This window comes from Polyodon spathula, chromosome 12 (genome assembly GCF_017654505.1).
Source record: "Polyodon spathula isolate WHYD16114869_AA chromosome 12, ASM1765450v1, whole genome shotgun sequence".
Classification (NCBI taxonomy): Eukaryota; Metazoa; Chordata; class Actinopteri; order Acipenseriformes; family Polyodontidae; genus Polyodon; species Polyodon spathula.
The window spans coordinates 13,427,518-13,571,696 of NC_054545.1; the positions used below are offsets into that span (position 1 = coordinate 13,427,518).

The 144,179-nt window shown below is 36.0% G+C and overlaps 3 protein-coding genes across 4 annotated transcripts; 2 read left to right on the forward strand and 1 right to left on the reverse strand.

Moving 5' to 3' along the window:
• The first annotated feature begins 6,341 nt into the window (after positions 1–6,341).
• On the forward strand, positions 6,342–37,323 carry LOC121324328 (kinesin-like protein KIF28P). The gene is made up of 25 exons (XM_041266054.1): positions 6,342–6,424; positions 8,013–8,204; positions 8,794–9,035; positions 9,181–9,220; positions 9,456–9,491; positions 10,439–10,660; positions 13,725–13,879; positions 15,422–15,533; positions 16,621–16,688; positions 17,766–17,902; positions 18,104–18,225; positions 18,585–18,675; positions 20,984–21,044; positions 21,629–21,752; positions 23,573–23,720; positions 25,153–25,271; positions 25,809–25,913; positions 26,919–27,049; positions 28,382–28,510; positions 31,900–32,034; positions 33,767–33,933; positions 34,733–34,842; positions 35,429–35,582; positions 36,456–36,616; positions 37,159–37,323. The coding sequence occupies exons 1-25, from the start codon at positions 6,371–6,373 to the stop codon at positions 37,321–37,323; spliced, it is 3,180 nt and encodes a 1,059-aa protein (XP_041121988.1). The 5' UTR covers positions 6,342–6,370.
• A 2,963-nt stretch (positions 37,324–40,286) lies between these two features.
• LOC121323884 (transmembrane protein 179-like) lies at positions 40,287–49,569 on the forward strand. Its single transcript, XM_041265203.1, has 4 exons — positions 40,287–40,637; positions 42,605–42,742; positions 44,762–44,840; positions 46,054–49,569. The coding sequence occupies exons 1-4, from the start codon at positions 40,336–40,338 to the stop codon at positions 46,231–46,233; spliced, it is 699 nt and encodes a 232-aa protein (XP_041121137.1). The 5' UTR covers positions 40,287–40,335; the 3' UTR covers positions 46,234–49,569.
• Positions 49,570–49,870: 301 nt separating this feature from the next.
• On the reverse strand, positions 49,871–65,848 carry LOC121324020. Of its 2 annotated transcripts, XM_041265404.1 has the most exons (8): positions 65,773–65,848; positions 64,531–64,651; positions 59,853–59,883; positions 59,299–59,407; positions 56,705–56,862; positions 55,609–55,741; positions 54,686–54,712; positions 49,871–51,405 (listed from the first exon to the last, which is right to left on the reverse strand). In XM_041265404.1, exons 2-8 carry the CDS (start codon positions 64,635–64,637, stop codon positions 51,221–51,223), a joined length of 750 nt encoding a protein of 249 aa, XP_041121338.1. In that variant the 5' UTR covers positions 64,638–64,651; positions 65,773–65,848; the 3' UTR covers positions 49,871–51,220. The 2 variants fall into 2 exon arrangements, with proteins under 2 accessions (XP_041121338.1, XP_041121339.1); XM_041265405.1 differs by lacking the exons at positions 54,686–54,712; positions 65,773–65,848 and having other exon boundaries at positions 64,531–64,692.
• Positions 65,849–144,179: the final 78,331 nt, after the last annotated feature.

A 144,179-nucleotide genomic window follows, 5' to 3' on the forward strand; every position in this document is an offset into this window, starting at 1 on the left:
CAAACAACTGTATCATAATTTAACTAAGGGAAGCCATTATACCGCTACAAAACCAAAAAATCTGATAATATTTTCAGATAATTTAATAAACATTATGTGTCTTTTAATGCAACCTTGCTTTATGGCCACCCTAGTGTAAAGACCATTTCTCAATTAAGACTTTTTTTTATGATTTACTATTGACAAAGTAGTAACCTTCAATATTAGGTCACTCTTGTATTCAATATTAAGGTCACCATCTGCAGTCTAACAATTATCAAACATCTGTAAATTTGCATTTTAGACATCTTATTTTTAATATGAAAATGTTAATGTAACAAGATGTTACTCGTTTTATTTGTATATATTAAAAAAAATCAATTTTGTTTGCATATAAGATATAAAATAAATGCAATCTAAAATGGTTAAACTTTTCAATAAGTGTTAAATACATTGTCTAAACTAAGAATTAGTAAATAATCCAGTTACATTAATTTGTTACATAAAAATCTATGTCCCTTAGTAGCAGGCCACATTCAAAGGGAGAGAATCTACAGTGTTGTGCAGGATAAATGGGCTTCACACATTTCAGAACGAACATACAAAAAAACTAAAAAAAAAACGATGGAAGAAAGTTTTTATTTTCTTATTACCTTTAACATTTTAATTTGTAATAGTGTAAATGAGTCCTGTTTTACACTTTGGAGTGCTTTAAAGACCTTTAATGATTCAATGAGGTGAACCCTTCCCGTGACTTTAAGCAGGCGGTATTTCTCTTCTGCCCATTAAGTAGCCTTTAAATCCATTTCAATCTCTATAGCCTTTCACAGAACAATGCTTTTTATAATGCTCAGTGCGCATATCATCCTCCATGTGAACTTACAATGTGCTTAGTCTTGTACTGTCAGTGGAAGAATTACATCTTTTATAAAAGTGTGTCATGAATGCTGGTGCTCAAAAAAGTGCCATACTTCCCCAGAGCAGGAACTGCCTTGGAGAAGTCCCCATATTGTCCTTCTAGCAGGTCTCAAGCCTGCCTTTTAGAGCAAGCGAGGGAGTAGTTCCATCTCTCTGCCCATCCGATCCCCAACCTCTCTCTTTGAAGCTGCCCTAGAAACCACAAAGGTGCCCTATGTCAATATTGCCAACATTGTCAATAAACGCATTTCATTTGTGAACTAAACTTGGTCCAAAAAGGGACTTGCATGCACCTGCTTTTCTGAGCATTAGAATCTAAAAAGCGAATAGTGAAAGCAGCAGTCAAATGATTGATTTCGTCACAATAATAATCACTGTATGATCATCCTGCTGTTTAACAGCTGTGTAACTGTTAATTGTCTACATGTGTAATAGCTGATCATTTATCTTCTCTGAAAAGAGCTTGGAGGTAGGGGAGCTCTGTACAAACCAATCATTATAATTACAGCATTAATATTAAACTGCATTTTCTTTTCTTTTTAGCCAAAACGATTCCTCATGCTACAGGAAGACAGCACCCCCACCATCATGGCATTTTCTCTCAGTCTGCTCCGAAACAAAGAGCCGAAAAGAGTGACAGGAGGCAGGTAATGACAAGACTGTTATCATTTCATTCATATGATAAATAAATCATTTTAAAACTAAAATGGTTGTGACGGCCATTTTAAAGTCGGTTTAAAGCATGTGTCATTTGGTACTACACATTCAATACGGCTTTCATACACAGGTCCTCTTTCTAATAAACTACTGTATTAAGAAATAAAGTAGGCATATTGTAAGGTAGTGCTGTGCAAATAAGCTGAAATCAACTGCAGTATTCAACACCTAAAACAACTAGCTGTTAGTAGAGGTTTGCTGGAGCAAAGCTTTGTCAGTTTGAGACGGATACAATTGTCTACTATGTAGGATATAGTGAAGATCTCTATTTTAATTTTGAAGTTGCATTATCATAATTAGACAAAAGTCAATGTACTGCAAAACTAATACAATACTTTGTGACAATCCAGAAATAAGTCTTCAATTATAGCTTCTGACAAAGGCAATATTACATTTTTTTTTTTTTTGTTAGATGAGAACCTTATTGGTATATTTCATTTGCTGTCACTCCGTATGCAAAGTACAGCTCTTTGTATAGAACCCATTAAAATGCAGGACAACTATTATTAAAGTGTGTTCATTGTACAGACCAGCAGGAGGTTCCAGCACTGCCGTAGGTAATGCAAACACTAATTAATCAAACAGGACTGGAAGTAATTATGAACAGGGCATATCTGTTGATAAATAAGCCCCAAACCATGTGTTATTGAAAATTAGGGTTGCTAGGTTGAGATATGAACATTTTAACTTTCACGACATGAATACTGAGTGTGTTTATACTGAATTTTATATACAGCTCAGGTAGTGTAATATATAATTATGCAAGCATCAGTATCTGTGAGATTAAAAAGGGTTTTTAAAATGGCATTAAACACTTTTTAAAATTTTTTTTGAAAGCTTATAAATTAAACATATTGCCGCTGATGCAGTCTGGTGTAGCATTACTCTGGATATTTTCTTTTGTAAGCTCTAGATATCTAATATCCTGATTATATGTTGTATCTTTTAACATAAACCATTCAAAATGTCCTTTATGGTTTGGAAAATAGTTTGTTACACTAGGATTTCATATTGAAATATAATTGCCTGTAAAATGTAAAAGTATATCAAACATCATTTTGAAAACACTGTTGAAAGTGATACTAGCACAGGTTGGCTATTGGCAGCACAGGTGGTGGTATGGAGGAATATTGTATCCTTACAATATTGCAGAATTCAGGCTTGTACCATCAGATGGCAGTATTGTCCAATGGATGACAAACATTCACAAAGCTTTCATGGCTTTTTCTGTATGTGTATTAGGAGGCCCCTAATTTGGCAGCTGACAGATACGATACACTTTACTTGGTAAAATTGTATACATTATGTGTGTAAATCAACAGAACTATCCAGCATCATCCGCTATAGTAGATGGACTAGAATAAACCATCTTCAAATTCAACCAAAGATAATAAAGAAGATATGGTCCCTTAACATTCTTTATCCCTCTTTTCCATTCAGATTTTCTGTACATTTCTATTCCCGTATTTTCTTATTTTTGTCTGATGGTCATTTGATATGTTATCTGAATTCCCACATCAGAATCAATTGAATGTTAGTAACAACTTATCAAATAGCTTGAGAGACTGATTGGTGTCTTATAAAACTCTTATACTTTTTTAATTCTACCATACAATAACAAGAACAAAAACTATACATACAACTTTGCCACTTCTTTCCAATCAACTACTCACTAAACATTGGCCTCAGTAAATCAGAATTCCACAGACAATTAATATCGCTCTCTAACACAAGCTTAACCCATCCAGTCATTGCAGTGAATAGCAACCATAAGAGGCTCCCACTGCCCTGCTCGGGTGTTACTGGGCCTGTTTGTATGTGTGCTTCTACAGACAATGGAAGAATTATTTTTATTGCCAATTCCAATATAGAACTCAAAAGTTGCAGTCAAAAATGTTAGCTAAAGCTTTCCCTGTATAGCTTTATAATCCTTCCAGAAAAAAATATTTATAATTGAGTTTTAACCTTACTAAGCCAATGAAAATTGCTTTACATACAAAAAAAAAATTGTAAACGTATTCACATTGTCTTTACAGCTAAAATGATCATCTGTTTAGCTTGTAGTTGTTGTTGCTATCGGTGTGTGGAGCTATGATGCCTGCTTTAGACCAGACTTAATAGAAGCTTATTGAACCTATTGAATGTTTACGTATATTTTAGCTGGAAGGCTACTCAGATTGTATGCAAACAAGTGCCGCAAATACACTTGGGGCATTTAATTTCAGATTTTTCATTATGTCAAAATAGAAAAAGAAATTAGGTATTTTATTTTTGTTTGGAGTCTTTGAGCTCGTTGTACCCCATTATATAAATATATAGATATATATATATATATATTATATATATATATATATATATATAGTATATATATATATATATATATATATTTTTATATCAACAGAAAGCTAGCAAAGTCAAAGCAGTTCATCTGACCTATGAATATAGATTGTTGGGGCATGCTTTTGAGGTGACAGGAGAAATTAATGACAACTATTAGAGCCATTTAATCAATGACATTTCCCAAGATGCCTCTTTCCCAGGCCCCACAAGCAAGATTAATTGCACAGGATATTTTAATCCCCAAATAATATCAAAACAATGAATGATGTGTCTGGGTTTGTCTCTATGTGCGCTCTTTTTCAGATGGGTAAAGTAGAAGTGGTTCTTAAGAAAGGATATTGTAAAGTCTATATCCACAAGACTGGAACATACCACGGTTGCCATGGTTTCTCACAGAGCAAGAGTGGGACCAAAGTGAAAAGACCATGACATCATGGAAAGCACAATCAAAACGCGTCTCTTTATAAAACAATTGATTGAAAGACTATGTGAGAGCGTCTTGGTTTACATTGAGTTTGAAGGTCTCCACAAACATATTTCTTGATTTTATTTTAACCCAAATCACTACTCAATGAAATTCATTTTTAATTTAGTATGATTCAAATTATGCTCTAAATTAAGATTGCATTGAACATAGAGAGCTTTGTGATAAAATACTGAAAAATATGAAAATAATGATTGAATTATCACATCTGTTAATAAGGGGTAGGTGTTAAATAAAACTGTCTTAGTTAGCTAAGACTAATGGTCTTTGTTTCAGGGGTGAAGAACTCTGGTCTCCCCACGGGGCAGACCCTTCAGAGTGGATGCTCAGTGGTAGGTCAAGCGTGAGGAAGTTCACAACATTGCAGCTGCGTGTGCCTTCCCATCTCCATCGGAAACAGATGACTTCAGGCCAGAATTCAAACATGAGCAGACATGTTTTTTACCCTGTCCACACTACCTGTATAAATGCACAATCTGCACACGTTGAAACCACGTGATTGACATTTACATTTATGTTTTCAATACATTATGGTTACATGTTATTTAGGTGCTATGAATAGGGTATTAGTATAATATATTAAAATATATTGATAATTATTGACTGCTGAGGATCTTTCAGCCAATCAATCAGTTCCCTCTGCTGTATTCCAGGACACATCAACCGTACCATTAAACGTGGCAAAACTAACTAGGAAAAATGATATAACAGACACAGTTACAATATATTGTGTGGCTATAAATTAGAATATCATTTTTTTAAATCCCTAAGTATTGTAAAAACACTTCTACAAAATATATTATTCTCATTGAAAATGCCATCATTGTGGAAGATTCAAAGTTTACAATGTAACATTGTTTTTGTATGAATTGGTAAGATTTTTTTAATACTTGTTCTACCATATTTAGATATTAAATTTGATCTTTAATGTATTCATTTTATTTACACATTGTCACCTTTGGCAGAATAAAGATAGTAGAGTTTATAAATGTGTCTAAATGTGTTATTTTACAACCTGCCAATTAGTTCTTAATTGATTCTAAGAAAAACAACAACTTGAATTTCATTGGAGCTGCTGGAGTCCTGTTTTTGAAATGTGTATTGCCATTCAGCGTTATTATTTTACATTTTTATTTTACAATTCAGATTTTCCACGATTACATTTTCTAACCCATAATTCAGTGCAAAATAATGTGATTGAATTAAAACAAATGCATAGGAGGAGTGAGTTTGTATGTAGCTTTTATATATGCTTATATAACTCTTTACTTATATATAACAAGTGTGAATGGGTCCTAAGCTTTATTTTACTGTACCACTGTTATACTGTTCAGATTCCCATTTACTCCCTCAGAAATTCATAGTGAGTCACTGAACTGCCAAACTGAATACGCTTTCCATGACTTAATATACCAGATAGAAAGTGTCTCATTCATATTTAACACCCTTGAGTAATTATTTATGACTGTTAAATAATTAAAAAGCAGAAACTCCTCTTTCACATTTTAAAATAAGGGTGTGATTTCCCCCAGTCTGCTGCCTGTGACCATACAGTACATATTAAAATATTCTTATTCTCAGCCTACTTTCTTATTTACATTTTTTTTAATTAATATATTTTTTGCTTCGTAAAGTGGTTGATGTTTGTTAACACAGTCTATTTTGTTAGCTGTAAACTAGCACATAAAATATTAAGGTCCCATCAACACAAGTCACTCCTGCCCTTCTCTGCTTCCCAGTCAACATGCATTGACTGCCAAGGGAGTACATTACATTTTCTTTTTATCTGGACTGAATAACTTGACACACTTTTTCATTTGGCATACTTTTTTGCTTCCAAAGAGCTCCCTTAGGATCCCCAGCACACAGACCACACCAACATTATTTGAAGGTAGATACAGTTTAAGACTTCTGTCTGTACTGCAGTCCAACATGCCGAATGCAAACAGCATCAAAGTTGCTGTTAGGGTACGTCCTTTTAACCAGGTAAGAACACATTATCTTTACTTTCACTTTTTTTGCAGCAGCAGCATCGGGTTACTGTGTGTCAGCCTGTATATAGTTTTCTGTGGAATCCTTTCCCTTGTTTTTGTAGTATTCTCCGCTCATGGGTTTTCTGCTTTCTATGATATTCTTTTATCAAAAACAAAATCCATGTACAGGCACTATTAACAATCTGAACTCAGAAGAACTGAGCTGAGTTGGTTAATTTCTCCAGAGAAGTAAAGGTTCAAGGCAATAAGCTAAATACAGTTCCAGTACTGTATATCAAAAGCAGGCATAAGAAAACATGATAATAATAATGACTTTGCAGGATAATATTAATGACTTGAATCTCTGTTGATCAATTGTCTCTGACAAAGACAACTGGGTTTCTAAGTAAGTGTGGCAGTTTAACATTTTTTCCGTGGCTATTTTAGTATTGGTGTGCATTTGTCCCGACTTATATAAATAATGTGGAGTACCAGTTGTTTGAATTCAGATCAATTCACATATAACATATAAATCAAACTGAGCAATCCACTACATTTTAGATTAGATGTTTAGGGCTCATTATACTAATGGGTCTGTTACAAAGGTTAGGCACAAAAACTGCTAGATAATGGTTAGGCAAAATGTCTGCTGGTGTTCACATTACCTGCAATGTTTTGTTGACACATTTGTTTTTGACTGAGGGTACATTGAATAAAGAAAGACGGTTGGTCAAACTGTTTGTAAAGTACTGTAACTCACTGAAGTCCAGTTAACAGGACGTGGCTAATGGCATTGAGTCTGTTGTTTGTAATAGCTGCTGTCAGAAGCTGCCTGCCATCAGCAGCTTGAAATAATGGAAACCAGTAAAAGAGCGGCCTTTGCAAGAAGGTGTTGACAAGCAGCATTTATCAAATTACCAGCCTCCCTCTCATCTTTTTCAAAACCGTTTGAAAGAACGTCAGCTAAACAATGACTTCTTACACATAAGCTAGACAGGATTTATCTTTAAAGTATATGTCCAATGGATGTATACCTTTAGATTTGAACTTACTTTCTAAAAAAAGAAACAGAGAAAGACCAGACAGCTGTTTCAGTAAAAGCCTTACTTTTAAACAGTTTTGGATTTTTTATTGAAAGACTTACTGTCAGTAAGTAACTTTCTTTCCATGACACTGTGACACTGTGCTGGCCTGGCATTTTCACTCTTAGAAAAGCATGCCACATTATTTCCACAACATATTTTTAATTCCATGCTGCACAGTGCTACTGTATGTCATTGTCAGCCCCCTTTGGTATTTGATTCTGACATGGAGTGGTGGTGTAAGTGTGCCAGGGCAAAATCTAAATAAAATATTTTCCACAATAAAGTATAAAACACATGCTGAGAAACAAAAGATCTTCAGCATAAGAAAAACAAGACCAGTGACAATAAGACACATAAGAGATGTAACAAAATGGATTTGAGTCTTGGGTTTACATTCTGCTACCATATGCACAGTGTGCTTGAGGCTCCCACCTGTCTCCAGATTGTCTACGCGCTCTCACCTCTATTCTAAACTAATACTCTACTGCTGTTGATTTCTCTTGTATGCTATGGAAGAGGGAGAAAGTTCTGCAATGCAAATGCATTGTCTCCATGCTGGGCAGCAGTACTCAGGTCACAGACCCCAAAAACCTCAACAACAGGAAGAGTTTTCTTTTTGACCACTGCTATTGGTCCCATGATGAGTATACTGAGAATGAAGAAGGAGTCCACGTTTCTGATGGTCCTCACAGCAGATATGCTGATCAGGTTAGTAAATACACCCAGACAGTCCGCCTTTATAATCAAGCTGATGTTTAATTAAGGACTACACATTGTACAATGGTATTTAAAAGTGAACAAGATGATGTGCTGGTGTATTGTAATAATGGCCAACCAAATGTTTCTAGTGACAAATCAAATTAGAAACAGGTGTCTTGTCCATGCCATGTAATTATTCCACAAAAAAGTACTTACAATGGTTGCTAAAACAAATTACAAAATAATAAATAAAAAGATTAGCTTTGGTGCATTGATATTTTTTGTTTGTTCTGTTGGGATGCATTTATATTCCTCAATGGCTGTCACTTCATTATGCAAGTCATCAATTTTGATATTGGTAATTTATGCAATAGTGGATGCAGAAACATCTACTGGTCTGTAAGGTGTTGGATATTGTGACTAAAACATTTTGCAACTGGGAGATGCAGATTTTATATACTACAGAATACACCTCTGAGAGGGATACAAAACATAAGAAACACCTGTGATTTATAGTTGGCACTATACAGAATGATACTCAGTTTATAACCCAATATTTCCTCATACTATATGTTGCTGTTTCTGTTAATCCTCCCAGGGTAAGGTCTTCAATGACCTTGGCAGAATCATTCTGGAGAATGTGTGGAGAGGATTCAATGCCACTTTGTTTGCTTATGGGCAGACTGGATCTGGAAAAAGCTACACCATGACAGGCTATGGGCAAAACAAAGGCCTGGTCTCCATGATTTGTGAAGAGCTGTTCAGGGGGATTAGAGAGAAGCAGAGCCCTGAGAGACAGTTTCATGTGGGTGGCTCTCACCCCTTCATATTCTTTTGCTAGTAGGCATCCGAGATCATGGACATTAGTATTCCTTTTGCTCTGTGTATATAACCACATGCTTTATATCCTTTTATCCATTCATAACTTCAAAAGATAAAAACACGTTAAGAAATTACAGACTGGTTTGTATTCATCTCTCTACAGCCACAAACTGATGGTTGAAGCAATCCAGGGTGATTTCCCTGTAAAAATACTGTCAAATCACCCCCAAAGTCAAGCAAACAAGCGCTTCGGCTAGTATCAACAATGGTATACTCTATCCAAAATGCTTGTTTAAGAGTCCTTAAAGTTTATTATAAGTTTAGCCTCATATCCCATTACGTGTGTGCTCCATCATTCTGTTGTTTCTGCTTAGATAATTATTTACTAGATTTTTTAAATTTTAAACATGACTGTCTTTTTCTTCCCTTCCTTTTTAGGTCTATTTCAGCATTTTCGAGATTTATAATGAGCAGGTACTGAGTGCACAAGACATCAGCTTGTGAATAATTCTGTTTAGAAAATACTGTGCTGTATGTAATACAGTACATAATGACCCCTGATTCTCCATTGGCTGCTTCGTACAATATCCTTTTAATGATGGTAGTATTCAAGCAGCCTTTGTTCAATTGCTTACTAATTCCTTCGTCTGACTGCCAGTTCATAGGTTCTTACAGCCAGCTGTCATGTGAATTCAGTGCTGGGATTTTAAACTCCACAAGCTTTCTGTCAGATATTAAACATTATAATTTGGAAATCAGTACCTTTTAGAAAAACATATTTAGAAAAAGCATAATGTTTTTTGTGTGGTGTATGACATCTCTGAAGCACTAGTTTCATTATTCTCCTATTACAAACCCCCATCTATTTTCTACTGTACATAAGCCATCATTTCTTGATTGTAGAATGAATCTTCATTCTAATTAATTTCTATTAATTAATCTTAATATATATATAATATATAAATATATATATATATATATATATATATATATATATATATATATATATATATATATATATATATATATATATATATATATTTTAAAGTGTTTCCTCCTGTACTAATTAACATTTTTGAAAGCAAAAAAAAAAATGTTTGGGTTACAAAATGAAAAACAAAACACCACCAGAGTGCTTAAGAGAACTTAAAGTATATTATTTAATTGTTTTGTTCTAGTTTTGTAAAATTATGTTTGACCTCTTTAAAAAAAGAACAAAAAAATAGTTAATTAAAGACTGGAGTGAACACATTGAAAAGCAACTATGTAGTTTCAAGCCACCTTTATTACTCGTCCATCCCACTGTCCCCTTACTTTTTTTGGAGCTTCTCCCAGTGCTGGCTCTTTCTAATTTGTAGTTTGAAGCTATTTACTGCTTACTCTGGTGTGCAGCCTTCAATGAGAGTGCACTTGCTTTGAAGGTTCAAGACCTGTTATCTAAAGTTCGAAAGCCTGGTGGTCTGCGGGTTCGAGAAGGCAGGAAAGGATTTTACGTTGAATGCCTCAAAGCAGTGTCTTGTGACAGCTATGAGAAACTGGAGGCCCTGCTGCGGGAAGGCATACGAAACAGAAGCACAGCTGTTACCAATATGAATGCAACAAGCAGCAGGTCCCATATGGTGATCAATCTACGATTTAAACAGGTAAGGCAGCTATCTGTACATTTTGTTACAGGGTAGCTCTTGAACATCCAAAGAGGAAATTCATATGCCGAGAAAGGGGGATCACTGTTAATAAGGGTTTAGCTGTCGGCTACAGCACGGTATGAATGCCATTGGTCAGAGTAAAACATTTACGTCATTAACGCTGTGAAAATGTGCTATTTTAATGAGAGGCCTGATCTGAATGTAAGGGTTGGTCAGGTTGAATTGGTTAATTGATTGCTTATTTAACCTTGCCTATTTCTACCCTGAGTGTGATTTTATATATGTGATTAAATCAGCAAACAATTAACCTATTTTTATTCCACTCTAATAAGGTCAGGCCTCCCATTCAAACAACACATTTTCACATGTTTTACTACATTTATGACATGCAGGGCCTTGGCCTATGACCAAGGTGTGTCACAATACAATATTTCCACTAGCTTTTGAAATAGTTAGCGTCCTCAGTGCATAATGGTCCAACATTAGTTTACTGATTTCAATATGCCTGTTGGCTGTGTCATCAACATACATCTTGCACAGCAGAATTAATTTTTTACGTTTGCATTTCATTTGATTAATGACAATTTGTTCACGCTTCTTTACAGCATTGAATCTAGTGGATATAAGAAACTGTCAAGTAGACAGAGGTTTCTGCAAGTGCCTTCTTCACAGTGTCGATTTAAGAACTCTTTAATAAGTACACTAAAGGAGGCACTAGCTCAAATGTTTGTCTACTTTGTTTCTGACTTTTTACCTTAGAATTAGAAGTTATGGAGGTTATACATCATCATCCAATGATTTATCAAGAGAGAGTTGCTATGGTTTCTACAGTGCATACATGCAACATCAAAGAACAACATTCAAAAGGTAAACATTGGAATTATATGCATTTTAATTTTGGATGCAGAATTTCAAGAGGAATAAGAAGGATAGTAAGAGCATGTTAAAAAAAATAAATTAAAATGTCCTTTGAAGCTGCATTCAGTACCTACTAATGTTCACAAAACAGATATGAATACCATTATATTCAAAGTGCTTGGAAGTTAATCAATAAAGTGTTGGACGTTCAGTTATATCTCTAGTAAGATTTAAACATGTTCTAATTGCTATCCATTCTTAAACACATTCACAAGGAAGCTAACAGAGAGAGCTATTATCTATGCGGAGTGCTCTTTATAAAGTCAAAATCCATTTTATGACTTCATGCACAATAGCTAAGATCAATCTATGTGCTGATAAAAATCATGCCAAAAGCACTGTGTCGACACAACAAAACTAGGAATAAATCATTCCCTGGACAAAAGACTCTTTGGTTTACAAAATGTGATGGTTACAAATGGTGCCCCATAGTTTGTAAACTACAGGTATAAATACTTGTCTCAAGCCTGATCAAAACTATAACTATAACTATAATATATAACTGTAAGTCTATAAGCATTTCTGTAATATAAGATAGCAAGGAGAAACGTCTCTGACCTTGCCAAGTTTTTTTTTTCTTCTTTTGCCTTGGGTTCAATAACTAAGGCTGGTTTTATGTTTATCCACTCACGAGTCCTTGTACACTATCCATAAAGTGATTGTTTTATTGTTTATTGCCACTACCCTTATAGTGCATTGTAGCATTCACGTTCTTTTGATTCTATTCGAGAAGTGTTACTTTCTGGGCTTATTACATGTTAATATGAGTGTTCTGTGCTTGTATTCCTATTTCTGGAAGATTGATTGAATAGTGTCATAAAATATAGAGATAATGTATGTTATAAAGTGGTGCTGTATTTTTAAAATCTATATTGTACCTTTACTGCTGTTTATTTTTAAAACAAAACCTAAACTTAAAAAATTAAAAATATATTTGATGGATATTTAATCGCTGAAGTGTAAAAATCTAAACTTAAAGTATATATTTTTAAAACTACAAATGGTGTACTCTATTGCTCCAGTGAGTTGCCCAGTGTTTACTATTTCTGTTCAAGAAATATAACTGCAGACAAGTGATAATGTTACCTTAAAAAAAAAAAAAAAAAAAAAAAAAGGTTAAATTGATTCAAATTAACTTGACACAGTTATCTGTGCTTTTAAAATATGAGGGACCAGTTGTGCATGCTTCTCCATTTTCTGTTTTTAAGCTAAGGCAATGGCTGGTCCAACTTGGCAGGAGCCTGGGTAATGATCTCATAGATATGCAATCATTAAGTGACATCTCCAGTTAGAAGCTTGGACATTTCTAGCATTCAACCAATTCAAACAAAGGAACTGAAGAACATCTGAAGAACATAATTAAGCGAAAATTAAATATGTCCATTTCTGTAGAATCTAGGCAGTTTTACCCCCCCCCCCCCCCCCCCCCCCCCCCCCCCATGGTATCATTGATTTGCCTATTACTTTACTGTCTGTCCCCTGCCTGCTCTACATAAAAATATTAAATGAAAGAACATATCCTATAAATTGATCTGTTACACTTTGTGCCAAAGTAAATTGCAGTGAGGCTATTAGCTTGCCTTTTGATGCTTGTTAGCTGTATCACATGTTTTCAGTTTAGCAGTGGACAGAAATGATCATGCCCCTAAAAAGATAACAAGACTATGTGACTGATGGCCGATGGTCAATCAGGTAAAAACAGGAGTCACATGAATGCACCTGCCAGGCTAATTTGGCAATTGATTATCCAATTTAGCCTGACCCCATTTTCAAATGATTTTTGGCCCAGGGATAAGGACTTTTAATATTGCTGCTACTGTACCCTGCTGAAGTCCTGCACTGGCAATATGTCCTATATATCTCATGTCACACCCCCTATCATGCTTTAATGATTAATTATTCTATGAGCTTAGCCAGTACGTGTTGTGTTAAAGGGTTAATTGCAGGTATAAGAGATGAAATGTCCACCACAATAGACTAGGTAAGCACTTAGAGAAGTCATAATATTTCAGAAGTGAGTTAGCACAGATTTTCCATTTAAATAGGTGGAACACTTCCTATAAAATGACATCAGCGAAAAGCTTTGCACAAAGTGGATGCTTGATTATCACTGCAGCTCTGCATGCTTAATTTCTCAACCAAGGTTTTAACCAAAGAGCATTGCCTGAAGCAGTCTGAGATTGATCTGGTGGATTTGGCTGGCAGTGAGAAACAGAGGAGTTCAGGAAACACATCAGACAGATTCAACGAAGCAAGAGCAATCAACCTTAGCCTCACCACACTGGGAAACGTGATCAGGTAACATGGGGCCATGCTGCCTTAAAACACTATAGAAAACTAATGACATTTACATTTTCCTCCACTTAGTAGCTGCAACTGTCAACAGTAGTAAATGCATGGGTGAGAATTATACAGTTTATCAGCCATTTAACATGTTTTACATACCATTGACCCTACTAATAGTGATTCTATTCTTTCACTCTATCGTCTATAGCTTCAGCACTCATTAATTCCGATGAAGGCCTAGCTGATATGTTTTGTCTATTAATCATCGTAACTGATGGTAGTTTCTTAATGTTTTATTTCACTCTCAATGGTTCTGCAAAGTGTTTTATTTTGTTATATAGTTAAGCCGATAATACATAAGTCCTGAGTTTTTACTATTTGTCTAAAGTTACAGCCAAACCTACTACCTTTTATCCATGGGCTCCAGGAGCATCTACCCATAAACCTTATGCTGTATGACTTTGCTCTTTAGTTGCTGTTGTCTTTGAGTGTCTCATGGAATGTCTTTGGTTTCCACTGTGTAGGACTGGGGTTATATATAATTAAGCTATTATTATTATTATTATTATTATTATTATTTATTATTATTATTATTAATAATAATAATGTATTAATGTATTTTTTAAAGCAGCAAGAAGTTTAAGTTACTGTAGGGGAATAATTGCATAGAACCATTCCTGTACCTGTTTGTTGCTACTCTGTACTACAATTATTCACTGAGTTATATGCTTTAAAGCATTTTGAGTTTATGATCTATTAAGTTTATAGAAATAAAGTAAATGTATTAAACTGCAGGTACGTGTAGCTGAAAACCAAACTGTGGGTGGTGTGACAAAAGGAACATGGCTCCAGCTTATTGGTTGATCAGGGCGAACCCACCTTTCCACCTAACCTTTATTGTACTACCTTGTAAATACCTGTCCCCCTTTCTTTGTTACACCAATTGAGTTGGCTCTAGCTTATTGGTTGAAAGAGAAACCACCCTGTCTCTCTGTAAAGGTAGAATAACTGTATGCTAACTCTGTATGGGAGAACACTGCTCTGGCTTCCTAACAGTGATGTGTTGAGCTGTTCTCGTTTGCGCAAACTAATAAAGCTTTGTATCTCTGAATACCTGGTGTAGTTGGCTTTTTTAGTTGCGGACCTGAAAAGTTCCACGACAGTTACTTTTTAATTAATTTCCTTTTTGGTACGTTTACGATGTAGCCAAGATATCACGGCTAAAGAAATTTACATTTTTTATTTTATTTTATAGAACAAACGGGTAGTTATAGAATAAATAGGGTGTACAAAAATAAGTCATTATCTTGTCTTGTGTTATGTATCATTCACAGTATTTGGTTCCCAGTTCTTATTTTGTTAATGTGTCTGTTGTATCCTTGAAACTTATTTTTAAAAAGTTTGGGAATAGTTTAAAGTAACCTTGACTCTTATATACATTTTGCTTCTAGGCATGCACTGCCTAAGAAAATAAACATTTAGTAGATTTGTTTTCACTAGTTGTTTGTGTTATTTCCATGATTTTAAGTTACAGCATCACTCTGTTTTCTTTAGTGCTTTGTCAGACAAGGCTGTGGGCAAAAAGATCCATCACATCCCATACAGGAACTCAACTCTCACCAGGCTACTCCGCACAGCGCTTGGGGGAAACAGCAAAACCGTGATGGTGAGGAAATACAAGCTGTGTTTGATACCATAGTGTCCTGAAGTAACATAAGCAGTAGAATGCTTTACCACTTGCGTTCGAGAGTATTGATTTGCCAGAGAAAAAAGTCATAAAGCAGTGAAAATGTTCTTGTAACAGCTGACCACGAGATATGGTTGGAACCTTTGATGTCGTAGTATATGTACTGGAGCTCCACAACAGGTGTGACATACTGTATACCATTCTTTTTCTCCATTATCTACTGTTGCTACTTGGCAAGTTCAATTAATTTCTTTCTTACTTGGGGTGCAATCAGCAACCAATGATTGTTATCAATTATTACAATAATGAATGCATTCAGAATAGGCCTGCCACCTGTCTCTCTTTTCCCTGGATTGAAAGCAAGAGGTATAAAAATGTAAGGCTCCAAATAGGGCAACAGGGAGAAATTAATGTTAGTTAATAACATACAATACAAAAAACCCCTCACAGCCAAAAAGCTGCTTTGCAACACACTCTACTGACAAGAATCTAAAATGGAGCAGAAGACGATTTTTGTCTGTACCGTCTTTCAGAGCATGATTCACGCATTTATTAATTCTGAAATTTGTGGCGACTATCTTGCTTCGTGTTTAATTAGCATTAGGTAGCTTTTAAGTGCAAATAAGTGAAGACAGTGCCTAGAAAAGTTTCAATCTATTGCTTTCACTATCTCATTTTGTTAGACAAAAATAAGTCTTCAGAATAGAATGTCTACTTCCATAGAATCCTAAGTGATTAATCTTAAAAAAAAAAAAAAAAAAAAAAAAAAAAAAAACAAACCAGAACAATTTCCCTGACAGGTGCTGTGGGGTAAAATGTTTGATCAGTGTAAGAAAAATACACTATACACTCAGGAGCTTGGTGGAATGGTAGACTAACACACTCCTGGCTTGGAGAAAATGTTCTGAAATTTGCAGGAGCTGATCTGTGTCAATGAAGATTAGAGATTAGATAACCCCAATTTACTAAATCCACCATGCCTCTGTATACAAACTGCTGCTGATTATGACTGTTGTAGGCTAATAATTGGTTGCAAGCTAATGTATACTTGTATTTTTTTTTCTAGATTGCTACAGTAAGCCCTGCACATATCAATTATGAAGAGACTTTGTCAGCTTTACGTTATGCAGAAAGGTATATTGTGTGGGTGTGCATATTTACTTGTACGGTTTATTTATTATGTTTTTTTTTATCTAAATGGAAACCAAGACTAGGGGTGTATTACAGCACTGCAAACACTAAGGTTATAAACAGCTATAGTAGAATGTCAATACTGGAGGGATAGCCAAAATGCCATCAGTTTCAGAATGTCTTTCTTTGTATAACAGAGGTAGGAGGTTTGGCTGGTGTGGAGTGTTCTTCCATTCAGTTAAAATGAAAAAGCAGTGAGAAAAATGAGTTTGAAACCCGATTTTCTTGTTCACCCTCCTTTGAAACATAGTTACAAAACAATCAACTTTAATAAGAATATAACTGATGTGTCTTTTGTGTGTGTGTGTGTGTGTGTGTGTGTGTGTGTGTGTGTGTGTGTTTGCATTAAGTAACTGTAGTTATCATTGTTTTTCGCTATTTAGTTATTTTTAAAAGCAGTTGCCATATAATGAAATGTAATCTTAGGTTCTAAAGAAACCTTCTTACTAAGAATAGGTGGGGGAAGGATTTAACCATTTATGTAGCACAATGTAAATAATACTATCTAATTAGAATTAATTTTTTGTAGGAATCAAAAACTTCACTTGACCTTATAAACCAAATAATTCAGCTAAAATACAGTTCTGTATGATCTGTTTTTCAGCTAGGTCCCTAGTCTAAATGATTTATCTACGACATACTGGTAATCCATCATACTGCATCAACCAACTTGTAAAGAAAGTCCCATTATATTGGAATAAATGTTTTTTGGCTCACCCTTGCAGGATTTGTTTAGTGGTACCGGATATTACAGGCCTCTAAGTATTCCATTACGGTAAAGCAGGAGTCAGTCTTTCTAATGCTGGCCATCTGGCTGCATGCAGCAATGAGCTATAAAGATCATTACTACAGGTTGTGGAGGAGTTGTATATACCACCCCTATCAATATATGTATTCTGTTTATACTACTATATAAAAAAATGCTTCTTTCCTTTCAAATCCCATTTCATTAATCTGTAGGCTGCATAAAAAAAAAAAAAAAGATCTGTAAAAAAAGGCTGCACGTTTTTTTTTTTTCAGAGCAAAGAGCATTATGAATAGAGCTGTAATAAATGTGAGTGCTACAGAGAGGCTTCTCAGAGATCTTAAAGAAGAGAATAGCAGGCTGCAGGCGAGAATCGCAAGCATTGAAACAGCAGGAGCAGTTGAAGAGAGAGGTTGGTGCAGAGAGCAGTGAGTTTCAAAAAAGATAAAATCACTTCTAGTAACTTCTGTTACAGATTTGAAGGCCTGAGGCACGTCTATTGCACAAAATGATTACAAACTAAACTGGAGAAATAAAATAATAATAATAATAATAATAATAATAAATAATAATAATAATAATAATAATCTGGAAAATGTTGTTTTTAATTCAGATGCTCTAAGGAGGCTGATTTTGGAGAATGAAAGCCAGTTAAGAGAGATACAGAAGTCCTGGCAGCAGAAACTGGAGGATGCAAAGAGAGAGTGGGAGCAGCAGTACGGCACCCTGGCATTGGTACTAGTTACTGTAGGGTCTTTAAAATTGTAATAGTCTTTACAGTACTGATACTCTGGACAAAGCAAATGCACACAAGACAAACTAGATATGTGCTTCTTAAACTTTAGAAAGGAGTGATAACCAAGGCTTTCTTTGCACACATTTTTACCATAGCATACATTTTGTTATAGAACAGTGCAACACAATAGACTCAACATTCTGTTGCTTCCTGATACTGAATCCCAACACATAGTGCTGTATCTAATTCTACACCCGGCAAAGAATTAAAAGATTGATGGTAATGTTCAAATTGCATTCTATTAACACCAGGGGCGGTGGACAAGTGCAGTCGATGTAAAGGTGTTTATGCATTTCAGGAAGAAGAGCTAAAGGCTACGCTCCCTTATTTGGTCAATGTCAGTGAAGATCCCCAGCTGTCTGGAGTTTTGCGCAAACTCATTAAAACTGGTAAGGGACAGAGTAGGACAAAGTCTCTCATTGTGGGGTTAAGGTTATCAGATTACTTGCCGATTTCTTAATTTCTAAATGTGTCTATGATTCCTAAAGAAAAAGTATCACAAGCAATAGCAAAGTGAGCTTCTCTACATTTCCAACAAACATGACTCAACAATATCCTGAAGGGACTAGCCTCTTTATGATGCAGTGCAGTCTTTATGCCCATCCAATCCCTTTTTGACTCTGCCAAAGCCTCCAGTTGTGCCTGATTGTTGTAATTTTGTGGACAGCGACCTGCTGTCCACTGAGAGTTAAACTGAGGCCACCCAGTAGATTTTTCTGGTGACCTGAGCTGGAAGGAACATTAAAACATGTAATAAGACAGTCCCAAGTGGCTGACCAGGTAAAGGCACAGCAGTGCAGTGTGCAGGAGAGCACACACTTGCATCCCTGCTGTGCGAAGTTGCAGATCTTCCATGGGGATTCCACAAGGACCATCACACTGGCTCTGGCACGCTTACAGGTTTGAGAGGCGATATTATTAGGGAATTTTTCTACTCACTGCACGACAGTGAAGCCTAAAGATTAGGCACCTGGCAAGTTCAAGTAGACACCTTCAGGGTCTTACAGGGGCTGGTAGCTTGCTTGTGAGATTCTAGGTGCAAAGAGGCAATTGACTTGGGATAGGAAGAAGTCCACTGACCTTCTGTTGTCCTGAACTGTTGTGGAGGATTGCTATGGTGAGTGAACATAATTGAACATATTAAATTGGGGGAAAAATTTGGGTTAAGCTAAATTAAAAACGGACATATAGAGTTAACAACCCATTTATCCTGTAGCAGGGCCCAAAAGAATAATACAGTCTCTAAAACCAGAGGAACTGGTTAACTCTTTTATGCAGTAAAACTGTTATGAAAACTGCTATTTTTAATGAAGCAGTTTATCCAAAGTAATCCAAAGCACTGACAGAGACTAGGGGGTGAACTATGCATCACAACTGCCTCTGCAGAGTGACTTACAATAGGACCTGGGCTTTACGTCTCAGGGTCACACACAGTGGCTGAGCATGGATTTGAATTGGGAACCTAATAGTAGCAAGCCCTTGTCTTTAACCACGGGACCACATGTGGTTATAATCTAAGTTATAATCTTCATAAATGGTAAATAGTACTGATGTTCAGTAACTTTATCCAAGTGAAAAAGACTATTTAAAGGAATATTTGTGCAGCTTTTAGCTAGCCCTAACTGACAAGGTTAAAATAATGCATCATAATTTTAGCTCATATTTAGCACATGGCTTTGCAAAAAATACTTTAGCAGAGGATGTGAATGTTCTTTAATTACTTTTACAGTTCAATAAATATACATTACAGCACTATAGAAGGAGAAAGAGGGAGATGATATTTCAAAGTTTTTCAGAAAGCCTGCAATGATCTGTGTGCCAGTTCATTTTGTTTCCATTGCCATTTCACACCTCATAAGAGGCTAGTCATAAAATTGTCATATTTCCTACCTTCATAAATGCTTTGATTTATAAATGAACATAAAGGTAGCTATGTCTGAATGGGGAAACCCATATTAAATAGTTTCCATACCTGTACAGCAGAGTACAGTACAGAGTGACTAAAACTGTATGCTTTGACAAAATATCAAAATATCTATTGAATTCTATTGATCAGAGCTATGGTTTCAGTGAAAGGGAAATACAACTGGAAATAAAATTCTATTTCTTACCATAGTAGTCACTGGTATGTTCACAAAAAATAATTGCAAAGGTCTTTCAAAATGTCTTGAAATGATATGAAAATGAATTACCATTATGTATTCCTTGACAGAGGTTTACTGTGGAACTAGATTCAGGAAAGAATATGCAGCAGTGCATTTATATAATAAGGTATATATAATATAATATTTACTGTACTAAAAAAAATCAAACTCCATGTATTTTTTCAGTTGAAACGGACTGCTTGCTTTTCAGAAAACTGAAAACTTCAGACATAAAAGAGAAAAATCATAGTAATATTATAAAGCATTGTGAATCCACGATCAAATGTGGTAATGGCAAAGCATGGTAAATGCCAGGTGCATAACAAACACATTTGTAAGAGTACATCAGGTAGTGTCCACAAGGTACTCACTGCCTTGAATACATGTGCATGTCAAACTATCTGTCTTCATTATTGTTTTCCACATTCCATTTGTCCGACATTGTCAAAGGCAAATCCCACAGCTGGAAGTTGGCAGGCTAAGAGATACGTCAAAGAGGAAAATAGACTAACATTTGTGATATTGAAAAGCACAATATCGTTTTTTATTGAAGGTATTACGTCTGTAGGAAGGATACCCAGCTCTGAGGAGGATATTGTGATGAAAGGCCTAGGGTAAGTAAAAAATACAAGAGCCTGACAGGGAGTTCTCAATCTTGTCTGGGTACTCTATACAACGGACAAGCCATTCTGAATTACTTTTTTTTTTTTTTTTAAGATTAGAACTAAAATAAAGAATAAAAATCTTAAAAAAAACCCCAAAACATTATGCGTTTCTGCCATTTTTTTCCTTTTGCAAGAATTCTAACTCCCAGAGGCCATTGCGACTCCTCTGTGCTTTAACTCTTCTCCATCCAATCGCTGCTTTTCCTATCAGTTACATTTGCCAGTATTTTACAGTGGAAAAGCTGGCAAGTACATGAAATATATGCAAGGAGCACTTATCAATTGCTACAAAAAAACATGCTTATCCAAAATCAGATGGATGTTTACCATAATGTTTAAGTCTTTCATAGAGGAAAATACAAATCCCATAAAATTATATTTTGTGGAATTATTTTGTTTGCTGTATGGCCCTCTAGTTTTTTAAACTCTTATTATGATGTTTGTAGTTATTCCGAGTTCTTCTTATTGTTCAAATACTTAATTTTTTTGTTAAGATTTACCTTCTGACTAAATGTGTACTGTTTACATTACAGCATTCTAGATAAGCATGCAGTGCTAGTGAACTGTGATGATAAAGTAACTATGGAACCCCAGAAAGGTGCAAGAATTCTGGTAAACGGAGTGCCGCTACTGACCAGGTCTCAGCTAAAGCATCTAGTAAGTGTCCCAAATATCTTCCCTTCAGGAGGGTACTCTGGGCTTTTCCCAATGGCACAATCTTACAAAAGCTAAGCAGGCAAAGCTGAAGAAATATTCCATAGGGACTGCAAGTGACCAGAAAGTGACCATTTAAACTTAATTGTACATGTAGAGTTTTGCAGAAGTTCTCATTATGTGTTGCAATATATATTTTACTTTACAGGAATAACGTAACAGGTCATTTATACAATTGATGTTACAAAACTTTAAATAATTTACATATGTTCATGTAAAACTATATGTGTGAACGGACTGATGAGTCTTGTTGCAATACATATTGCAGCCCAGTATTATCCACATATAAATATATGCAGTGTGATATACATACAGGTACCCACTGTATATTCCCATCACTGACTAATGCACCCTCAGCTGATCATAGTAATACAATGTATAATTGTACAACATGCTGGGATTACCATAATCCATAGTTGTCTTGTGCAACAAACCCTCTACACAACATCATAATGTATTGGAACAACTCAGTCTTGAGCCATTAGCTGTAAAAAAAAAAAATAAAAAAAAAATTCAAGAGACAAAAAAAAAAGAATCCTGTGATTATAGAGTTACCACAAGGACACAATCAACTGGTCCATAAGGGGTTAATTCCAGCTTCAGCTGTGGTAGCACATTGACTGATGACATCATTAGGGTGAAGTACATGATAATGGATCAATTTGAAAAAGCTACAATGAGGCGCAAATCAGACAAGTTCACTTACAGACCCTCCAGCAGCTAGAATTGATTATATGCCAGCATGATCACATTGATGTGGACAAATAGGTCAAATCAGTTCCGTTAATGCAGACACACACACAAACACAGTACACTCCAACACAGCATTTGTTTGTAGGCTTTAAGTGCTTATAGCACCCATAAAGTACAATTACCACTGATGCCTAAAATCTCTGATTTAAAGATATCAGTATCTTGCATCTTTAAAATACAAGCCATCAAGAAAGTGATTTTTTTGACAATAATTTTACATCTGATTGGTTTTATAATTATAATCATGAGTGTTTGTGACCAAATCCCTTCAATGAGTTCAATGGCAATGCAATGGGTGTGTACTATGGGCAAAGGTAGGGCAACTAGAGTAGTATCAGCCATTGATAGAATTGTACCACAGCATTGATATATATATATATATATATATATATATATATATAATATATATATATATATATATATTATATAATATATATATATATAGTGTATTAATCTATGGTATGAAGGCATGCACGCTGATAAGGCCTTATCGGGACTGTGCAATGTTTGTTAAAAATTCTAATGCTAATGCTTGTTACGCTATAGCCAGCTAAGGGTTTGACCGAGACACCTTTGTAAACGAGACGACCTCTTCTCAAAGGGACTAGCCTAGTAAAACAATTGACACTACAGATATATTGAAAGCCATTGTGTGGGTTTTTGGGGTGTTTTAGGGGAGTGGTTTGGAAAAAAGAATTCTCAAACATGATAAATAATCTACAAAGGGCACAGTAAACATTTACCAGTGGGGGAAAAAAAAGTATTTTAGGAAAATATAAATTCATAACATAAAAACATCTATTCTTTCTCTTTAACAGTTTATTTTCAGTATCCAGTTATTTTCTCCTGTTTTCTAATTATGTTCCCTCCCCAAAGTTACTCCCCAATCACACCTTCACACCCAGGTGCTTGACTGCCGATGTCAAATCACAGGGGCATGGGGCCCGTTGGGGATACTGTAGAGCAGAAAGGCAAATTTCAAACTGTGTTTCTCATTGTTCAACAAACAGGACAGAATTATATTTGGATCCTGTGCGTTCTATCTATATGTGGGCTTTCCTCAAGAACGCAGTGAAAAAGATAAAATCCACAAGTATGGAAAGGATTTTTTCCTGTCAGAAATTGTCTCAGACACAGAATTTGCTCAGCTACATTTAGGTAAGTAAAGTAGTTCACCATTTGTTGTTCTGATTTCATTAACATGCATTTAGAACTACAAATAGTTTAGTAACCACTGAATGAAAATTCACAGCTCTTAAAGAAGCTCCAACCAAGATTTTAAAATACATTTCCCTACCTCCACCCCTCTTTATTTCTGTTGAAGATCTTTTGGTTACTCTTCAGATTGTAGATATCTGGAAGACAATGCAATCATTGAAAAGTTTTTTCTCCTTTTCGGATCCCATTCACTTGATGTTGGCGTCACTGTGAACTCTTCTGGTCAGTGAGACTCGCTCACAATAAATGTCTGGGCTACTGTACACATTGAGTGAGTCCTTTCAAATATCACCCTCGGCAGCTGTTATCATCTCCTATCTGATTTCTATTTTAGTCCTACCACAGTGGTTCTCAAACTGGTGTCTTCAAAGGTTGCCCAGGGGGTCCCCAAGACTTCTGAAAACATTATAATTATATATATATATATATATATATATATATATATATATATATATAGACACTCTATATATATAGTCAGTAATATATATTTTATACATGTTTAAAGAAAATAATGTTTGAAAGAAAACATTGCTGCAGTACAGTTTCTCAGTTTCTTTCTAATTTGTGGCTTGCCTTTTCCTCAGTTTTCAGTTTGGTTTCCTTATTCAATTTTATTTTTTTTGAAGAACAAAATAACAACTCAGGCATGCTTAACACACCTTAAATTATTACTACTTTGTTGTTCTTGTTTTGTAAAATAAATTGGTGTTTTTTCCTTTGGAAGCATAAGCTTCGAGAAAATATACTTTGGATACTGGTTGGGCAGCCCCCTGTCATATCTACAAACTGCAATAAACCTTTGCTTCTCTCCATTTTACGGTCAACTACTTTGCATAATGTATCTACTTTTTTCTCCATAAAGGCTTCAAAAGCCTGGTGAATGCCATCAATTCATTCCCTTACTTTTATATTTCTCTCTATAAAATGCTTTTTTTATTTTTTATTTATAGAAGAGTTTCAGTATATTGTTGAGGGATTTTTAAAACAGACCATTTTATGTACATTGTCTGATAACCCTTACTATGCTTTGTCATTATATGTGTAATGATATACAACCAGTATATCTAATGGACAGATGCCAGGGTTACTCTGACACTTTTATTCCATTTAAATGCAGGGTTTTATCACAGATTGAAAGCTTGAATATTAAAAGTGTGGTGCCTTCTTGATGTACACCAGTGGCTTAACTAACAGGGGGGCAAATGCCCCCTCTTTGCCGCCACCCCCCACCCCCAGTTTACGTAGTCTAGTTACGCCACTGATGTACACAAACATTAACAACAATACATCTGTCCTACTCATAAACCTGCCTGTTTGGACAGATACCATGTCTAGTTTCTCTATAAATGTTAAACATGCTGACATTTTGCAGGCAGTTCTGACAAGCAGAAAGAAAACATAGACCCTAACCTGACAAGACTGTTCCACGACTTCACCGCACTGATGCCTGTGGTTATGCAAGCTAACCAGATAAGCCAAGAACTTGGAAAGGTAAGATGAGAGATGAAAAACACAGATAACATAACATAACACATGGATAAACAATGGTGGGAAAAACTGTAAACCTGAGTAAAGATCAGTACCAGAACTTTAAAGAACACAACTGAATTATCTTTTAATATAAATAGTACACATCAGCTTCTGTGAGTATAATTTGCTTTGTAAAACTGAAGGTTATTTGAAGTCTCTAAACTTTATTTTCTTCCAGAATACACAAATGTTGAAAATATTTTGACATACGGATGATATCAAAATGGTATGGGCCAACAACATATTGTACTGGTAATCTATTGCAGTACCATCAGTACCAGTGTGTTGCTGCAGGGGACAGAAAATTGGTAACTCCCATGAAAAGTAAATGTACGACAACGGATTGGCTTGACAGTTGTTTGTTCTGATTGCCCACCATTACAGTCCTCAGTGAAACATAACTCAGTGATGTTATTCAGGCAACACAGAACATATTACCCTTTGCTAAAAGAGCAACTTTAATGATTCTTTCTATCTTAAAATGTCTGTCTTTTTCAGAATATTTCCTTTGAGTTGGAAATAAAGCACTTGGCTTTTATGGATGCCAATGCAGGAGAGCTGGATAAGGAAGTGATTGTGAGGGTGACAAACACCAAGAATCAGGTAATTCTATTACCAGCAAATTAAACTCTAATGAACCACTCTGAATGGTTCCTGAATGATCAACACCCCGTGGATGGATAGTGTTGCAGTCAAGGCTGGTTACCAGCAGCAATAGCAAATGCAAGAGTCAGCAGAGGCAGTTATGCACTCTGGAGCACACTTAATTTACAAAGCAAAAATATGAAACAATGAAATCACCCAAGAACAAGCTGTCACAGTGATTGATGCAACCTGCTGCTCTTGCATGCTGAAATGCTGTTTCACAGCTCTGTCTCAATATGTTCTCAAGCTAAATTGGCAGTTAAATAACCAACTGAGTCTGACCACATTCTCACATGTCTCTTAAGTTTCCCTCCAACTAGGTCGGACTAAATAGTCTAGCCACCTTCCCACATGGCTAACTTGTCAGTCTGTTGGAGGGTTAACTGGACACTGCAGGGAAATCCTTGTCTAAACACTGTGGTATTTTTCAAACTATTTAGGGTTATAGATAAAAGGACAATGAACGTCACAGTCTTGATCATGTTGAAAACAGTACCTCTCATTCATGAAGTGTAATCTGTATATTAAGATATTAGTCATATTGTAACTTTAGTATATTATTACATCCCTAAAAATGATTTAAAAATGCTGTGCCTAACAGACCACACAGCTGAGTCATACTGTATGTCATTTTAGATGACAGAAACAAAAGCAGTAAGGTTGACTTTGATAGACATTTTACGCAATACCTACTCCAAGGACAACACTGTAAAATAATTGTTTCAACAGTAAGAAAATCACAGTTATCAAACTACAATAATCCATTGACAACCCTCTTTGTTAGCTGATTTAGTGAAGGAGTCAGCAGTATATTAATTGTATGAGTCATCAACGTGGGGTAAAATGAAGGCAACATAATGTGTCAATATTTCATGGGGCCAAGGCAACAATGTTTAAAATAAATAAATAAATAAATAATCAATATGTAGTTCTTTGAAAGAAATATGGGTTTTCTTTTTAAAGGTATGGGTTTGGTCAAAGGAGAAGTTTGCTGAATGCATGCTTTTAATGGAAGATATGTATAAGAGAGACTATCAAGAGAACTTACAGCATGATTTCTTCAAGGACTCAGTAGAGAGCATCCACCTGGGGAGGTAAGACAGTAAGCTTTCTTACTTTTGGCAGATCAGTAGTATGAAGAAATTGAAAGATTGATCGAATAGCACCACAAAACAAGAAGATAATACAGGTTATAAAGTGATGCTACATGTTTGATCAAATTTCCCAACAAGAAATTGTTAACTGCTTTATAAACACAAGTTGTCAAATTTCCTGGTTTCAAAAAAGAGGGACTTCAAGTACTGGTTACTTCCTTAAGGGAGAGAGCCAGTAAAATTTTAAATGAATACCACAGAATGTATATTAAACAAATTCATTTGCAGTAGATAATATTATGACAGATTGTGCACAAAACACATCTACCTATGTTTAAAATGGCTACTCTTAACCATAACATACAGTATTTCATATAGAAAATGAAATAAATACAGACATAAATAATTTGTACCTAGTACAACAGGGCATGGTGTATATATATATATATATATATATATATATATATATATATATATATATAAAATAAAAGAAAAACGAGTTTATCTTACCAGATTTTCTGAAGAACAAAGTATTCTAATGCAGCAACAGGAAAAAGAATTGAAAGGGTGATTCTTACCCAACTGTAATGTTACAATGTCAATAGGAAATATCTCTGAGCTGGTAATGTTAATGTCAGCTCCTTGCAGAATTGCACAAGCATAAATTACTTAAGCAGTAAGTCTCCATTTTTGGTTAAAAAAACAAAAAAACCTTGATTAAATAAACTAACAAAGGTACAGAACAAAAACCTCATGCTTTGGCTTCTTGAAATTTTACCTTTAGATTTTTAAAGCTACTAACTAAACTTTGTCATGTGTTTTGCATGCAAAACTAATTAAGAAAGAAAAAAAAAACCACAAACCCTTGCAAGTGGAATTACCTGTTAAAGTAAAGCACACCTGAGAATTCAGCACAGCATGATTTAGCACCCCTGAGAATTCAGCACAGCATGATTTAGCACCCCTGAGAATTCAGCATGGCATGATTTAGCACCCCTGAGAATTCAGCATGGCATGATTTAGCACCCCTTAGAATTCAGCACAGCATAATTTAGCACCCCTTAGAATTCAGCATGGCATGATTTAGCACCCCTTAGAATTCAGCACGGCATGATTTAGCACCCCTGAGAATTCAGCATGGCATGATTTAGCACCCCTGAGAATTCAGCACGGATTTAGCATGATTTAGCACCCCTGAGAATTCAGCATGGCATGATTTAGCACCCCTTAGAATTCAGCACGGTATGATTTAGCACCCCTTAGAATTCAGCACGGCATGATTTAGCACACCTTGGAATTCAGGAAGACATGATTTTCTTCTTTGTCTTTTAGTGCTCAGGTGTGGCTTGAGTCCTTGGCCTACTGTATGAGGTATGAAGAGCAAGTCGATGCCAGTAATTCTCAGGGTAATGAAGAGGCGATTGTCCACATTAAACTATTGCCCTGTAATGCAGATGGAGTGTAAGCTTGTTTTTTTTTTTTAAACTTATCATTTCTTAGTGCATTATATATATATATATATACACACACACACACACACACACACACACACACACACACAGTATATATATATATATATATATATATATATATATATATATATATATATATATATATATATATATATATATATATATATGTGTGTGTGTGTGTGTGTATAAAATGTAAACTGTGCAAAAGTTTTTGGCAGGTGTTAAAAAATGTTGTAAAGTAAGAATGCTTCCAAAAAATAGACATGTTAATAGTTTATATTTATCAATTAACAAATGCAAAGGGAGTGAACAGAAGAAAATCTACATCAAATTAATATCTGGTGTGACCACCCTTTGCCTTCAAAACAGCATCAATTCTTCTAGGTACACTTGCACACAGTTTTTGAAGGAACTCGGCAGGTAGGTTGGCTCAAACATCTTGGAGAACTAACCACAGTTCTTCTGTGGATTTAGGCAGCCTCAGTTGCTTCTCTCTCTTCATGTAATCCCAGACAGACTCGATGATGTTGAGATCAGGGCTCTGTGGGGGCCATACCATCACTTCCAGGACTCCTTGTTCTTCTTTACGCTGAAGATAGTTCTTAATGACTTTAGCTGTATGTTTGGGGTTGTTGTCATGCTGCAGAATAAATTTGGGGCCAATCAGATGCCTCCCTGATGGTATGGCATGATAGATAAGTATCTGCCTATACTTCTCAGCATTGAGGAGACCATTAATTCTGACCAAATCCCCAACTCCATTTGCAGAAATGCAGCCCCAAACTTGCAAGGAACCTCCACCATGCTTCACTGTTGCCTGCAGACTCTCATTCATGTACCGCTCTCCAGCCCTTCGGCGAACAAACTGCCTTCTGCTACAGCCAAATATTTCAAATTTTGACTCATCAGTCCAGAACACCTGCTGCCATTTTTCTGCAGCCTGGTTTCTGTGTTTTCGTGCATAGTTGAGTCGCTTGGCCTTGTTTCCATGTCGGAGGTATGGCTTTTTGGCCGCAAGTCTTCCATGAAGGCCACTTCTGACCAGACTTCTCTGGACAGTAGATGGGTGTACCAGGGTGCCACTGTTTTCTGCCAATTCTGAGCTGATGGCATTGCTGGACATCTTCTGATTGCGAAGGGAAGTAAGCATGATGTGTCTTTCGTCTGCTGCAGTAAGTTTCCTTGGTTGACCACTGCGTCTATGGTTCTCAACATTGCCCATTTCTTTGTGCTTCTTCAAAAGAGCTTGGACAGCACATCTGGAAACCCCTGTCTGCCTTGAAGGGGCGTGGATCAGAAAACCAGTGAGCTTCCCTGAGATGGTTTGTGCAGAAATTCTTTGGTTGTGCAAACCCACAGTTTCATCAGCTGTCCAAATGGCTGGTCTCAGATGATCCCTCAGGTGAAGAAGCTGGATGTGGAGGTCCTGGGCTGGCATGGTTACACGTGGTCTGCGGTTGCGAGGCCGGTTGGACGTACTGCCAAATTCTCTAAAACGATGTTGGAGATTGCTTATGGTAGAGAAATGAACATTCAATTCTCTGGCAACAGCTCTGGTGGACATTCCTGCAATCAGCATGCCAATTGCACGCTCCCTCAAAACTTGAGACATCTGTGGCATTGTGTTTGGTGACAAAACTACACATTTTAGAGTGGCCTTTTATTGCCCCCAGCACAAGGTATACCTGTGTAATGATCATGCTGTTTAATCAGCTTCTTGATATGTCACACCTGTCAGGTGGACGGATTATCTTGGCAAAGGAGAAATGCTCACTAACAGGGATGGAAATAAATTTGTGCACAAAATTTGAGAGAAATAAGCTTTTTGTGTGTATGGAACATGGGACCAGCTCATGAAACATGGGACCAACACTTTACATGTTGCGTTTATATTTATGTTCAGTATATAATATATCTATATATATATATATATATATATATATATATATATATATATATATATATATATATATATATATATACTGTCTGGCAAGAATAATATTTTAGCATGAAAATAATTCAAACACATCTTACTATCATCACATAAAGCACTTGTTCTGAAATAAATAACACCTCCTTAATTACTGCGTTCTGAGGTATGATTCCACTCCAATCACAATGGGAAGCGATATGCCTCAAAACAGTAAATGAAGGGCTTTGAAAATGTTTCGAGAGCAAGGAAAGATAGCACTGTCCCTGCCCAGTTTTTCACAGCGAGAAAATTACCCATACATTTGCCCACTGTGGAAAATATTTATTCTAAAGAGGAATATATATATATATATATATATATATATATATATATATATATATATATATATATATATATATATATATATATATATAATATATATAGACGAAAATCGTAGAACAGAGACAGACCTGCTCATTGCAAAATGAAGATCAAAGTCTAACTTCCTCCTATCAATACAAAATCCCTGGTACAATCTTTTATGCATGAATGGTTTGTGCCTAATGGAAGTTCCATATTCAGTTTATTTCATATGAACCAAATGGTCTGGGGATTTGCATAATGTCTTTACACTGGAGGTTTTGATTTTGACCTAGAAATGTGTGCTGTTGTGTAGTGATCATGTTTTCATTGCTTAGATAAATCATGTTTGTATGGATATAGAGGTCAGGATGTAGACGGGTGCATCAAGCATTGGGGGTCCACTGAATACTGGAGTAAGAGACGATGAGATTGTATATACAATATACATTAAACTTCAGGTCATGATTTGTGTTAGTCTTGCTTTATTTAGAAACTGTGTCTGTGCCACAGCTTTCATCCTTTAGTCTGACATACTGTATATGGTACATCTACTTCATTTAATGATGAAACATACAGTCAAATATTTTAAAAGCCATGATATAAACAAAAAGGTCATTAAACAAAAAGGTCTCCATCTATAGTTTAATTAAACACAGTTTATAATTTATTTAGATTGCTTATAACATGATACATCTTATTAAAAGATATAGCAGTATGGAGTGATTGGCCAAAAAAAAAAAAAGTACTGTAAATCCTCTAGTGTGCAGTGTATGCATGTGGTCACATGACGTATAGACGTATGGAAGCTGTCTGAGAGTTGTGCGAAGCTAATCTGCAATAATCCTGGGAAAGCAGAATGATTTCTATGACTACACACATGATAGTGCAACTAACTCGTCCCTTAATGTAGGGGCTGCATTATTGACCAACGTGCCTATCAAGACAGCCCCCCTTGTGTTCCAGAAATGTTTGTTGAAAACTAAAAAAGGCCTGCATTGAAATAGTATTTTTTCAATAAGTTCTCTTCAGCCATCCCCAGTAATGCCAATGCTTGGCTTTGTGACCCATGGATCCTCTTGCATGTCTGTTTCATGTCTCCTCAGCCCTCTGGGGGAGGAAGCCGCTGTTGTTGATCTGGAGGACCTCCTGGGGAGACGGATGGACTTTCAGTTGCAGATCAGTCAATGTTTGGGAGTGAAATGGATTAAAGAACAAATCAGCAGAGGCATTCAGATCGGGTGAGGATTTACTTTTATCTGCAAATCAACGAGGACATCATAAAGAGCCTGGGGCAGCTGAGGCAATGGGCCAATTAGTTCAAATATGAAGAACATATTGTTTTGATGTTTGTCATCAGGCATTAACTAACCTATGACATAGAGGGCTTAAAATCCCTTTAAATCCAGGTTGCTTTAGAAATGTAAAGAAACTAGGACTTCAAAATCAGTATTGTATTAAGAGGCAAGCAACAAAGATTTGATTTTTAAGGATTTACTTTTCTTTTTGTTTCAAATATAAAATAACAACACCAAACATAAAAGCCAGAGCTTTCTGCACATCAAGGTCAGAAATCAGAGAAATATTCTGATAAAATGTCTTGAAACGTCAGTCTCACGCATTGTATTTTGGGGGGTTTATTTATCATGACTTTCTCCCTGCCAAAGAAATGTTGATATTGGAATGTCATTATTTTTTTAGTCATATATCTGTATGGATATATAGTTGCAATAAAACTCTCTGCCAGGCATTGATTCATGACAAAACTGTCTTGCTCTGGCAGCATGAAGAAAATCACTCCTGATAGGCTCTTTATTACTCTGCCACAATCTATAAATTACTAGAGAAGTGAAGAACATGGCAAAAAAAGCTGTGATACTCAGAACCAAGAAATTCAAAGGGATTTAGAAATTAAGGAAAATGGTGGTTCAGGAAGGGAACTCATTTTTAATCATAGAACAAATCATGTAAACAGTATGTCCAAGTATCAGCATTGAAGGGATTTAAATCTTACCTCAATCCATTACATCCCTGCTGTGCGCCACAGTTCGTCTCCTCCTGCTCCCCAGCCTCCCCTTGCTGTTTGGCTTTGTCTAACAGAAAAGGCAGCTATCCTGCACCCCTGCCCATGGCTTCCCTACAGTCAGCCTCTCCCCTTATCTGTGAATTTATTTATGCACAGGGGAACCTCGAAAGGCCAAAGAATGTAATGTACAAACATTTTAGTAGTACTGTCTATTCTAAGCTTAAATAAATAACCTTTTGCATGAGATTTCTGAATGAACTGGGCTAAAAAATGAAATTTAATAATTGTGTTACATGGAAGTAACAAATGCCAATATCATAAAGGGGGGTACAAAACTAAAACAAGTCCACCAAAAGAAACATCTTAGCGTTGTAGTAGACTAGTCACCGTCAACAACCAGACAATGTGGGGAAGCAATGAAAAAGGCAAACAGAATGCTGAGTTATGTTTTGAAAAATTCCAGGGTTAAAAGGTATGAGTTATGAAGATAGGTTGAGAGAACTGGCTTAATTTAGAACCAAAAAATGGTAAAGGAAGACTGTCAAGGAGTTAAGGTTAACCTTTATAAATATTTTAACAGCAACACAGAGACTACGGCCAGAAGACACAGCTGGAAATTGAGCAGAGGCAGATTTAGAACAGAGGGCAGGAGACACTTTGTTGCACAGAGAGTGATGAGTGTATGGAATGTGTTACCAAGATTCTATTAGAACTGACCAGATAACGTTCTAGGATCAATCAACTGCTAGAACCGGATGGACTAAATGTCCTTTTCTCATCCATAACTTTTAATATTTTAAAGTAGAAAGTTCATTAATGTACTGTATGTTTCCATTGTTAAAATTGCACACCAGAAATGTCAGGTTGTTGGCACAATTTCTAAACATCATAGGTTCCTAGTTTGAGCAACCAGCTCACATTAACTTTTTGTGATTTGTAACCTGCAGATTTCAGATATATGAGCTCCCTGTTGTGTTTTACACAAATAGCAGTTGGGGAAACATTAATCCGACTTTAGCCTACTCTGTGCATTTCACCATCCAACATGTCACCATGGATTTTCTAAACTACTTGAAAACTCATGCCATCATACTGGAGCTCTTTGGACTCCAAGGTCAGTTATCATATATATATATATCTATATATATATATATATATATATATATATATATATATATATATATATATATATATATATATATAATAATGTATAAACCATTGTGCTGAAATAACATTAATGTGTTTTGGATAGGCTACACGTTACATTATTAACAAAATATAAATATGTACAGAACACCTATACAGTATACAGTACAGTAGTAAAATCAAATCATTTTCTTTTTGCTACCAGTATGGTAACACAAAATAAATCATGCTGCTGCATTGTACACATCAGTGTACAATGCAAATAATAATAATTATTTTTTTTATTATTGAAACTAAATGATTTTAGTGTTACTAAAAGCTACTATTCTTTTAAGGTGAAATGATTTTGATTTCACTTATTTCCTTAGAAATGAGTCATCACTGCTGTGAATTGTAGGATTGTAGTCATGGGAAAGATGTGATCTTTCATTAAAGCTGACAAAAAAAATACATTTCCCAGTTTGCACAGTGATAAAACCAATGATATCTGATACCTTCAGAGTAAATGCACTGCTAAAAAGCATGTCACATTGGAAACGACTGATGTAACCTGAAGAGCAGGATTTAGATATGGCATCATCTACCCATCCTGATACCAAAACACATATAAATCCAATAGAATAAGAAAGACATAAAAGAAAAACACCCCTAACAAGTAAACTGGTACAGTTCTAGAGCTGTCAGAATGTCATTGTTGTTTAATATTTCTTTTTACACTGCACTTTTTCAATTTCATGTTGTTGCTTATGCTGTTTTTGTTGACACAGAGGGCTGTCCTGAAATGGAGACATCATATGCTGACATCCCGCTTTCTAATGAGGGGACTGTTTTGCTGGACATGTGCTACCAGGATTCCCAGCAATCATGCACATCAACAGTATATAGTTGCTCTTTGCTTTTTGTTATTAGGTGTTTCTGACAATGCTAAATCACATTTTAGTGATGGTAGTGCCTGAAAAATCACAGTGAAGCATTGCAAAAATAAGTTAAGATATGCACGTTTCCAGTAATAACTTATTAAGTTTAGATTGCTTGGCTTATCCCTTGTCTGTTAATACACAGATTTACCATATAGGTCGTCAGTATTTTATATGGATAATCTAGTACTATACCTACTCAGTACTAGACCTTGGTGGGCTGATAATTCTGTGGGATACAGTATATATATATAGATATATATATTATATATATATATATATTATATATATATATTATATATATATATATATATTAGATATATATACTGTATCTAGATGCAAATGTAGCAGTAATCTTTATAAAGTCTGGATTGTGTCCTCTCACTTCTCAGGTTGTCCTATTATATGACTTCATAAGACTTTGGATTGGGGTCACCCATTTAATTTCCTAGGATGGTAGGGGCATCCCAGTGACAAGGTGGTGGGGCCTTTGGTGTATGATAATGTCAGAAAAAAATGTTTTTGTTGTTCCTTCATACATTTTAGGATTCTGGCAATGACTTTTCAGAACTTCGTGAAAGACTCTTACACTTGGAATTAGAATGTGACAAGTTGAGAGAAGAAAACCGGGTCTTGAAGACTGAAAACATTGAAATGAGAGGGGAAATGGAAAAGCGAGCTAGACAGAATGCAATTTCAGGTAGGTTTAGGGGTCAAAACAAGGAATCAGCCAAGAGCAATCCTAGGAGTTGGATTGTTTGAAGTACATTTATTTATCAACGTTTCATGTATTTTATAAAGTGTAATGATTAAAGTATTTTCCCATGTATTTGGGTGTAGTTTGGTCTGAAGACTTGTATCACGGATCCTATGCCACTTCTCTTGAAAGCTTTCAGCCATGGGCACATGTGCATATTTCTCATAAGGAGGGCAGGATCATTTTATATCTTGACATTTAGTTATCTTCCTAGTCCAAAATTCAGAATAAAATTACATTAAAATACAGATATAAGAAATTACACAAAAGCAGACATTGTTGAGGAATGTATTGGATAGCGGTGCACAAAATTATTATTTGATTATTCAGATTGAACTCTCCACTGAAACCAGGTTAAGACCACCAGGTGAAGGTCATTGTTGTTGATTGAGGTAATTTACCATTCAAAATTAAACAAGTGAAGAAACAGCTGCTTGGATTTGTGATGGAAAGTAGCAGTCATCACAAATCCAAGCAGATGTTTTTTCACTTGTTTCATTTTCTGTGAAGAATAGCAAGCATCACAACTCCAATCAGCTGTCTCTTCAGTTGTTTTAATTGGAATGGTAAATTAGCCCTATTAACATTAATTACCCTCACCTGGGTGCAGTTTATATGAATAATCCATTTGTGCAGCTCGAGTATTGGATGTACTTTCACTACCAATACATCCGTATTGTGGAATTACAGAATATGTTAGCTGCCAGGGCTCAGCTTTGAGGACCATATACTGTACCCTTTTTTGCAATACTTTAGTAAAAAGGAATAACTTTATTAATCTTCACACAAGTAACTCCATGTGTTTCTTTGCCACAGATAATACCTCTACCTCAGAGAAATTATCTAATGACAGACTGAGCGGACGATCTGCCTTTCCAAGTTTTGATGCTGAGTTTGCCAAAGCACTTAAGAGGTTTTATTTTGGAATGAATGGAGTAAAAGGAAAACTAAATCATCTGAAGGAGATACGACCTTTGGTAATTTCAAACAGATTTTCTATTACCTTAGTCCTGATGTTATGTAGTAAGGCAGAAGAAAAAGATTGCAATAACAATCTAGTGATGTAATTTTAAAACACACATAACCTTGACATGCAGTTATCTACAGAAAATATGTTGACATGCAGCATCTGGAATACAACATGCAGCCGTCTCTCTTGGCACATATGCCCATAAGGCAGAGGTGTTTGTCAATGTTAAGCATTATATCATATAGGATATACTACGTGTTGGAAGGGACAGATGCATAAATGGTTTTGGTGGAGAATTTGTTTTACTAATATTGCTTAATAAATATCTCGATATCCCTAATCAGAAAATAGTATACAGTAAAAGACTTTAATGAGCATGTTGTCTCACAAGTACAGTGGTAATCAATTCAAATTTAAAATGATTGGGAGGGATATTGTTTTGGTCTCCCATTGTTTTCTATGGAGGTAACTTGAATTACAGCCTTCTTTAGGGAAAAGGTTAAAGTAGTGGTACTATTTTAATTGGTTTATTTTACTTTCTGTCCCCAGGATGAATATAACATTCATTCCCTGCAGTACTTTGTTGATGAAAGAATCGAGCTGATTAAGGAGTTTGGGGGAGACCTTGAGGGCTGTGTTGGGAAAATGAAAAGTGACGTGGAGAAGATAATCCAGAAAAAGAAAGAGATCCACCTCACACTTTCAACAAAATAGATTTTACATGCTGGATGGGTTAAGCAAATACTGTGATCAGGGGTTTCCTGGAGAGCTACAAGGTCTGATTTGTTTTCAATTGAGCTCTCAGTTACTTAATTAAACAAATTATCAGTTTACTTAGTTAAGATTAACATGTGTTCCAGATCTTTAGCCATTGATGATGTAAAACATCTATAACACCTGCAGGATTGGGGCTCTCCAGGACCAGGGTTGGAGACCCCTGCTGTAGATCTTTATTAATAATGTGTGTGTGTATATCAGGGGTGTCCAATTATGGTCCTCAGGGGCTATTCCACTCCTTGTTTAACAGGTAAAATGATACAATTAATTACTTCAGGGGCTTTTGTTCAACTAAACAATTTAGAACAGGGTTGGAACAAAAACCAAGACTGGAAGGGTAAACTTTGGCCACCCCTGCTGTATATTATAAAATGGCTTGGATCAATTAAGTGACATGGTTGGCTTAACAAGATCACATGACTAGGTTTGTGTAATTATTAAAAAAAAAAAAAAATCGAGACATTTTCTAAGTGAAATAACCCATGATAGGGTGTGTGGTTATACAATTCTTGCCTCACTTCCTGGATAGTTGTAGGTACTTGGCATGCAGCCTCGTGCCTCACAATGCACCCAGGTTGTGTGGTAAGAATTGTCTTACCGCACACTCTTTCATGGGTTATTTCTTACTTGAATAATTCATGAATTCTATAAAAAGTACTTATAACATTGTTGGATGTAATAAGTATATTGATCTGTAGCAGAATTTGTATATATTTAATATAACATACTTTTTTAATGCAAAAATATATTATCTGTAATATGCATATCTAGAACTGCTGGTGTGATATTAGTAGATCAGATTTGATTAATATATCAATTATTTTTTTCCATGCTTGAACTCGTTGTCATGGTGGTGGTGATGATGATCATTATTATAATGATCATTATTGTTATTATTATCATTGATGAAGAAACATCAGTTAGCAGAGTGCACATTATTGTATGAAGAAGACATTAGCTGAAATATTTGTCAACTGCACTAAACTTTTTTCTAGTTTTTAATTGAGAAACAGTTCCTATACAAGCTCTAGAATTGATGCTGACTACAGTCATGTATTTCTTGGTATTTTTGTCTTTGTTCAGAAAAAATGGAATATAACCACACATGTCCAGATCTCATTCTTGAATAGTTGGTATTACTTGTGTGACACTGGCCAAAAAAGGTGACCTGCTATTGGGCCACTGTAGCTTAGTTGAATGCTAAAGTACTCTAATTTTCTCAGCCCGTCATATATAGAAATACTATAGAGCAAGTACAGCCAACAGAGTTAAAAACAAGTGACTGACTATGAAGATATTTAAAATGACAGACTGGGTTATGGATTACTCTACATTAGCTTGAAGGAATCACTATATACTATAAATTACTTTTTCATCCTTGTTAGTGATTCACATTTCATAATAAGCTTTTCAGGGCTGACTGAATTCATTGGGTTGACAAGGCAAGTAAATCTGACAGAGCCAGTCATGTTTTTGCAGCTTATTCGTCTGAGCCGTTTTTCATAATAATGTTAGAAATACTTCCATGCATCATTTTTCATTAAAATGACCCCCCCCCCCAATATTATTATACACTATTATGTAGTAGTTACAATCAGAGCATGTTAAACAGCGTATTCATTTATAAACCTGATAAAATAAGTGTAGCCCCTAAGGTTACAATATTCAGTATACAGCCCTCAAATAACTGCACTACATTTAACAGCATAGGAATTTCTAAATGGAAAGGGGATTCTATTCAGCAAAGGAGGCACACTAATAAGTGGTGGAGTTAAAGTGTTTATGGTGCTAATAAAGGTTACATAGTAAAAAGGAGTTTAGACTTTTATTAACACAAATTTTTCCTATAGTTTTTATACATGTTTAAAATGTGCCCTGCTTAGGTCTTTGTGTGTTTAGAAAAATGTATTTATTAGTTTGGTGCCACCAACAATTAAACATGTTTTGAGAACAGTAGCTCTTCCAAATAAATTGACACCACTCTTATTGGACTGCATAATTAAATAGTATTGATTTGAAGTTTCAATCTCTGAGCTATTCCATTTGTAAATCTATTTTCTATAAATAGGCTAAAACATCTTAATGACATTTGTAGCTAAGTTTCATACCACCTCATCCTGCAAAATCCATCTCTAGTTTTGTTTTAATTAATATATTTCATTTTTGTTTGTATATAATTTTGTATACTTTATCTGCAAATAACAGTTATTAAGTTGCAAAGGACTATGCTTGAAATATAATGAAGAGGCTGTGATATGATACTATATTTTAAACTTTCCTGTGTTTTCTTATGAAGTTGTTTAGATTTATATGGTTGATAAATCATTTAGAAACACAAAACATGCAATAAGGTAACTGGTCATTTTTGTATATGAAAGTCAGATAGCAAAGCAGTTGTTGTTGACTAAAAAAATGGAAAGCATACCAAATGAAGCTGCATTAATCTACAAATAGAAATGGCGTGGCGCTGTCCAAGGTGCTGAAATGGCACCACAGCGTGAAGTTTGTAGAGGCGACTTCTCTTTTTTTTGGAAAGGTTAAGTGAGTATATCTGGTAATGTAATGTGCAAACTCAGTATATTTACTTATGCTATGGTTATAAACAGTATTCAGATTTGTATTGAAACATACAAAATAGAGCTTGTATTATTAGCAGGAAACAAAATAGTATATATATATATATATATATATATATATATATATATATATATATATATATATATATATATATATATATATATATATAGACTATATAGATAGACTATATTTAATGCACTTCACAGAATAAATCATACTGATTGAAATACATCCGTTGCACATGTCACTACTGCTAGTCCTCATCTAGCTCTACATTAACAGTTACTTTCTGTATGGTTTACTTTATGCGTCAGTGTGTCAGTGCACACTGCGCAACTGCAGTTTCTCTAGGCACTGAAAAAGAGAACAAAAATGGCTCTCGATAATTTTCTCTTTGCCCAGTGTATACTTTATTTTTTGGCTTTTCTCTTTGGGTTTATCGCCGTAGTTCCGTTATCTGAAAACGGTGATGATTTCCAAGGGAAATGTCTGCTATTCACTCGGGGGATGTGGCAGAACGAGAACATCACAGTGGAGAAACAGAGGTTCATTGTAGAGGAATGGGGGCCAGAATCTGCTTGTCGTTTCAGCACTTTCGCTGGGATAGTGTCCCTCATTGTATCTGCAGTGCAGGCGTGGAGAATACTATTCTACCTCTGCAAGGGTCACGATGAGTGAGTTTTTACTGGGTTTATATCACACATTTGTCTTTTATTTCTATCAATGGTGTGTAATTAATGTAGTTAGAGCAACAATTCTGTGTCGTTGCATGCATTGTAAAAAACACTATATAAAAAGCATTTCCCAAGAGCATTTTTTTAAAATAATAACTGTACTATTCCTGCCGCAAATCAATGTCTAGATATATTTATAAGATTTCCAAGATCGTATGTGAAATACTAAGTGTATATTTTATACATTTAAAAATAAATAAATAAATAAATAAACAAACAGTATTTTTCCTTTCCATGCTTACATATTTTAAGTGGGGCATATAGGAACACATTTTATTGATTTTATGTGTCTAAGGGACAAAAAACAACATAATCACAGTTTATGTAACTCTACTCCGCCCAGAGTCAACGCCCTGAGTGGGTTATGATCAATGTCTAACCAACAAATTGGTAGACATCAAATATACATGCATACGTTTCAGAAACGATTAATGTCTGTAATTTATAAGGACTTAATGAACGGGGAAACATTTTAGCTCAGGCTTTCGAAAGAAAGATATCATCACAATTAGAACACGCGTTGTACTGCAGAGAAATCAAAACACGAGGGGCTTGACAGATTTCACTATGAGTAGTCATTCATAATATTATAACAAAATGTGATGTTTGGGTATATAGTACAATTAAATAGATGAATCTAAAAAGTGCGATATTACCTATTGCTCAGATACATAGGTTTTGCGAAGGTACATTAGCTTCTAATACTATTTTATTCCTTATTGTATCCATGTTGTTTTTTACCGAACTGACTGTAGTTTGTGACAAATGCAGACGATATGTGGTTTACAAAGCAGAAAATGCAACTACGGACAAATAAACAAAAATAAGCAATTGCCTTTGAATGATTCAGGGTTCTGTATTCTCTGAATGGTTGTCCAAATAGAAAATTAATGATGCAGGGATGTGGTCGGCAGCTATCTTTCATTAGCATTGTCATCACTGTAGCTGCAAGTGTAGCTGAATGGAATCAGGTCTATTGGAAAAGACGTGGTACTTCAGTTGTGCACTTCCATTATCTGTATCCCTTTCAATGCCAAACTATACATTTAGGGATGTTTAATATACATTCTGTACCAGCGTACATTGTAAATACAGTTTCCAATTGAATAAGGTTCTTATCTTATCAACAAAAATTATTTAGTTTTGCTGAGATTTTAGTCTTGAATATTGAAGTCATGAATGCTATTTAATTAACCTCAACAGGTAGGAACATGTAAACTATCCTCACAGTGTTAAATTTGCAAGCAGGTTTCACAGGGGAAGGAGACTAACGATTTTTGACGAATATAAACAAACTGGTCTGTAAATGGATTTTTTTTTTTTACGTGAAATGAAAACTAATATTATTCCTTACAATACATTAGTCAAATTATCCTTGGGTATGTCAGTTAAACTGCTTCGGTAACTGTAATAAAGGACACAAAAGGCTAATTCACTTTTAGGATCAGCCTAAAAATATATATTTTTAAACACATAATCTTACATTACACTAATCATTGCATTAAATATAGATTGAATAAAGATGTGCACAGTAGGATCCACAATGTATGAAATGATTATGCTCCACATGCAATCCAGAGGGTCTGTTTGTGGCTAGGGGTTGATAAGAAAAGTTTGGAAAAGACATATTCAAATTCAAGGCACTTGTTCACCATATACAGGCATACAAATGGTCCACACTGAATGAGAAATATAAAAACCAGAATCTTCGAGGCTATAAAATTACATTCCTGGTATATTGGTGATCACTGCTTTGACGGATCTGCTTGACAGTGCCGTTAATTATGCTGGTCCCTTGCTCTTCTGTGCAGTGTCAAGTCTTTTACATCTGCCCAGAGAAGAATATTTAAGGGTTCTGCTGTTGTGCTTTTCAATGAGTCTAACCTCTAATCTTTCTGTAATTACAGCTCCTTCTTTTATGCCTTCGTAAATCTGCTGGCAAGTTCCTTTGTGGTTTTTGTCATCTTTGTTGCCAGCACAATTGTCAGCGTGGGATTTAACATGTGGTGCGATGCCATCACTGAAAATGGAAGCATGCCAAACAGGTCTATAGTTTTTCTTCCCTTTCCTGGTGTCAATCGCATTAAAGATTCAATGCAGTGACTATACTTTGAGATCCCATTACAAGTAATTTGTTGGACCCAATACATAACTGAAATGCCCTACCTGCTGCTGTCAAAACAAATGGTTTTAGTTTTATTAAAAATATGCCAATATACTTGCTTGACCTGGTTAAAAATATGTACTGATTTGTTATTGTGTTATTGTTGAGGTAATGTGTGCATGCAAATTGCAGCTATTCAGCCAAAATTAAATGGGGGCCAGTGATAATATTACTAGTGCTAATAATAACATTAACAATACAATCTTGGTTTACTTGTTATAACCAAAACATGATTTAATCATACCATTTTTCTGAGTGATGGTAAATTATTGAATTGCAATCACAGATCTGATAGCCATGGGTAGATTATGGCTTTAGGAGAAATTGTGGAAACAGGATCACTTCTCTCAATGAGATTCTCTGTTAGGATTTCCTCGATTTAGATTTTGTTCATGATGAGCAATGTTCGCTGGAGGAACCAGATTTTGAGTCACAATAAAAATGCATTATAAAGTACAATATAAACAGAAACCTCATGTGACCAAATGGCAGAACTGACACAGGCATGTAAAACACGTGGAAACACAATCATTTTAAAGAGTAACTTGGTATGGTCATGAAATATAGCTTTCAGAAGGATGCCTTTAAAAATCTTTAAATTGTCACGTACACCTGAAATGAGACATTATAGTTCTTGAAACCTAGTGATTTTATATGTGGGCTATCATTTTTAGCTATGTTCAAAAAGTTCTGCATTAATGTGATCTTTAACAACACTATACAGCGTTCTTCATACTTGGCACTCCATTGTTGAAGCATTGCGAAAATTGGAGAAGATGGAGGTTAGTGTGGTTTCCATTGAGCTTGGATTTGTGCTTCTGTCAAGGTGCTTGTTAGCAAAAGCATTAGCTGTTACTTCCCTGTTACTTCTATTTTTAGCCATACAGCAAAATTAGTTACTTCTTAACATGTGTCCTGCTGTGAGTACTGAGGAACTGTAGGCATCTAGCCTCTTTATACCTGAACAGCCCTTTGGTGGCAAACAGTGCATCACAGAGTGTCTCTCTCATAGACGTCTTTCCTTTACATATCATCCACAGTTTTAATGATGCTCCGACAATACTGCATGAATTATTAATCACTCTGTGTGTGTGTGTGTGTGTGTGTGTATGCGTGTGTGTGTGTATATGTATATATAGTTAGGACAGTGAGTTATCACTTTTGATGGCAATTCCAGGTCCATAATTGACTCATAATACAAACTTGATCAAATGTTTATGATTCCATAAGTTAGTGTTCTAAAACATGTCATGTGCTGTAGGACAGTTTCACTACAATGGTATAACTACATTCAGACCATGTGACCTATTGCACAGGAAGTGGCTAGGCACCAGGAAGCAGCAATACTGTAACAAAGTCAGCAAAGAACTAGTTAACAAATCTTACCATCCACAACTTCAAACAGAATGAACACTAGAAGATGTGGTTGAATGTTATCTTAGAACATGGAAATCACTTGTATGCTGTATTTTTTTATTGTGTTTGAAGGTTTGATGGAGTGAAGAGGCTCCATCGACCTGTAATCCTGCCTCCCGGTTTTAGAGGGCTCATCTCGCAATGCAGAACTTGCTCTTCTACCATAAAAGGGATGACAGTGGCCATCTTGGTGAAGGGCAAACCAGCACTTCCTAAAGCTCTCTAGGCAGCTCTATTTAAGAGTAGCAGATTTGAACTGAATTAGTTTAGACTGCTCTGATTTGATACTACTAAATTGGAGACAGATTTATAGGAAGACAACTGGCCTTTTTTCTCCAGGGCTAACACCTGGGGTTTGTACCTTGGACAGCTGTCTCTGAATACTTTACACCCTCTCCAGGTTGTCCCTAGGTCACTCTTCCACAGAAGGGTCTATGGATGATAGTTGTTAATTTGTTTATAATATTTCCTTCTTTGTTTACAGCTGTGAGGAGCTGCAGGATACTGATTTGGAACTGCATTTGGACAACTCATCCTTTTATGACCAGTTTGCCATTGCACAGGTTGGTTGGCTGTACTAAACAATTGTATACACTGTAAGATAACAGGGTAGCATGAAAACTCTTGCTTTTTAATATTCAATGCACAAACTGTCTTGTGTACTGCTGATGCATTCCACTCCAATTCCAGTACCAGCTAGAAAATTAATTACTGATTTAATGCGAAAATCTACAAAATGGTACTCCTAGTCCCAGTCTCCTCATAATGAAAAATGGGTTAAAAAACAATATCTTAGCAAATTAATGAAATCCTAGTATCTATCTTGTCCTAGAATTTGAACTCCTTACCAGCTCGCTCTAAAGAGCTTTCTGATATATTTGCTCATAATGATAACTCACTGCTAAACCTACTAAGCACCATTTCATACACATGTCTCATCTGTGTTCAGAGTACTGATCAGCCACTTCATAACCATATTGTATTAAAACTATTGTCAATAGCCTCAATTCACTAGTAGTAGGCCTACATGCGCAAGTATTACTTTTAGATTGTAGTACATTATTAGTTTGTAATTTAAATGATCTTTTTGGTGTTTTTATATTCAGTGTGGACAATTATGTCAGGACTGTACCTGTAGCATTCTTTGTTTATTCTGTTGGTTGCTCTAGAGGCTGTACTGAATTCTGTCAAGGTAGCTTCAAACACTTTTGAATGTATACCAGACAGCAAATCAAAATGTGAGATTTTCATCAGCTATGATCCAGTAATTATTCAATAGTTCTGGACAAACCTCACAACACAGACATTTGAGTTTAAGGAAAAATGTTATTGATGATTATGTGATGTATGAAAGAAACAATTTGGCATCAAATCTGCTTGGTTTGAGGGTCCACCACCTGGCTGTCTGGACGAGGCAGGTGACCCCCATAATAGATTGTATCTAGAGAAGCTATTGAGGTGGAGATGGGGAGGCGAATGGATGCAAATCAATCAAACACAAGAGAGGGGGGAGTTACAAGGGTATTTATATGTTTTTGACAGGTTACATTGAGATGACTAAATGTGTAGGGGCCCTCCCTCCTCCCTAACTTTAGTTAACTTCATATTGTTAAGTTTATTGTATACTGTTAGTTTATGTGCCTGTACAGTTTGTCTGATGCAGTCTGTAACACATTAGTCCCTGATTCTGAAACCATACATTTAAAAACTTATCATCTTCATTTTTTCTAAGTTCCAAGTGCACTCACTGCATCACTTATTATGTTTTTTTTTCAGTTTGGACTGTGGGCTGCTTGGTTGACGTGGCTGGGAATCACTATCCTGTCTTTCCTGAAAGTCTACCACAATTACCGACAGGAAGACCTGCTGGATAGCCTGATCCATGAGAAGGAGCTTCTGCTGAGGAGGTCTTCCAGACGAGGATCAGATCTGGATGACAAGAGTGGCATGATCTAATGTCCATCTCTTTGGAGTTCCATGCTATTTCCATACTTCCTTTGAATTGCCTGTGGTTCTCCCTGCCATAGTTATTTACATATTTGAGCACAATTAGGTCTATTCCAGGCTGGTTTGGAGTGTAATCTGAACCTTGAAGGGTAACATAATATAATACCATAATACCATAACATAATTGAACCTCAGAAGAACCATTAGCCAATCACATAATTGCCAGCAATGGTAAGAGATTGGGAGAACATTGGTAATGAAAAGGTTTGGATGTATGTCAGCATGGACACTATGTTACCAGTACCCCTTAGTACAAAACCATTGCATTGCCATTGTAGATCATTTTGTAAGGAAGCACATTTTTACAGACAGCAAATACTTATTTGAGCATGGCTCTGCAGTGAGAGCAGCTCTCAATAAGATAGAACTGCTCCATCACACCTTTGTTGCTCCGAGACAAATATCACTGAAAGTACCATGTTAAGAACTCAGTTTTCACACGGGAATGGATGGAAGTCATTTATTACTAAACAAATTATTTAAAAAAAAGTTTGAATGCCTAAGCATGGTTTTACAGACACTGGTTAACACTAATCTTGGACTATCCAGTTTATCCTTTACTCACTTATCCCTTGACTAACTCGGTCATTGACAATTCATCTTTTGAGGCACCATTTCCCTCCACGTCAGGTGATCTTTAGTGACTTGGAGAAGTTCTTACTGCGATTTCCCCATAGGGGTGCTCTGGACTCTGCTGCTCTCTGCTTACTGCTGCTAGTAAATGCTCAAGGGATCTAATCATTGCAGTTACTTCTTTAACAGAGCTGTTCATTTAACAGAGCTGTTCATTTTATGTGTGGATTATGCTATCAGAAGAATTCTTCTGATACTTTTGAAGTCAAAAGCTTCATTTCTTAATTCTCTTGTTGCTGTTAGAGTCCAGGTTTCCTATCCGTACAGGGCTGTTGAGAACACAATCGTTCTAAGAAGTTTTATCTTGGATGCCCTTGAAATGTTCTTGTCTTTCCAGATTAGGTCAAGTTTTGCTACTGCTGCTATTGTGAGGGCAAATCTACTTTAGATTTCTGTTTCAGATTTCCCATCTTTTGTGGTGGAGGCTGCGAGGTATTTGAATGAGTCCATGTGCAAACTTCTTGTTCTGCATCAGAATGATCCAGTGGTTGTTATTATTTTTTTGCTGAGGTTAAGCTTCTTTATCTTTATCTTCTTTATAATGCTTCTTGCTATATATAATCACATGCTTTATTGAAGTCTGTGAAGTTGTGACGTAGTTCCTTTTGGTGGTCTATGTGTTTTTCATTCAGTATTCTCAAGTTGAAGATTGCTTCTTCCAGTCCTGAAACCTGCTTGCTCTTCTACAAGTAATGAAGCTTAGTAGTACTTTGCTTGGGTGACTGATTAGGCTGATGTGGTGGTGTGGTGGTTTTTGCACTGGTTCCCTTTCTTGGGCATTGGGATCACAGTAGATCGTGCCTATAGGGTTAGCCCCCTCCCTGACTTCAAGGCAGTGTTGCATATTTTATGAAGTATGTCAATAGTGACATCTCCCCCATCTTTCAGCAGTTCTGCAGCTATGCTGTCTATTCCTGCTGACCCACCAAGTATGGATAAATCTTTAGGTAATTATTGCTAATCGGGGTCTGTAAAACCAGACTTTAATATAAACAAGTGGTACAGTTTAAAAGTTGTGCATAAATGATAGCCAGGGTATGGGAGTGCATTACATACTCTATATATCAAAAGAATTCCAAACAGTTGGCCATTGAACTTAATGCCAGTGAAGGCAATGGAAATGGAAGTTTGTAAACAACAAAACTCGATAAAATGCTTTGTAGTTGGCTGGACCTTACATGCAATACATGCCACCCTTTCTGTGTTACATGCTTTGGTTGCCAAACATTTTTCATGCTGTGTACTTTAATGGAAGCAATGTTGTATGTACAAAGTTGAGAGTGGAGTGTGTTCATGCCTAATTCTGTTAGCATTGCAAGCATGCACTGTTAATTAGTTTTGTCTCATGTATTGCATAGATTTGAGCAGATTTGTAACCTAATGCTTTGATAGATTATTGCTATGGATTTTGGTCTGCTTCATTAATGCTATCATCTTAAACCTCTATGTTCCAATTAGCTGATGTCCATTCTTAAAGAAATGTAGATAAGGAAAAGATATATTTAGAGGCAGGGTAGCTGGTTTATTGGCAATGTCTTATATCTTGGTTGCATTATCTGTTATGCAGCAGTCTCCACAAACTTGTATTTTATTATGGCCCAGTTCCCCAATTTCTAAACCTCAATAAAAAATATGAAAAAGGAAATGTTTAAAACTATACCAAACACTCCCAGAACACAAAATGACAGAGCAAATCAAGTGCGAATCCAAAATTACCTTTAAAACTAAAAAAAAAAGCAATTAGAAAGGGATTTGCCAATTATTTTACAAAGAAAAAAATTGCATTTGCAATGTTTTTGCATTCATTTCCATCAAAATCACAACTTTTCAAATGATGCACTATGTTTGCTAGTTTGTATCTAGAGGCAGAATTGGCCACCACCACTTCAGTCTGGCTGTGTACAATTGTGTGCGGTTTACTTAAATCAGTGTTACTTGTAATATGCACTTTAAAAGACCAATAGACCTTGTTAAACTTGCTGTGGATTTTGTGTTTCTGCAAAAGTCTAACTGTTGAGCACAAGTGTAGGTACTGAAGTGTTCTTTCAATATGTGTACAGTACTTGTATCCTTGTGAACAGCTGTTGCATTGTATTGCTTAAACCTCTTAAAGCAAGGCTTCCAAGTATTGTGCTAGTAACAGTATTAATTGCAACTCAGTATGGAAAGGCAATTTGTAATGGATGATTAAAAGTGTTTTGTGTCTTATTATTGCTCTCTAATTAAAAGCATAGATATGAATTTATATAGTTGTTGGCATTATATGTCAGTGTTCTCGTTCAGACTTTACTGTCTGCCCAGGTCTACCACACACACAGTAGTATTAGGGGGGCTGTAGTGGGAAGCAAGGCTCATCTGTAAACATTTTTGCTTGTTTATTATTTAAGTTTTCTAAAAACATGGGGCCAAATATTCAAATGCCTTGCGTGTGTTGTGTGATGAATAATCCCACCACGAGCTAAATTCAAAGGTTAATTTGCTTGCAAATCACTATGTTGCATGGAAATCACTTAAGACTTGATACACTCCTCTTAATTATTATGCAGGAAGTATTTTTTAGATTTTACTTAGATTTCAAAACATTCGCAACGCAAGTAGAACCTTTTTTTTTGCACCATGAATTCTCTACATAAGAAAACATCGGAATCTAAATTAACCAGCTACATCATTACTGCAATTTTTTTTTTGAAATTATTGAATGACATTTACCTTACAGGTATGTCACTGTCAGAGTGTGTATATTATAAGATATATATATATATATATATATATATATATATTATATATATATATATATTATATATATACTATATTTGAGGACGAATGCCTAATAAACCAAAAAGTTTGTTAAACAATTAATCACTTTTGACAGATTAACATTTATGATCAAAAGACATAATCTCTATAGAAAAAAGTGGTTTAAAAATAGATAAATGAACATGAATTAAAGCTATATACACAATTTTAAATTAAAATACAAGTAGTACGAATGCATTTCAACAGAATCTGAAACTCAGAAGCAGATTAGATCTTATTTTCTTACATTTTTCCTTCTAAGTCATAATTTTATGCAAATGCAAATCCAGTATTTGTTTATAGCATACAAAGACAAACAAAACAATTACATTTGGTTGTTTAATAGTGTAACAGCCTCTCAAGCTTATTCAGCTTGGTGGTAGTAGCTTACAAAAATAATTACAGAAATTTTACCATCCATTATAGGTGAAGTTTTGAAAGAAACGTGTTATAGTAAATACATTTTTTTTTATAACAGGTACATAATTTTAAATAACAGATTATTATGTTCATATAGTTTTTCTTAAATTATTTCTCACTCCTAAAATTCCTGGTGATGCAAAATTTGTGGCCATAGCTGTACACAAGGTTACAGAAATTTCTCAGTTTGCTTGCCTAAATGTGTTTCAGCGTCACCTCCTATGTTATATCACCTTAACTCAGGGTCAAAGCATGTTACTGGCTGCAAAGCAGAAGAAACTGGTTAGTTAATGACTGGAAAGAAGGCATTGAAGGAGTAGAGACAATTTCACTCTCCAAGTCAAATGACCAAGGAGATATGCACACGACACAAGTAACACATAGATTTCATTAACCTAGTGTAGCACTAGAGGTCTTAAAATAAAACAAAAATATTTCTTTAAAACCCACATCTTTTGAGACTGACTGATAAAATATATTTAGTGCGTGGAAGTCTGTAACAGGTAAGATTTATTGAGTTTAATAGAATCCGCACTCAGGTGCTCATTCATGACCTCAGTACACAATGGGTGGTATCTTTCACACCAGGTTCACAACTTCATCAGATTGGTTAGTGAGCAAGTATTGCATATGAGCCTTCTACCTAAAGCCTTCTCTACTGCAGTCTGCACCCACTGACCTTTTGGTCCTTCTGCTCAGTTGATAAAGACAATCAGTAACTGAATGCTACAAAACAAGTCTGGATGCCATTCTCTCTAGAAAAATCTAACATAATAAGATAAAAAAAAAGGAAAACAAAAATAATTCACTAAAAATATTTACATTGCCATGGTTACTACATTATACTTTGAATACCCTTTACACAGTTTATTATACTTAAGAAATGCTTTTTTAATTTTTTTTTTTTAATTGGTTTTCTGAAACAGCAGAAGAATTTCGAAATGTCCTGAAACATAAATTAAGTCGTTTTAAGCAAACCTTTTATTTCCTGAAGCCTGGCTTTATGAGAAAAGCCAGAGGCAAGGAGCATGGAAAGTCTCACATTTCATTTTTCACGCTCTTGCTTTCATTGCCTTGTGAGCCATGTTCAATAACCCCAGAGGATTTGCTTCATCTGAAGAAAATAGACAATTAAAACAGACTCCAATTCTTCACACACTTTCAAGGGTCTCCTCTTGTCAGTGCAGTATAGTACGACTCCCAGCACAGACAGTAAAATGAAGATGCAAGCCAGCAGGGCAAAGTGTGTTCTATTGGTCGATTGCTCATAAGCTGAAAGGAAATGATTGCCAATAAATAAGCAAGAAATATACTATAACATCAGAAGCTTATACAGTGTTTCCCCTGTACTCCATGTCTGGGAAACAGTTATATCACTTTTATATAGTCTAAATAGCACATCAATTACATTGGGTATGCGTCTGTTAGAAAACACCAAATTTGGCCCACTCTGCTTCCATGACATAAAGGGTTAAGTTGGAACAAACAGGGCTTGAAATACAGCATAGCAATCTTAAGTGCAGCTTTCGTAATTATCATTGTCATTGAAAAGAACAATAGTTTTCAAGAAGCTCCTTCTATGTTGTTGCCAAAATAACCAGAGCTCCCAGCAATATGTTTACATTAAACCCACAGTTAAAAATATAAAAAAACAAAGTCAGATAGACACAGGTTTCAGCTAGTGCCTTCTTCAGTGTAATAATTAGGAACTGTAGGTGGTTATATTTTAGGAAGTGATGGCTCATCCTTGTGAGAGTTATATGTAGACAGCACCAACATTGTGATTAGTCTGCTAATGGTGGGTGATCAGGAGAGGGTAAGAGGTGTGAGGTATGTGGGAAAACATACAGAATCTTACAAAAGTAACTTTAGGAAAGAAAACTCCTAAAAATAGTTATAAAACAGTACAATAAAAACGACACTAGCTGAAACGCTTGTCTACTTGCCTCATTTTGAGTGTTGTGAAGTTATGAATGAAGAACAACACAAGCATCTAGAACACTGCAGAGTTAACTCTGTGAGACTAATCACTGTAGACTACAACTGCACACAAGACATTATGTAGCCGAAGCAAAAAAAAAAAAAATGAAAAAAATGCTTGTAATGGGGTACAAATAACCAATAGACTAAAACAGCTCCATTTCAGAAAATATAAGATGCATTCCTCCCAGGAGAATAAAGAACAAATGAATATCTAAAACTGACACTGCACATTTTCAGGGTGGGTTTAATAAAGTGTGTCCTGTTTTTATTAGATATCTGAGGTGTTGGCTATTACTACTTTTAATTTAACAGCTTTACATTAGTTAGTTTTAATGTTCGTGTAATGCGCTAATCAAAGGGGTAAATAATAGTTTTAAAGAATGGAATTTTTCTGTAGTTCCACAGTTAAGGCCTCAACAAACCAACACAGCAGGAAATGGTTATTTCCAGGAATGGGTTTTAACTTCTAGAAATATAATTCATAATGTGTGAAAAAAGATGTAGATGACACATTGAAACAAGCAGTAGACAAATCAATTAACTGTCAGTAGCCTCAAATGCCATTTGAAATGATTTCTAATGTTTTTTTTGCAATTGTTCTGAGTGGTTTTATGTTCTGTTAATGCAATATTTATGTATATATGCTTTTGTCTGTCTTTGATCCTGCTTAGAGTGTGCTAAATGCCATCCACTGAATATAACATGCCAAGGTTATGCTAGGACAATGCAAGGGCTGCATGTATTACACAAGTAATTTGAAAGATTTTAATTTTGAACACATTGCTTTAATCCCTCCTTATCCTTCTATCACCCTTGCATAGTTCTTGCTTTAAACTTATTTGCTTTATCCTAGTACAATCCTTGAATTGATACTGATATGGGAAGTTCACATTATTACAGTATTGGAATGGATGGAGGAAGTCTGTTTAATATATAATTCTGTGTGTATCCTATCATAATCCTTGTGGTTTTTGTTTTTGGTATGGATTTTAACTCTGTTGGCCCCATCAACTAAATATTGAAGCAGTCAATGTACCCAGAATGAATGCAAACATCATACACATGGAAATGCAAAAATATCTATCAAAATGGCATTTGAAGAAAAAACAGTCATGAAATTCATCATAATATTTCATATATGCCTTTTCTGTAATACATTTCTAAGTAGTCAAGCGTTGAGCTTATGCCTTTCTAAGAGTTTATGACTGAGTGTTGCTACAGCTGTTAATGTAAGGTGTGTGTATTGTTTATTTATTTATTTATTTATTTATTTATTAACATTTTGACCACTTTTTTAAACTTTTAAATTGCATTCCCTGCCTCAAAATGGCTTCCCATGTACCCACATGGACTTCTCAGAACTTAATTTCCCATCATCCTTCTGCTCACTGGTAAATCCATCTCAGTTACATATGTGAGCAGGAGGATGATGGGAAATGTAGTTCTGAGAGGTCCATGCGGGTACATGGGAGGACATCTTGAGGCAGGGAAAGCGGTCAAAATGTAAAAAGAAAAAATAAATAAATAAAAAAAAAAATAAATAAATAAATAAATAATAATTTAAACAATACACACACCTTACGTAAACAGTTGTAGCAACACATGGGAACACGTAACACAATAAAATAAATAGGTCCTTATGTACCCTTTAAGTTGTGGAACTGAACTGTGTATTCTCAATTCAATTTTATTAAACCACTTGCTCTGCTGATACACACATCAAAAATGCAATGCTTTGCTGTGATTCTAAGAGACTACAAACCTGATTCTACAGCTAAATCAACCTATTGCCCCTTTTAATTCTAAACTAGACGAACTCACTTGCACTTGTCTTTGGTTTCATGCAACCTTCACCAACAGTAATTTAATGTTCTTGAAGGAAATGCTAAACTTTTATAATTCATCTACCTCAGAGTGTAAACTAAATAGTTTAACATTTATTATTTGACTGTCTTTTTAAAGTATCTGGAACCAAAACCTGTGTGTTCAGTTTTATTTAGAAAGCCTTGTCACTATTCAAAAAGTCCCACTTCAAGTCTTCTTGCCGCTATATCAACTTGCGGGCTAGAGAGGGATGCAACAGACTATCTTACAGAAGTGAATAGTTGAAGCGAGCTCTTCAGACTCTGCTGTAGCAAGATTTAGGCGAGGTTAGGAAACTTGTCAGACTGTGGTTGTTTCACAAGCTTCCAGCTGAAGCAAAAAGGTGACCACAAAACCCCATCTTGAGCTTGCATGAAATTCCTGTAACCCTTTTGTTAGCCTCACAAAGCAAAATAAAATGTAAATAAAGAGATTAATTGTAATATATTAAAACTACATTTGTATTCTTAATAATGCCACTTGTTAACTTTTGAAGCACATCTTTAGAAGTAGACTGTTTTGGAGTATTTACCTAACTTTAGAATAGATGGTGTGCTTGGTAAAGCATGCTGGGGTACTTGTACTATACAAGTGAATGTGTACATATAATATTGTATAGTACACTGAAAATGACATAACAGTTAGTGGTGAGATAAATTTGTACTGTAATGCTACTCTACATTCTTAGACTATCAATTCCACTTACCTAGTAAACAATCATAGTAAGGAATGTCTGAAATTAAGATAGATAAAGGAATTTTAAGACTTGCAAGCAACCATAGAATGCATTTCATGTGTCTTCAAAATATTAATCCATGTTTAATATTTCAAGACAAACAGACATATTTTCATGACTGTGCAAAGCTTGTTGTTAATACATTCTGACAGTAAAATAATAAGTGCATATTCAAACACGGAAAATACTTTGTAATAAATGACTTCCAGTTATCATGATTAAAAAACGTACTGCTATTATTCTGTAGAAGAGAGAACAAATTCTCCCACTCAGAAAACATAAAAAATTACCTGGCAGTTTAGTAAATGCTAAGTTTTGAAATCTAGCCACAATGTTTTTAGGCAAGTGAGAAAAATGTTCAGTATATTGTTGAATGTTGAACATATACACTACAGTATGGTACAGTACTAAACATAATTTACTACAGTGCTCTCTCTTTAAATACTCTAGTTGGGAGCCATACAGTAGATAAAATAATGTTCTATTTTCATTCCGTCTGATAACGAGAATGCAAGTGCAAGTTAAATGGCATTATAGGGACAATGGGAGCTCTGACTGTATTAGTTTGGTATTATAAAGGGTACCCTCTTGCATGGAGCTACTGTATTGTAACTGGAACAGAAATATTAAAAAAGAAGAAAACAAATTAAGTACAAGGCTAATTTAGTTAATTAAAAACACCAACTCTACACAATACACACTTTTATCGCTGACAGGCCCTGTACAAGCTGTATTCTGCTTTGTAGGTGAAAATAATGAAACCAAAGGTATTTTCAACAGTCACCTTGTGAATACATTGAGCCAGCTAGTTAACTAAGAAATGTGAGTGAAGACTACACGTGACTCTTAGCACTTCAAATGCTATGACCTCTGGTGAACACACTCATACATACCATGTACAATGATCTCAGGCTCCCTGAACCGGACCCTTCGGTCTGACTTCTTTCTGTGCGTGAACTCGTTCTCAGAGCAGCTGAAGCTTGACCTCTTCCTCAGTATAGAGGTGAGACACTTACATGTTGTGACCTGATAAAGGACAGACAGTCAGTTCCTAATTGTATACTGTAATTGCCCAGTTAATAGCTAACATCTAATTATGTAAGAAAAAGAACAGCCACTATCTGTCCTATGCAATCTTATACAAATGAAAGTCTCAAACTGCATATGTCATCATAAACAAATTTGTTTTTAGTTTTTAATGACATTACTGCCCTCCAAAGCAGACTTTAATGCCAGAAAACTAACATTGTCTATGGTAAGCTGCCCTTGCCTTCACAAGGAACACTTAACTGGGGTCAATGTAAATGATCTAGTGGGTATAGTAATGGGTATATAGTAATTGATAGTACATTAGATTAGTTTACTAGTCTTCTTTTATGAGTGATGTACTACTAGGGCATTCTGCAGTTCTGAGTTCAGTGATCTTCCCTATAACTGTCTACAGGTCTGCATTGTCTGCAATAATGCCTGTTAAAAGCTGCCTAAAAGCATCAGAAACAAACCTTATTTAAAAACAGACTACTACATAACATACACATATACTGTACATATACGGTAGTTTATATCTTTGTTTTTAAATCTTTATTTAGAATGTTCCCTAATCATGACAAATCTCCAGGTAGCTCCACAAGTGAAGGTTCAATGGGCATCCTCCAATCCCATGACTGAGCCTACCTCCTCTTTTACACCCAGGAATTGATAGCAGATGTTGACGAGCTACTGGCGGACAAAGGCCAGCCATATAGGTGTCTGCATGAGCTAACAATGCACCTGGCAAGTCAGGTCCGCAGCAACGTGATGAGGAGAAACAGCCCCTGTGGGCTTTGCCTGCCTAACCCACAGGCGTGCCAGAGCCAATGCGAAAACTGGCGACCTTGCACAGCTGAGACACAAACCTGTGCCTCCCCCCTCCCTGACTCTGTGACATACCCTGCGCAACATTTGAGAGACTCTAGAACCCCCAGTAGCTTAAAACTTAGTGTAAGATACCTTCTCTTTACTGTTTGTTGAGGAAAGCAGCAGATCCTTCTTATGCAGTCTCTTCCTGTCTTGGCAGACCTCTGTCTTTGCTAAAGGCACACCATTTAAAACTTTACTGAATGAGTCGGCAGGTGAGAAAGTCTTCGACAGCGCAGAGGTATACTGTCCTATTGTATATGAGAAAGCAAAGAATATCATCAATCTACAGTAAACTTTTATTTTGAAAACTGTAATGAAGATGAAACTTGAAATCACCTATACCCATACTGTAGGTCATATATAATCTGTCTACAGATCAGAAGGATTAGGGTTTACGTGTTACATAGAGGATACTCAATGAAGGTTCATGAGGGTATTGTAGTTTTTCTAAGAATAAGGATGGCTGCATTAGCATATTGTATCAGCAAGGGGTCATAATTTGGATGAATGTAATATAAATTATATATATATATATATATATATATATATATATATATATATATATATATATATATATATATATATATATATATATATAAGTCAGTCCTGCTAGGTTCCAATGGCAACAGACCAAGATCAAATCAGTTTGAATGGAGACCAAGTTATGTCCAACTTGTTCTAATGGTGGTGGCTGAAAAAAAAAGGACAGCTGTCAATTAAACATGCTATTGTGATAATAGCAAAGGTAGGAATGATACCAGAAAACATATCAGGCCATCTTTGACCCTTGCGTAAAAAAAAGGCCAACAAGATGCTCAGATACATTGTGAAAAGTGTTGAATTTAAATCAGAGGAAGTAATGTTAAAACTGTACAATGCAATAGTAAGACCTCATCTTGAATATTGTGTTCAGTTCTGGTCACCTCACTATAAAAAAGATATTGCTGCTCTAGAAAGAGTGCAAAGAAGAGCAACCAGAATTATTCCGGGTTTAAAAATGTCATATGCACACAAGCTAAAACAATTGAATCTGTTCAGTCTTGAACAAAGAAGACTACGCGGCGACCTAATTCAAGCATTCAAAATACTAAAAGGTATTGACAATGTCGACCCAAGGGACTTTTTCGGCCACAAATGGAGATTAGACAGAGGGGCATTCAGAACAGAAAATAGGAGGCACTTTTTTACACAGAGAATTGTGAAGGTCTGGAATCAACTCCCCAGTAATGTTGTTGAAGCTGACACCCTGGGATCCTTCAAGAAGCTGCTTGATGAGATTCTGGGATCAATAAGCTACTAACAACCAAACGAGCAAGATGGGCCGAATGGCCTCCTCTTGTTTGTAAACTTTCTTCTGTTCTTCTTATGTTCTTATGTTCTTCTTTCTTAACTTTTTGGACCATAGACTTCAAATGGGACTGGTGGCAGCCTGTCTAATATTGGACCAAGAAACGATTAGACTGGCTTCATGGTTCAAGTGTGGCAACAGAAGCCTGACTTGTTTATCTATCTCCATTCCTGCAACATCTTTTTTAAACATTGGAACTCCTAAAGTAGTTAGTCAGCAACAGCTGTAGCAGTAATATGTACTTTTGTTGACCTGTAATAGTGTTGAGACCCAACAGAAAGCAATACATTTAGAATCACAAAGACAACAGTCAAACCTCTTGACCAGACCAGGTGCTGCTGTCTACCTCTATAAGGAAATACAATCCACCTATTTGTCCCCTGATCTTATTTTTTTTTCTCTCAAATTTAGAGTGACCGTTTTTTTTTTTTTTACTTATCCCCCCCCCCCCCCAATTTGAAATGTCAGAATAGCTTTTATGTTGAGCAGTCCAGAACAGAGGTGGATGGGCTAGTGTTCCATTCTGAATATGCTTGGTATCTGAACAGTTGGGTTTGAGAAAAAAGGTCCCTGCTGGTTTCCCATCCCCCACCCTGGGAGCATCAGAGCCAATGTGATCCCCCCCTTTGGAGTCCCCAGCAAAGTTTGGTGTCTTTCTACAACACAGATGTGAACCGGCGCCATCCAAGCCGTGTGACTCATCCTGCGCTTCCAGTGGCAATGCTTTAACTGGATGAGCCACTCGAGGACCCTGTCCCCTGATCTGACATCTTCTTATTCAATACTTTGAATAATTCTGCCTGCCCTCGGTAACAGCTGCCTCTGCAGCCAACAGAACATGTACAGTCTTGTTATTATTAACACAAGGTGTGAACACCACAGGAAAACATGTAGCTTTCCGCTCTATTTCCACTAGCACATGCAATGCTTAGAATGAGCTGAGAGATGTGGATAGACATTAGACACCTTTGCCGACAGGGTTCTGAGTCAAACATAGCAACTCACCTCACTGATAAGCTTCCTGTGCCAGGTCTGATGAGCATAAACAGTGTCTTCTATACAATCAGATAGACAACTTAAACTAATTTAACCGAGCCTGAAAGCAAACTACATTTAGTGGTTATAATTATAAGAATATGGAAACAATATTTATAAATTTGACATTCTGAGTAAAGCCTGTCACACATTTAAATGTAATACAAGATTCATTATATGCCTGATTCTGTTTCAAAGGTTGTGAGGATCTGGCTCAAGCCTGGTTTTAGGTTTGATTTTTAAAGAAACTTCATTGTCAATGTCTTCAATTATATCTTAACAATGCAAACACATTTCTTACCTGAATATTCTGTCTTTCCTATTTCTGCATAGACAGAGGCCAGGAGCTCCAGACTCCTTGTAGTAATGGGATGGTCATTGCCAAAAGCCTTCTGCCGAATTTTAGTTGCCTAAGCCATAAAAAAAACAAAAAAACAAATGATGACGTTCAGTTAATGAAAACTTACCATGTTTCATTCACCATTCATCAAAGTGTGACTGACAACAATAAAAACATAATATGTACATATCTACCTGTTCTCTCTGTATAGATATAAGAAGGGCAGTGACAATAGTATAGAACACCCTCACCTTTTAAAACCTAATAAAGGTTTAGCCCAGTAAATCGACATGTTAGCATTGCAGTTTTCCCATGGTTAAATTATGCATTTACCATAGTTTACCATGCTTTTTAATATGCTTTACCAGATCTCTGGGCTTTACAATGCTCAACTTTGCTTTACCATTCTTTCACTGTGCTTTATATTATTCTACCATGCTTTTACTATGAGAAATGTTTACAAGGTAAGGAGGGACAATTATAGTATGAAGAAATGAAGATGAACGGATACCCACCTTTCCACTGTATTCTAAAGCAAGATGAGGTCTGGAAACAGAAATAAAAGATAATCTTAGTTTATTCTGGCACTGATCTGACCAACATTATCCTCATATATGATCCACTTTCTCCTCATTCAAGTGATATTCAATACGTGATTACGTTTACCTCGTCAAAAGATTGAAAGCAAAAGTTTGTTTTTGTGAACAACAGCAAGATTTCGGCTTTTAATTTCTTCTTTGAATCATAAACTAATTGATGAGAATGAATGGCTTTTTTTGTGAGGTTTGGTGCTTTATACACTCATCTACAGTATTTTGAGGGTGATATATCACGCCTCTGTTAAATTTCTTGGTTAAGCTGTTAACCAGTTAAACAAATTGCCTAAACTAATGACTTTTTAAATAGTCAGATTCCTGAATTATTATAAGAAATTATATGGCCCTTCAGTAAAGGCCACTATTAAAGAGAAAAGGTTTTGGAACAGGGTTCCAAAAAAATATAGCGTTACACGTCCCCATGTGTTACTACAACTGTTTAAATAATGTACCTGTAATTTTTCTTTTCATTGTTAACATCCTGACAACTTTTTAAACTTATAATTTTAAAGTCTGTTTCAAAGCTTGTTTAAAAATGGAACTCTACTGCACTGGGGTTTGAGAGCTGTCCTCTAAACCACTGCAGGATTTAAAACAACAAGTACTCTGGCTTATCTGTTCCTTACCACATCATGGATCCAATAACCCTTACAGAACAAAAACACACAGCTCTCCTAGGCTATCATTGGGCATATGTGTATTTAGTGATATTCGTGCAAGGTCAGAGCTTAGAACAGGCATGTTTGTTTCCAACACTTGATCTGAACTTGACAGTTTCTGTCAGCATGTGAGCAATGGCTGCAGGCCCATTAACCTCCTCAAAGCAGATGGGCATGTATGCAATGTCTAGCTCCTCTCTCATGCAAGTATGACTAACAATCAAAAACAACTCAATTTCTACCAAGATTTAACTTTAACAAAAGGTTCCCAAGTTATTTGTTAATTAATGTTAACAATATACACTGTCTTGCCAAATTTACCAAGTACTCCAGCTGGTTTATGGTGCTTAGGTAGTGTGACATTTGTTGTCCAGACCACCTGCTTACTAAATATCGTAAAACCCTTCAACAGATAACCATACCATCTTCAAAAATAGGCACAATATTTTAATAAGCTTACATACACTGCCAGGCCATTTCTACCTATTATTGGGTAGGGCAATTCTCTATGATCACAGCTATGATACAGAGCATCATAGACTCCACAAGGTTCTGGAAGGTGTCTTGGAGCATGATAATCCATTCAGTCATTGATATTTCACATAGGTAGAGGATAGTGAAGACGAATGCACAGTTAAAGTTCATCCCAAACATCCTCAGTTGGACTGAGATCTGGGGATTGTGGTGGACATGTAGGAAGCCAGAAGTTTTGCTTTTTAAACCACTTGCACACAATTCTGTCACGGTGGATGGAGGAATTATCATCTTAAAGTAGTTTTGACGATCAGGATACAAATGAAACATTGTTTGGCGAACTTGGTCCGCAACGATGCTTAAGTAAACTATAACAGCTTTATCATGGTACAGGGATCACATGTCACACAACATGACCAACCTAATTTGCATCTCTGTATCAGGGCTATGCCAAATCCATTCAGAAAGACAGCTCCTAATAAAGTGACCAGGCAGTGTAGCTCACAATTGCTGTAGCACCTTACTTTATCCATTTATCTGGGTGTTTATTTTTTATCCCACAAAAAATGTGTTTCTGCAATGACGACTGTCAAGACAAAGTCCATGATACAAATCATTCAAGACAAAATGTGTAGTTTCATATGTACATTGTCAACAATCAAAACAACAGAATTGAACAAATAGTTTTATTAAAACAACACTTGATGGTGGTGCTTGATTCATGCAGGATTCATTGAGATAAGATTAATAGCATTGCCAACACAGTGTAACAGAAACCTGCAGAGCAAGCAACGCGGGTGGATTAGTGAACATACTTGTTGGCACCAATACAATGTCATGTCATCCCTCTGTAAATCTTTATGACATGGCATTTGTTGGGCAACAACTGCTTGTATATCTGCATGTGTTTTTTTTTCAAAGTAACGTGATACCACAAGCATGATTGGCTTTAGGTGGATGTACATGACTGATGCTGCCTAAGAGACTTGTGGAATTCAATGTACAGTGTATGGAGGTTCATGATAACAAGCTCTGACCCATAGCGTAGCTTCCTAGTAATTTGTGTGACGAAGAGTCTGAAGTACACAATCTTGACAGCACATAAAATTACAACTTAGTAGGTTTACTTATTTATATATTATCATACTTTAATATAGGCTAAACCAGACTCCCCTGACAATTATACCTAACTTTACAAACTTTTTGACACATTTTTATAAAAAAATAAGAATTAAAAAAAAAAAAAAATACTTAGGAATATATTGACGTGTTTCCATAATAATTTGACAACACCATCCTCTGTAAATACTTAGATTAGAATAATATATACACAAGCTGTGCTTAAAATTCAGAGCAAATTAAGTGACCTACATAACTGGTATATAAAAGGAATGGAAAAACTCGGGTGCCGTGACCTGGCAGACACTAATGAGCAAACGAGGGGTGTCAGGTGATGCTGCAGTCCTGCTCTGCACTTCACCAAAGCTGCATTGTGCAGTGTTTGTGTGCACATCAAAATGATAGTCTGCATCGCAAGGTCACCCCTCACCCCAATGTGTACTTAAAAATGTAGAGCAAGCTGTATTTAGTGCTACAGATGTAACCACTACTGTTCCAATGCATATCCTTATGAATAAATGACAAGACTCGGATGTCCTGCTCAGAGTACAAACAGGTATCTGATCTAGTCACATGCTAATGTGACGACGTGTCGATGAATGATTTAAGTCAGAAAACCTGTTGTATAACCAAGATAAGAAAAAACACAGTTGGTGTGTTTTATATACATCAGGTTTCACAATTATTATTTAGAAATTGCATTGGAGATTTTATCAATCATATGCTCACCTACTAAATGGCAAATTAATATTGCATAACAATGGTTGGGGTTAGGCCTTTATATTACAATATGGTAAAAAAAAAATGTATTGATATAATGAGGTTAAACTTATAAGAAACTCGTCAAGTAGAGAAATGCTGCTCCTAATGCCTTCATCAGTGTTCTTTGTTTCCTAAAAGTTTTACCTCAAAATATATGATTGAGTGTTTGAAGCAAATAATGTATATAGTGACATGAACATAGGTCCTAAAGCAGTAAGCAGCCAGACCAATGAAGTAAACAGTCTACATTTGCAAACTAGATAATTAATTAAATTACTTATTTTGCATGCAGCCAATAACACAATTACAGGGACTTGCTTTACTGTATTGCAAAATGGCATTCAGTGGCACAGATAATCAACTTTAAATACAAACTATATTCTTCGGACATTTTAAGGGTTGATTAAAGGGACCTTTTCTTAAGCAGCTAAATTGGAAGTTTACATTAACTCATTTTCTATTTAATGCAAGTAGTGCTCTCATCTCACATGTTGCTAAGGCTAAAAGTCACATTGAATACTCTTACAGTAAATTAATGCTTTGTTTAAAAAAATATATATCCCACAGTCTGACTGTAGATAATTCTTTAATAACACTCAACAATATCATATAAACAAACCTTAAATAAAGTTTTAAGTGCAGGAGACAAATGCTTATGAGGTCTACCTTCATCAGAAAAGCAGGCTACACTGAGACGTTTTTCAACTAGACATATCTTTTTTATAACTGAAGATAAGCAGAATAAATGAAAATGTTAGGCTGACATTCTATACATCACTGAAAGCCCTAATGTAAGTTAAGGGATACAACTTTACAAATCATGGACAGGCAATTTGTCTAGGAGCTGCCTAAATAAATACAGGCAACATTTGCAAAAAGTTATAAAAGAAAAAGAAAAACATGCTGGTCTTCAATCAAATTCTGGTTCCTGACACATTAATTAACGTGTTTTAAATAAGTAGTTAAAAGATGAATGAGTGTGTAACAGTAGTCCACAGTCTTCAACAGAGGAAAGAACATATATACTATTTTTCCCCACATGGAAAACAGTTATTTACGTGAAAATAAACACATATGAGCAGTGAAAATATTGCTTATCTGATCCTTTCCTGAGTAATTAACAACTCAAACAGTCTTACATGTTCCAATATTTCCAGTCATCACACATGCACCAGCTAATAGCACTGTATGTAGTATTAAACAAATTTGGCTAATCAGTTTTCCAAGTAATTTCCTTCTTGCAGCTTGCTGGTAGTTTTTAATCACATCAGCAACTGCATGGGCTTAAAAAAGAGTAATAAAACTTAAGCCACTTGCCATCTTATCTCAATTACAGCACACACAAAGAAAGTGTGGCACAACATCAGTTTAACCACTTACTTGCACTGCAATAAATAACAGTTAAAAATTATTAAATTACAGTCAAACCTTGTGTACTATTTGGGCTCCGGTTTTATTTATGAAAACATTTTGAAGAGCGTTTACTTGCTATAAAGAAACAGACTTGACATTAACAGTGCTGATACACATGAAGAACTGACCACTACTCAATTAAAAAAAAACAAAAAAAAAACAGGGCCTACCTTTTACTCATGATGCAAACTTGAGCTAGCTTCTCATAGTCCCCTGCTTGACATGCCTGCTCTGACACATTCTCTTCAGAGAGCCATCCTCCTGTGCCCTGCTGCATTACATCAGGAGGAGCTGTCAGGGATACTGGAATCAGTCATCATGAAGCAATCATTTCCGAGGGCCAGGAAACTAGATCCTAAACATGGGCACCTGGCCACCTTAACACAAATGCAGAATACAAGGGGGAAAAAAGGTTCCACTAAGAAAAGAGACTTTCAGAGTTTCACATCCAATGCAGAGCTGAATCTACTGTAGTGTATGTGAGCCCCTTTCATAAGACATTGAATGAGTCATAACCTTAGGGAAAGAACATGCACTGTTGTTTATCAGGTAGAAGTGCTGATTCAGAGGGCCGTGGTTTCTATACGCTTTGCACTTCTCAGTTAGATAATGCAGTCCAAGGATATTTCCAACTGGCCCTTAAAAGTCGATTCTGTGAAGACACAATTAGCTGTGTCAGCAGCTTTTGTGGATAATGAACAGCAAAGATGGTGGTTATTTGCCATACCTTTAAATGTGCTGGTGTACAAAAATAACCTTCATCTCATGAAAAAAAGGGGTTTTATTTATCTGCAAAGAAAACCTTCAAACTTTGGGTGGTAGTGGTAAAAGTGGAAAATAACAATGGCAATAAAGTAGTTACTATAGTAATAAACTAAACAGAAGGGTATGATAATCTGACACAAATAAATTACAGTATGTTGTGAAATTGGACTGTGGAAGTCTACACTTAAATAATAATAATAATAATAATAATAAATAATAATAATAATAATAATAATAATAATAATAATACATTAATAGACCCTGAGTTTGTACTTCGTGCTTTAAATTAATATTACCAGTGTCTGTCTATTAGAACAAAATCTCATAAACATATACCTAGAATTAAGAGACACAAGTATAATGTTCTATTTTTTGGGGAAAATGACTGACTTACATATAACCAGTATAATATCTGAGTTTTTAAAATTTGACTCATCTTTCAGTATTTGAGCGTTCATATATGTACCGATGCATACTTGTGAGTGAAAGGTCCAAATATATATAAAAAACAGTTTATTTTGGAAATGATTAGCAAACCCAGAGTCTATTCTGACCATGAATCATTTTACTAAAAGGAGAATCACCTCACAACACAAAAACACAGACATTATACATACACTTCTCTGATATACAATATATGCAATTACCGTAAGCACAGCGGACTTGCCTGAGCTCCTCTGAAGAGCAGTGAGGTCTGCTAGTGCTACTTCATAGAACATTTTTTCCGCTTGAATGAACTGAAGGACTTTCACATCTGTTTATATTGGTTAAGGATCTCCATGGTGTCCATTATACTGAATGGAAAAAAAAAAAAAAAACAAAGCCAACAAAGCCAGCAGTTGTGACGGGTCAACAGTAATGTTTACAAATAGGCAGTCTAAAAGTACACACCGTACACAACTTAAGGAACTAATGTGTGCTACACAATTATGCTTCTTTACTAATCCTCATGGGTATAGTGTGAATACCTCAGTCAGTACGATATACATATACAGTACATATACTGTGTGTGCCAGAGTTAATTCTGATCTAAACCATAGTGTGTTGAAAATAGAACAGAATGCCCTTTAAAAAGTAACCCTAAAACTGGACTCACTCCAGGCTTGATTGCTGGGCTAAAAACAGAAAGGGTAATGTGAATAAAATAAACAAGGATTGTGGAAGTCAAGGCTACACAGAAAGCACTCAAGTGTTCATGCTCTATACAAGTATAAAGTCAAGATGAACATGTAATGTTCTATGCAATGTGGGTGTAAGAATGTAAGGGATTTGAGAGTTTCCTATTGTAAAGGGCTCGAAGCAGTCCCTTGCTGAATGGAGAAAGGAAATGCTCATTATTTTTCAGGGTCTCAAAGGTTCCTTTTCTGAGTGGAGAAAAGGGAATACATATCGTAAAAGCCTCTTCTATGGAAAGTACTTTTTTGCATCAGTTGAAACAGATGTCCATATATTTTTTAGGGAATTTAGGTTGCGCATGTTCACAGCCAAATGAATGGTACTATATAAGAGTAAGTAAGAAAACAATCAAATGAGTTGGTTGGGTTTGTAATCAAAGGAATAAGAATTAAGAGGTAATATGACATCATTACTATTCTGACTGTAAGCTAGGCGGCTACCATTATTTTGTCTAGAGAAAATGTGTTGCAAGAATTGTGATGTTTCTGTATCTTGAATAACATGAATGTAAACAAATGTAATCATGTATTGATCATCTGCTAAGAATAATCTTTTATTAATCAATAAACCATGTAATCAAATTTTCTAGGACAATTGTCTGATTCATTATAACAAATATTTAAAGATCGAAACTCAGCATTGTAAGATGTAAAGTGTAGTTTGGGATGATTGACTGTTTGACCCAGGTACTCACCGTCTGGACCGATAGAAGCCTCCCTCATTTTGAGGTGCGACCCCCGACATTGGTCAGAGGTCACCAAGGCCTGATGATAGAGGACCACCAACCTCCAGAAGGGAGATACAGTTGCAAAGGAGTAATTTAATTTGTTTTAATATTACTTTTACATGAACCACCTCAGTATATTGGTGAAAGTAACACATCTATAGCCCTTAGATTACTGAAACATAGTTATAATTGCAAGCACCTGGAGTTTAGTCCCACTGCAGTCTCACTTAATCAACACAACCAGTCCTATATGCTACCAAAATGTTACAAGAAAGAAACACAAGGGAACATCAATCAATAGCACAATTGGACCACATTTACAGCATTTAAATCAAAATTCATTTGAATATTAAATACATTGAAAAATATTAGTTTGCCACAACATTTATGACGTCTCTTTTAGCATTTCCAAAATTAGCACAATTGAGTGTTTAATAGTTATGGGTGAAGCAGCAAAACAGACAGAAATAACTCTACTGTAGCTAATACAGTTCATTTGACACAGAGCTGAGTGATGAAGAGAAATCTTTAGCATTCACATACACACCAGCCTTAGCTGCAGGTGAACTATGGTTAATACATTTACCAAAAAACCTCTCTTGATTAAACGTATACCTTACACAGAACACACACACGCCATGGTGACATTTTCAGAACCTAGACTGTGACAAATAACAACACCGTCATGCAGTATGTCATGTCAAACCTGGTAGCCATGAAGTCTAGATTTAAGAGGATGTCTGGTTATTTTTAGCCTTCTGACTATAAAAGCTCTGTGAAATGGTTATAAACAGTGTGCCCTAATTTAATGCTTATAAATAGTGTTCACAGTACTGCTTATAGAAGGGCCTTTCTCGGTAGCTGAAGGACATTCTTACAGCAGTGAAATCTACCATTCCAACCTGCTCTTGTCTGGACATACTCCACAGATCTGATTTTCAATATATTTAAACCATTCAGTACTCTGATTATAACTAGGAGCTTCCAGGCTGATACCTTAGTTTCCATCACTTGTGCCCAGCATGTTATACGTTCTTACATTACTGTAAACGGTACAGACAAGATACAAAAATGCTGACAACAGCAATTGTTCTATGATCAATATCACTTCTTTTTTTTAATTTTTTTTTTTTTTTTTTATTAAAAATACCACCACCACCCTATGGGGTGCCAAACAGGCAAAATATCAACTTTGAGATATATGTTTATATATCTGTTCTCAAACATCATATATATATATATATATTATATATATATTATATATATATATATATATATATATATATATATATATATATATATATATATATATATAGATAGATAGATAGATAGATAGATGTATTGACTTGGAGAAGGCATATTGTTAGTAAGCACAGCAGGGTCCTGATACTTACTTTTGTAATACATGTAGCCTAACATTCATTTTAACCAAAAGATTATTAAAATTACGTTGTATTTTCCAGATATAGAACCCATTTGTTTCCTCTTTTGATGCCATTTTCAAGAAAGATAATATGAAAAGCACATTCATGTGACGCTTAAGTTTTGACTTACACTGTTGAAGCCCTTTTTGATTTCCATGTTATGCATTAACCATATTTCTTTTATTAAAAAAAATATTTAAAAGTAACATCAGTATTTATTTATTTTTTAACATAAAATGTAATGCATTTCCACATTTTGTTACCTGTCTGACAAAGGAACAATTACAGATACAAGTTACTGAAAATGATAATCAGATTACAGTAATGAGTTACATGCATGTAGTTCATTACTCCCCAACACTGGCACTAACATACATACATTCTGAGAATGTCTAATCATTTCCAATTTCCAGAAACATGTAGAGTCTGTGTTGTCTGAATAATTTGGCCATACATTGTAGAAAAAAACCCTGTATTTTTCTGTTGAACAACGATTCATCACATAAGGAATATTTTACAGGATCACTTCAGGCTTGCTGTTGTTCGCTTATGGTTAAATAGACAAAAACACACTTAAGATACACTCTCACTGTTAGAGATATAGGTTTTAAAAATTTTGACGATGGTGGTATTTATAATCTCCACTGCTGAGATCAATTGAATAGACACTATTGTACATCTAGTAAGAACTACGGCCATGCTAAATCAAGCTCAGGCAGCAACAGTTGAGGCACAGATGAAAGTCTTTGCTGTCCTGTCTGAATTTATGGTAGCCAGTTAAAAAAAAAAAAAAAAATCACTAAGGCATTTAGAATTTCTCAGTTTAGGCCAAATGTGAGAAAAGTCTGAGGACTCAAAGTGGGCTCAAAGTCATCTACAGAGACAACCTTCTAAACTAAAAGGATACATTTCATCTCGTGGTTGAACACTTCAGCAATCTGTAACAGAAACCAAAACAACCTCAGATAACATTAAGAGAGCAACCAAAGGAGTTAGGGCTTTTCATCAAGTTTAAGATTTTGTTGCTGACCTACACAGCTCTTCATAAACATATCCCAAGCTATAGTAGGTCCTCCAAGCGACAACTTGAGTCTGCAGGTTTTCTGGCCTACCAGTAATTCTGAAAATTCCAAGCATGATATAAATAAACATTTGTCATCAGGAGGGTGTCTAATTAGAATGTGCATATAATTTATAATGTTACAATGCCTGCTGGGATTTAGATTGTCGATGTAGATGGTAGATCATTTAGATAATTACTGTATTTACTTGTAATCATTGGCCACCACAAACTGGATGCACCTGTAATTGCCTCTATCTCATTAAGCTTGTGTGTGTGTATATCTATCTATCTATCTATCTATATATATATCTATCTATCTATCTATCTATATATATATATATATATATATATATATATATATATATATATATATATATCTATATATCTATCTATCTATATATATATCTATATATATATCTATATATCTATCTATCTATCTATCTATCTATATATATATATATATATATATATATATATATATATATATATATATATATATATATATAATATATATAAACTATATATTCATTTATTAATATCGAATAAATAAGGTACTTCAAATAAAATAATTAAGATACAGCACTTAGTTTAGGAGGATCAAAAAATGGTGCTTCCATTCAACACATACATATTTTGCGTCACACATGCAGGGGTCATATTGATAATTATGTAGCCATTATACAGGTGTAAGATAACTGGGTAATTACAAAGTTTTAAAAAAAGAAGAACAAAGAAATCTACAGGATTCTACTCAACAATAAGCTGAATTGAGTCTGCTTTACATGGCACAATATTAAACTGAATTTTAATCTCTCCAACTTAAGATGTTGGTGGAAGTTTCTGATCGTCCAATGTGAAGGACTCAAGAGGTGGGTTTTAAATCTTGGACTGTACGCTAAACTTGAAGGCTGTTATGTCTTATATTGGTCAAGGACTGATATATATATATATATATATATATATATAATATATATATATATATATATATATTATATATATATATACGGAAAAGGGAACTTGAGATCTATTATAAGATTTCCTGCTTTGGCAACCTTTTTAGTATTAAAAACTCTGATTGGTTACTTAACTATTGTTCTGTAGCTGGGTTTTTGGGTACCCTTGCATACCTATCCCCTCTGGGGCAGTTTTTTAAATTTTTATTAAATTAACATTTGAATCAAAGTTCATGGAGGTCCAGTAGGATGTCCAAGAAGTTGCCCTGTTAAGACTTTGAAAAAACATACATGAATAAAAAGTATAGATAGATAGTAAACATGGTACAATTATAAATGTAGTGACCAATATAATAAAAAAAAAGTTATGTCTTTTTTAAGTATGGTAATAATTGTGGGGATTTTCACTGGCAATGTTTTAAGAGTGGGAAGAGGGGAAAAAAGATGCTACTTTGACAGCAGCTGTCTTCCTCTCACCTGGTGAAGACAGTCAGGCAGAGACTGAAAGCTGTGTACATGTGTCAGGCCTTGCAGACAAGTCGGGAAGCATTTGAGTGCAGCCTCCAGCTCCCCCTGCTGCTGGAACTGCCTACCGTGCACATAGAGAGCATCCCTGTCATCACCCAGCATCCCTACTCTGCTCATGAAGCCTTCTCCTGAAGCTGGCCTCCTCATCTCATCTGCAAATAAGGACCACATAGACAGCAGGCACAGTACATTTTCTAAAGCGATATTTCATCCATAATAAAAAACAATAAATTGTTAGACAGTCAGCCCTGCTAAAAATGTCACTCCTTTGCTTATTATTACCAGATCGAAATGCCCCAGCCAGGATATTATGGGGGCCAATAGGACATGCTCCTGATAATATCAATTTGGTTATTATTACATTCCAGTTGTTATTATCACATTTATCAGCCATACAGCTAATTTACATGCCATCTACCATAATATCATTTTGGGAAAGAAATGCAGTTAGAAGGTTTACATATAATCAAGTTGCTGTATATTGTTCGATGTTCTGAATATAATATAAAGTATGGTAGCCCAATATAGAATACAGAACACTTCATTATTACAATGAACCGTTAAATTCCACTCCCCTTTTTGTCACCCTTTTTCCTCATTCCTGTGAAGTGATATGAAAAGGACTGTACAATATACGGTATGTATAAACACCAAAGGAAAATAGAAAACTTAACAAGTCTTTTTTGATGACATTAACAAAGTTGTCGAAACACTTGTCAAAGAATTGTAATTGTAAATGTAGGTCAAAATTTCAATGTTTAGAGTAAATAATATGCTGGGATTAGAAGTGCTGCCATAATTGTCGATAAATATGTTAGGTGACGTGACAATGTGCAAAGTGATGAAACAGGATAAAAAAAAACAAACGAGACACAGTTTCTTACATTTCCAGTCGTGTGGTTTGTGATGAGACAAAGAAAAGTGTGCACATGTACACTGACTTTATTAAACTGGGGAGTAGTTTATTTCGTAACATCAACAGATTTATTTTCCTTTCCTCAAAACATGGTGCAGAATGCATTGTGGAGTAAATACCTTGATTAATCCAGTCCATTGTGTGTTATGGATAATATAACATATAGACATCTATAGTCTGAACTTAAAAATTAAAAAGCACTAAATACAAGGCCCAAGGACAAGGGGACAAATTATATTGTTGCCTGTAAACTTTAAAGCCTTCAGCTAAATATGGTATTTTATAATAATATTGCATTTTTAAAACCAAATGACATGAATACTTTTTTTTTTTTTTACATTTATAAGCAAAGTGGAAAAGAAACAATTTGTGTTTTGCTGTGAGTCATCAGGGTGAATAAATATAGACCACTTAGAGAGCTAATTAAATATGCATGCAGCTTCCAAAGGGCACCCACTGCTGACACTTCCCATAATGCTTTAAACAAGCCACTTAAAATTATCTTTTTAATACACAGCATAGAGGGATAGAGGGGGAATAAATACCCAGTCCCAGTCAATTTCCCTTAAATGCCTATCACATAATTGCATATTTTAGTTGTAACAACCTTCACTTCTATAGTATTTCCACATTAAATTTGCATGGATTGATCTGTTAAGGGAGTCTCTGAGTTAATTGCCACAGCTTTCAAATGTACACATGTTCCAGTTAATTGCATCAAAAAAGCATACAAAAACGTATATTATATAGATAAGAGGAATGCAGACTCTTTATTAATGGTGATCCAGATCTGTGTGGGATATTATATGTTCATGAATAATGATAACTACCTGTGACAGAAATACAATGATTCTTGATTGTAAATCACCCTACCAACCTGTGAGGACGCTAAGCAGCAAGAACAGAGTTCCTTGGATGGGCTGGCCTGACAGTTCTTTCCTAGGGTTCAATAGAAGTCAGCCAGCCAGGAAGGGGGCGGGACTCATTTGCAATAACGCATTGACCAGGAAGGGAAATGACATGGCGGCCGCAGATTGGAGAGGCGATTGCACTCGTTTTCCAAGGGGTCATGTGTAACAGCATGAAAGGGTTTGGAGAATCATAATCTGTTCCTTCGCTTTGGTTTATTGTGAGTAGAACTGAGAAGGACTGTAAAGTAACCAGAAACTAAAATCACAAGTGTTGTGTTTTGTTTGTTTGTAATTGTCTCATCTTGTCTCATACGTTACTAGACAGTTAACACAGTTCTGTAGCTGTCACCAAGGGCCAGCACAACACTGCACCTTTGTCACAAATATAAAACTGTATCACCCACCACGAGCACTACTGCACGCACCCTGGACTAGTGACCGTGTTTGTATTATTGTGGGGCGGATCGTTTATTATTTGGGACTGTCTTTTTTTGTGTTATTTACCTTGTGCTGTACACAATGGTGTGTATTGCTGGGGAACTATTGTTTGGTCACCAGACCTGAAATCTCCAATAAAAACCTTTCCAAACCAGATTACAATTATCTCTGTCTGCTTCTTTCACACATTGCATCACCCCTGCACCTGTTACCACTCAGCCACTTTGTAACACTACCGTATATATTTGATTCAGTGACTAACTGGGGGCCCCTTTTCTAAGCTGAAGAGTTCTAGCTCATCAATTAGTTTAACATGTATTTTATTCAGTATAAATGTTTCTGGTATACAATAACTGGAATAAAATATTATTAAAATATTGTCCACAACTGGCAAAGTATAATATTGTTTATTAGAAGAAGTGGCAGTAGTAGTAGTAGTAAACATAATAATTTTAGTAGGAATAATTTTCATATTTGAATATTCATATGAGAAACCACTCCAGCTGTCAACCTCAAACAGAGTTGAAACTCACTGTGAAAAGAAAGATCAGGTGAAAAACTGAACTTAAAGAAGTGGTGCACAGCATCTCATTTAAAAAGCATACAAATAAGGATTTGAGTAGCACTAGTATCACTCTGGCCCCATCAATGGACCATACTAATCAATACAATTGATACATGAACATCCTCACAAGGTGGCGGCATGATGTTTCATGGCTCCCTCTAGTGGACTCAAGAGAACTTACGTTTGCTAAAAAAGTGTACAAGTGCCTGGTCCTTCCTTTCACGTATGCCAACTGTTGTTATTTTCTCAATCAGTAAGAATCAGAGATTGTACACAGACAAGTTACCTGAAACAAAAATAATCAACAGTGAAAATGATATAACTCATTTTTTATTGCAAAATATAACCAAAATCTTTGATCATGTGATTATGGTTGCAGAAATACTACAGGGATTTAAGGTTACATGTTATCAAAAAATAAATAAAATAAAAGCACTTCACTAGAAAACACTTACACACACCTACAGATCACTGTCAATGGACCATGATAACACCTCATTTTTATTACTTTGTGCAGTTCTAGAGAGAGGCATCTGTCACATCTGTGGTCATTTATGACAGAAACAAAATTGTAAAATAATATTTTACATGTTACAGAATAAATCTGCATTACAAAATGATCAGACTTTTTACAGAAAAGAGTGTTCCAAAATGGTCACCTTCTATACCAGCTATGGTCAGTTCCCCCAGATTACTTGAAATCACCTTATCAGGGTGTTATTTATTGCATGTTGGTTAGGTAGACCTTTATTAGTCAACTAATGTCATTGATAATATGGGGTTCATTTTAATACATCAAGTATTCTGCTTAGAGACATGTGAAAAAACTTTAGCTAAGATTTTTAACACCAAAATGCGCTGTAGTTGTAGTGCAGCAAACACTACAGACCTACAGCAGCCCGGTATAAATCAAAGCAAATCAAAACTGCAAAATCAGCAAATTATTAATAGAACAAACATTAGAGGTAGTGGCAATATGGTGGCAGAGCCAAACAAACAGGGCTCTGTGGAACATTTCCCCTTAAAGTTTGTTAACAGTGGTGACTTATTTAGATAATGAGTGGTGATAATTAACATAGTTGAGTGTTTAATTTGATACTTAATGCTTCCTGAATTCTAGCCTATGGTTTTATCGCTCACTAAAATTAAGCTAATAAATGCAACACTTGCGGTAACCTCAAAAGTCTGATTATTTTCTTTGCTATGAAAAGTAGTGGTAAAGTAGTCCCTGGTTGCATTTTTTTTTTTTTATTGCTCCATTTCCTTTAGTGCTGATTGAATTGAATATGATTCCCCTGACAAGCTCTTACCATCCAAACCCATCCACACTCTTTATTCCCTCGCTTAAAAGATAAATGCCTTCATAAAAAAAAAAAAAAAAAAAAAAAAACAAGAAAATAACTTTTGAAGACTTTTTCATAACGTTCACTCCCAGTGTGACACTAAAAGCAGCACTGATAAAAAGGCTAGTCTCTGATGCAACACATATAGTTACTGAAAGTAACAGATGCACTTAAACACCAATATGAATGAATTCTAAGAGAATTTGATCCATCTGCGACTGTATAATTCTACATATAATATGTTTGAGTAATAGTGCCTTGGTCTGTTATATTCAGTCAAATAATTCAGCCTCCATAATGTGTTTGGCAAAGTATAACTCATACTTTCTTGTAACACACTAAATTACTGTTGTACATCAGACACTCAACCATGATAACTAGATATTTCCATATCGTTGTTCTTCAGAATTCAAGTCTAAAATTACATTGCAAAGTATATTTTACAATAATATTGCTGTTTACACATCATTTTGCTATAGGAGTCATACACCAGCATCTTTTTGTTTTACAGACTAGATTTGAATTTTGACTCAAACATTAACTACCTTAGGACTCACTAGGTTTACAAGAAAAAAAAAAAAAAAAAAAAAAAAAAAACAGGATGTGTTGTAAGCGTTACATTTAGAAAATTGTAAATCCTAAATTCACTATAACTACAGACAGAATGCAATTATGGTTTCAGTAAAATTATATGCAAATGCTTATACTACATACACATCTATCAAAACAGACAGATGAACGTACCTTCACTTTGGTCCTACTGGAAGATGGTGTATGCTGAAGCAAATGTATCCCTTGAGTTTTATTTCCAAAAAGAACTGTGCTTCAATGGATGTGTCATGAAGTGCTTTCTCATTTGACAAAAAACAAAAAACAGTATCTATTTGACTATCAAATTACCTGCAAATGCAAAAACTCTCAGCATGTTTGTTAGTACTTGTTAAGAGGTCTTTCTACAGATTGAGAGGTAGTGTTTAGCTCAGCCACTGATATCAAAACCATTTTATTTTCTTAAACGACAGTTGTGGAATTTGAATATCGTGGGTGTTTTGATAAACATCAGTAGAGGGTGCATTCCTGTCAAAAGGAAAGGTCGAAGCTTGAGTGGACATAGGCATTACACTAGTCAGACAGTTTGCACTGGGTGTACTTCCTGTAATGTGGAAAATTATATGATATATTTTCTAACCTAAATTCATCCCCACATTCATTTCAACATAGAATAAATAATGAAAATATACTATGGTATACAGCCTCATACTAAACACCTACAGGCTATTTGCTTGTTGGCAGGCTTCCTACCTAGTGAAGGTTCTCTGACTTTTAATGGCTAACCCTGACATTCACTACCCTAGTGAAAAGATTTTATTGTCTCCATGTAATCAGCAGTAAAATCAACCCATCTGTTTCTTTTTAGCCATTTAGCTACCCTAAGAAGATTTCTTGATAAATATTTAAGAGAGACACGATTAACATTTTTACCATTTACAGTACCTTATTAATTAGTCATCTTCAAGGTCAGTACACTGCCTTTGACGTTTGATTGCAAATTCTATCCATAGGCAAGTAGGAAGTGCAAGGACCACACAACAGCCCCATACAGTCTTAACTAATAGTGTAAGTTTTTATGTGTAAAAACAGTAATGAATAAAGCAATTACATGCTTATACTTCCCATGGTATTGTAATCTACAGTAGTAGGGAGGTATTGTAAACTGATTGATATAATTGAGTCCCCCCTATATTGGCTCTGCAATGATTATAATTTATTGGACTATAATTAACAGACTGTATTCTCTTTGCCTGTTAATTGGTCTGTTATAAAGTTTAGGTCTGACTGCACACCTGTATTGCCCACAGAATGTGAAAGTCACTTGTACTGTACGTTGCTCTCTCAGAATATATTACTGATATATATATATATATATATATATATATATTATATATAATATATATATATATATATTATATATATCTAATATATATGTGTGTGTGTGTGTGTGTGTGTGTGTGTGTGTGTGTGTGTGTGTGTGTGTGTATTCTATATTGAATAAATTCTTTATTTCCCCTGTTCATCATTTATCAGTGTTCCTGTTTATTAAAGTAATTTCCCCCCCAAATCTCAAATCTCAAATCTCTTTTACAAATCTCAAACAAACATATTCTGGGGGGCAAAAAATGACCAATGTATCCCCCAAGTGGTCTTGGTCATTTTTATATTGGCCTCATTACAGACATACTACCTTGCTCAGGCTTGTTCAAAGAGCCCCACAAGTAAATAATGTTTAAGAACTGATCAAGGGAAACCAAACAGCAAACAGAAAGTAAATAGGATCCAACTTTAATGAGATGTAAGCAGAGAGTACCACGTTACATGTAACTCATTACTGTAATCTGATTACATTTTTCAGTAACCTGTTATAACGGTACCTTTTTCATACAGGTAATGGAATGTGGTAATGGACTACAACTAATGCATTAGGTGGAAATCAAAAAAATAATTCAACAGTCAAGCCAGACCTTACATGTCACACGAGTACTCTTTTCATATCATCTTACTAGAAAATGGCATCAGAGAAGCATACAAGAGGGTTAGAGAACTGGATATTCAATGAGTATTTTGAGCTGCAGCCTGACCAAACCAAATAAACAAATAAATCATCTCCCTATAAAATAACTATTTGTAACTGTACCTTGTTACATTTTTATTTTAAGTAATCAGTTACTTTACTAGACACATATTTGTTCAAGTAACTTTTTAAAAGTAAGTTTCACAACACCAGATTTAGCACCTGATATGGAAGTGTTTCCTATAGGGCAAAAGCAATTGCCCAAAAAACAACTGGAAATATATAGAACAGCAAAACAAAACACATATGAACACAATACCATATATAACTGTCAGAGGGCTCATCAGTTTTTTTTGTCCTGTATAGCTCTCAAAAAAGTATTGTAATTGATTTTGGTCATTTTGCTGCAAAGTTCTCCAAAATGTAAACCAGGCCTATATTTCATTTGGGATACTCTGAATCACATATTTACTAATAAAATATTTGACAGTAGACATAACGCAGTTTTATTCTTTGCCGGCATGCAGATTGCATTTTATTTAATCGGATTATGCCTAGAATGCATGAGGTCATTTCAACCTCGAATTGAATAAGATTTGATTCCCCTATATTTTAAAACTCAGATGACTGGATTACACTGAAACAAAGCCTTTGCTTTGTCCTCAGTGCAGTTGCTTCTAGCTATTCCATCATCTGTATCATATCAATAAGGCTATGAGTTCTTATCCTGGAGTGACAGTTTAACTGGACTATGATGCAGCCCTTACCTAATGAATGGCGGTGGCCCTGTACATATACAATGGTTCTGGGCTAAGGGACACTGGTTACACAAGGACACCTACAGTGGTGCACAGGTAATTCAATTCAGTAACATGGTTGCATACAAGTAGCACAAAAGTATTATTCTGATATGAAAATGTTCGCAGTATAGCAGTGTGCTTCTACATTCGCTTAAGACTAAATGTTATGGGATCCCAACTATGCCTTGTACTGTAGTTAAGGCACTACCATGTGCAGTGAATGGTGAGTCATTCAAATCTTGATATCATAGCTGGGGATTTAGCCTGCTATGTATTTACTACTAGTTCTGTGAAAGGTAACAGCTCAGTTTATCATACAGTTTGGAAGTAAGCATTACAACTACAAGCCTGGTACATCATGCTGCTGTATCGTTTTATTCAATTTGTGACCTTAGGATGCTCTAAACAATAGTTTCACCAATCATCGCTTAGTGAAAAGGCAAACTTACAACTATAGCTTGTTTGCTGCTAATTGGGCCATGGTTCATACTGAAATGAACAACCATTTGCCGCCCACTGTGGAATTAATCAGCATTACAGAATGCTTCTGTGAAAGGCTGATCTGATTGCCCAGTAATTGTGAAGCCATCAAATGTTTTGACAATTAAGTTGCTACTCTTTCATGATTTTGTTGTACTGCCGCACATCTTAGTTCATGTAAGCAACCATCGCCTACAAATAAACCATTGACCTGCTTAAATTACAGCCAAGACAGCATCACCACAGGTGTCCTTTTGCAGGATACTCAGAAGGACATAATTATGCTATTAAATAAACCATTCAGACAAAACAAACACAGGCAAGAAATGGGGGGTTCACTACCCCCACACATTAAATTCATGGCAAAATGAAGAATTAGTGGACATCTGTGGTTTTTGTTTTCTAAAGTTGTTTTCATTAGTACTGGTCAATATTCAAATCTTCCTCTAGGTCACATTTTAGCAGATTGCTGCCTTTTTTTAATTGACTTTTTAAAATAATAAACTTCTCTTGATGAAAGTGTGATACGATTCCCTACAGCACGCTGTAACAGGGGTGTTCTGTTACTGTGTGGGTATCCACTGAGAAACCCAACAAAAACGTATTATTTACAGGGGAAGGCCTCAGCCCTGCCACACACACAACCTGTTTGGCTTCTAATGTTGCTAACAGGTTATTAATGTTTTCCACTTGGCCCAGTGATACAATTATGGGTTGGTTTCTCTAGTCATAACAAGTATGATTTTGCCAAAAGTCTACCGAAAACTTAGCTTAGAACCTGCCTAATTTGATTGTAGAGAGAAACTATGAAATATGAAGATCTCGGGATGCCTTGACTATACAGAAAAAGACAGTCAATTTACATTTTGAATGGCACTGTATGTAAAATGAAAGCTCTCTCTATAAAAAACCTAATAATGTTCTACAAAGAAAAAAGGGGATATACATGAAAGGGGTAATAAACAAGAACAAGCAGAAGCCTCAATGTACAGCTCAAGTGTTCTTATCTTGTTATCCTAACATTTCTAAATAATACTGTATTGTATTCTGTAATACTGTATTCTATAATACTGTATACTGTAATACTGTATTCTAAATATACTGTATGCCAACTGATTACAGAAAGGAACACCCAAAAGGGATTGCAATTTAGTTCATAAACTATCAGAATTATTTACCTAGATGGAAATGGTATCTTCACTTTACTATATTTATTTGTTCTATTTTCCAAACCCTATCTCTGCCTTTTCCCTTTTTGGCTTATTTTATATATATATATGACTTTTCTGTCATTATAGTTAGTCTTATAATAAATTAAAGAAAACTCATGAGTTTATCATACCATACCATACCATATCCATATCATATCAATTTAATTTACATAGCATCGCTCATTTGCAAGCATCCCAGGGCGCTTTACAAAAATAAACAGGAAGACAAAAGAGCTTCTATCTCTTTGTTTGTGAAAGGCTAAATCAAAGAAATACGTTCTGAGCCCAAATTTAAAATTAATGACAGACTCCTTAAAATTTAGAAGCTCTTGGAATTACTCCCAGATTCCTTGCTTTTGAGGCAGGAACCAAAAAACTACTATTGAAAGGAATAGCAAGGATCACAAAGTAAAACTTCAGTTTTGCTTGAATTTGATTGAAGATAATTCTGAGGCATCCAAAGACAACGAGACAGCACAGAAAGTGCTACATCTGTGTTGGCTGGGAGTGCAAGCTACATCTGAGTGTCATCAGGGGCAACATATAGAGACAGAAGAGCATTGGACCCAAAATGGAGCCCTGGGGCACACCACAGTGCACAGTCATACAACTTGGGGAGACACATAGTTACTAACTCGTGCCACTGAGTACTAATACTAGAATGCACAGAGGTGTGGGTTCCTATAAGTATTGGGTCAGTAGGGGTAACAGAGGGCATCTCAACCATGATAGTCACAATTTTGCTTGTAAAAAGTCAAGGAACCTCACATAGAGCTTCCGAAAGAGCACAACAGTGGCTATCAGCTGGCTCAGGAGTTAAAATACTACGTGTTGTATGAAAAAGTGTTGCAGCTCTGTCCTTGCCAGCAGAAATAACATGTGAGCACTAGCGAGGGCTGTACGACAATGAGCCCAGTGTTGTTCCCAGGTGATATAGTGAACATTGAGTCCAGATGTCCTCCAACCTCATTTCAGTGTGCACCCTTCCACTTTCATGGTTCTCAGTTCAATTGTATACCATGTCAATCTGCAGGAGGGGTTAAAATTAGATTCGATATTTTATGAATGAGTGTATACAAGCTCTTTGTACCTCATGGTAATGCATCCCCAAATAAGGCATGAAGTAGATTTTAATGTAAAGCCTTTTCCTTGTAAATGTAATTGTAACAGTCAGCTGGAGGGATCATGCGGAGAATAACCCTGAGCATGAGCCTATTGACTGACACTTTCTCTACTGCCTCCACATAATGTTGAATTGGCTTTGATAATTGATGTCAACCCTTTTGTACTCAGCCTAGTTTCTCATGTTTGTTTTGAAGCAGTGTTGCTGAATCCCCATTATACAGAGTGTGGGACTGCTGTGTTTAATCTGCGCTTAACAACATCCTGATTCACTGGAGACGTGCAAGTGGAACCCCTCTCCATCAGGCTGCCATTGCCAGCCAAAAAATTAACAAGTTGCACCTGCAGCCCAAATCAATGTAACACCATCATCTTTCAAAGAGTATATCTTCATTTTCTCAGCCAATGGTGGCTGCATGTACATCATGTAGCAGATGGGTTTTTCAAATCATTTCATGATTTCCAAGTTAGTTTGGCCAACTGGAAAAATAATGAAGAAGCTCTATAAGAATAATTCAAGAAGCTCTTTGTCACTCATGGGATGCATTATTTTACCACAATTGGGTAACACTGTCAATACTATTTGTTCTTACATAAAAAGCTGATTCAGTTATGTCTTTGCCATTCTTAGCAGGTTTTTCCCCATGGGCAGCTGTCTTCCACTTTCCTGGGAACTAGTACTGGGTGGAAAAGAGTTTTCTGAACAGTGGGCAGGTTGGTTTTGAGCAAGATAGAAACTTAGTTCTGAATGATGTTAATTGGGACAGTCTGGACTTGTGTGGTTGACTATAAGAAAATACATCAAACTACATCAGAAATAGATTTTCCGTTGCCAGTTTATAATTTAGTTTTTGAAATTATAAAAGACTAGTGTAGCATGTGAGAGAACTGCTTTAAGAATAAATGTGTCCCTTCATGATTTATAAAATGAATGTCTATAAATGCTGAAATGGGCTTACAATAAATGCAAATGTATTATAACTGTGACACTTGTTGGACAACAGTGAGACAAGGACAACTACAATGGGGTTATACAGTAAGACTTCCATTTCTATAATCATAATTTTTCTGAATAACACAACACAGTAATCCATTGCAGTTCCAAGGTACCATATGTGTACTTGTACCTGTGTGGTACTTTATTAAGAGGACCATTGTATAATATACACTGTGTTGCTCTTCAGTTTTAGATGGGATACATGTAGGATATTAAAGGAATAATGCACAACAGGGATTGAGCCTACGGTGGTTGGGTACGAGGCCAAAAGCCAAGTGTGTTCAATACCTGAGAAGTGATATACCAGCATATCACACAACCTGGAGTGCATTATTCCTATTATACAATGGCTCACACTGTAAAAAATAGCAAATATGTCTAATTTCATGTGTTTAAAAGTGATTTTAATTAGACAAGTGTGGAAATAACATTTTGCCTCATAAAATAGTTCATGTGTTCCATTTATACCTGTAGTAAGGTATTAACTATGACATTCTAATAGCATATTAATGTTAAGGCTCAGGGGCAGTTCATTTAAGTGTCTTTTTAACCCCACTCTGATCCCCACGTAACCGCTTATGCCATACAGCTCTCTGGATCTATTTCTGATAGAGGCACAAAATTGTCGCAGTACTGTATTAAGGTGTTATATCTTGACAGTTTTCAAGTTTATATTTGTGTTACTCTCACTCACATAGTCATATCAAACATTTGACTGACCAGTTGGTAAGTTGTTTCGTAGATGCTTTATTTCTGTCAGATTCTATAATGTCTGTCAGAGTGAATCTTGGGTGTTGTTTTTTTTTTCTCTAATTGAGAGGTGCTGTCTCGTCTCCTGGCTGCTCTGTGTTTGAAGGCTCTTTGCCAAACAAGGGTTCCACAGTTTTCATGCTGTTTAAAGTAACATCCACTTCAGGAATTGTGTAATTTATTCTGTGTTATTGACAGTTGTGGTGGACTGATATGCCTGTCTAGGTTTTCAGTAAGGAGGTACTATATCTGTTATATTATATTGGGATAACGTTAGGTTACTTACCGTAACCCTGGTTCCTCGAAAAAGAAATGTAAACCATTACGAGTTGGGAAATGACCCTCCTGTCACATGACCCTGAGCACATATTTAAATAGCTGCCTGATAGACCCGGTGTGACCACGTGTTTGTTGCATTCTGGAACAAGATGCTATGTCACACATAAACCTTTGCCATTTGATTCTGTATGGCAATGAAGGCAAGCTAGTGACCTCACAAATTTAATGGTTGACATTTCTTTTTCAGGGAACCAGGGTTACGGTAAATAACCTAACATTCCCTTTAAATCTCGAAATGTCAGCCATTACAAATTGGGAAATGCATACCCAAGCTGCAGCAGTGAGCCAAAGCAGCCACTAGTCGTGCCCTGGTGCGAGGCTAACCGGAAGGCTGCAGCGCAAGAGGACAAGCTGCATCAAGGACTCTGGACCTCACAGAAGGTGTCACTGAAGTTGCTATATTCAGCCGGTAAAACCTTGTGTCAGGTAGGGATGTGCCATGAAACACTGCCCAAGACGTCATAGTCCCTCTAGTGGAGTGATCTGTAACATCACTTAGAGAGGGTAGGTTAGCCAGCTCATAAGCCAGCCGGATCATATCAACTATCCAATGTGACAATTGCTACTTGGAAAGTACCTGACCTTGAATATGTGACCCGTAATACACAAATAACTGGGTTATCTGTTACCATGATTGAGACCTATCAATATAACACCTCAGTGACCTGACAGGGCAGAGTGTGTTAAGCCTCTGATCTGCTTCAGAAGAGAAGGGGGTGGGTGGAAAGCCTTCAATTCCACTGACTGGTTCAAGTGAAACTGGGAAACAACCTTAGGCAGAAAAAAGGGTTCTAGGAGGTGCTGTAGTAACTGCAAAACAACCAACATGGGGCAAGAGGTGGGGTCATGGTCTCTTGTCAAACATCATTCCTTGAAAATCCTCCATTTATAACAATACTGAGTCCTCATTGAAGAGGCAATCAAAGGGCACTCAGACGCTCCCGTTCAGGGGCCAGACCCACAGCTGGTGTGACCCGGGATCCAGATGCCACAGATGGCCCTGAACTTGACTGAGAAGGTCCCTGCATAGCGGGATCTGCCACTGCTGTCCCTGAATGAGCTGGCTCAGAGCAGCCAACCATATCCTCCTGGGCCAATGTGGTGCAACCAGGAGGACCTTGAGCCCTCATTCTGTACCTTCTCCAGGATGGACAGGATCAACGCTAGAGGGGGGAAGGCATACAGCAAGCCCTGAGGCCAGCTGTGGGCAAGGGCATCGATTCCCAGAGGGCCCCACCTTTCTGAATTGAGAACTCTCTCTGTGTGGACTCCTCTGAGGCAAACAGATTGACTGCTGCACCTTCGAGTCTGTGCCAAATCATGACTACCATCTGGGGATGCAGGCGCCACTCGGCAGCAGGTCTGCTGCCTGGTTGGAAATCCTTGGCAGGTGGACTGCCCTGAGGGAGAGAAAAAGTGGTTGTGCCCAGGTGAACAACTGGAATGCCGTTGGTGCAACCCCAGGGACCATAGTCCCCCTGGTGATTGACATGCCATGACAGTGGTACTGTCCATGCACATCAGTACAAGCCTGCCCTGCAGCACTGATTGAAAGTGGTAAAGGGCCAGGTGCACTGCCCTCAGTTCCAGCGCATTGATGTGGGCCAAGGTTGGAGGCGTCCATGGTCAGCACCTCCCTTTGGTATACTACACTCATATTTACTCCTTCACTGAGGTGGAGAGGATTCTTCCACCACTCAGGGCATGCCAGCATGACCGAGACACCTTCAGCCAGTGGTGTCTGTCTCGTGCTGGTTAAACTACTTGAGCATTAAGCCATGCCTGAAAGGGCCACATGTGGAGGAGAGCGACCTAGCAACCATTGGCATAGCACCACCTGCAGTGACTGAGATGGAACTGGGACAGACAGGTTTACAAGGCGTTTACCTTGCCGGCCGACAGGGAAGCGAGCATCGAATGGGAATCCAGCCGGATCCCCAGGAAAACCGTCACTTGCACCGGGTGCAGGGAGCTCTTCTCCAGATTGAGCGTGGGAGAGCCAAAGCTGGCATTGCGCAACCACAAGGTGCACAGGGATGCTGTGTGACATAGCGTTTTGTTCCAAAATGCAACAGATATGTGGTCACACCGGGCCTATCAGGCAGCTTTTTAAATATGTGCTCAGGGTCATGTGATACGAGGGGCCATTTTCCAACTTGTAAAGGTTGACATTTCAAGATTGAAAGGGAATACTTAGAGAGTACTGAAGTTATAACACAAATGAAGCCAAATAACCAACAAGCCCCCAAAGTGGTTGAGAAGTTGTTTACAGCTATCCTAAGAATGAAATAAACACAGCACTCCACGTAGATTCATAGAGCATACTGTCTATTAAACAAATACAATGTATGTAAAAGAAAACATAGTTTCAACCAAAATTATCAGCAGAATTTGTGGAATTACTTTATTTATATGACACTCTCAATCTGTTTGAAAACAGCACAATCTGGTACAAATTCTGTCATTATTTTTAAATGACTGTGATCGGGTAAAAAAATGTTAAAGATAAAAACAACAAAAAAAAAACAATGGCAAATATGGAGAAATACATGTTATTGTACAGTGTTATAGCAGCACTAAAAAAATGTTAATCTAAAACATAATCTGAGATGATTCAAGCCTGCCAGCAAAAACTGATCGTCCAGAAAAGAGTGCTCTAAAGTTACCCACCTGCTGTGAAAACCAATACAAGATGCATGGCTAACAATGATCTTTATCACAGCGGAAGTCAATTTATAAATATTCTATGTAATGATGTACACATAAAAAATGGGGCTATGACAACAATGGTAGCAGCAGTGCATGAAACGGTTTCAATATTTTTCTTTTACGACCAATAGCACAGAACAATGATTAGGGTGTTCAAGCTGAGCAAACCATTTGGTGTAGGAGCAGGGGTGACCAGCAATAGGAGATGACAGAAATATGAATTAAGGTCTCTATAATAAGAGTCTGCATGGGAGTTGAACAACATTCCCTGATGTACAAACAACAAGCTTTTAGACAACAGCTCATTTCTGGCATGAACAGGAGAAAGTGAATAATAGGTCTACCTTCATGACATTGACATGGTTTGCAGCTTCTATGCCTCTTCTTTTATACAATGCACAAAATCAGAATTGGATATAAATTCCAGCCATACCTTCCTTCCAATATAGCAAGATATGGTGTCAGCTCCTATGGGGGATTGCATTATCTTGTAGTGTGAGATTTACATTCCTAATGGAGCTGCTGTCCTGCATTAAATGGTCATTCACAGTTCTGTTGTTGCTGATGGCATATCATGCTAGAAGGAGGAGGTAAATGCTTTCATGAAGAAGTCTCTCTACCCCCCTCAATTAGTCCGGTCCCAGAAGATGCAGCTGCATTTAAGCTCTCAGAATAGCAGATTTGACTTTCATTTCCAATTATATGTTTCCTCGTTTGTTTGCCCTTAGCCCGTGTCTTTGTTTTTGTTGTCTGTTTACTGAGTTTAACTTGCTGAGTCTGTTTGTATTAAATTCTTGCTTTTGGTTTTTTTTCTGGAACCAGTAATTTTACAAGCAAGCACAATGATGGATGAATGTTAAATGATAACTAAGATTAAAAATGCAAGCTTATTTACTAATCTAAATCTACAACACTGATATATATATTTTTCTTTTCAGATTCAAATTTATATGAGGTTTGTGTTATAAAGTGACCCTATTAACACAACAATTCGCTTGTTTCTAACACAGAGGACTACTTCCTGCAATATTGACTTTCGGTCAAAAAACTGATTATAAAAAACCCCCCACAATATTCAAATATTACCCTTGTTTTGCTTTGCACAAATTAAAAACCAACAAAAAAAAAAGAAACATTAACTGTGTCCTTTAAGACACTGAAGACTCTCCTTCAATCTCCCTGAAGCAGCCAAGGGGATTATCCTACATTATGAAAGATAATTTGCAGCATCTGTTTTATTACAAAAATTGTTTGGTTGCATTTGCTGTTTGTGTCTTTCAAATATATTAAATCAACAAAATGGAATTTGTGGTATTTGCTGCTTGCTTGGAATATCATGCTTCTGTACAAATAAAAAGCATTTCTTGATGCACGTAGAGCAGCTGGGCAAGCTGTGTGTTGAGATTTGGCACGGCAATCAACTCTCCCTCCCCCAGTGGGGGTTTTTCTTATGCGCTGCAATAATATGAATGTACACACACAACAGAATTTGTGCTACAACACTGCAGAGTTACGATTACAATCAACATCATGTAAACTAAAATGTGTTTTAGGCTTTGAAATGGCTTTGGTATTCAGTTTGTTATCGAGGTCACAAATCCCATTTATTGGTATCAGACTAAATTATTGTAGGAGAGCAATGCATAGTAGTATAATCCTGGTTGTATTTTATTTTGAATATATGTATAAGAATAGCTAACATTGATTGATTGCTGCTAGGGTATAGAAATGGGGTTAGTGGTGTGAAACATTAATGGTATACAGTAACTACTATGATTTAGGAAGCATTAAGTGGTTAGAGGTTGTGTTATCAGAATTACCAAACAGTTTATGTCAGACTCCATTTTGTATTGCAGCTGGCTTTTCAAGAACACTGCTGCTGTGAGTTGAAGAACACTCTGATCTCTGATCTTAGGTCAGCATAAATTCAGCTAAAGCTCTCATCTCAGCTCTCAAGGGCTCATCTGACAAAAATTCCCAGCACACAATTCATCCATACCCCTGCACTGTGTAAATAATACATACAGCCCTTATGGAACAAAAATATATTTATATATTGTATAATACATTATGTGATATACTACATTATATTTCTCAATAAATTTAAATATATTTCAGTTCCATAAGGGCTGTATGTATTATTTACGCAGTGACAGGGTATAGATGTGAATTGTGTGTTGGGAATTTTTATCAGATGGGCCCTGCTCTCTTCAAAACAGGGGTTATCTAGAAATGACCAGTTTAAGAAAAAACTTAAAGCCTAACATTTTGACTGCCACCTCAAAAAGGTGCAGTGATAACATCTAGATGCATACAAGAAATCAGGAATCTGTAACAACTGCGGAGTTTAAGACTGTATGTTGGAAGTTTCAGAAACAGCACTGTCAAATCCTGATCGCTTATTATACACACAGGTGTGTATAAGAAATTACCTTGTTAGAATGATGATTTCTGAAGCATGTTTAATACATTTTTAAAGGTCATACTTACTGTTTTAATTTCTTAATATTCTTAATTAGATCTCTGTGAAATAAACCTCATGCATCTATATTTAAAACTCGATTGGCAATAATATTTCACAAGTTTGTAACTTTCCACTTAGTCGGGAGCCCACGTGGCCAGGCAGTTGTAGTTACATGCCCCAGTGAAAATGTATAATTTTTAGACATTTCACAAAAACAAACAATTGTAGGAAAAATATTTTGTTGTAAAATTTTTGCTTTTGTGGATGAGGAAAAAAATTTACAAGAAATAGATGTCTACAATTATTTATTTCAGCTTTTTTTTTTTTTTTTTTTTTTTTTGCAAAACTCTGAACATACTAATTTCAAAGTATTCATAATCTTTGGTGCTATGATAGTATTTTCTACAAGGTGCTAGAAATTTCATTATGATAATTGCAGAACCTAATTCTAGAAAAGTCTAGAAAAACTGGACTGTAGGTGAACATTCTTAGAGTGTATAAATAGGTTAGGTATAGAATGATTGCTGTCATTACTAATAAGTCAATATGGAAAAAAAAGTAAAGAGCTATCTGCAGATCTTAGGAGACCTGGAGAAGGATACAAGAATATTTCCAAGCATTTGAATATGCTAATTTCAACTATTGTTTCTATTATCAAGAAGTAGAAGACTCATGGTATTGTCACAATGCCCCCTCGGTCTAGAAGAAAGAACATAAGAACATAAGAACATAAGAACATAAGAACATAAGAAAGTTTACAAACGAGAGGAGGCCATTCGGCCCATCTTGCTTGTTTGCTTTTTAGTAGCTTATTGATCCCAAAATCTCATCAAGCAGCTTCTTGAAGGATCCCAGGGTGTCAGCTTCAACAACATTACTGGGAAGTTGATTCCAGACCCTCACAATTCTCTGTGTAAAAAAGTGCCTCCTATTTTCTGTTCTGAATGCCACTTTGTCTAATCTCCATTTGTGACCCCTGGTCATTGTTTCTTTTTTCAGGCTGAAAAAGTCCCTTGGGTCGACACTGTCAATACCTTTTAGAATTTTGAATGCTTGAATTAGGTCGCCACGTAGTCTTCTTTGTTCAAGACTGAACAGATTCAATTATTTTAGCCTGTCTGCATATGACATGCCTTTTAAGCCCGGAATAATTCTAGTCGCTCTTCTTTGCACTCTTTCTAGAGCAGCAATATCTTTTTTATAGCAAGGTGACCAGAACTGCACACAATATTCAAGATGAGGTCTTACTAGTGCATTGTACAGTTTTAACATTACTTCCCTTGATTTAAATTCAACACTTTTCATAATGTATCCGAGCATCTTGTTAGCCTTTTTTATAGCTTCCCCACATTGTCTAGATGAAGACATTTCTGAGTCAACAAAAACTCCTAGGTCTTTTTCATAGATTCCTTCTCCAATTTCAGCATCTCCCATATGATATTTATAATGTACATTTTTATTTCCTGGGTGCAGTACCTTACACTTTTCTCTATTAAATGTCATTTGCCATGTGTCTGCCCAGTTCTGAATCTTGTCTAGATCATTTTGAATGACCTTTGCTGCTGCAACAGTGTTTGCCACTCCTCCTACTTTTGTGTCGTCTGCAAATGTAACCAAGAACAAGTACAAGAATTGTGAAGAAGGTTAATAACAACCTGCCAAAGATATTCAAAGTGAACTGGCTGCAAGTGGGACTGGGGTTTCCATGTCAACCATAGGCTGAGTACTGCATGGTGAAAATCTCAATAGTTGAAGGCCAAGGAAAAAGATTACTCTTAGGAAAACGTCACAAGGACAATCGCTTAAAGTTTGCAAAACAGCATTTGAATGATGGATATGAGTTCTGGTCAGAGGTTTTGTGGAGTGATGAAACAAAAATCAAGCTATTTGGTCACTCTGATAGTCGTTTAGAGAAAGTCTGGTGAGGCGTACAAAGAAAATAACACCATACCTATTATCAAGCATGGAGGTGGTAATATCCTTCTATGGGGCTGGTTTTCCTCTAATGGCAGAGAACATTTAGTTCCAGTACATCATAAAATGGATTCCATAGCATACCAAAAGATATTGGCAAATCATCGGAAACCCTCTGCTATAAAACTTGGCTTAAAAGTGCAACTTGACGTTGACAATGTTAATAAAGAGATTGCAGCTCTCTTTATTAACACATTTTCTCTTAGTACATATGGCAAAATGTATACTTTGTGAATTGTTACAACAGAAATGCAAACTGCGGTAAATTTGCCCTGCGACTGCTCATTTCAGTACATTTACTCTTCACTGTCTTAATGACCTGTAACATGCAGAGGAAGTGGTACCCTCTAAAAATTAGGTTTTGGACAGTATTGGGAATGTAATATGTAAACAAAGAATGTAAATAACTTGCAAACAAAGTCACTAAAATAATTTAGAACAAAATGATCAACAATTATTGTCTTCAAACTGAACTCTAACATGTTTAGTGTTCTTCCAAAGTCCATTGGTATATTTTGAATCCAGAGTAACCAGGCCTACCAAAAGATCTCAGCACAAACAAAACTGTATCACAGATAAAATGTTGTATCTAAGCAGGAAATACAGATGACAAAATACAACTGATAAAACTGATAAACTGACCTCTGACTTCTCAAATGGAAACAGTGATTTTCAGACTTACAATACATGTTCAGCAGCGGTCTAAAAGTTAAATTGATTTGTGTTTTTCATTTTTTATATATGTGCTGCACATTGTTTAAAGGACTGGTAGCTGCCAGTGATGGACACAAGGCAGAAAGAGGCTATAGTTGAATGAGTTAATGAAATAAGACATAATACATTATTGTGGATCTGAAGCAGTAACAGAGGATGGTCTGACATGGAATCAGAATTAAATAGTCGAGATAATTTATGAACTGCAGAAGACAGTTTGTGACTGCAATAAAACATACAATTATACATGAATGTTTTGAGAGATAGTTATCATTCTCGGACAGTGATAATGATAAAACTGACTGAAGATGACTGGGAAATGTTTTGTGGTAATGGTATTTTATACTAATACAATTACTTTTTGAATATTGTATGTATTTAGTCAACATAAACTTTTGAAAGGAATATGCAACATAGAATTTTCTGTAATCACTTCTGATTACACTACTGCACCTGATGAACACTGACAGTTATGGTAAAGCTGGGAAATGAAGATCATTATATTCCATCAGGTTATTTTAATTTTTGAAGAGGAGGCAGTTGTCTATTCATATATAGTCCACAGAATATATCAATGGATATAGAGCTTTTTCACAGAAAGGGTGCTGAACCATTGAAACAGGCTGCCGGACAGAGTTGTTAAAGCAATAGACTGGACACTGTCATGAACAATATTATATAACCCTCTCTGTGACCACAATAAGACCTTTAGCTATTAGAATTAAAAAGAAAACTGGCTTTCCACATACTGTATACACACAAAATATGGTACATATGGTACATATGGTACATAACATATTTTTTTTTATCTATTCCCCTACTGTTTATGGTATTTGCAATGATCCTGAGTGGTTTTGAGTTATAATAATTTTGCTCTAAATTAGCCACACCTACTGTACATCTGTATAGATAGAGATGAAAGGCGGCATTACTTGAATGGGATGAAGAAGGCTGTCTCAGAACTTCAAACAAACTCAAAGCAGCTCAAAGCCAGGTTATGGCAGATTAAGAGAAACAAATGTAATTATATGGGAGTGACATAGAGAGTAAGAGAAATTTAGTCAAGCATGTAAAATGAAAATGTACTTACTGTATAGACCATTAGATTTTTCCATTTATTTTGACAATTGGTCCTATAAATCCTATGATCTATGATAGCTACACAACACACCCTAATATCAGTAAAGGAATTTTGAAGAGTTGTTTTCACAGTTTTACAGCTTTCCATCTGCAAAGCAATTTACAGGCTGCAGTCAGGTATTGACAAGTGCAGTACCTATCAACCTGAAGTTAAATTGAATTGACAGCTTTATTCCCTTTGTCCGTCAATTACTTTCTGCATATGGGATGGTGTCCTTGTGTGCTAAAGTATCACCATTTCATTTAGAGTTCAGAAGGAAAGAGCCATGCATGTCTGCACTCGTATAAAAGTTTACCAGAGTAAAACCATAGCAAAAAAAAGCGTGTGTGTGCCTGTAACTGATAAACAGATTTATATCCTGCGCCTAAATAATTAAAATAAATGTGTGATCTGTCATTTTGGAGGAAACAATGTTTCTGTAAAATGGAGACTTTGAGTTCTGCCACTGTAGTGCATTAGAAATCCCAAAACTCAATCTGAATATATCTAACATTATTTTATTAATTAAAGCAGAGCCTGTTAATTAGTGGAGATGTGCCTTTATTAAGCTGTAAAATTCAAAGAATATAGCGACACATGTTTACAGTACAGTCTAGTATAGTTAAAAAAAAAAGAAAGGAACATCACACATATTGCAGGGTCAATGTATAAGTCAATTATATTCTGTTTAGATATGAGCTCAGTAAATATATATGCTTGAGTTGATGACAACTAAATGAAAAGGGGATTAAGAAGGGGGATAGCCACTTGCCTGGACCCCATTACCATGCTATAAATGTTTATGTGCTTTCATATCTATAGTCTAAGAAAGCTGTAACTTTTCTGTCACCCAGAACTTTCATCTCCTCCTCCATGTATTGATACAGTGCTATAAAAGTTTACAGTGTAGAACATTTTTTCTGTTTTGAAACTGTGATATTTAATAAGGCTGAAAGCTTCTCATTTTGCAAGTGAGTAGTTTAAGTGACTGAATAGCCTGGTTGGTGTGTGTACCATTTTATATAAGATCAACACATCTTCTGATACTTTTATTCACCTTTAGCAGCATTAGAAGACCATATTATTACCTGCAATTGAAAGTTAATTGATTTGAAACTAATATTTGTGGCCCACACACACTAGCACCATGGTACTGATATGTTATCAAGGTAGTGCAATGGATTATTAATTTCTATTGGTTTATATCATGATGCAATTGGTATATCAAAATATGAATATCAAAGATAAGCCTGGAACAATGAAAATGATCAATTCTAGTTTTAGGGATAGTACAATTGGCATGCTCTCGCCAGTCTTTACCTGATATGTGCATCTTCCAAGCAATTCTGCGCAGTTGGCTATGAAAGTTAAATGCAAGTCAAGTGCCGTACAAAAATCAATGCACAAACCTTGTAGCTTTCTTGCACCTCGTTAGGTTACTGAGCTGAAGCAAAGTAGTTAATAGAAATATAATACAATTTAAATAATTTCTCTGCACTTACATTGGTAAATGTACATAGATTTCAGATGATCTTTCAACTTTTTTTTTATTCCTAATTGAATTGTCTTGATTTATTATTATTATTATTATTATTATTATTATTATTATTATTATTATTATTATTATTATTATTATTCCATAGCATACAGTGATACCTACATGTAGTTGCTGAATAACCCATTGGTATAATACATTTTCCAAAATAAAAAGGAGGTCTCTAATCCCTTATCCAGGGGTTAGACGATAGCCCCCCACATAAGCAGGTTTATTCAGATTTGCTATTCTTGTGGGGGTTGCCATTAACTACTGGAATTGAATGGCACCCCTAACCATTCTGAGCGGAGGCAGCTTTCATCGTATCTTACCACCTATAGCCAGTCATATTAGTGCTTACATCACTTTAAACAACATCATGATGAGGCTATTCATAGAGATAAATGATTTGAGAAACAGAACTTAGAGCCTCTCAGAATGGTTGTAAACACCAAATATATATAAAAAAAATATAGGAGAGGCTAAAAAAACTATTAAATCTGCATTTGAAGCTTTAAAGCCTTTAACATGTGCTGTAGAAATAAGATTTAACAAACTGGACTGGTGGTTCATTAAGAATGACTGAAATAACACCTGGATTTACAATTGAATAGCCCGGTGTTAACCAATAAATTAATAGGGTTATTTGATTATGTAAAGAGCTGTGAATCTGGGTAGAGCAGATCTTTAAAGCGGCAGTGTCCCACAATAATGACCAGTTTTAATCTAACATATAATTTCTGGTGGAACGTTTACCAGATTCTTCCATATAGTATTTATGCTTCTGTGCAGTGTCCTCCCAGAAAGTTTGATGGCCGCTCTTTCTGTATGAACGAAACAGCCACCAGCATGCCAAATCTAAGCTCTGTGTTAACTTAACCTTACTTTGTGAGGTAGCTGTGCACACTTTGTGAGGTAACTTGGCAGCATGGCTTAGGTTTCAGCGAAAAGTGGCTATTGGTATAACAGTGGGAAGATCGCGGATTGATCTCTAGTAACTCTAGTAAGGAATCTTTTGAATTTGGCATTTTAAAATGGACAGGGGAATGGGTCAAACAATCGCAAAAGAAAAATGGATCCAAAGAATAAAAAGAATGTTTTTCAAAGCTATTTATTACTTGTAGTAGTGTAACAGCTAGACCAATTTATTTATGTATTTATTTATTTACTTATTTATCCATATCAGCAAGGATAATTGAAATTTGACATATCCCTTTAAAATCATTTTGAAACCTGAACAGTGTTTGAAAGACACAACCAAATGGTCTTCAATTGCAATGCCATGGTTATTTTAATAATGATCAATGGTAGTAAAATGGCAGCTACAATGGTATGAGCAATTGTTATCACCCAATACTAACATTTTATTTTTTATTTAAAAAAAAAACAAACAATTATAATACATTGTCATGCCAAGGTATCATATCAAAACTAGAACTATGTACTTTATAAAGCTTTCTTGTTTTTTTTTCCCTGACTCCACCCTTCGCTCATAGATGTGGCATATATGTTGATTGCTGGAGAATGAGCCACGTGAGGAAGTAAATTCACAGCATTAAAATATATAGTGTCGTCAGTTACAGTGCTGAATAAGTGCCCAAATGTAATTAAAGTTGGATTGTACACATGGCATAAATTTCAGTGATTGCTGTTTTTTTATTAAAATAATAAAGTCTTCCAGGCAATCAGACTGCGATCCATGAACCTCAGCAGTTCTGGCTCTTTATTTATGGTGACATCAAACACCGGACAGTCTCATTATGGTCTGTAAATAACCAGGGTCACGTCCTTGATGGGTGAAATATTGCAGCACAGCGGGCCTGTCTGTTTCTCTACAGAGACTGTAAAACACACAGGAAAAAAAAGGCCTTTGATCTGTTTTTGGGGAGGGAATGTCATTCACCTGCAAGCTGAGGTTTTTTGCTTGGCTCTGCAGCTGGCCACTCCAATGTCTGGGAATGATCTGTGATTCTTTTTATACAAACTTGATACGGTACATTAAAATGCTTTCAAAAACAGAACTATAAAGTGACAGGTAGGGGCACCAAATAATAGGCAAGATCCTACGAGTTTCCAAGTAATTCTAATGAAACTCTAAGTGAGACAATTAGACTAAGGCCTCAGGGCTGTTGTAATGATTCTCTAGACTCTGTGATGTTAAAAAGTAAAAAGCCATTTGTTCTGTATTAAGTTGATGAAAGTCATTGTATCTAACACAAATAAGATGATGTTTTTGAAATGATATACAGTACTGTAGTCAGGTCTTCTGAAAGTATATATTGCTGCCAGTTTCATTCAGTGCTTGTCAAGGTCTAAGCTGTGCTGATGTTTATAAGTGTATAATATTGGGTTTATCATCTTGGGATTCTGTACGGAGTTGGTATATTGTAGGATACTGTAGTCAGCGCTGTCTGCTTTAAATCTACTTTGGGAAGTATATTCAACTCTCTGTTCACTCTCAGAATAAACAGAAAGCTGCCTGGACTTTGATTTTTGTGGTGAGTTTTCCTTAATACTGTCTCTGGCCATGAGCATTTTCAGGTAGGGAAATCACCATTTTCTGGTGAGGAGGGATTAACTGTGCCTACATGACGGTACCAAAACCCCACTGTAAAATCATGGAAATATAAACGGTTCTGTCTGGAAAATCAAAGTCCATTTTAAAATGGAGCAATAGTAATATAATAGTAACATTTCTAGTTGTTTTTACATATTCACTTTTATCTATGCCAGTATTCCCTCATACACACACTATACATGCTATCATAAACCCTATACTATATCAATATACATTTCCCCTCATGATCTTCTCTTTGTTGTGTTGATGCTTTCATGGTTTCATGGTTTGTGAGCTTTCCAGGGAATTTTGAAGCTTCATCCCTAAACATAGCTGACATTGCTGTGTTTTAAGTAGTGTTTTTCAGTCTGTGATTTTGACTATTCTTATAGAATTTATAAAAAAAAATATGATAATGCGTACAATGTAACAGTTTCACAGCAAGTATGTCTACTGTAAGCATTGCTGCATTGAAATACATACAGATTGCTTAAGGCATGCTTTATATTTCTGAGGCATTTATTTCCCAGAAGAGCTAATGTAAAGGTTTCTGGAAGCTATTTTGTCTAGTACATGATAAATAAAAATGTTTTCCTTCAGGCAACAGTACTGGCAGTCGATTCATAAACTCCAATTAGCTTCTCTTCATGCAACTCTCTGCAGTGCATTAAATTGTATTTCATATCTGGATTTAGACTTGAATCTTTAGGATGTAGAATTTATTTTCCGTATATCACAGCTGAAAGGACAATGGCTAATGAAAGTCATTTGTGTAGCTGGTTTGGTAACTCTTTATTGTAAGTTCCATTTACAACAATGCAATTACTTTAATACTTTTCGTTTTGACACAATTCTAGAGGCAAGATGACAGTCCCCCCTCTTTCCTCATGTGTTTATCCCAATTGCTTAAAAGCTGGATCTTACCTCCTCCTTTCTGTGTTAAAGTTTCTTTCCTCCACCCTCTTTCTCGATAGGTCCAGTAATCCAGCCTTGGTTGACCTCAGACCCCAAATGTAACATGAATTCTTTATGAACTGGGTACACCAGTCATTATTTTAATACAGTAATTTGAAGAACTGGTAGTCATAACCACATAAGCAAACAATCAATCTACAGTCATTGAAAGTTCAGTAAATACCCACTACAGAGACAAATGACTATTTTTCCATGAGAAACTCTTTTTGTGCCCTATCATTTAGTTAAATTACCAAAAGCTTTGGTTATGTCAGACTTTCCACGTGAGTTTCCCTGGCGTAAAACCTGGCATGGCCTAGGAGAGAAGTGGGTCAATAAATGGAACATGAACATTTTAACCCTCTTTTGCTGATACAAACAATCCCAAGAGAATTGGGTGCCATTGTAGTTTCGATTGAAGTGCTGAATGTATCATTAATGATTTGCTACTTCATATGAATTCAATATTTATTCAATACTTTTGTCAAAATTAAGGTGTTCTTATGTGTTTACATTTACCTAAAATACATAGATTTAGCCAACTTCATAATTAGGTGGGATTTAGGCAGCGACTCACTGTAAATCAACAATGGTCTCGCAATTGCAGCCACATTGTAATGAAAAGAATAAAAAAAATATCAAAAGACCAACAATCACTCTATCTTTTATAATTCTGATATAAGACAACTATACATTATTGTCAAACGTATACAACTTTGGATGCATTAGCAAGCAAAACATGCTTATTGTTGAGTTTGCTTTGCATTATGTAACAGGTGGAATTCAGCAAGTTTCCTCAAGTAAAAAGAATAACACAGAAGACATATCCAGAAACAAAAGATAATCGTCTTCTTTGCAGTATTGCTAGTCCTTTAATTTTTCTATTGCTTGTCCTTTAAGTGTGTCTGCTCTCTAATTCTGGAAATGTTTTTTAATCACTGATTATTACATTTTTTTTAAAGATGTTATTGCATTTTGGATCACGTGAGAATTGCTCCACAATGGAATGCCATGGCCTGTTCTGCTTGGCCGATTTCTTGTAAAGTGTTTAGGTTAGTTTCATCTGTTTCTACTTGTACTGGCTCGTAGTAATTAAAATGAATAGCATAACATGGTAATCTAGTCACAATATAATTTGGCAGCCCCACTGGATTAGTGTATGGAGATTAAAGTTGTAAAATAAAGTACTAGGCATTGCTATAGGGGTAAGAATTTTGTCTCCAAAGTAATCCTCTATGCATACATATGCCCTCAGGGTTCCTTCAATAGTTGCTACATGTTTACATGACAGAGTTTCAGATATACTTTTTATAAGCAAGCAAAATCTGTTATGCATTCAGTTGAACAATAGCCAAAAAAAGCCTAAGGCCTGGGAAACTCCATAGCACTATGAATCCAAACCTCATTGCCCAATATTATTTCATATGTAAATTTAAACATATACTTCTCAGTCTTCTTAATAGCAGTTAAATAGATAGTAAATATGTCCTAGGTTCCAGCAGGCTAACCTATGATAGTACTAGTAATATGAAGCAGTGGTGAGTAAACATGTATAGTAAATGGAAACTAACATTTTTGTAAGAACTATATAGAATTGTTACTATCCGATACATACATACTATCCAACACATACATGACTCAGTTTTCTGGCTATGGATCCTCATATTCTGAATCTGAGAGGCTTTTCCAACAGTTTCCTTATGGACCATACATAAGTACTAGCCTAAACTCCTTCTTCAATCAAGAGAGCCACACATCAAGCTACATTGTAATGATCAGTCCAAACCATTGGACAGAAACAGTTAATAATCCTCAATATTTAGTTCACAACACTGCACAAACCTCATCAAGGTGCATTAGTTCAATGCCATTTATGGTGCATTAAACCTTGTTAAAAGTATTTATTTTCAAAGATCTGAAGTAATTATTATTCTCAAGATCCTAGCATGAACTGTTTGAAGTTGGTTTACTTATTCAGTTTAGCTGTTTATTTTGCATTTGGAAAAAGACAAAAATGTACTTGAAATGCCTTGACCCACAAGGTACTGGAATAGAGTCTCAAAGATTTTCCTGGGAGTTAAAACCTTGATTGTTTTAAAGAGTTATTTAAAATGAATCAGAGCATTATTTGACCAATGGCATGGTTTATCCCAAAAGGGTACTGTTGAAACACAATAGATATAGCTGTATTAGGGACTTTGGGTATTTTGCATTATATTTACTGTTTACTGTAACTAAAACCATATACCCCCACCTGAATCCAATGCTAGCTCTTGAATACAGCAGTATTCAAGAGGAATTTAGCAGTTTGTTTGGTGGAAGTAAAGACTTAAACACCCCTCCTGACCCAATCCTATTTATAACAAATGCCGATTGCCCAACCTTGTAAGCTACAAAGACGTGTAGACACTCCTTCAACTCAAAACCTAATCCTACATTACTTTAGTCTTTGCTAATGTACTTATGACTGCTCACCACTGTCATAATTGCATTCCCAGAACTACATCAAGATTAAGCATGTGTATTCATCCTTCTTTCTCATTTTAACTCTGGAGAGACATGAACATATTCCTTAACTTAGCTGTAGGACATCTGTCAGATTTGCTGTAATTTCAACCATGATTGAAACTCACCTGCAACAGAGAGTTGCATTTTTTTTTTTTTTTTACATGACGGGGATTTTATTTCAATAACTGATTAATCAGTCAGGTGAGGGTCATTGCCTAGCCACTGACCTCAACCACTTAATGACTTAAGAAGTCATGTGGCTTTATCAAAAACCTTTCCTGCTTGAATTGCTGCACCAACAACAGCATGTGCTCAGCACAACTGTTGTCAGAAGCTGGCAATGGAATGGGATACATGTAAACTGTTCTGGAACTTGCTATAATCCCAGAATAATGAAGCTACACCCATTCTACAAGCTATAGGTTTATTTTTCATTTTCTATAAATTAACAGACAAGCAGTGCAGATTGTGTGCTTGTATAGCAAATGGAGTTTTTTGTTACACAAAATGCAAAATCTGCCAGGTCATCAATAATTCCAGTTGCAGAAAACATGTTAAAGTGACTGATACCTTCTTATTTTTACTGCTTTTGTCACTTCTCTGATTTTTCTTTCACATTCAAGCACCCACACTTTTAAAAACTGTTATCGTTGCTTTAGTATAGACAGCAGCCTTAAAAAAGAAAAAAAAAAAGAAATTACTCAAATAATGTACTTTGTAATACTGTCATCTCAGGGGACCTTAGGTTTAGAAAGAGGAAGCTGTGATTACACTAGAGTAGCGATAAGGGCTCTGAGAGTGGCAGTCTGTCAGGATTACATATAATTTAGAAGCGCTCCAAGCCAGTTGGAAAGAAACAGTGAGAATCAAATGAATATCCAAAAGATTTAATGTAGAGATAAATATTCCTTATGGCATGTATATTTTACACCACCATTAGTATTGCTCATTATTTGGTGCCCAGTTTCCCTGCTCTACAGTGAATTAAATATGTATATATTGTCTATATTAGACTTCAACACTTTTTGAGAAACAAAAATCCTTGCATCACTCAGAGTTTCCATTGTGAAAGAATAATATGTGGGGGCTGCACAGATTGTCTCACAAGGAGACAGCAAAGCAGTTAAGTGTAAGTGTCAGCGCAGCATGTAGTTACTTTTAAAAAACATGTTTTTCAATTTAGTTAGGCAGAAATATAATACTACCTGCAGTTCTCTAATTACACGTGGGGTAAGTCATGCAATTTGGTGCTTGGTAGTTTAAATCGCAGTCAAGCTGTTAGCAGTCATGGCTCAGAGCCCATAAGAGCGCTGCGTTCAAGTCACCAAGCCAGTTCGTTCAGACAGGCTGAAAAATCATCTTCAGAGTCCAGTGCCTTGGCAACATATGCTGCTTAGATTTGCCTTATGAAAGCAAGAACAGATGTTGCCCATTCATGGTACATGGGTGCAGTGGTGATGTATCATTCAAATTAGGCATTTCAAAATGGGGGGTAAAATACACTATTGGGTTAATGTGCAATAAGAACTGGGTCAAATATTTGCTTGCTTCCTACTGGTTCATACAGGCTTCATAGCCAAATACCCCAATTGTTGTTCTTTTTGATGAAGGGGAGAATATTATACTACAGTATAATTACAGTGCTGCCTCATTATTTTATGACTGGCTAATTTACGGTTAGGCATTGTTAATAATAAATTGTGCTATACTTTATTATATAAGGACCCTTTACTAAATCACTTCTCTTAGTATTGCTTGATTTTGTATTTAATGAGTACTTTACCGGTAACATTATGTTCTAGTAAAGACAAGCTTTTTTCCTGTTGTGATTTAAAATGTCAGTTGCAAGTGTATTTAAACTAGAACGGTAATAAATGGTCATTTCTAAATGCAGTCTGTAGTTGCACTGCATCTTAATGCATTTTCACTTCAGTGGATTTCATATGGGAAGGGCTGCCAAATGCAGTGCCTTAAAAGTTGGGCCACAATCCAGGTTCATTACCTGGTCTGCTATGTAAGCACTTTATTGAAAAAGTAGTTTACTTTCAATAGAAACTCTCAGTTAATTAGACATCAAGCTGCTCACTTGCAGTAGCCTTTCCTCGGGGGGGGGGGGGGACTGCAACGACTTACACTCCTATCATGCGGAAAATTCTATGGGAAGGGCTGGGGGGGGGGGGGGGGGGGGGAATCAAGTACTCTTTCTTGGTGCTGATAAAAAAAAGAGATTTATTGATCATGTTTTATCTTTTTTTCATCTACCATCTGCACTAGCTGCCACATGGATCCTGAGCATGGATTTTTGTCACCCTGCTATCGAGATTTATAGTGCTGTAGGCCAGAGCTGCACTTTTATGCGGTGGCAGGGAATCAATGAGAACAACCTACCAACAACTCTTTGCTGCTGCTTAGAATAACCCAGCAGGCCAATAAAACAGAAGCCCTTCGATTTTATTGTTGCCAAGCCACTTGTAAATATTCTGCCCTTAAAGAAAAGCCTTGCAGATAATTAATAATCACATTTGTAAAATTTAAATGGGGTGGGTTCCTGGTGGAGACAGCAGCTGTGTGGTGTGGTCTCTTTGGCATGCCTCTGAAGAGAATACCTCTTGCAAATAAAACACAGGAGGAGTATATGCAAATTATATTAATTTAACCATTTGTTTTTTTAGTGGGGTTTTGTAGACTTGCAATTTTTAAAGTTAAGGTACTGTATGGGAGTTATAGCTTCACAAAAATGTACCTTTCAGCAGCAGTAGGGTGATGTGAACTCAACTGAGTTTGGATTAATTGAACAGACTACTAGAGAGGCAAGTGATTTACATACATACAACCTACATGTTTTGAAAGGGTGTATCTTCACAATATGTTTATGAATTGCTATAAAAAATGAATTGTGATATCTGAGTATTTATAATTATTTGGGAGGATACTGTACAAGACTTGTGAAGTTCCATGGAGTAACCCCCACAATTATTCATGTGAAAATGTTTCCCCAGAACAAATAACAGGATGAAAGATGTATTTGTTTTTATTTCATGTGTTTTGTTCATGTTGAATCCTCATTGTCACTTTGTACAACAACAAATATACCATATTTTACAACCTATATACCATTCATTATTGAATTAGAAAGAGCAATCAAGTTTAACTTGTAGCTGATAAAAAATGAACGTAGACTAAAGGAGAATAAGTTCCTTTGATCTGCTCTAAAGACAGTAAGTTACTTTGAGCATGTCAAGGGAGCTTCTTTGTTCATGTAGTGTTATATATTGTGACAGTGATGGATGGTGGGTGACGTCAGACCAGGGAAATTAAACCAGAGACAGGCAAGCACTCGTATGAAAAATAAAAGGTTGGACCAAAAAAATATCTTGCACACTAAATAACCCAAACTAAACAAATACAGTGCTAGGACTTCCAGCACTCATAGCAATTGTTTAGTTTTGTTTGGTTTTTACTTTCGTTTGCTTCTCTCCTCTGAACTCCCCACGTGTTCCTCCTCCGAACACCCATCCCGAACACACAAATATACAGGCTTATCTACATGTGCATTTAACAAATAATCACAAACAGTTAAACAATAATTCAATAAACGGCACCAGCCACATTCTCAAGCGATGTCTGGCAGAAACGAGCTGCTACCAAACAACAAAGAAAGCGTTGTATTTTTAAATAGCACAACATCCATTTGAATCATACAGTATGTTAAATCACCTGTTTAAATAACCAAAACTATACATTTGAAATCATAACAATGCATTCATGCATGCAAAACAAACAAAACACATTTATTTACATGCAGGGCTTTGCCCTGCCCCCTCTAATATGTGCAGGGCTTTCTCCTGCCCTGCTAATTTGTTGGACAGCTGTGAAATAACATAAAATGCTGCAGATAGTGTTTATGATATATATTTTATGGAAAAAAAAACACAATTCAGAAGAATGTTCATAATGTAAAGCCCTGGAGATTCTGTGTAATGGCAAAGCTCAAATGGGTCACCTGTCTACTTTTGTCAACAGCCATCTCTGTTCTTTGAATTCTCAAACAAATGCACATTGTTGTCACTTATCAATCTTGGAGGAAACTAAATCAAAGGCCTCTTCACACTAGAATATCAAAGTCAATTTGAGAGTCGTAGAACAAAGATTCCAGTCAATACCTACCGTTATTATGAACTGTTATTAAAGTTGAACCACAAGATGAAAGATCTGGCCACTTCAGTGGTTCTGCAGAAGTGAAAGGGTACAGTTCTTTGATTTTGAATGACTTTGAAACTATAGGCAATACAGACAATTTTAAATAGTCTTGCATCACTAGCTTGCAAAGTAAAATTTCTGCTTCTCCCACATGTAACATAGAGGCTCAGCAGGACAATTCTCCATCATGCACCAAGGCCAACGTTATTAGAAATAACCAATTTCATAACAAATATGAACTGTCTGTCTGCATGAAAACCTCAATCCTGTGCCTGAGGACATTAATCCTTTATCAGATAGTGAACCATGCTATGTTACAAAGCTGACAGTGTTGTCCACAAAGCCAATAAATGCATTTCCCTTGACTCTCAATTGCTGTCAGCATGGATCTCTCTCGTGGACACAGTATAAGGTGCGTTTTGCAAAATGGGGTGTACCATAATCTTCAAAGTATGACTTACACTCTTTTACAAAGGACAAGGGTCTGTAAGATAGACATTTTCCTTCTGCCGTCTTTAACAATATCATATTAAGAATAAGAAATTGAAATGAATAGTTTAATGGAAATTTGTATTTAAGACCAAGATGACATTAGGTAAGAAAATGAGGTGTTAGTTTTAACGCAAAGTATATATAAAATCACTGATTTACAGTACTTGGAACAACTTCTTGTATTCTCAAGATATATGTAAAAATATAAGTGCGACATACAGACGGATGGATGTACAGACAGAGTGACACCTCCAACTATCCACACAATCTGATACTGCCATGTAACTTCACATGTACAAATTTACCTAAGACTGCCTCCATTACATCCCTATTACTGTGGGTTTCATCTCCTGCAGGGAATATTAAGTCTTGGATGGCACTTGCCTTACTTACTGCACTATTCAAGACAAATTGGCATTTGCCACAAAGATTTGCTACAATTCTTTAGTGATTGGTTGAAATCTAAACATATACATGTAAAGACATAGGCAGGTCCAGATTCCGAAGATATTAGCTATATCAGTAGTACAGATTTGGTTAAGTAAGCTCTCAGTGGCTGGGTTTACATGCACATGAAAATCGACTCTACAGTCATGATTGTGTGACGTTGTCACGCAAATACATTATGAAACAGCAAAAGAATGCCCTTTGATCAACATGACTTTAAGGGCAGGGTCAATTGCTTTCTCACAATAAAAACCCATGTAAACCTGAGTAGGAATCGTACTTGTGTCTCACGAGATTTCAGCAGTCAAGATCCTGTTTAACTGGCAGAATCTCAAGTTATTCCTCAGCAATGCCGTACCAAACCACACACACACACACACACACACACACACACACACACACACACACACACACACACACAAGAAAGAATGCAAAAGACTGCAAATGTAAACCTCTTGTACAGCCTATTATTAATGTTTGTATGAATGCATGTTGTTAGCACAAGTAATCAAACTTTAAGCCTCATATGTTTATTATTATTATTAATATTATTATTATTATTATTATTATTATTATTATTATTATTATTATTATTATTATTATTATTATTATTAGTAGTAGTAGTAATAATAGTAGTTTTTATTTTCCAAAACAAAATTTATTTATTTATTTATTTTTAAAATAAATAAACAAAATAGTAGTAGTAGTAGTAGTAGTAGTCATATTTTCTTTCTGTAATTCTTTTAAGATGTCCCAGGAACAACAGAGCTCCACCACTTCTTCCACCACACAGAACTGGAATGAATTTTTAGCATCAACTGACATATTGTGCAGTAAGTAATGGATATAGTTAACAAACAACATAAATGCACAGTATCGCTTTAAATAAAGACTTTTTTTAATGTTTATAATATTACAAGACATCCCCCTTTCATTATAATGTGTGTGCTTAGTGGATTCTGCGCCTGGCACTTCTACTGCAGCTATAGACCAGCAGTCAGTGGCTTCTCGGAGCAGAGGCAGGGTATAGGGACCGGCAGATTTGTACAGGAACATTAGGATGCTCAGTCTGGTACTCCGCCTATAGAACTGCCAGTGCATGAAGCTGCTCAGGGACCTCTTATGTATTTTACATATCCCCGCTGATCTCAATCTTATATTCATATAGGCCTAAGGATCATACCGTGTTCCTACATCTTCCACATACAATTATTGACTACTTTAATTAAATAAAACTTTTAGATGTTAAGCAGTAAAACTTGTACTTAGTAGAATTTTTATTTTCTATACCTTTATGTATGTGTGCGTGTGTGCATGTGTGTGTGTGTGTGTGTGTTTGTGTGTGTGTGTGTGTGCGTGTGTGTGTGTGCGTGTTGGAAAGGTAACGAGACACAAACAAGGAATGTGTGATAATTCGAAATGTGCGCGACAACAAGATAATTATTTTCTCTTGTTAATATTTTTAAATCTTCATGGCAACACATGAAGCTCTCCTCACAACATTCAGCTGTTCTTTTCCTAATTACTTGGCAGACATGGACATTTAAATATCCTCTACCCTAAATTACTATGAATTAAGCAATCTGCATTGGTTCAGCCGACTTTTTTTCTTAAATCAGAATAGCAACCCATTGACATGACTTGTCCATGTAAACGCTGTCAGTATCACTCCTTACTTTCAGGTAGTCTGTAACTCGTACACTCCTTTTGTTATTTCATATCAGCAGTGGAAAGTCAGTAAAAGTGGGGACAATTTAACTCACCAGGTGCAATGAACTGGGAGATGGTAGAGTACATGTAAATGTAACTTTCTTTAATCAGTTATGGTACCAGATGTTATTTTAAAATGAAAATATATGTTTGCTGTAAAATCGTCTGCTTTCAAAATTGCATGCCAGACCTACATGGCAAATGGAAGTGCAAGACAGGTAAAATTGATCTAATCTATGTTGTTGACAGTAACTGGTACTTTACTGGTAGAGCAGAAGTACAGAGGTAGTCATTTAGAAATACCAAGAACAAACTCTTTTTCTTCCCTGTGTTTCTTAGTTTTTTCAGACCTAGATTGAAACTGCTTTGGGCATCAATTACCTTTTTACGTCAATGCTTATCTGTTTTATTAGACTGCCAATAAAAGCAGGTGAAATAAGAAGTTATTTACTTTGTGGACTAGCTCAAACACTGATTCTTGAAACCAGCTGAATTATGCACAGTTCAGAAAAGAAAACCTTTTGATTAAACAAACATTACATTTGTTCATGAATTAAGCAAGCAGATGACATTTGTTTAGATTTCTACAGACTTAATGCACCTGCTCTAAAGAGTTATTTTTATCAATTCCGTGAACTGAATAAAACAAGGTTATTTCTTTCATTTTCAGCAAGTGAGAACTAATTATTTAATGTTCTAGTACAACTAAATTACATTTAAAAATTTTAAGAGAACCACATTTTAATATCTGGAACAATGTGCTCAGAATCTTGTACAAATGGCAGACAATTACCCTACTGTACTGTAGTGTATTAAAGGCTCTTGTTTAAGATCGCATGCTCATTATGTAATGCGGCTGGTCTTGTGGTGAACTTGATAGCAGTAGTTTGAACTGATCAACATGGAGGGATTGCATTTTTAAAAAAAAATGCTAATGGATTTTTTTCTTTTCTTTCATGTGGATTGATAGAATAACAACTCACACATACGTTTAATCTACAGAGAGTGTTTTGGGGGTATCAATGCAGAGCCAAGTTGATTATGTTCAATATGACACAAATCAGTTCTGCACAATTTCTATCTTATCTAGGAGGTACTGCTTGATAGAACTGTACTCTGCATGCTGATCTTCCAATACAGCTTACAGCACACATCTACTTCACAGCAACAAATGAGTTACTAAGAGGTATCCTGGCCCATGTGGTAATTTCCTTGAAAGATTTCTTTCTTCTTTGGCCAGTCTAACAGTCGACTTACCCCACAGCACTCGATTCACTTGAGTCACTCAGTGTTTGCTAACTATACTGTTCAATTTGATTGGTTTAATGTTTGTGGGTATTTAGTTTACTTAATTGCTCCTACAGAGATAGAATGGTAAAGTTCTTCAAGTAAACAGCTACAGTAAGAGTCAGGATGTCTTTGGATTGACCCAGGACAGCTGATGATTCATTGTGTGCGTTAGCCACTGATAAGTTACCTGTGCCAACAGGGACATAAGAGGAAGATATAATCTAAAAATATAATCTAAAAATGTGATTTATAATAGCACACAACTAAACCAACTATATATATATATATATATATATATATATATATATATATATATATATATATATATATATATATATATATTATATATATATACATATTTTTCATAAAATGGAATGATTTACTTGTTTAATAGGGATGAAAATGTGTATGCTGCTGTAATTTATGTTCTTTTTTGAACATACTTCAGCAATAAAACAAAATACTGCACTAAACCAATTTAAACTAGGTGTTATACTGTTGCTTGGGGTATTCCCCGCATTTTCAAACCATTTTGGGGTCCTTAACTCAACAGGACACTTACCGGCACACAATATTTGCTATGCGACTTTGAGATTCGTTAGCAAATAACTTTACATGTACATACCAGGCAGCAACTCATCTCCCTGTTCAAGCTAGGAGAACTGGAGGTCTGTGGCTATCCTTTGATTCCTCCACCAATAATTGTCTCTTTACAAACAGGAGTGCAACAGAAAATGACCGGCCCCTGGAAGACAAAAGCCAGCCCTGAAGGTGTACGATTGAGCTCAATGGGTGCCTGCCCAGTAGGGGTTGCTCTAGCGCGGTGAGGTGACTCAGTCTTTGACAGTTTTGCCACCCTGTTCCTCAGGAGCACCACCACCAGTGTGACATTCCCAATGGAATCCCATGTGAATCTTCCTTGTGATGAACCATTTATGTAGAATAAATGTACAATATGCAGTTGACTCCCACCTTGAACTCTCTGTTTCAAAATTCTATCTATACTTCAGTTTCCCAGCAGTCTTAAATGCTGCCAGAATCAACTTACTCTATGATTTCCTCTTCATTTTGTGGGGAGGATAATTGGCTCCTGAGGAAAGGAATAGAAAAAAGGTTCTATATAATTGCAAATACATTTTCCCAACACAGATTCTGAGTGGATATGAGTTTCTTACAGTGAATTGTGATTGCCGGAGCCTGAATACAAACCCAGAGCTGCTTCCATAGGCCCCAAATCATCCTCTACATACCAACCCTTTTAAAAAGGTCCAGAAGCAATAACTTTGGAAACAAAATAAGAAGTGAACTTGCAAAGGAAATTATTCAGCTGGTTTACCCTGGGGTATAACAGTTCATTAGATGTGGGCTGTCCTGCGCCTTATTGTTGACTGACTGATGCAAAAGGAAAGGCAAGCTTAGTGTGAATCAGTGAAACATGCAATTGCAAAAGGCCCTGAAATATAATCAGAGGAATCTCAAGGGGGGGCTCTCTGGGGAAATACATCCAGAGACTGCTTAAAGAGCATTTTTTAAAGAGAAAATCAAATCAGATGAAAAGGGGAATTTGATGACTTTTTTTCTGTTGTTATACCTTCAAAATGCCCTTCTCTTGGCTTCAGTCAATTAATTTTAGTTACCTTTAATAGATGTATTGTGATTAAACAACCTCAAGTTGCACTGATTGGCTGAAAAGAGTTCCAACCCATGCAAATGTTTCAGTCCCACCACACAGATCCCGATCTTGTTAGACTCATTTTATAATCTCGAGAACACACTGAAGATGTGCAGCTGTATTGAGAGAAGCCTCTTCAGGTATTTGAAAACAGACTACTGCACAACTGCTCTTTGTTTATTGCTTAGAAAAAAATGAATCATTATTTACTCAACAAACACAATGAAGATAAAGGCTCTAATTGATTCCCAAAACAAAAAGATAGGACTCATTTTACTAAATTACTAATTTATCCAATTTCCAGTTTGTTTAAATGTTAACCTTAAGTGTAATTCGAGGGGTTCCATAGAGGGTGCTCTGTCTATCGCTCCTTGCCTTTCCTTGCCACTCTAGCCTCCTTGGGACATTCAGTAAAGGGTGGGAGATCAGCCGCACAGTCACTTCAGGCTCAGCTCTCCCTGCCAATCACACGGTGACAGCACTGCATGCGTCTGACTCAGACACAGCCAGCTCAGCTTTGCTATTCCGATTAGCTGCCTTGCATGCCAATCTCTCTCCATTTCCTATTTCTACACAATTGTACTTCCGCTTTCGTCTGTGTTTGTTTTTGGATCCTCTTCCTTCCCGTTGCTCCTTTATATACCGCACCAAATGCACAAGGGCTCCCTCTGGGGGGGAAGTGAGTATCACTCCCCAGGCTGTCCGGGTCGGCCTCCTCAGTATCCACTGCCACCTGGCAGGTCCTCGCCAGGTCATAGGGGACCCCCGGCCACATCCTATCCTTTCGCAGCTCCTGCAATTTCCTCCATGGGCTTCGATCCGGTTATCTAATCTTCTCTCATTTCCTTTCAGGTTAAGTACCTATTTGGCCCTCTTTGCAGTATGCTAGTACATCCATCTGCCAGGAAGGGGTTTTTCTCTGTCTTCATCTCTCCTAAACGGACCCAAGACTTCTTTTCCTAAACGCTCCACGCCACCCAGGCCAGAAAATGCTGCCTGACCCGATGAGAGTTCAGGCTCGTCCTCTGTCTACTTTTCCTAACACCAAAGTTACATACTCACTTCCCCAAGATCAATTTCACCCTATCCTAACTTCAATCTCTAAGCCCATGCAGGCGCCCAGTGAATTAAATGCAAAGATGTATGAGAATGGGTTGAATAACGCCAATAAGCTACCTATATTGATGCCATTCACTCTTTCACTTCCTTAAATTATGTTGTGACATCACAGAGTGGGGCCTCTACGCAGATCTGGTCTTCTGCCTGGAACACACTCCAATCAGTCAGTGCGGAACTTAACTGCCATCAATTGTCACTTAATTGTGTAGAAGAGAGATCTGCAGCTTTTCTTGTTGTGAAATGAACACATGTGTAATAGGCTTCATTTAATACCTACAAACAAAAAACATGTTAAAGGGAATTACTCAGAAAATCTCAGTATTTGCACAGCTCTATGGCTTAAATGGTGAACGAAAGTGCACATTAGGTACAAATATTAGCTGCAACCCCTTTAAGGTATTAGCCTCTGGTCCTTTATACAAGTATAACAGAGCTGCTGCAGCCTGTTATTGTTCATACCTATTAATGGTTTATTGATATCGTCAGATGTATCATGTTTTCTTTTTCTTCCTGCCATGAGCAGGTAGGTTAATTCCCTCTCCATTATCAAAGAGAATGACACCCAAGCCAACTACAGGCAAGATCTTTAACCACAGTGCATTCTCATCATGAGGTGTGGTCATTATCTTTAAGCAGTGTGGCTATAGAAATGTAATCTGGTTCAATTTGACGTGGCTAAAGAAAATCTTGTGTGGAACCAATAGCTGGGTCACAGGCCACTCATCTAACCTTTAGAGGACAAAAAGAAAGCATTTAAGATAATCCTTACCTCTTAACCTTTCAATACACCAGTCAAGGGGCCCAGACTGTAGAAGATTTTTAGGATAAAGATCAGCAACCACTGTTGTCATTGAAACAGCATAACAAAAAAACAACAAAAAAAATGAATTTCCTGTATTTTATCATCACATCATTAATGTCAAATACCAAGACACATTAACTTGACTGTCAGGATACTTTCTCGAACAATTGTGTCAGAACCTAAAAAGAGATACCGGAACATTCATTTTTGAGTCATTAATTCCAGTTACAGCATCACTGCACTCAGGCAGTGACAGATAAAACGTATCTAATAAAGTGCCACAAGACGATCGCCTTGCTGGTTTTTTTTACTGTAGCCACAAAGGCAACCATCTCATGCTCCATGTTTCTCCCTATCTTCATTCTCTTGAAAATGGATTGTCAAGGACCTATTTCATCAGCTCTTTTGCTTGGCTCAAGATCAGACATTTTCCCACCTTTTAATTTTGTAGAAATAGTATACAGGGGTTAGACAAAAAAAAAAAAAAAAAAATAGATAGATCTGCCTTGACACTGTCGACGGACAGCTCCTGTTCAATTATATTCTACAAGGTACTTAAATTGCCAATGAAGTCTTCTCCAGCATGACTGTTTTTCATGAAATACTATGATGTTGTCAGTCTTGGATATTAATGCATTTACAATAACTATCAACAGTCAGATATGCCTATTGTGGATATTTCATATATGGAATAGCCCATTAAAATAAAAGTGTTTGACAAATGGTCTACTATTGTCTTTTTTTTGATCTTGGTTCAACTGATTTTTTTTCTGGCTTGAGCTCTGACAATAGCTTTTTATCACATGTATTATAGACAAATAAGCAAGTTAAGTATGGGTAACAAATATGACAAATACGCTTCCTATTGTTTGTGCTGGTGAGCCCTATACATCCACCTGTGTTATAGTGTTCTACAGCAGGGGGCATTGCCCTCTAACCCCTGAGCAGGTGTTTCCAGTTTAGTACTCTACCTCCTTGCTTGAAAACTCAAATATATTTTTAATGTGACTTCAAAGTGCCTGCCACCAACTTCCTCCTCAGTAGAGCGTGCCATTAATTGAGATTTCTGGGCCCTCTAAGAGGAGTGCTGATTCAGAGTAAATAATTTATTAAAGAGCTCATGTCTGAATCGCAAAAATAAGGCACCAATGATATATGTTTTTTTTTGTTTTTGTCAATTCAGTGGTCACCTGTTGTTTGTACCCCTCTGTAGAAATCTGCACAAATGAATGAATGTTGTGGATTCCTGCAGTGACACCACTGCCTTTCGAGCACAGATAAAGGAAAGCATTACAAAGGATTACTCAGCCCTAGAGCTTCATGCTGTTAAGCTTTTGTTTTTACAGCTTGGTTGTCATAATTAGTTTGCAGCTTCTATTTACATCATTTGATTACAGGTTAAGTCAATCAACAGATAGCACATAAAAAAATGATAAAAAAGGTCCACAGATCAAAACAATCGTGACCCCTACTTAAATAGCCATTAGTATGTATTGTAAGATACTTTAAATCAATAAATCTTATCTCATCTTAGACAGATGAATACACATTAAGAAACAATATAACATAGGTTGAGTCCAAAGACACATTTTAGTTTGGACGGTAGTCAGAGTCACGTAAAAACAGCTGAGACCATATCAATTTATTTGCATTTTCAGCACATACAAGGTGACTGGACTGGGCAGCTTATTTATTTATTATTTTTTACTATGTTGAAATTCTCGTTCAAGTGTAGTAGTGTCATTTGAGTTCAATAGTACTTGATTTGATACATGTCATTTACATGTTACATTTGTCTTAGTACTTCTGAATTGATGAGTATAAGTTATATCTATGTGGTGGAAAGCTGTTCATTTTATATTATATATATATATATATATATATATATATATATATATATATATATATATATATATACACCGCACCGCAGTACTCTTATAGGATGTCTGGATATAAAAAGCATTTCTGACTCAATCCTGTTTCTAGTATAATTACCTCTTTCTGTACAGTCACTGTTATTTATTTTTGTATGGGCTTTGATAGCATTTTTGTTCTGGAGATAACGGATTCAATACTGAAGCGAACAGACCTTCCAGTTTACCGGAATGAAACCGGATAGACTTGTTCTTTCCTCCCCTTAGAAGTGTCTAGCACCTGGCTTTCCAGATAAACTGAGGACCTCTGCCTCCTTGCACTGTGAATCCTTCAATTTAATGGGCTTTAAATTCACCATCAAAATAGAAAAGGAGAAGAACTGTAAAATTTCCATTACATAGAAATGGCTTTTCAAGTATGAAGTAAAACATGCTTGGGGGCCAAGCAGTTATGACGAGATGACTTTCACCATGGAGAAAAAATTTCAACAATAATAAAACTAGATTGTGTTCATGGGAGTCACAGAAACGGCTTTCTAGTGAGTAGAAGAAATGTGATGGAAGATCAAATTACTAAATGGTGCTGAAAAGCTCATGCTGAGGTGTTGTGGCTGGGGCTACAAAGCCACATAAAGCTGCCCTCCTTGAGCTATTGTCAAAGTGCTGAAGACTGTCTATGGATTTAATCTAAATATTCCCAGAAAAATACACTTCCTGGGGACACTGGTCTTGACCTCTAATACCAGGTTAAAATCTTTATAGTGAATTAAGGCAGAAAATTAGATAAACCTATATCCAGCCAGGATAAAGATCAGATTATTTTGGGGGGAAATTCTGGGATAACCTCTACTAGGTGGCTGATGTAATCTAGATGTGCCTTTTCCCAGCAAGTTATAGGTAGATAAAATCCACCTTAAGTGAGTTAAGTTCTGGTGGGGCTTTAACATGATAACTACTGCAACTGAGATAAAATTGACACACCATTTACAAACACTGTAACATACAGATGCCAAGTAACATGTGGGTCTTCTTGTGCATGGGTTAGCTGCAAAACTGGTGTATTTACTGTCATAGCATCTTGTACAGCAATTCTGAAGTTACAGCAAGTGTATGAAAAATATTTTGTTTTTTTAGTTAAATTATGTTCAGATCAGATCACGGATCTATGTGAAAAAACAAACAAACAAACAAAAAAAAAACATACATAACAATTATAAGTTCAAGTAAAGTATCAATCAAAGTGGACACTAACATTTTGGACATACATTTGTATGATATTTGGGTGAAATGAATTGAAACCAAACATTAATTCTGCGCTATTAAAATAAAACAAATAAAATGGGACCGGATTACAAGATAATGTAGAACTCTTTACACAAGTTCAAACAAACCGGAGATCATCGGGGAAAGTGTCAAGTCAACCTGCAGGGAAAGTCAAGTACTGACCTCTACAGGACTCCTACGATTGTTCATGGATGATTGAGAAATCTGAACTACACATAATACATGAGCATGTTTTTGTATAATCCAGTTTTGTCCTTTGACACCATTTTCAACCACGATTTCCCACTTTCAAAATTGAAGTTATTACAATACGCTGATGGACATCTTACTGACCAGCTAACACTCAGAACTATTAAATATGCATGTGCCTTGTTTAGCCAATGCTAGAAACTTCAGCTTTCATGACAACTGTTTGATGTTTGTAAATACAGTCATACTTTGAAGAAATAGGGAGAGTGCTTTTAGCCTTGTATTTAATAATTATCTAGTCTCCATTCTAGGTTTAGCACTAACAAATACACAGGCAGGACAGCACTGATTCAGCATCGCAAAACATTGTGACTTTTCAATGAGAACTTGGAAAGTTGGGTGGAAATCTGCAACAAAAGATGTTCTCAGAATGGCCCCTCAGTTGTGTATAATATGACAGCCCATTTACTCCTAAGTGTCCAAGCCCTGTAAAACATTATAGATACATCTCTAGCGTAAGCTTTGCGTACATATTTTGTATCCCCTTCGACAACTGCTGTCAATTAAGATATAGCATTTATTTTTCTGCAAATCATTTCAAACAATATAGAGTCTGACGCTTTACTCATTACGAGGGAAAACAGTCAGGACTTGTTTCATGTACCATCTCCTTTGAAATGGAGGAACCAACCAATTTGGTAAGAAGGAATTTCAGATGGCTAAGGCTGAGAAGGAAGAACTAAATGCAATGCATTGCTTTGTACTGCAGTCTTTGTGGAGTTTATCAAAATCAATAGAAATCTCATTTGAAATGTAATAAGGAAAAAAAGAAAATCAATGGCATGCATATCTCCTGATTAAATCTATATTTTCCCAAGCCTATTCCATTCTGCTGGAAATACATCAGCCAGAACAAGAGAGTGCCATTCTGGCACTGTAATGGGATTGCCAGTAGCTTCAGAGAGAGCAACAGCAGGCTGATTACGAGATTAGAAAAAGCACTGCAACTTTACAAGGTACAATTTCACTTTTTTATTTTTTTTTAATGGAATCCCTACTTGACACTGTACACATAGGTGTGTATAATTTAAGCATAACACATAAATCAGAAACTTAGTCAACACACCAATAAGTAGTTTATATTCTTGTAAAAGGTACACATGGCATTTGAGTACTTTCCATTCTCTCACTCCCTGCCTCACTCTGGATGATGTAATGCAGACACTGATGGGCTAAATATTTTCCCTTCCTTTTGCTATAATGGCATTTGATCATGGCCACTGGTATGTGTGCTTGTTTTTTCCCCCCTCAGGTACCAAGGAATGGTATTAACCTCTACAATGAATTTATAGTTGCGTTATATATACAGTGCCTTGCAAAAGTATTCAGACCCCTGACCAATTCTCTCATATTACCGACTTACAAATGGTGCATTGAAATTTCGTTCTGTTTGATATTTTATTTTTAAACACTGAAACTCTGAATTAGTTATTGTAAGTTAACATTGGTTTTATGTTGGGAAATATTTTTAAGAAAAATAAAAAACTGAAATATCTTGCTTGCATAAGTATTCAACCCCTGTGCTGTGGAAGCTCCCAGTTTGCACCGATGAAAGAAATTGCCCTAACGAGGACACAATTACCTTACCATTGGCCTCCACCTGTGAACCATTAAAGTTGCTGTCACATTTTCTGGATAAAAACCCCACTGTTGAAGGATCATTGGTAAGGCTGTGAATCTGAAGGAAAATGAAGACCAAAGAGCATTCTACAGAAGTTAGAGATAAAGTAATACCAATGCACAGATTAGGGAAAGGGTACAAAATAATATCCAAGTGTTTGGATATCTCAGTGAGCACAGTTGGATCAATAATCAGGAAGTGGAAGCTGCATCACACGACCCAGGCACTGCAAAGAAAAGGCCGTCCCTCAAAACTCAGTGCTCAAACAAGGAGACTTGTGAGAGAAGCCACAGAGAGGCCAACAATCACTTTGAAGGAGCTACAGAGTTCAATGGCTGGGAGTGGAATCCTGGGAGAGATCTGCATAACACTGGCCTGTATGGGAGGGTGGCAAGAAAGAAGCCGTTACTCAAAAAGTACCATCTGAAAGCACGTCTGGAGTTTGCCAGAAAGCATGAGAGTGACCCAGCTGCGATGTGGGAAAAGGTTTTTGTGGTCAGATGATAGAGCTTTTTGGCCAAAACTCAAAGCGCTATGTGTGGCGCAAACCTAACACTGCCCATGCCTCAAGACACACCATCCCTACAGTGAAGTATGGTGGTGGCAGCATCATGCCGTGGGGATGCTTCTCATCAGCAGGGACTGGGCATCTTGTTACAATTGAAAAATACAGGAAAATACTGCAAGAGTATCTGCTTCAGTCCGCTAAAAAACTAAGCTTGGGAGGAAATTCACCTGTCAGCAGGACAATGATCCCAAGCACAAGGCCAAAGCAACATTGGAGTGGCTCAAGAACAAAAAGGTGAATGTCCTACAGTGGCCCAGTCAAAGTCCTGAACTCAATCCCATTGAGAATCTGTGGCACTATTTGAAAATTGCGGTCCACAAGCATCGTCCAACAAACCTGAACAACCCGGAGCAAATCTGCCAAGAAGAATGGACCAAAATCATTACGACACTGTGCGCAAAGCTGGTACATACTTACCCCAAAAGACTTAAAGCTGTTATTGCAGCAAAAGGTGGTTCTACCAAATATTAATGTGTGGGGGTTGAATACCATGCAAGCAAGATATTTCAGTTTTTTATTTTTCTTAAAAATATTTCCCAACATAAAACCAATGTCACCTTATAATAATTGATTCTGAGTTTCAGTGTTTAAAAATAAAATATCAAACAGAACGAAATTTCAGTGTACCGTTTGTAATTTGGTAATTTGAGAGAATTGGTCAGGGGTCTGAATACTCTTGCAAGGCACTGTATATATATATATATATATATATATATATATATATATATATATATATATATATATATATGTCAGGCTCGAGACAAATTTAAAATAAAGGTACGTACACCCTAATTAAGAAAGTAATTACAAGAATAATGTGCAAGCCTAAACTAGTAAGCCACGTGCCCATGAGACAGCACTTCACTCGTGTAAAATGCAAATGCTATTGTTACTTAATGATCACAAGTCACCTTATTATTATAAGGCTATTTTCGCATCAGGAGTGATCAATGTTCGGTTGGCCCAAGGTAGAAATATCAGTGCTAAAAGATTAAGATTTGAATACAGGTTTGTAATTCCTTTCTTTTGTTCTTTGTGCTGTAGCTGTTAGTCAATATTTGGTGGAATATTTAAGAACAAGATTTTCCAACCAGAAAGTGAAATGTCTTTATGTTGTTGTCAGTGAATATCCCAGTATATCATATAACCTGGACTTGATAGTACAGGCTAAACTTCACAGTCACCCTACACAATCTTAAATGTCACCATAAGCATAACCTTATACTTGTTCTGTCGGATAGAGACTTGTACAGTATATTGCCTTTCAATATTTTTATTTGCACTAGGCGGGGAAGGGTCATCTACTTTTTGAAGGAACAAAATGAGAAAAAATAATGGAACATGCTGAGAATGACAGCCAACATACAGTCATTACAACAGGCATCTGAAGTTCCTAATACTTCAGTATGTACAGTGTGTGTTCAGTTGGAAACATTACCATATAAAAATTGCCTTGGACATGGTCTGATTGCAGCTTAGTCTGAACTACATCACATGAGATGTCTTTGAAATATCAGCTTATTCCAAATTATAGTTTACAATAATCAAAAGATCTTAACAAAAGAACAAAAAAAAAAAAAAAAAAAAAAAAAAAGGGGCCAATGATAATATTGCTAGTGCTAATAGGAGATTTATTTTAACAGTGAAGGCTGTAAATACCGCAGCCATTTAATTCTGTTTTAATCCAGAAGGCCCCCCAAGGGTGAATTATATCCCCCTACTGCTGACAAAACTACAAAAAGAGAGACATTATTACAATGAGCTTTTGTTTAGAATAACAATACAGACTCCAACGTTTTTCTTGTGTCTTTGTTTTTGGATTTCAAGGACAGGGAAGAGTTCTGCCTGAAATATTCCCATGGTTCAGGGGCAGTTCCACTGGCTGTTACTGTACATGTTTCCCCAGAGGATGGTGGCATAGCATTCCAGTCCAGGCCACATTGTAACAGGATTCTACGCTTGTTTTCCGTGCTTCCTTGCACTTAACGATAAACAGTTATATTGAACAATAAGTAGCAAGCAAAGTCACAAAGGCAAACCAATTTGTTCTTTGCCAACCGAAAGGCCACCCATTCGGTACATACAGTATCAAAACTGTAGCTGGTAAATTATCCTATATATGTATAACTATTTGTATAAAACAAAGTTCCTACTTTCCAAACTTAATTTAACTTAGCTTCCATTAATTTTCTTCTTCATGGCAGAACCTAAATTCATATATTCATACCTCAATCACAGCTGAGGTAGAAAAGGAAATGTCTTCAGAGAAGCTGAAAAGGTTGGAAGGTGGAGGTGGAGGGGAAGAGGAGGGAGAAACATCAAGACTGTCAACAGAGCAGGTAAACAGCAATCACAGCAAGTTGAAGGAATGAAGGCTCATACCAGTAACAAACAGAGAGGGGTATGCTTCCCTGTCATTTTTAAACATCAGTGACTTTCTTGAAATAGGTTGCCTGCTCACAGTCACAAGGTCAGAGAGACATTATCATGAGGAATGCAGTTTGCAGTGGTCTTGTACTATTATTGATGAAGAAAAGACTTCTCCAGGCAGTAATCTAAACCAACAGAGTTATCAGCAGCACTATTAATAGATATCCAAATGTGCACTATTTTTGTTCTCCAAATTATTTATGTTGTTCTAATACAGATATAGCGATAAGGCACTTTAAACTAAAATGTCATTTTAGTACGGTGATGAAATAAGGAAAAAAATTGTAAGAGAAAAAAACAACTGACTGCTAAGCCAGGTGAGCCAAACTCCCGAGAGTCCCCTGAGAATTGTCATGAACAACATTATCAATAACTAAGAATGAACAGGAACATACAAACAGCTCTATATTATCATGTGGGTGCTCAGTTTATATTACCAAAGCATTCATCACAGTACTGTTTAAACAGTTTAAATAGAAGAAAGAAAACAAAACTTCAAATAAACCCAAGAGTTCCTGCATGCACCTTAATTGATTACACTATGTAACACAATTTTTGTTCCTGGGTAGTAAGTGTTATTTAATAATTGCTTATGCCTCAAAAGTATAGAAAATGGCTATTATTCCCCACAAACTTTGCTTTTGTGACCAGGACAGTGATATTTTGAAATTTACCTATTTCCAATGAGAAAACGGTCTTTTCGTTAACATAAAGTCAGAAAAAAACAACATATGAATCCAAATTAACATGTATTTATACTAAAATAATACAAAAATGACTACAAAAGATTTAGAAGTGAGTAGTTTGTCGAGATTTCTGATTATACTGTAAATCACTTTCACGAATCAGCCCCCAAATGTAGTCTCCCATCATGTTCTCGTTATACTGTCCTTGGTAGCGGCGTTCAAAGTCCAGTATATCCTAGTGGAAGCGCTCGCCTTGCTCCTCTGAGTACTCTCCCATGTTCTCCTTGAATTTATCAAGATGAGCATTGAGGATATGGACTTTGAGGGACATCCTACAGCCCATTGTGCCGTAGTTCTTCACCAGTCTCAACCAGCTCCACATAGTTTTCGGCCTTGTGATTGCCCAGGAAGCCCCGAACCACTGCGACAAAGCTGTTCCAAGCTGCTTTCTCCTTACTAGTGAGCTTCTTGGGGAATTCATTGCACTCCAGGATCTTCTTTATCTGTGGTCCGACGAAGACACCGGCTTTGACCTTTGCCTCAGACAGCTTAGGGAAGAAGTCTTGAAGGTACTTGAAGGCTGCCGACTCCTTATCTAGAGCTCTGACAAATTGTTTCATAAGGCCCAATTTGATGTGCAGTGGTGGCATCAGCACCTTCTGGGGGTCCACCAGTGACTCCCACTTGACGTTGTTCCTCCCCACAGAGAACTAGGTCCGTTGTGGCCAGTCCCGCCTGTGGTAGTGAGCCTTGGTGTCCCTGCTGTCCCAAAGGCAAAGATAGCAGGGAAACTTGGTAAAACCACCTTGGAGATCCATCAGGAATGCCACCATTGCAGCCTCTTGATGCCACCTCAGAAAAATGCAGATATGTATCCACTTAGGCAGCTGGAACTAAACTGAACTGGTGGGCTTACGGCCCCTGTATTTATACTACTATTTATATTACTGGAAAGTTCTAGAAAGTTCTAGAAGTTACTCCAAGTTTACTCAGCACTGAATCTATCTGGAATGTTCTGGAAAATAGGTAAATTTCAAAATATCACTGTCCTGGTCACAAAAGCAAAGTTTGTGGGGAATAATAGCCATTTTCTATACTTTTGAGGCATAAGCAATAGGAAATAACACTTACTACCCAGGAACCCCCCCCAAAAAAAAATTGTTACATGGTGTTATTGGTAGTTCTGTAACACAATATCACAAAATTACTGCACACATTAAAAATCCAAGTTAATAGGTCTTAATAGGCACATAATATTGTAAACAAGAGTCTCAGTGAACATGCACACTAATAAATGAAGAGTCGGGTCAAAGACTTACTCATTATTGGTTGACCAAAATTTGTATACTTAACATATTGACAACGTGCAGGAAAACATGCATGAGCGCTTAATGCAAAACAAACTTGGTGTAGGCATTTCAGTCTCTCACACAACCTTCCTCAGTGCGCTGTAACACATTAACATTACAAAAGTGAAGCATCCTTTAGTTCAAACATTTCTTTGCAAAAAAAGACCTTCAGAAAACATTTTCAGTTTGTTTTTCCAACTGGAGAATGTGGGACTACCTGGTCTAATCAAATAATGTTTGAACCAGACCAGAGGCAGAGGTGGGGGTCAGTGTGGATCTTACCTTCTATAGAGCAATTGTTGCCTACAACTGCTACCTTTTGAAAGGGGTAAAAAGTTGGATTCCAAGAACCGCAGAAATGTTTGTAGGCTTTATCTGTTGGTCAACTGCAGACAGTGCTTTACCTCATTATTAATTTTCTTGTACACTAAATCAGTTCCTTAGTAGAATGAGACAGCCATAATACAACATTTTACAACATTTTGCTGAGTACTTGTTACTCTATACTGTTAATTCCAGGTAAGTATATGTTTTTATAATTATCTTTATAACCATTTTGCCCACAGGTTGTCTTGGATTTCAAACTGACCACTGAGACCTTCTCAATGAATGTACAGGAACCACTTAAATAAGTAAAATAATGATTTGTTTATTATAGGAAATTAGACAATTAACTACAACTTATTTTAGATGACAATTTACAACCCCCCCTTTGTTCACAGAGTAAATCTTTCAGGTTCAGTCCACACCTCTCCATCACTACGACGCAGGATCCCTCTGTGTTCCTGTTCATTCATTACATACACCCCGATCTTGGCCCTCCCTACTTGGGTTTGGTCTTCCAACCCGGCCACTGGTACTTAACTTAGGTAGGGTAGAATGTCGCGTCTCGGGTGTATACAGGGAGATGGCCGTCCCTCCCTTGGTTGGTGCCTGTTTTCTCTTCCAGGGCATCGGTCACAGAGGGGGGTACCTTGAAAGGAAACAATACAACACCTTGTCATAAACCACCATTGATACTGGTAATCTAAATATTTTTGTCAAGCGTCTTTACTTCTAAAGCATTTATCAAATGGCGTACTAACATTAACAGTCCTCTTAATACAATACAAAAAGTGCCACTTCAACAGTAGAATTCAAGGATAAATACTTAGCTTTGCTGTGAGTATCTGACCGTTCCTTCCTTCCATCAGGCTGCCGTGTCTATCTTTCTGTTTTCCCTTTAACGTTCCAAATAATCCTTGCTGTTTACCACCCAGGTCTACTTCCTCAATAAGTTTCTAATGAATAGTTATGAATCTTCCATGATTAAAGACACTGCATTGCCTCCAGTCTTAGAAGCCTTTCAATTCACAACAATCATTATTCAGAGATATCAGTTCCATTTGATGAAAAACATATATTTTTAGTGATAAATCAGGTGTAATTAGCATCTTTTAACAACTTATTACTGCTGGTCTATTATACTCAGACCCTGATGACTTTAAAGATTTTGTGTTGGTAATAAGTGGTTTTGAGTTTGTTCATTAATTACTATTCATTGTGCAAAGCAGTCCTTTACAAAAATGTCTGGAGATATTTTTTGCCAATTTGGTTCAAGTAGATTTTGTGTGCGTGAGTGTGTCTAATGTGGAGTGCAGTGTGTGGAGATTTGCGTTTCTTGTATGAGAAAACTTATTATTCTATATTACTGGTCATATTCACAAAGTTATTGGAGAGTAATTTACAAAATGTTGTGTCAAAGTCTTTATTTTTATTTATATAATAATGTTTCCTAACCATGAAGCTGCTGTGGACTATTGTTAAAGAAGCAATCAGCAGTCTACAACAAGTTTAATGAATAACAAACTATTTTATTTATGTATTTTAGAAAAAAAGGGACAAATGTTGTAAATAGAGCCTTATACAGTAGGTTCTGAGTCAATGCACTGTAAAGCCCAGAAAGGCAGGGTAAAGCATATTAAAAAATAAATAAAAATAAAATAAAAAATGGTGAATCATGGTAAACTATGGTAAATGCATGGTATAACCAAGGGGGAAAATTAAAAATGTATACTAGTAAACTTGTATAAGGGTCCTTATACTATGAGTACTGTATTAGTTGTGTTGATCATTTTGTGTTGGGGGAATATGTGTGTATCATTATTTATATACAGTAGTATACAGAAGTATACAAATGAGACTGACTGTAATTCCAGTCCTTATTTTGACAGACTTCTGTTTTATGGTTAAAAAAAATGGAGTTCAAATTAATAATGTTGTAAAATTGTATTACAAAATAAATTTTAACACAAGTTTTTAGAAGGCTGCTTTGCTTATTTAGTGACAATATTTGTAATGACTCCTTCAAGTATTTACAATGTTTCTTCTGTGAGAAATAAAGTCTTAATTTGATAACATTTTAGTATGATTAGTACTTCAGGGCATTAATAACCTGTAGTAATCAGGATTAACCATGGAAAATATTTTTTTTGGTCCGATAGATATCTTGTCAGAAGCAAAGAAAATACCCATTAAGTTACCAACAGAGAGTCATTTTTAGAAATGAGCTTTCAAGGCATAACAATTTAAAACTTAATTTCCGGCATTTGATGGTAGAGTAACTGTTAAAGTGATAGCTGTTCAGTTCCTGTACTTAGGATTCTCTAGACAACCTCAAAGCCAGGTAGAGACAAATAATACATGATAATTCAGTACTGAAGAACAACCCTGAACTGCTGACAATAATCACTAATAGCATTAAGGTTATCCTCAGACTTCCAATTGCAATATAATTATGTAGAAGCCTCAAATACATCACAGTATGTGTTGTTTCAATTTACGTTCAAACAAAATATTTTTTAAACGTCTTTCAATAGCACTCAAAATACATCCAGTAGCCCATTGTAGTTTTTTTTTTGTCCCTGCAGAAAATAAGCATCATTGCATTAGGATTAACTGTGACAATTAAAAGTAGACAGTACATCATAAATCTGAAAAAAAAAAATACTCTCGCCTGATTGGGCTCTAAATGAATTACGTTAAGTCTCGCTCCCAATACTCAATTTAATTACTTTAGTTCCACTTCCTGGGGATAATTATGAAACAATCCGAACAATTTTTCATTTTCAATCACCAATGCCCTAATAACCTGGGGTTCATTTCCAATTCATGAAGCTCAGTTCAGTTTCAAGAGCCCTGCTACATCTTTTAAAAAGCACATCTGAAATAATGAAATTACTGCCCGCCACATTCCACTGGATTTATTTACTCATGAAATAGTATGCAAATGACACTTTGCAGCTTTAATGAGATTTAGTTTTTAGGTTTAGTGACCTTTAGCTTTTCCCATGATTTACACATAATCTGGAGCATAAGAAAAGCAGCCACTCAGAGAGTTAACATATCCGTAATTAATAGTCTTAATCCATTTACCTGCAACAGCACATACAGCTGGAATTCAAATAGAGATTACAATTCTATGGAATTAGCTTCCCCAGCCAGTCTAGCTAATCTTGTTTAAAATGAGGGTCATTGGCAGCATCCAATACAAAAGATGGGTTTAAATAAATTGTATATTTTAATACACTTTGAATGTTATGAAAATCTTTTGTTCGTCACTTGTTTTTTTTTTTTTTACATTACTGTAAGGTGAAATCAGCAACTTATTTCCTAATTAAATATCGCACAGGTAATAATCGACAATTGAGAATGCTTTTTGTTCAAAACCAAGAAAAAAAAATGTGTTAACTCTTTATGAAGTCTTCAAATACAACTGAAAACATGCATGTGCCTTTTATGATGTCTTGTAATATAATACATATATTGGAACAAAGAGATCCTTTACAAAAATCTTTAAATACAACTGATAACCACACAGATTAATTTGTGTTTAATTGAGGCTTGCAAAATAAATGCCATGCAATAACAGCCTAATTGTTGCAGCTCTAATTTAAAATGCAGCACTAAGGGTAGAAAGCTGCACTGGTGTGCCTGCAGGGTAAGCATTACAGGGCTGGTGGAGTGGAGTTTGACTGTATTTGTGCTGCATTTTTATTGCAGTTATTTAACAGGTAATATGCAGTTATCTCACGCATTCAGATCTGCTGTAAAATTTATTGCAGAGTACATTATATGCAGATGACATTAAAGAGTAAGTAGCAGGATTCCGGAAAATATAATGTTATACGCCCCCGTGTGCTGCTACAACTGTTTAAATAACATACCTGTGATTTTTATTTTCATTGTTAACATCCTGACAGCTTTTTACACATAACTTTCAAACTTCTTTTCAAAATATCCGCTCTAGTGCACTTGGGTTTAAGATCTGTCCTCTAAATCACTGCAGGAAGCTTATTTAAAAAATATACAAAAAACAACGTAACAATAAGTGCTCTGGCTTTTCTGTTCTGTACCACATCATGGATCGTTATTGCTGTGTTAGCTGTTTGACAATGTGGACAATAATCCTTACACTATCAGTGCACTAGAGCGGACATTTTGAAGAGAGTTTTGAAACAGACTTAAGTTATAAGTGTAAAAAGTTGTCAGAATGTTAAAAATGAAAGGAAAAATTACATGTATGTTATTTAAAAAGTTGTAGCAATACGTGAGGATTACACTGCCTACTACCACTGCAAATAAGCATGCACAGCAAGGACCTTTGGCAGTTTCCCTGCTGCCAATGTAGCACATGCTCAGCAGTGATTCCTGAGCTCTGTGTTGAATGTGTTCAGTGTTCTGTGGGGAGTGTTGTTATCTAATGCCCAAGCACAGTGTTTCGTGTGTAAAACAGCCGTGAGCAGGTGAGAGCAGTTTGATTTAAGGTATAAGATGATACTTGTACACAGACTTGTCAGTTACATATTGTGCTGTATTAAAATTCCTGATTGTGTAATGTTAATTGTGATATATAATTTGCATGAAGGTGTGAAAGAGAGAAACATTATCATGCTACTTCAAATATTTTTTCTATTTATTTTTTCTTTTTTTTTTTTCCCCCAATTTGTAGCGCGTAGCTTTGAAAAAATGTACTCTGCTGAAACCCGTCCTATATAGCCCTATATATAGTTTTTATATTAATGCCCCTGTGGCAGAGCAAAGCACTAGCTGCTACTGCGTATTTTTCAGAACACTGCTAGTTATTCTAAGGTATAGTTTTTAGACAAATCAAAACAGTTGGGCATGGTGTTAAAAAAAACGTGTAACCAGTTAGAAACCAATACATATGTATTCAAATTGACAACTTTACTAGTCAGCAGAATGTCAAGAACTAGCCTCATACAGTATCTGAAAACACCAGAAAGTGAGTGCATTATGTATCTCAACACAGACTCTAATACAGCAGAAAACATGAAAACACTATGATTGCGCTAAGTTAATGAAAAAGTCAAGCCACTGGCAAATGTGCATTTGCAGAAAGTCAGCAACAAGAGCAGTGGGGTGTCTTGTATTCCCTGTTTGGCATAATTGCCTACAACTTTACCTTTACTTTTCTACCAGATCAAGCTGTAATTGGTAAAATTAAGTTAAACCAGAAATAGAATTACAGTTGTAAATAAATAAACAAACAAAAACATTATCATACATTCTGAGAGTTGAGCAGACATATTTAAGAAATTATTTCTTATGTTTTGTCTTGCTCTTTTTAAAATAAAAAAATTCAGCTAAAAAAAAAAAAGTCAAACACCTGCCATAACACTGTCAATAGAAAGCACAGCTATTAAGAAGGAACACATTTTTTAAATGATTATTTACATTATTCATTGGCTGTGCCATTCGCTAGCATTCCCAGCTCCCAGCTTCTTCAGATTTCCACAGAAAGTATACAGAATTATAGCACAATATTGATTTAAGGAGTTTGCTTGGAGATTTAACATGACATATTGCCCTCCTGGGCTCACAATGCTATGGGAACCTTAATGTCATTCATTAGTGAAATTACTGCGATAGTCTACAGATCAACTACAAATTAGGATGTCAGAGGTAAGCACACATAATGATTATGCACCCTATCCTTCAATATAGCTTTGTGTACTTTCTTTAAAAGAATCAAATGATGGAGTAATACAATTATCAGCCCATCCAGACATCAAGCTTGAATCTCCCAGCCTAGCCTGCCCATTGTTGAAAGGTGTAGTTCCTAAGGGAATCATTTCACTAATGTGTAATAGTTTTAGTGTGGTAGTTATTCATTGCTAAAACATTTTCTTCTTTTTCTTCACTGAAATTGCAACACATTCAAGCTATACTCTCCACCAGGTTGTTCCGTACCTATTAGATTCCCCCCTTGCTTTCTTTTCTGGAGAGAAAGAGTCCCTTTTTAATGATAACTTTACTGAACTCAATCTGTGTCCTCCTGCTTTGCTGAAACTGAATGACACAGAGTTAAATATTGCCACTCAGTCCAGTGGTAAAACATTTTCTCTGTTTCAATTATAATTAAGTAAGCTGAATTGATTAACAAAAAATGTTGTAGTTAAAAGGCACTGACCTTAAGCCTTACATTCAGTTTCACAGCTTGCAAAATTTTGCACATACAGTAATTAGCTACCTGATATATACTGCCACCATGATGTTTTATAGAGTAAAGTACAGCATACAAAGAGAATTTGCTGATCAAAGGTTCCTTAAAGGTAAAATGAATTTTACTTGTGTAAAATAGATTTTACAGAAGTAAATGCTTTTCTTATATAAAAGTGCTACATTTAGAAATACAGTAATCCATCGTGTATTCGACTGCGGTGGGACCTGAGTAAGGGTGGTGTGACAAGATAGGGCTGTGGGCCTAGGAAAAACTTGGTTTAAGCACTAATGCACATTTTAAATTAACAAAACACTAATCAAAAAGAGAAATCAAAAGGCACAAGGGCCAAATTAAAAGGTTAAAAAAAAAAAAAAACAGCACTTCGTAAGTGATACGTGGTCGTGGTCAGTGGAGCACCAGCACCAGCACCAGCACCAGCACCAGCACCAGCACCAGCACCACAGTGCAAACTCACCCAAAACCTTCCACCAGACAAAGGATTTCTCCTTCCTTATATGCCATGTGGCTGGAGCCTAATTAATCATCAGTTAATCAATTACCTACTTCATGCTCCAGTCACATTCTCACATGTATTTTGACAGAGATTTAACCCCCTCCCTGCCATCCCAATATTTCCCACACACACACATTATTGACAAGGGCAGTGGCTCCATTTGTTAGCGGAGTAGAGTGAGCTGTTTTCACAGCACCTTTTATTTGATTGTTTTTGTACAGTGTTTATTTTGCCTTTTGTACGCCGGGCGGTATGTCCCCTGTGAGCTACCATTGTTGGCAGTGTCACGTGGGGTGTCTATACTGTGTAAATAAACCTGCCCGCTAGAGGGAAGTGTCAATCCCAAGGTTCTAGTCTCCGTCTCCAGTCAATCAAGCAGCAAACAAGCATCCACGTCATCCAGATCATTCAATCAATCATTCATTTCAAGTACTCCTTTCATCACATGTAGCTGTCCCATGTTACACCGTGTTTTAAAAATTACTTTTGTTTTCTAAATGTACAGTAACTGGGCCCTTGGGCAAGTCCCCCACAGTTATTGTCAGCATGTGTGGTTGGCTGGTGATGGCTAACAATATTAAGGGATTATTATCACAATAATTTATTTGCATACATAGAGACAGCTCAACTGATGTGATGTGTATCAGTTATTACTTCCTCTCCCTCTCCTTCTCCCCCACTTTCACTGATAGTACAGGAGAGACACTCAGGCAGAACAAAACATTTAATTAGTTGTAGAGACGCATATGTTTACCCCAGAGAAATGAGCTCTTCATTGTCGCTTGTTTACAATATGTTTGTAAACATAACATTAGTGGACAGGGATATATTGCATTGGCTCCCTTGCACATAAAGAGTTATCTGCCTGCATTTCCTATCACATCTATTTACTTCTTGGCAACCTGATTCAGTTGCCAGCGAGAATCTCACAGTATACTGGGCTTTGTTATACCATGCACAGTGAGTGAGGCCAGGGATTGCGATACTGTGTTTTATCAAGATATGCCATTAACAAGCATTAACAGCTGTGAGGTTTTTTTTTTTTTTTTTTTTTTTTTTAGAAGAGTGTTTGTGTTTTTAAATCATGGCTTTGGAGTTATGTAAACCTGAGTATTCACACAGCTGACTTGAAAAATAACCTGGCTTTAACATTTGCTTCCTGAGACAAACAGAATGAGATTTAAAGATATCCCCCTAAGGGTAACATCTACGGTATGTTTTTTTTTTAAATTTATTTATTATTATTGTCCTATTCTCTAATCAGAACAAAAATAAGTTTGTTATGCAAAGTATCAATTTGATAACTTAGAAAGGCTCTGGGAACGTGTGTGACTTCAGGAGTATTTACACATAACGGATCATCAGTAAGGGGGTCGGGCTCATGTTTAAGTTTGACCTCATTTATGGTTGCCATAGGGTGTAGTGTCCTGGATATCCACTGTGTAGAACAAGGATTTTTTTAGTAGGTTTTATTTTTTAATGGGAAAAGGGTAAAGTCAATGTGAATTGATGAACCATTTCCACAGTTTTTCCGGTGTTTTCCAGTGTTTATTGGCAATCCAATGATTTATTTTTTTTTGTATCAGGGGTTGTGGCAGGGTACTTGCCCTGCACGATAGATAATTAGTGTTGGTGTAATTTGTATGTGGGAATGAGTTTATTGTGTGTCATTTTGGAGTTGATTTGTTTGATTGAATTATTGTTTACAGACGGGCGCTCGATTGAGACTTTCTGTCTGCTAGGTTGGTTGAGGGGAAGGGCAGCAAGTGATTGGCTGTGTTGGTCATTAATCAGCAGGTGCGCAGGTCAGCTCAAAATCATCCGCGGGAGATGGCTCAGGGCTGCTGTAAGGCCTGCCATTTTCACAGCACCTTTGATTTATATTTTGTTGTATTGTGTTTTATTTTTCATTTTTGTACCGCTTGCTGTATTAGTCTTCTGTGCGTTACCATCGTTGGTAACGTAACATGACCACCTTTACTTTTGTTTGTGTTTGTGTTAATTAATCCTGCGTGCCTGTGCAGGCATTTTAACTCCTCATCCATGTGTCTCTCTGCATGTTTAATCAGCAGCTACCCACACACATGACACTAGCAAGACCCTCTTACAGTGGTATTTTATCGGTTAAAACCAAAAATCAGAAGCCCTAGGTATATTTGATATATCTCAGGAATAAAGACATCTAAATATGCACCATATATTTTATTCCTTTTTAGAAAAAGGGAAACAATTTATTAGATTAGGATAAATAAATATTTAAACAGTATTTTATGCCTTCCTGTGCTATCCTCACTATGTCTTATAATAGTTTACCTGTTCTTTACAATACATTTTTTTTTTTTTTTCTAAACATTTATATGCATTTACCAGTATAAGCTGCAGTAGTTACATATGGGGTACAGTGTAGTGTTTGGACAGAATAGTTTTTACTATAAGCAAGTTATTTTTTCTTTTCTTTTTTATATGTAAATTCATAAATTACTAAATTAATCTTGTGTGACATGGGTGCTATTTCATTAACCTCAAATGAAAACATCTCACCAAGAACACCCCCTGTGTAGCCCTAAGGCAAAAAAGTATAGAGAATACTGAGCCTGTATCTGGGAATTTGTAATATAGTTCTAAACAATGAGTTTAAATAGCCTTAAAAGTGCTTAATTAAACAACCTGTAATTGTGAATTATATTACAAACAGACTGCAGAACAGCTGCCCGTTTTAAGATAAGCATTCTTAGCTCTTTATAATAAGAGTCATAAAACTAAGCGACTGCTCTGTAGACATGGCTAAAAGAATACGCTTGCATTAAAAAAAAAAAAAAAAAAAAATGTTTGTCACATGGTTGTTTAAGATAGTGGTGGTGATTGGGGCTAGGTGTTTTTGGAGTCCTGAATGTAAACCTGCTAAGATCACAAATCGAATGTGCTGGTGTGTATTTATTTCTACAGTGGACAGTTGTGGTGTGCATGCGATCTAATGCGTTTAGAATCTGGTTAAACAATGGTGGGATAATTTAGGAACTAAATCGTATAAATACCCTTATCTGGTTTTTCACTGGCTCACAATACCCAACACAATACTACCTACCCAACCAGGGTATTTTAGACACTGACATTTTCCCACTTTTACTGTATTTAATGATCATAATAAATAGCTAAACATTCACTAATAAATTGCTATTCATATTTTCAGTGTTGTTAGTATAACTACTTGAACTACATGTTCAACTATAAACCCAAGTAACACAATCGTATCCGCATATCTCTGCCAACATTTCACATGTGCACAAAATTCCATATATCTTAGGATTACTGGGACACTTCATAATTAGGTTCATTTTTAGACATGGGATCTATTTTAAAGAACTATTGTGGATCTGTTTTTATTGTATTCACTCCTAGGGGTAAGCAATATATCGAGGTACTATTTAAAATAACCAAGCTTTCTCCAGACTTTCATTTGAATGAAATTTTGTTAGTCTTTGATTATGTCTTAGACAATGCAATAGAAACCTCCCAATATGCTTGGCCCAAAAACAGCCTGCAACTGCAATTTAATAGATAATTAAAATAAAGTTATATATCAGCTGGAAGCATGTAATCAGGGAGCGCAGGTTGCTTTATTCCCCACAGGACTGCAAATCAATATTAAAATAATGCACAACCAACTCAAACATATGACAACGGGTTGTCTAACAACAGCTTCAAACCCATGATTTGATTTTTGTGCTTTTTGATCGTGCTATAATATAACTTTAGTGGTACCTTTACATAGTCTTTGTTTGACTTTCATGTTAGAACTCTTTAAACGTTTTTTACAGACTGCCTCTTTGACTGGCTCTTTGACAGACGTACTACATCTCTGCCTTTGTTCCTTTGGGAATTGTTTGCAGAGTTGTGTAATATTATATGCTGTTGTCCACATGTTTCCTTGTTCTTGCGGTAATTATAAAGATCATGTGCTGAAGGAGCCAGTGGTTTCTTTCTTCTTACCTGTAAACCCATTGCAATAACATTGTGTTCCTTACAACAGATAAGAATGAAGTATATAAAGTATGAATATATATATAAATACAGTATTATCATTAAACAGTTTATTTCCACAAAAAAAATACTCTAGATAATAAACAACCAGCTTGTCTTCAGAACTCTTTACTCTACCTCTTTACAGCTACAGACACAGAAAAGCACTCACACATGAAAAAAGGGGGGCCAGTGATAATGTTGTTTGTGCTAATACAGTATGAGAATAGAAACCAGATAATGGACTTCAGAGATTATCTCTACTTTAGATGTACCTATTGTGATGCGTAATTTAAATGTATTTAAATAGCTATAGCAGGGACTGGGGCGAATAATAAAATACTTTTATGATACGGATAATTTACTAAACAAGACTGAATTTAGATTCTTCAAAATACAATTGCTAGCTAAGCATTAGAAGAAATCTGTAGAGATGGTGCTACAGACTAGTCAATATCTATTCAGCCACAGCTGAGGGCAATCTTATCACTTGCCTTAATAGTGTCATTAGCTGACAGCACATTTGGAATTTTGAATGATGTTTTTCAACAGATGGTTATCTAAGCTTTAATGTCAATAATGAATTATACATAAATGATGTGAGTCAGATCAATAATATATAGCCTATATATTGTCTTCACGCAACTAAATTTCACACAATGTTGCGGAACATTATATGACTATCAAAGGTAGCATTATTGATTTGTTCAGAAATTGTGCAAATTAATAGAAAATGCAAGAAATTATCATATGTTATTGATAGGCTTTGAAAACAATTTTTTTTAAAAAAAGGAATGAAACATATGGATTATATAATGACAAATGCATTCCTCTGTCAAAGGAACTCAACACTAAACAGACATTTACATTTATTCTAGGAGAAAACAGACATTGTTTACAATGTACAATTTCAATTATTTCAGATTACAATCGCTGGGGCTTTTAATCATTGTTTGGTATGGGACTTTTCCACAGAGGATGTAAAATTTTATTTGGTCCTTGTCATGGTTGCAGATGCGCTAAATAAATCACTTTTTATTTGCTCTTAAAACACTATGGTACTCATTGTGGAATGATAGCCATTCTGAGATGTCAAGGTCAATGACCAAAAGGTCTTAATCTGAAGACAGTTTGACTTAGTGATTATTGCAAATGATTGAGTTGTGAATCCAAACCCCAGCTTATTCACGTTTTTTTCAATACAAAGTATGGTGTGTGATCTATGCATGGGGTGACTTATATACGAAGAATAAGATGGACTGGTATTTTGACAATCCTTAAGAGTTAATAAGTGATTAATAATTTCCCATAACAGTTTCACAAACAAAATAATAACAATAATGGGCCGAATGGCCTCCTCTCATGCGTAAATGTTCTTATGTTTTAATAACAATCTAAATAGGTCCTTGAATCAACTTTTAGAAGCAAGCGTCCATTATTTATACACAGTATTCTTTTCCTAAATGTATGGTATTCAAAAATTTTCTAATGGACGCAAAGAAATATTAACCAAGATCAGATAGTTAATTACTGGGATTAGTCACTAATCATTTCATGTAAGTGCAGATGGCTGATGAAAACACAATCCTCTAGAAATCAATAAAGTTATAAGTAGCAAGCTAAAATCAATCCACCTTGTATTCTTGGGTAAACCTGTGCGTAATTTACAAAGGCTGCTGAATTTTATAGTAAGTGTTTTCCGAACCAAGCTGGATTCTAAACAATAATGACTTTTTAATGTGGATCTGTGATTACATTGTCATCATAAAATACGATGCCCTTTCATTGCATTCGAAATGAGGACCAATGTGAATTACAACAGTGGCATAGATTACACTTGTGCGGCAGGTAAAGCAATCTTCATAAATTCAGATCTAATCTAAAGGGGCCTGGCAGCCTTAACCTGACGCCAGCAACTTCATTTGAAAATGGTTCAGTTTTTAACGACTGAGAACAAGTTGTCAGGGCGATTGTTACTTTTTGAACAATGTCAGCTTTTATTTCTTTAAGGTCTCTTGAAAATGATTGATGACAATGTTAAGATGGTAATTCACAAAATTAGCTTTTTTTCCACGGTGGATAGTGTTACAAACATTTGTGGTTCGGTGTGACTCTGTGCTGGCACACTGAGATAGATAGACCATGAAACAAACGGCTAAGCATGCACACCTTTAATGAGTTGCCGTTGGTTGGGCGATTTGATCCCAGTCACATTTACATTTGTACCTCTTATCAATTGTCATGAAACTTTTCATTAACATTATCTACCATACATTCTTGAGAGTATCAGGTTCTGGATATATATATATATAACTAATATAGATGAGATATATGCATATCAGACAAATAGTATAGACATACTCGAAGACTATGACGAATAGATCTAAGACCTGTTGTCATAAGATTATAATTCATTGTAGATATTTATCTGACAAGACATTGGTGAACCATATACTTGGTATACCAATGTGTTTAACATGTGTCAAAACTTTGTTCCTGGGTAGTAAGTGTTATTTCCTAATTGCTTATGCCTCAATTGATTATGCCTTATGCAGGCAAATGTGTGTCTTTTCGTTCACATAAAGTCAGAAAAAAACAACATATGAATCCAAATTAACATGTATTTATACTAAAGTAATACAAAAATGACTACAAAAGATTTAGAAGTGAGTAGTTTTTCGAGATTTACGATTATACTGTAAATACAGTATAATCGTAAATCTCGAAAAACTACTCACTTCTAAATCTTTTGTAGTCATTTTTGTATTACTTTAGTATAAATACATTGTTAATTTTGATGTTGTTTTTTTCTGACTTTATTTGAACGAAAAGACACACAATTGCCTGTTTTCCCACTGGAAATAGTGATATTTTGAAATATCACTGTCCTGGTCACAAAAGCAAAGTTTGTGGGGAATAATAGCCATTTTCTATACTTTTGAGGCATAAGCAATTAGGAAATAACACTTACTACCCAGGAACAAAAAAAAAATAAATAAATAATGTTACACAGTGTTATCAGTTACTTCATAGTGATCTCATTTTTAATATAGAGCTGTGGCAGGGGATGTATGTTACTGAGATACTTGATGTGATTAGGTTCTTTATATAATCAATCGTATATATTGTTTACGTGGTTTGCATAATGTTCAGTCTCACATATATTTGTTCCGAACTCAATAAATTAATTATCCTCATCTGTAGAACCAATCTGTCTATATCAGTTTCATCAAGCTCAAAAACTACAGCACAACTGTTCATGTCACATTGCAACCTTTAATCTATTTGTTAGTACCTGCGATTTTACATCGCCTGGCTCGAGGTGAATGAGAAACAGTAAGCCAGAACTCGGAAACAAGACATTTCAACTCTCTGGAGAAGGGTCATGTGTTAACGCAAGAACTAAGAGCCATTTATTTGCGCACAAACACACACACACACACACACACACACAAAAAACAGTACAAAAATGATCTTCCAGTAATGAGTTGCTAAAAGATGCTAATTATCTATTATGGATATACTTAAAGAGCCTGTTTTCTTTCAGCTGGGATTGATATCATGATATAGCCCTTGTTGTGCTCGACATTACTGCTATTGAAGAAAATAGTCCCTAATAATTACTTAGCCGGTAGCTTACATCAAGTAAGCTTGCCTGTAAGAAGTTTAGTGAAATGTCACCACCAGGCAGGGAATATATTTAAAATTAGCTAGATTTTTACATATATTATTATAGTGTATGTCTCTGCAGTGAAATAGAAGTTGTCCATAATCCTATGTTTTAAACTTAGAAATTAAGTAGACTTATTCTATGCTAAATATGTACATACTGTTGATACAGTCGCAGAAGGATTTGGGCAGTTAAAAAAAAAAAAAAATTAATAATAATGAAATTAGTTTTTGCATGTTATTTTTCATTTTGTGCATGTTAGTAATAATTTGTTCTTTTATTATAAAGCTGAATCTCTAATTTATACCTTTCAATAGAACAATTAGACATTACAGAAATCACTTCCTTTGTGGTATTTCTCATTTTTGCTAACTGCTCAAATACTTTTTGTCTGTGACTGTATATGGTCATCAGCTTTTTTGTCATACTGATAGCTCTAATTTACAATTTACAGCTGAGGGATGTATGTTACTGACATAATTATTATTATTCTTCTTTTTTTTTCATGAATTTCATGAATTTTGCGCAGTGTGCTGTAATTGCTGTGTGATAATTACTTTTGCTCCCTGAAATAGAAAAAAAAGAACACCACAGAATATGCTAAAATGTGCCTGACTGTAACCAGTGCCATTGCCCGTCATCATTTATGATCACTAAGACCTTAATATTGTACAACTGTGATGGATGTACTGTAGCGTATATAGTAAGTATTTATTCATGTGTTATGCAAGGGAATCTCTGACATCTATTCTGTGGGATGTCAAAGCTGCATCTCATCTGAAACACTCACATTTTAGTAAAACAAGGACATTACATTACAAGTTCCAAATCATTAAAAAAAAAAAAAAATTAAACATGGATGCATTATAAAACAATTAAGTTATGCAGATGCGTGCAATATACAATAACCTATTATTTTAAATGGCTTCTTTATTTAGGGTTTACATAATTGTTGTCAACTCCATTTCTAATACAAGTCATCCTGAAAGTTAAATAGTGTCATTTGCAACAAAGTGCTTGCATTTGAATAAAACCTTTATTAACTTGGTTAGCATTTAACAACCAAGGCAAACATGCAATTTAGTGAGTGTGGTGATAGCTTTTGGTTCCTACAAGCATTGTTTAAAACAACAAACGTTCTTGTAATAGGAGTTGCTGCTGCTGCTAACCTATATCAATTTGCATTGCATTTGTCATTCCAATAATTTGTATCCAACATTAACCTTTCGACTGCAGACAAATCATTAAGTATGTTTATTCATTAAACACAAGTGAAATGCCTGCTGGAAGCTTAAAAATGGGGGTTTGCAACCATTCAATCAATGTGACACCCTGAAAATAGTTTTATTAATGGCTGAATAAATGTGAAAACAATATATTCTTGCAAGCACTAATAAATCAGTGGCAACAGACACAAATGAAATAAACTGCAACTGATTGGTGTACTGTAAATAAATCTAGGATCCATGGTAATTGTTTTATGAAATTATATTGTAACGCAACAGTTTTCATATTGTGCACTTAACTCACCCCATTTCAGTGCAACTGCTTTGATGGTAATAAAACAACGCAGACCGGCTGGCAGTGCTGCAATGTCTCCCAAATCATGCCCTTCAAATGAGTTCACATTTCTAGCTGTTAAAAAGGACTATATAGGTTGTATGGAAAGACAGGCATACAGAAACAGAGATGGATTACATCTGGGTCACACACATTATAATGTTGTTCTACACTAATACTTTTTAATTAGAGTGTATACATAAAACAAACATTTGCTGCCTTTGTTTTTATTTTGGCCCACCTTAATACAACATTCATTTTACATGAATTTGTAAATTAGACCTGAGATCTCCTATCAAGCCAGTTATTAACTTTAAAGCCAAATAAACCACTAATGCAAAGGGTTTTAGACTTTTAGTGTTAAAAGGAGGCAGGGAGCCTAATTAATTCAAAAATAAATGGTCTATTAATCAGGCAAAAATAACACTGGGGGAAAAAAAAAGTTTTGCTGTTTAACTGTAATCTCTAATTGCCGACTGGAATAAAAGCAAAGTGCTGCTATTGTTGAGTTTCTAATTGATGCCAGGAGTCCACAGCAGTCCATTGTGTATTAACTTTTATAGGTTTGCTTATATCATCGGTGGCTAATTACATGTTATATTTTCCGATTTGTACGCACTCAGCTTTTACATAGTCTGCATGTTTGTTTTCACCAGGATTGTCTAGAACTGGAAGACAGGGTAAGGACATTTAGTTTTGACTGCCAAGCCAATTCCTTTTTTACACCTAGCTGCCAGTCCCTCGGGAGCAGGGAATCTGCCCACTGGGCACCTGGCCAGTATGGTGAGGAGTAAGACCCTGAACATTTTGCCTACTTAATGAACAGGACTGTCAGAGCCCATACCCCCTGTGGAGTTCCATCAGAACCCTGACTGTATGACTTAACCTACATTCCGTGATGTCATGCTTTTAAAGGTGCCCCCCACCTCAGAATATCACTTTAAAATGACAAGCAGTGCAGAGGAATGTAAACAAATTTATCAAAGCCCTTCACAGCTGAACAATTGATGACCACTTTCGATCTAGTGTTTTCTTTGAAAGGTTTACTGAGGTATACGATTATATCATAATAACACATGTCCAGTAGTAATCCAGTGTGCCCTCAAAAAGAGGGTCATCATAATCGTGGTCTAAATTAATGTATACGATAACAAATGTGTATAAAATCAACAGTTTATCAGATTATACCCAAATGCAATCAAGGTCTATATGAAGCTTGGAGTAGGATACAAGTGTATTGAAAATGCATATTCAATGTTTACCATGTAGTGTGCAGCAAACATTTGAATGCAAAATAAATGAAGAACACATTTATAGGGACTTTCTTAATTGAATTGAATTAATTGAATCTGATTAACTTTAAAAAAAAACAAAAAAAACAACAACAACAAAAAAAACTGTCACACACGAAAAGGTCAGCACTGCTGAAGTCTTGTGATGAGATGCCAGCAGGATACCCCTGTGTACAGTAGTGCTCAATGGACTGTACAGCTTTGACATTACTGGCATTTGCAGATAGATGTATTAGCTCCATTAACATTGTAATATTAAGATCAAATAACAATAGGTGCTCTGGTAGTCTAAGAAGTTGCAAGAATAAAATGCATTTAAATGGAAAATGCTCAGTGAAACGTAGTAAGGCAATTAACTCAGGATATTGCCTTCATTTCTTCTTCCTATTTTCTTTTTTTTCCCTTTTCTTTTTTATAAATGTGCTGCACTTATTTATTTTTAGATGGTTCTGTTTCTTTTATAACCATTTAAACAAATATTCCATTACATTTTGGGTGACTTTAGATGAATAATGTGAAGAAAAAAAAAAAAAAAAAAAAAAAAAGATCAATCCAGTTTACTGTATCTCATTTTGTTCTGCAAACAATTTAAGAGATCAATGTAAAGCCAATGGATATTGATTTTGGTAGAAGCAGAAATCAAAATAAGCCACCATGAACCAGGGCTTCACTTCAGTACAGCTGGAGGAGGAAAATAATTATTTGAAATACATACTGTATCCCCTTTTCCTCTTGTGGAGGAGAAACATAGTAAGCTGACCTTCAGTAAAAAAAGCTTTTTTGTCATTCAGAGACAATAGAATTTCAAATATTAAGGATACACTCTAATGGAGCACCGTATTAAACAGATGCATTTCCCTGTATCTTTCTTCTTAGCGACGTCACTTTACAGCCATGCAGCTAATAGATATCAATACATGGGTAAGGATCTTCGCTTTTGAAGATTAAAATGCATCTAGAACACAAGAACATACGAAAGTATAAAAATGTGAGGAGGCCAGTCGCCCCATCTTGCTCGTTTGGTTGTTAGTAGCTTATTGATCCAGGAATCTCATCAAGCAGCTTCTTGAAGGATCCCAGGGTGTCAGCTTCAACAACATTACTGGGGAGTTGGTTCCAGACGATTCTCTGTGTAAAAAAAGTGCCTCTGAATGTATGTAATAAAGTGAATGTCATAGACTTCTAGAATGATAAACATTAGGTGTTACACCATTCGAAATACAAGTTAGTAAACCACACTAAATATTACAGTTTCATTAAAACTGCACTCAAGAATGCCTCTGGGGGTGGTTTCATTCAAGTTTGGTTCTCAAGTACGGACACTGCAGTGTGGATGGTAACCATATTGAGCTATTTTAAATCAGTGAGTACAGGGCCTGACTTCTCGACACCATTATTGGTTGTTAAGGCCACTTACATATTCAGACTAGTTATTTAAACTCTAACAGAAATTCAACAGAATCGTAATTGCCTTGGATGGCTGTTCTTTGACATCTACAAATGCTGAACTGTTCAGCTGCGGCAAGGATGTCAGTGAACCCTGGGGCATGCCTTAATGTATCTTAATTCACACCCTGTCATGTGTTATTGCTTCCTTGGGAACGCTTTACATACAGGTACTGTCCTGTTTTTACCTCCATTACTGTCTCAAAACAAGTGTCTTGACTCCTGAGCTGATTTGTGTACAAGTTTTAGTCAGACAGGTACTATTTGGTCACTATACATATATATATATATATATGCTGAGTGTATAAAACATTAGGAACACCTTCCTAATATTGAGTTGCACCCCCTTTTTGCCCTCAGAACAGCCTCAATTCTTCAGGGCATGGACTCTATAAGATGTCGAAAGCATTCCACAGGGATGCTGGCCCATGTTGACTCCAATGCTTCCCACAGTTGTGTCAAGTTGGCTGGTAGTGGATCTTTACTTTGAATAGCTCGTTCCATCTCATCCCACAGATGCTCAATTGGATTGAGATCTGGTGATTGGACAGGCCACTGCAGTAAGCTGAATTCACTGTCATGTTCGTGGAACCATTCCTGGACAATCCTAGCCTTGTGGCATGGGACATTATCCTAGTGAAAAAATCCATTAGCAGATGGATACACTGCTGCCATGAAGGGATGCACCAGATTGGCAATGATGTTCAGATATCCTGTGGCATTCAAACGTTGCTCAATGTGCCCAATGTGTTCCATGAAAACACATCCCACACCACCACCACCAGCCTGCAATGTTGACACGCGACATGATGGATGCATGTAGTCATGTGGTTTTCTCCATACCCCAGTCCTCCCATCAGCGTGAAACAGCAGGAACTGGGATTCATCAGACCAGACAATGTTTTTCTAATCCTAAAGTGTCCAGTGTTTTCGATCCTTAGCCCACTGGAACAGCAGTTTCTTGTGTTTTGCTGAAAGAAGTGGAACTCTGTTAGGTCATTGGCTGCCATACCCCATTCATGTCAAGGTACGGTGAGTTGTGCATTCTTTTAAGGGGCTTTTGGGAACAATGTTGTACTGGACTGTCAGTTGACTAACTGTAGCCCGTCTGTTGCTCTGCACAATTTGTGTCAGCCTCATTTGTCCTTTTTCATCAATGAGCTGTTTTCAACCACTGGCCTGCCATTGGCTGGATGTCCTTTGGGTAGTGGACCATCCTTGATACACACAGGAAACTGTTGAGCGTGAAAAACCCAGCAGTGTTGCACACACTCAAACCGGCGCGCCTGGCACCTACCACCATACCCTGTTCAAAGACATTTAATTTTTTTGTCTACCACCCATTTACTTTCTGAATAGCACGCATACACAATCCATGTCTTAATTGTGTCAATGCTTAAAAATTCTTCTTTAACCTGTCTCCCCTTCATCTACACTGATTGAAGTAGATTTAACAGGTTACTTCAATAAGGGATCATAGCTTTCACCTGGATTCACCTCGTTAGTTTGTTTCATGAGCAGGTGTTCCTAATGTTTTGTACACTCAGTGTATAAGACCAATACAAATGAAGCCAGAACGGGACACCTAATAGGACGCCTACTACACAATGACCTGCCTTTGACTCCTGTACTATCTTTACCTGTAATGCTCATTTACATTTCTATGTGGCCTGTGAGCAATCTGCAGATGCTGTATCACTATCGTGGGTACTGCCTTTATTAAACATTGCTCTCTTTCTCATTACCAATGAGTTAAGCACCCAACTCCTAATTAAATAGCAAATTGTCACAAAGAAAAACTAAAGTTAATCCAATCTCCAACAGGTTATTAAAGGTGTTTAACATTCAAAAGCTTATTATCCTTGATTAGATTGTGTTGTGATGATTTCACTCATGTTTTCATGCATGTTTGATAATGGAGCTCAATGTCCGTATATTAAAGCTGTACTATATTTATATTAGCAGCTGGAGTGTGTTATTTAATTAGAAATAACACTAGATGGTGACAATTAGGACCTAATGTAATTCTAAATAAAACATTTACAAAAAAAAAATCATTGAATATGTCTTCTCTCAATTCAGTTTATCCAAAACAGAATAATAGAAGGTGCCTCTTGCTCCACTTAACATTAACAAATACAGTTAAAGACTGGAGTAAGGAATACATTGTATACGTTTTACCTACAGTATGTAGATATATGACAACAAAAGTCATGTTTGATTGGGTGTACTAAAGGATAATAACATTTTCATAGTTTGACATAGCAATGGTATTGCAATGGTAAAGGAACCGAAACACTGAAACTATTGCTTCATGGTGCTGTAGCAGAAATAATGCTCTAGTTTGCACTGTGCAATATTTGTCCCAAATCCATTGTTACCTGCTATTTAATTGGTTTCACTAAGGTAATATGCAGGTAGGATATTTGTATGCATGTAGTATTATTCAAGCTTTTTCTAAAGATAAATGGTTGCATACAGTACAAGCTTGAATGCTCATAGTGATATCCTATACAAAGCTACAATAGTTTTTTTTTTTTTTACAATTTCTGTTTGCATGTCTATACCAAGCATTTAAGCAAAGCAAATATCATATGGAATATTCATTTTATGCAGCACATGAAAATACGATCAATGCTATTTTAAAAGTAGAAGTATGCTATTATCTTTTATAATTTTTTTTTTCATGAGCACTTCCGTAGAGTAGATTTTGTAACGTGTGCATTTCTGGTTAAAAAAATGAACAAGTATTTGGATAAGACACACAGGAAACCCCTTTCCTGGATGCGGTGTGTATGTTGGGTTGGGAATATATTGTTTTTTCATGGAGGTATTTGCTCAGGGCACTGTGATCCATCTCCCTGCTCTTCATTGCTGACATGGGATCTTAAGAAAGCAGATGAGTTTTCATTTATACAATCTACGAAGGATCATATGACAATTCATCCCATACACCACACTGAGTAGTTAGGATCCTTACAGTTATAATGAAACCCCAGATTATCCTAATACAATGCATGGCTGAAATGGGGTACTGTATTCAATAGAGGATGAAAAAACAAGGTTATATATGCAACTCCTGCCAGCATACTTTGAAGACATTCCTTCATGCAGTCAAAAAAAAGACCAAGCTGTAGCCATTAAGAATATGTTTTTGGGTTTATGAAAAATCAATTCAAACTCAGCTGGTACCACACATTCCTTGTGACCAAACCTGGAGCTTTGCCCCAGAGGTGAAGCTCTGTTATTCATTTTCTTCTATGTTGCTTATCATCTTCTGTTTGCAGAAGAACAACGTGGAAAAACACAGATTTTCTATGCTGTCTGAGAATTGTTTGTGTTACATGGGGCAAAACACATGCAGGCTTCTTGTGTTTTTTTGATAACAAATCAATACATGTATCAAAT

What these genes read in the sequence shown, in the direction of transcription:
- LOC121323884 (XM_041265203.1), top strand. Translation starts at nt 40,336, where the DNA reads ATGGCTCTCGATAATTTTCTCTTTGCCCAGTGTATACTTTATTTTTTG. An exon ending in CTCTGCAAGGGTCACGATGA is followed by an intron (nt 40,638 to 42,604) that starts GTGAGTTTTTAC and finishes CTGTAATTACAG; the next exon opens with CTCCTTCTTTTATGCCTTCG. An exon ending in AATGGAAGCATGCCAAACAG is followed by an intron (nt 42,743 to 44,761) that starts GTCTATAGTTTT and finishes CTTTGTTTACAG; the next exon opens with CTGTGAGGAGCTGCAGGATA.
- LOC121324020 (XM_041265404.1), bottom strand. Translation starts at nt 64,637, where the DNA reads ATGCAGCAGGGCACAGGAGGATGGCTCTCTGAAGAGAATGTGTCAGAG. An exon ending in CAACAAACAGTAAAGAGAAG is followed by an intron (nt 55,742 to 56,704) that starts GTATCTTACACT and finishes GTCCTTTATCAG; the next exon opens with GTCACAACATGTAAGTGTCT. An exon ending in TTACTATGATTGTTTACTAG is followed by an intron (nt 51,406 to 54,685) that starts GTAAGTGGAATT and finishes ATTTCCTTTCAG; the next exon opens with CTTATGAGCAATCGACCAAT.
- LOC121324328 (XM_041266054.1), top strand. Translation starts at nt 6,371, where the DNA reads ATGCCGAATGCAAACAGCATCAAAGTTGCTGTTAGGGTACGTCCTTTT. An exon ending in CAATCCAGGGTGATTTCCCT is followed by an intron (nt 9,221 to 9,455) that starts GTAAAAATACTG and finishes CTTCCTTTTTAG; the next exon opens with GTCTATTTCAGCATTTTCGA. An exon ending in GGAGCTCTTTGGACTCCAAG is followed by an intron (nt 33,934 to 34,732) that starts GTCAGTTATCAT and finishes TTGTTGACACAG; the next exon opens with AGGGCTGTCCTGAAATGGAG.